Source organism: Hippopotamus amphibius, chromosome 8 (genome assembly GCF_030028045.1).
Source record: "Hippopotamus amphibius kiboko isolate mHipAmp2 chromosome 8, mHipAmp2.hap2, whole genome shotgun sequence".
In the NCBI taxonomy this organism is placed as follows: domain Eukaryota; kingdom Metazoa; phylum Chordata; class Mammalia; order Artiodactyla; family Hippopotamidae; genus Hippopotamus; species Hippopotamus amphibius.
In genome coordinates this window covers 111575138-111719316 of record NC_080193.1, presented here as the reverse complement: position 1 = coordinate 111719316, position 144179 = coordinate 111575138, and the positions used below count along the sequence as shown (strand labels likewise).

The following is a 144179-nucleotide window of genomic DNA, read 5'->3' as shown; positions in this document are numbered from 1 at the left end:
AACAGGTTCTGAGGTGAATGGGAAGGCCTGATTCCTAGCGTTTGTTGATTCCAGACCTCACTGAAGGTAGCGTTGGGAAATGTACAAAATTGGCTCTTGCTGGCCAATCAGACTTCAGGACGTTCCAGCACATCCTTGGCTCACACCTCAGGGATAGTGGGAAATGCTATTCTGTAAGGAATGGAGAAGTCCATTTAGTCCCTCCTCCACCTGCACTAGGCAAGCCTGTAGGACATATTCATACGACTGTCTCACTTCCCAGGCTTGCCTCCTCTCACCCCTCCCCAACCAACTGCACAAGACCTTGGCGAAAACTGAAATAGCTTTAAAGTCATGGGCAACGCGTCATAAAATGGATCCACTCGGAAGTTGCTTAAGGATCACTAGCATGAGGGCAGTTCACAACTCTCAGCATTAGGAATGTGTACATACAGGCTGACTTTGGGGTTACAATCATTAACCCTCCAGATTAATTTTTGTCAAGTATTTGCTCAACCTCCTAGCCCCCTTTGCATGCATGCACACACACTTCTTAGACATGTGCTAGGGAGCCTGCACATCATCATTAACAGTGAGAGGCAACGCTACCACTCCCTCCTCATCCTATCTCCTCTGCCCCACTTCCATAAACCAGAATGAGATTTCTGGCTTACTCTTCTATCTCCCAATATAATGTTTTGTTCTCAACAGTCAAAAAATATTTAAGTTAAATTAACTCGCATTTTATATAGTATATGAGAAATACCTTTTTCTCACCAAACTACAGGTACGTTCATAAGTGTTCATTAAGTTTTGCATGAACAAACTGAGATCATTGCTATTCCATACTTAGAAGAACTAGTTTTCCTGCCTTAGCCAATAAACGTTGGACAAAGGAAGTGTCTGGCCTTGCTCTACACCTTTTTTGTTATAATAACAAGCATGTAGTTGTCCATCTCCCACAATTAGACTTTTTCCTAAATTGCCAGAGTCTCAGAAGCCTTAGCCAGTTATGACCCAGATCTTATGCTTAGCCAAGGTTTCTGGGACTTGAGTGGTGAGAAAAACCTGAGTCTTAAAAACAAACTCACTAAAAAGACTATAGTAAAAAATACAGACAATAAAAACTATTAGTGAGGATATAGGGAAACTGGATGCCTCATAAATTGCAGATAAGAATGTGAAATGGTACAGCCATTTTGCAAAACAGTTTTGCAGTTTCAAAAAAGTATATTTCAAAAAATATAAACTTGCCATATGACCCAGCAATCCTACTCCTAGATACTTACCCAAGACAAATGAAAGTGCGTGTCTATATGCAGACATGTATGGGAATGTTCGTAGCAGCTTTATTCATAATAGCGCCACACTGGAAAAAATCCAAATGTCTATAAACTGGTGAATGAAAAAACAAAATGTGGTCTATCCATACACTGAAATACTCTGCAATGGTAAAAAGTAAAGAAGTACTGATACATGCTAGAAAGTGGAAGAGCCTCAGTAATGGTAATGTTATGCTAGGTGAAAGAAGCCAGACACAAAAATACTACATGTGGTATGATTCCATTTATGTGAAATTTTAGGGAAAAGCCAATCAATGAGAGACAGAAAGCAGAATGGTGGTTGTTTGGGGGCAGGAGCTAGGAATAGGGATTTACTACAAATAGACAAAGGATCTTTCTGGGGTGATAGAAAGTTTGCACATTTTACACTATTATAAATTTAGTAAAAAATCATTAAATTTTATGCTTAAAAATGGGTGAATTTTATAGTGTGTAAATTACAATTCAATGAAGCTTAAAAGTGCCCAACATAACAATAAAGGTCTTTGTTAATTCCATTTAGCTGTCGGTTTTCCTTGCCTGATGACAAATCCCAATGTGACTACGAGTCACCCAGTCACAACGTTTTCTTAGTAGATGAGAAGAGTGACTAAATATGTTGCTAGAGGAGGCAGGGGCTAAATCAGGCCCAGCAAATCCACAGATGCATTGACAGATTTTTTTTTTTGGCTGTAAGCAAACTGGTCATGTCGTTTGCAGGGAAGGACATGGCTTATTCATTGAATAATCACCCTTCCTTTCACGTGGATAGCCCTAGGAGGGAATGATGTTCTATGGAGAAGTGTGTGCCCCTGTTGTCATCTGCATGCTGGTGGAACTGTATCGGGTATAGGGTATTGCACTATTTTATTCCCAGAAGACAAAGATACTTGTTAAACTGGAGCTAGTCTTACCTTAAAGAATGAGATCGTTTCTTTGACCACCAGTCTCTTTCTTACCAAATGTTCTCCCTTTGGGCCACAACAGAATAGGAAGCTCATAGGGAAACTTCTGGTTTTAACTTGGGCTTTTGATGTTGCCTTTGAAGAATATCCTGGAGCTTGTTCCAGAACAGCCATGTATATATAAGATGGCAATTCCCGTAAGGGGACCAACCAGGAGTTGGGAGAGCAGGAACTTTGGCAAGGAGTCTGTGATATTATTCCAGGCCCAGGGGGAAAACAATAAACTACTTTTTTTTGCCCATAAAACTGGCAAACTGGAAAATTAAGAAGTACATAGTGTTCTAATTTGGCATTCTTAGAAAATAATGGGCCTGAGAGTATAGTCTGGGTGGCTTAATTTGCTTTCAGAAATACCTCTAAGGAATGTTTCGCCATGGTGGTCTAGTTCCTTTGCCCTGTGGCCCCAGCAACTTTTTCATTTTCATGTCCTTTGATTCTCTTGTGTAAAACTGATTTTTTAAGGTGTATTCACCCCTTTAAAAAAAACTTTAATTTTTTTTATTATGCTAAAAAAAACTTTACATGAGATCTACCTTCCTGACAAGTTTTAAGTACACAGTACAGTATTGTTAACTGTAGGCGTGATGTTGTAGAGCAGATGGCTAGAACTGTTTCTTTTTGCATAACAGAAAGTATATAAATATTGAACAGCAACTCCCCATTTCTCCCTCCCACAAGACCCTGGCAACCACCATTCTATTTTGTTTCTATGAATTTACTATTTCAGATACCTCATGTAAGTGGAATCATTCAGTATTTGTCCACCTGTGTCAGGCTTATTTCACTTAGCATAATTTCCTCCAGGTTCATCCATGTTGTCCCTTATAGCAGATTTCCTTCTTATTTAAGGCTGAATAATATTCCATCATATGTATATACCACAGTTTCTTTATCCATTCATCTGTCATGGACATTTAAGTTGTTTCTGTATCTTGGCTATTGTGAATAATGCCACAATAAACATGGGAGGGCAGACACCTCTCCGAGACCCTGATTTCAATTATTTTGGACAAATACCCAGAACTGGGGTTGCTGGATTATATGGCAGTTCTATTTTTAATTTTTTGAGGAAACTCCATATTGTTTTCTATGGCAGCTGCATCATTTTACATTCCCACCAACAGCATACATGGGTTCTCTTTTCTCCACATCTTCACCAACAGTTGTTATCTTTTGTTTTCTTGATAATAGCCATCCAAACAGGTGTAAGGTGATATCTCATTGTGATTTTGATTTACATTTCCCTGATGATTGGTATTTACCTTTCTATTACTAATGCCTGGCAATGCCTGGAGCATAGCAGATGTTCAACAAATATTTGTCCAATGAGTGAATTAGTTAAAAGTAAAGTCATCCTCAGTAGATGCACAAATGAAGATTCAACATGGAGGGAGGGGGGTAAGTAGTGTCTATGACACAAAAGCAAAGTCTCCAGGCTGTTGGGATTCCTTCTGGTTTCATATTAGAAGGCTGCCCAAAATGGCTAGGACTTGGGGCCTTGAAAAGGTCCACACAGGGGCAAGAGATAAGTGTTTTTGTAAGAAGCAAAATGTAAATGTTTTGCACAGTCTTTTAAAAATCATTATCCTAAATATTTGCATTTTGCGAATGTTTGTGCTCTGGAGCAAAGCCCAGGAATGTTTTTATCAATCCCTCCCATCCTTCAAGGCTTGCCTCAAAGCATCTACCTTCACAGCTGCTTTTCCCAAATCTCTCAATTTTTCTTTCAACATATATCTGTGTTCCCACCTTTCTTTGAATCCCCATAGCTCTCTGCACTCTTCTTGCCCACTCACCCTATCCACCCCCATCTCCAGTGACAGCTCTCTGCCCTTATCTAATCCTCCCCTCTCGATGGCAAGCTCTTTGACAGCAGCTGCTCTTTGGTTCCCATACAGAAACACTAAGGTATTAAACATATATTTGATTGGACTGATTAATTAAGTCATTTGGTTGGTATCAGATTACTTTCTTAGGCAAGGGAGACAACTCTGAAGAGATGGCTTACAGACCCCACGTGCTATTTTAAAATAGCTCCTCTTCTAGAAAATGACGTCTATACATATGTGTTGTGATTCAATTTTTAAATAGAAAAATAACATTTTTTCCTAAAAAACATCTACCAACTTGACAGATATAGAGAATATTTTTAGTTGACCAAGTGTATCAAAACAATGCCTAATTTCAGGAAGGAAGGCAGAACTAGGGGTGAAATTCCACCTCTATATTTGATTGTTGCTATGAAAATATATAATCAATATTTCACACTTGTGAACAATATTTATGAAATGTTTTGCCCTGAGTGATATCCTCCTAATTAATATTATTTTATATGGACAAGGCAAGCTTTTTTATAAAAAGATCAGTTTAGACTTTTGTTAGTTTCATAGTATCTGTAAACAGTTCCAATGTAAAGCTTTTCTGATATCTTTCCAACACTCTTACTAGCATGGGCATTTCCAGAAAGACCACAATCTTTCTATCTCTATGTGGCATGAAGCCACATCAATTGGGTGATATTTATGTGAGCTGGATTCTAGCTTTGACTTTGGCAATAAATAACTGAGAAATCTGGAATAAGTCACCTGGGATCTCAACTTCCTTATCTGAATCTCAATTATGAGGGAAGTGGACATCAAGATTTGCCATTAATAGCTTATAGGATTTCCTGTCCCTTACTTGCTGAGTCTCTTTGGTTTACTTCCTCTTCTCCCCACATGCAGCTATACCCACTCACTCTCAAAAGAACCAGATTCTTGGGTCTGGAGGCTGAGTGATGGATGACCTTTCCAGGATAGAAAGGGTATGTTGTCATGTTTGGGATGGGCACGTGGGGAGGTGGGATAAGGCGAAGAAACCTAAGCATGGATGGGGCGAAGTCTGAAGAAGTTGCAATAAGAATGGATCCTGCATGCGTAGCATCTTGGGGCAGAGGGGAAGAGAAGACAAGGGGTGAGGACAGAGGGCACTAGCTAGGTTGGGAGACCTGTGCTCAGGTTGACTAGGCTCCAAGTCCTAGGGCTGTTACTAGGAAGCCTGGGGCCTTAGACAATACCCTCTCTGTTCCAATCCCCATAAACTCCAGGATAGACTTCTAACAGCCTCATTAAGGGCCAATTCTGGTTTAAAACCTCCTTCACACTATAGGATATGTGAATAGTAATACCAAGCAAGGAGTAGATATCTTGGGGCAAAAGGGCATGAGAACATTGTGAGTCTAAAGTGGGAATAAGCCTTTGTTCCATCCTTTGCTCACCAGGGAAAGGTCCTATGAATAAAGGAAACCCATGGGATCTTCTTTCTCTTTCCCAGTTGGAGCTCACGTAAGCCCACCAGTGCCCCATTGGATTCTTCCCCCTTGAAGGTTTACCTCTGCTCCTGGGCTCCACATTTCCCAGTGCCCCCATAATTCTTCACCATTGTAGCCTAAGAATCCCTCCTCTAGCCAAGGCTGGACCTCAGGAATTCAGGGCTAAATGCTTCCATTTCTTTCTTTTAGGCCCATTGGAAACATTCCTTTAAATTGGTAGAAGAGAGAATTATAAGCAGGAAGCAAACAGAAGACACAGCTTGTGTTACTTTCTGATTTTGCTTGAGACAGTCTGAGCCTCCCAATAAACAGATTTTTTTTTTTTTTTTAAACAGACTAAACTAAAGAAGCCAACACACAAACAGTGCAGGCAGCATTTGGTGTCATGGAATACGTCATGTACTTTAAAGAAACATGGTGCTGCTCCATTTGTTCTTAAAACTCATCTGCCTTGAGTCTTGCTTTTCCACCTTGGCTAATAGCTGTGACTCCTGACTTGTATATCACGTCTGCTTGTCTTGTCTAGTGTTTATTTTTAAACCTTCCTGACAGGACAGGTATACTAATGTTTCCTGAAAGCATTCTTTACTCCACCCCTCCCCATAATTAGGCTGTTTGTTTTTTCTTTTAAAGAGAAAACTGTTTAGAGTCTATTTGTGATATCTCAAATGACTATTAAAGAAATCTAACTGCTTTGCCCTCTCTGCCTATCAATCCAGATCCTACTCCTTCTTCTATGGGGCACTGGTGTTTTTTTTTTTGGCGGGGGGGGGCAGACATTGTTTTATTTAGAGGTAGAGAATATTAACTCCTCCATCACTTTATCCTCACTTTGGAAAAATCTGCAGAAAAATTTCTCTTGGACCTAAGTGCAGGAAACCTTTTGCTTCTCCTCTTTAATCAGTACATTTTCACAGATAGTAATGTGATTCTTATAACAATCATGTTTCTTTTTTACTTTGGCACAGCTCAACTATAGCAATTGTGTAAAACCCTGCAGCATGTCTCCAGTCTACTAATTTTCATATTGGGTCTCATCTTATCACTGCCCATCTTTGTGTGTGTATTGAGGGAGTTTATTTCTCTTAATTTTGGAAAAAGATTTCTCTCCAATCTATTTATATTTCAAGCTATTTTTAAAATATTTATTTATTTATTTACTTTATTTATATTTATTTATTGGCTGTGTTGGGTCTTTGTTGATGCACACAGGCTTTCTCTAGTTGCAGTGAGTGGGGGCTACTCTTCTTTGCGGTGCACAGGTGCCTCATTGCCGTGGCTTCTCTTGTAGAGCATGGGCTCTAGGCACGTCGGCTTCAGCAGTTGTGGCACGTGGGCTCAATAGTTGTGGCTCATGGGCTCCAAAGCACAGGCTCAGTAGTTGTGGTGCATGGGCTTAGTTGCTCCGTGGCATGTGGGATCTTCCTGGAGCAGGGATTGAACCCATGTCCCCTGCATTGGCAGGTGGATTCCCAACCACTGCGCCACCTAGGAAGCCCTCAAGCTATTTTTAAAGCATTTTATTTTGAGCAAATTTTAGGTTTACAGAAAAGCTGCAAGCATAGAACAGAGAGTTCCTGTGTACCTTTCACACATCTCCTCTTTTTTTAAAATAATTAATTAGTTAATTAATTTGTTTATTGACTGTGTTGGGTCTTCCTTGCTGCACGTGGGCCTTCTCTAGTTGCGGTGAGTGGAGGCTACTCTTTGTTGTGGTGCACAGGCTGCTCATTGCTGTGGCTTCTCTTATTGTGGAGCATGGGCTCTAGGCGCGTGGAATTCAGTAGTTGCGGCACATGGGCTCAATAGTTGTGGCTCACGGGTTCTAAAGCGCAGGCTCAATAGTTGTGGTGCATGGGCTTAGTTGCTCCTCGGCATGTGGGATCTTCCTGGAGCAGGGATCAAACCCATGTCCCCTGCATTGGCAGGCGGATTCTTAACCACTGTACCATCTAGGAAGCCCCATTTCCTCCTACTTTTAATTTTGTTATATTGGGTATATTTGTGAAAGTCACCTAAAATTCTTTTTGGAACAAGGCCCACAGGTGTGTCACTAATTTGACCATCTGAGGTTGTGGGTCTCTGGTCAAATGGGTTGGAAATGACTGATGCAGACATCTCTGGCAGCTTTGACATGGGAAGGATGCCAAACTTAAAAATGAACTGCACCTCCTAACAATTTGCTCAAAAGTGATTTGATCACAAGCATATAGGAACTAAAGAATATGATCCAAAGAGAACTGACCAGTAGGACAATCTGGTTAAAATTCTGAATTTGTAGAAACTGAATTTTTAAAATAGTCCACTGTTAAAATAAACGGTATTAATCACAAGGTGGTTTTGTAACCCCATATTTGGCTATAAGCACTTGTATCCACATATCATATTTTCCCTATTTTCTACTATTTGGACTTAAAATAATTCCTAACTAGTTTTTGATCAATAGAATATTAGTTAAAATTAGTTAGAGATCTAACAGCTTGTGGCCTTATATTGGAGGTTATGAAACATACTATGATCCTGCTTTTAAGGACTAGATGTGTGTGTGTGTGTGTCTGTGTGTGTGTGTCTCCTAGAAGGAAATAACTCAAGATTTCAAAGTTTCAACTAGATAGATTGAATTCATGTGTTCATAACATCCATTTTTGCATGTCTATATTTTCTAATTTTTTTGTATTGAGTAACGTTTTTATACCAACAGAAAATTAACAAAAGAATTTAAATAATAAAATAAAGCATAGAAGAAAACATAAAAATTCTGTTTTAATGAATTCCCCTATTCAAGGATATTTAGGTTGTTTTAACCAATCTACCTTTGTCGGCCATTTAGTTTGTTCCACTGTTGTTGAACAATTCTTTTTTCCAACTTTTCAGTAATGTAAGAAAGAGCATAAGTAATTGGAAAAAACAACAACAACAAGAAAAGAACCAATTTTAACAATCAGACAAAAATGCAAAAATACACAGAGCCACCTCACGGTACACATACCAAAATTACCAACACTAAAAGAAGCAGCGATTGCGGTTACTCACTTTCATGTAAACATTATTTTTACTAATTTTCCAATTAACCAAATTAAGTTAAATACATACAAGCACTTTATATTTGGTCAAATTGTATTTGGTGAAATTTCATTCAGCCAAATTACCTGCCACAGTTTGTGGAATCAGAAACATCTTGGCATTTTCAGTCAGGGCTTGATGTGCTGATAATTCACAAGAATCCTGAAATGTGAAGAAAAAAGGACACTTTCATTAGTCCTGGAGCCAGTTTAGCCTGCCTTCTGGAATGTACCCACCATTCTACAAAATGGGCCACTCTGATTTTTCAGGGAGCAAGAGTTATGTTCTGCAGTGAGGAATAAATGCTCTAACAGGTTTGTTGCTCTGGTGAATTTTGGTCAAATGGAAAGTGACCTTTCCCTCTTTTCATTACCTTAGGTGACTAGTTAGTCCATAATGAGCCTCAGGGTTGTAACTGAGTGAGACTTTCTGCCTGGTTCTAGTCTAAGAGAAGAGTGTGCTATGATGTTACTAAAATCTGAAGTGACACTGGAACTTTTCCGTAAAAAATAACTTTATCCTTCCAGATGCTGAGTTTCCAGGGAATTGTCACAAAGCTGAAGTGCGTGATGGAGGCAGCTAGTGTCTCTTGTCCCCATGTTCACAGCACTGGGCCTTTTGTATGTGTTGGGGTTTGGGGAGGGGAGTAAGGGACAGGCTTAGGAATCAGTCTCCTCAATGGCTGGTAACCAAAGATGTCTTGGAGAAGAGAATTACGAGTCTTTGTTTCTCATAAGAAGTTTGTTTCTTTGTTTATTTATTTATTGCCACATCGCTGTCCTTAAAACCCTACAGCAGTCTGAGGCTGTGATTTTAGGGTTTTTTGTTTTTTGTATTTTGCTTTACCTCTAGTGTCGCCATACTTTACTTGCTCTAGCAGAGTTTAGAGCATTTATTTTAAAACAAAAATACTATCTGCATAGACCTAGCAAATTTGTGGATTGAAAAAGAGCCTTAAAATCTATGATTCTCTTCCTAACTGTGCAGCTAACTTCCTGAGAGAGCTGGGACAAATCACTGATGGCTTTGCTCTTTAGTTTCCTGATCTGTTTATTCATCCATCCTTCTGACAGATAGTCATTAAGCACCATGACCCTGTGGAAACAAAAATAAGTAGAATCTGTTTCCTTTGTCAAGATACTTGGGATTTAGGGGAAAAGATAAGCAAAATCAGAGATTATAATTCAGTGTGGTAAGTATGATATTGGAAGTGTGCAGAGAGTGCTAAAGGAGCAAAGAGAAAGAACATCAAATCACACTTGGAGATGGGGCGGAGAGTCAGGGACCACTTTGAAGAAAAGGTGATGTCTTCTTGGAAGCTCAAACTCTATGAAATGAGAGGGGTTCATTAGCTGATCTAAAAGAAATGTCCTACATCTATACTTTTATGTTAATTGAAGAAATGATCATGTGAACTCCCCATATAGGGAGAAGCTTTCCAGAGCTTCAAGGAAGAAACAAAAGATATAAGTGAATTTGCCTAATTTATCCATGGCTGCTTACACCCTAAAGAGCAGTTTAGGTCTTAATCCCTTTTTCCTAATGTGCTCCAAGAAGAAAATATTGGTTCATGGGATCTTCCTGTCAGTTAGTGGATTTACCTGTAGTCATTTGAAGGGTACCTGGCCTTCATGAAAAGCCACAGTCACCTCTATAGCTCCCCCTCTCAATAGCTCCTTTCTCCAAATATTTCCTTGTGATAAACTGTGTAGTCTTTTTATTCTAGGTTGAACCATTCAAGTGGTATAATATTCACAGAGGAGCAACCCCCAAACTTTGTTTCCATTTATGGGTACATGTAGCCCCAATATTAGATTTTCACTAAATACCTCTGGTTAGCATTTGATTTTATTTTAAAACAATACCTCACTTTTCTAAAAGTGATCTGCTCCAAATCTGAACTAATTATAGACACAGTTGCAAATCTATAAAAATTGTTTAAAAAATCAAGCAAATCATTTCAATTCCTAGCACACACTGTTGATTCCCTTCCCATTGTCTACTTTTCCCTCTTCTTTTTCCTGAGAGAATTCCAGTTTGGCTTAGGGTAGATGCTAATTAGTCCTAATCAATCATGAGAATTCTATCCCCCTAGTTAGTGGTAGGTTTAGGAAAGGGAAGTCAGCTGGAGGAGGGTGGAGGTGGTTCTGGAAAAGGTTTCCTTCTCCTAAAAGAGACACAGAAGGAGATGTTCTCTTTCCTTCCTTGGAACATTACTGGGTCAGGACCTGCCTCTGGAACCACTGCAGCCATATTGCCACCAGCTGGAGGATGAAGCCAGGAAGAAGGCAGAGCTGGTAGAATCACCCAGCAGTAAAACAGAGCCTGAAGTATCATGCCTGGACTCCATCCTCCGTGGGCCCACTTAGTTCTAAGAAACAATAAATTGCTTTGCTATTTGAGCCATGATGAGCCAGGATTTTCAATTATTTGCAGCCAATACACCCTAACTAATAGCCAAGTACGCACTAAAGTTTGTGCACTCTGTTTATAGAACATTATGTCAGGCATTTAGTTCTAGGAAACAGGCTTATCTGATTTCCCAGGTCATGGCAGATTAGAAACAACAGCACATTAAAAGTGGAGAAAGAGCTGTTAGAGACAGGTAGCCAGATAGAGAAGGAAGAGACATAAAGGCAGAAACAAGTGAGGATGTAACAGTGTGGGATTATTTAATGTTGGAACAAACAAGTCCTCCCACCTCCATAGCCCTTGTGGGTATCAGAGTACATCTCAATGACTAATCCATAATGATGGCCACGTGTCATCAACGGAAGTTTGCTTTCTGTTTAGTGTATTCTGTTTTAGAAGGAGATTGAGGCTGATTAATATTTTAAAATATTTCTTTGTAAACAAGGAAAAGGTTAAATGATTAAAGGGATAAGCTTATCTGAAAAGGCACACAGAGAACAACTCTCTCCTTTGTGATGCTCAATAAATGAGTGCTGTACACATGTGCAAATAGAATCTGTTAGAAGTTTGCTTCATTGAGAGAAAAAGGGAGGGGGAAAATGAAGCGGTATTTTGATTGCTGCATTGAGAGGTTCTTTTCAGTTTTGGTCCCCATGAGAAACTCCAGCAGAGGAGAAGCAAAGCTGGTGGATGAGGACGTGGTGCTGCTCTTCTGCAAGTTACTTTATTTTGGTTCAATGGCTCAGGAAGCCTAGCTAAGCTGTTTCCTCAGAAGTCTGCCAGTAGGAAGTAAATAAGCTGCTTCACTCTCCTCTTAGAGGGGGGTTGAACATTTGTAATTAAAAGGTAAATAATTCTCAGGACCAACAGCTTGTAGAAAAAAATAACTGTAAAGACCATAACTGAAATTGTGCCACGCAAACCAGGTTCTAAGTCTTTGTCTACACAAACGTTAAGCCCACCAGCTGATTTAGTCACCTTGGTGAGGAATCATGCAAACAGAGTCATTTGCAAGTGTGCACAGGAAACCAGCTGGTTGTCATATGCTGCTGACGCCAGGGACTAAAATTGAGGGAGGCTTGTTTACCAAGTTCCCAGGGCATGGACAATTCAGAACACAAGTGCACAAGTGTTATGATGAACTCAGGGCTTTTCTGCAATCAGCTGGTGCGTCTGTGGTCCCACACACCTTCCACTCCCTGGATTGGAAGAACTGCTCCTGGCTGCACAACTGTAGGCTCAGTATAGGCCCCCACAAGCCTGCCCATGTCCTGCTGAGGCTAGAGGCACAAGATGAGCTGTCTGCACAGGCCTCCACCCAGCAGCATGTTACTTTGGTTTTAAAATCCCCTTGCATTTGAGGAAGATCCTGAAATTTAAATAAAATGCAAATAAAAGCTAAATAAAATGGGAGAAAATCTAATACCTTTTCTATCTGATAACGAACAAACGTGCATGTGCCTTATACAAAGTAGGTACTCATAATTTTTTAAATAAATAACACATGATTTATTAACCTGAGCAGGAGGGAAATATATAAAGAATTAAAGCATTTTATTAAGAATGAAGTGATAGCCAACAAACACATGAAAAGATGCTCAACATCACTAATTATCAGAGAAATGCAAGTCAAAGCCACAATGAGGTATCACCTCACACCGATCAGAGTGGCCATCATCAAAAAATCTAGAAACAACAAATGCTGGAGATGGTGCGGAGAAAAGGGAACTCTCCTGCACTGTTGGTGGGATTGTAAGTTGGTACAGCCACTATGGAAAACAATTTGGAGATTCCTTAAAAAACTACAAATAGAACTACCATATGGTCCAGTAATCCCACTGCTGGGCATATACCCAGAGAAAACCATAATCCAAAAAGAAACATGTACCATAATGTTCACTGCAGCACTATTTACAATAGCCAGGACATGGAAGCAACCTAAATGCCCATCAACAAATGAATGGATACAGAAGATGTGGCATATATATACAATGGAATATTACTCAGCTATAAAAAGGAATGAGATGGAGCTATATGTAATGAGGTGGATAGACCTAGAGTCTGTCATGCAGAGTGAAGTAAGCCAGAAAGAGAAAGACAAATATTGTGTGCTAACTCATATATACGGAATCTAAAAATGGTACTGATGAACTCAGTGACAAGACAAGAATAAGGACACAGATGCAGAGAATGGACTGGAGAACTCGAGGTTTGAGGTGGCAGGGGGTGAAGGGGAAGCTGAGACGAAGTGAGAGAGTAGCATAGACATATATATACTACCAACTGTAAAATAGATAGCCAGTGGGAAGTAGCTGTATAACAAAGGGAGATCAACTCAATGATGGATGATGCCTTAGAGGACTGGGATGGGGAGGGTGGGGGGGAGTCAAGGGAGGGAGGGAATACGGGGATATGTGTATAAATACAGATGATTGACCTTGGTGTACCTCAAAAACTGGTACAAGAGTGTAAAGCAATTATATTCCAATTAAAAAAAAAAGAATGAAGCTCAAGACTATTTCAATTTTTGGTTTTCAGTGGCATTTTTTTCTCTTCACACTAGTACATTACCATCCATACTGAGAATGTAACTGGTAAGCTGTTGTTGTGGTTAGTCAATATTTTGGTATTTACTATACACTCTACATTTATTATTTCATTCTTTTATCACAACAGCATGTGTACAATTATTAAACCCATTTCACAGATGGAGAAAATGAAACTTAGAGATGTAAAGTAATTTGCCTGGGAACATAAACTGAGGAAACGGTTGAATTACCAAACAGGTCCATTCCAATGCTAAAGCCCTAACCACTACATAGTTATTGACAATAGTTGTATGGGAGGTTTCCAAGATTTTCTCGTTTTTTTAATTAAAGTGACCCAAGAAATTCTCACTTGCATTCTAAGATGTTTTGAGGGAGAGATGAGGCTAGAATCATGGCTAATATGTGGGAAATGGTGAGAAACTATGCATGCTCATGAAATCTCTCATATGTTTTTCACAGTGGAGAAAAGACTGAGACCTGCTTTTAGAGTTTCTTATTCAGGAAATTCTAATTATTGAAACTGAGTTTAGTTCAACACTACAGTACTCTCCAATTGAAGGTTCTAAATGCTTTTCCTTCTAGTTTTTTCATTCTCCTGAAGTGCTTATTTATTTTTAAGTTTCATTAAAAAAATTGATTTAAAGTTTTTTATAGTCTACATTCATTCATATTTTAGGCCCATTCTTTCAAATAGTTATGATTTATTGCCTCCATAAAGTCTAGGCAATTCCAAGTCTACATAAAATGTATGGCACCAGCAGCTTGTTTTCACACCGTTTTTCTTGAAAGGGCCCGTTTTTCTCCGTGATTGCCTGGTTTGGATTCACACAACATACAGGGTTTCATTTTGGTGATCTCCAAGTGGGTTCTACTTAAACTGCCTTGGGATATATAGGCTAGTTCAGGTACCTGTATTTTATTTATACTGTTTTTCAATGTTAATTTAAGTATATATATTATAATTTAAATATATATTTTATATATGCATATATATGGTTTTTGCAACATATATATGTTACAAATATATGCTTGCTGTTTCAGCAGTACACGCTCACTGGAATAAAGTATTAAATAACAAGAAGCTTATGAAATTGAAGTGAAAAATTTTAGAAATTTGACTGCCAAAGATAATCATTTTTTAAAGTTTAGTGTTTTACCTTGCCTATTTTGGAGTTAACTATTGATGTTTTGTGAAAGTTCCTGACTCTCCTCCACTTTGGTGGGACCTTCTTTTCCCTTCATTTTTTTTACTGACCCTACTGTCCTCAATTTGATTTCACTTCCAGAAATTTCTCCTCTGGGTGGTGCCCTGTCTGGGAAGGGAATCCTCAAACCCGCTATTTTGTGGATCTCCTTGTCTCACATCTTCCAGACACCCAGCTGCTTCTCCTCTTCATCCATCTGCACAGACACTGCCTGTGGTTTGCTGTCACCTGCTCTTACTTCACCGTCTCTGGGCATATCTTGCACCCAGTGTGGTTACATATATTGTTCATGGGCTTTGGGGTTTTTTTATTTAGTTTTTCAGTCTTTTTTTACATAGAAATACAGAAAGACTCAAAAACCATGTCACTATTACTTCCATTTTCCAAGAATCTCCCTCTAGTCTCAGGCTTTCTATTTTATAACAAGTTAAACTAGCTACAGAGCAAGATCAATGTCATCCTTAATTGGCCCCAGACTTAGAAATAATGTTCTGCATAGGATATGTTTGTCAACTTTGGCTGCACACCAGCAGCACCTTGGGAGGTATAAAAATGCCGATGCCAGGGTCCCATCCCCGAGATTTAATTGGTCTGGGGTGGTGGGCTCCCCAGGTGATTCCCATGTATAGTCAAAACGGACAACCAGTAGTAAGAAGGAAAACAATTTTCAAAGCATTGCAAAGTTTTTAGCAATCTACTAAGACCAAACTAGCTACTGTTTGCTCAAGCTGCATGTGACTGTAGTCCTGTCCACATTCTTATCCCATGTGATTCAGGCCAGGCTGACCCATCCCCCAGCGACTGAAGTGGTCAAGTTAACCAATCAGGGTGCTCCATTCCTGTCCAGGGATAGACACGTGATCCAAGTCGAACCAGTGAAAAAATTTCCCACAATATTTGCTAGGGTAATCATAAAAGAAGCACTCTCTTTTCACAGAAATTGTGAGCTGCAAGATCACTGAAATCTTGAACTTCCTTAGGCTATCTTTACTCAAAAATCAGAAAAATCTGCCTGAGAATCATGCATAGAGAAGAAAGCACTGTTGAGAAATGGGAAGAGTAGACAGTATCCTGATAAAAGTGTTGATGGAGTTTTTAGGGGTCCAAAATATAATAGCCCTCTTTGCCTAAATTCAGAATACATTGAGACATAGATGCAGAGATTAGGTAAATGGAGATGAAATCATTTTATTACTGAAAAGTTGACTGAGGTCATGGCTTTGGATTGCTGCCCAAAAGAACTTTCTAACACTCTGCTCCTTAATTAATCTGATTTACAACTAGTCACTGGCATGGCTAAGATCTTTAGACTTTGCCCTTCATTGCAGACTGCACAAGTAGGAGGGCAGACTGGAAGACAGACTGTCTGATCAGAGAAAATGAAGGGCACAGGGAGAGCTGAACCATGCCCACATGCCAGATCCCTTTCCCAATTCCCCAGCTGAATAACTCTCCTAGCCACAGCCCATGGTTTGGTGACCTGAGGTTCTGTTAAATTTTAGCCTCCACATGCCCCCACTGCATCAGTGTACCCGCAGACTCAGATCACTCCTCCTACCCTTGGGAGAAATGAATGAGGAGATGGAGAGTGCTAGAGTTCTTCTCATGCTTGTTCATCCTCAGATTCACAACTGTTTGAATTCCTGGATCCAGCTACGTATAAAGCCACTTGCACTCCTGAATTTCCCACCTGTGATCAAATAAAATCCCTTTCTTTGTTTAAGCCACTTTGACGTAGGTCTCTGTCATTTACAAACCTTAAGTTTTGACAAATATGTTAGCTAATTTTCTTATATTTAATAAAATCAAATTTCAAGAAACATGTATTGAGTGGCTAGAGGGAAATACCATTTCTAGTGCCGTAAATGGGCCTCCTTTGAGGACACATTAGGGTTAGTATTGGATTTGGATACGATCGCCGTTTTGGAATCTTTATAACATGGCCTTATCGACAGGCTTTTCAAGTTCCCATCACTGCGCCTTCACCCTCTCCCTTCCGGTCTGGAGTGGTAAGTTTCAGTATTACTGGCCCTAGCATACTGCGCCATCCTTTAGAGTTCCTCCACCTGCCCACACCTTTTGGAAACAGCCCTTTGATTAAGCCTCCTTGAACTATTCTACTTGTTCTTTGACTAGTGCCTTTTCCCATTGGCCTCCTGACTGATAGCAGATCAGTCATTATGTTACATTGACACAGACGTACCTTCACTGGCACTAAAATGTCCTCAAGAGAGCTGACACAGTCACTTTTAAATATAGCTACTATACAAAGTTCAACACCTTTGAATATTTTACCTAAGATGAACATTTTACCCACCCCACCCACTCCCCTGCCCTGCAAACAAGGACATTTGGCTATCTATTGAAGAAAAATCAATTTTCAAAAGAAATATCCCCCTCCTTTTTTCCCTGATCAGATTATCAAGAAGAATAAAACATGTAAACATCCAGATAGGAAAAGTATTTGCTCATCTCAGAATTCTCCAAGTGGTGAAAGACATTTAAAAATTCACTTAGTTAATTTAAACTGTAAATATTGTTTTAAAGTATCACATAAAAAAAGGAGCTTGAGAGTAAAGAGGTTTTTTGTGGGGGAAGGATAATGTGCTGTGGCTTTGTATGTACTATTCTCAGATGAGTGAATTCTTTCTTTCTACCCTTTCCCCTCTTTTTTCTCTTTAACCAAGGAGGAAAGAATCAAAAATGTTATTTCTAATCTTCACTTTTTCTCATTTCCTATCTACTAACTTCATTTGTTATTAAAATAGCACTGTACATAATTAAAATTACTTTTTGGAGGGGTATTTTAAATGGTACTGAAGTGCTACTGAGGTTCTTTTAGCTACACAGTATAAACAAGTCAATAGCTTTCACCACATTTCAGAATAACCAATGAGAAGACATAATGGAAAAAAGACACCTCCCATACACAACAGCATGAAAGGGCATAAAAAATTTATGAGTAGCCTTAACAAGAAATGTGCATGACCTATGTGAAGACAATTATATAACTTTATTGAATGTACAAAAAAGATGAATAATAATAATAAAAGTTAGCATTGCTGGGTACTTCGAGCGAGGCCCTATGCTCCATGTTTTCACTGTGTTACCTCATTATCTATGAAGCTGAGAAGCACTGCAGGAGCCAGCACACTTTTGAGCCTAACTCGGTTTCCTTAACTTCTCTGTGTTTCAGTCTCTCCATCTGTAAAACCAGGAGGGGTACAATATGTATCTCCCAGAATTGTTATAAGATTTAAATGTCACTACAAATAAAGTGCTCAGAACGGTGCCTGGCAAATAGCAAGCGATTGCTATGTATTAGTTATTTTCACCACTTCTTACAACAACTTCATGACACAGACACCATTATTTTAATCAGTTACAGAGGAAGTAAAGGATGTCAGGGAGGCTAGAGGCTTGCCTAATGTCATCCAGCAAGTAAGTGACTGGGATTCCTATGCTGGCTTGTCCAACTCAAGAGCTAGGACTCTTATTACATGTTTGTGTTTCTTGATGAGAAGGCAATGACATTTGTTTTGATACTTTGTAGAGTAATTCTAGAGTTCATCTGGTAAAATTAACAGGTAAAGTATTTTTAAAAATAGGGAAGTAATAGGAGATTAGTCACAGATGGTTGCATCAAAATTGTAAATATTTCTATGTTAAAATAGAAGATAATTAGAGTGATGGAAATGTTCTCTATCTTCATTGTAGTAGTAGTTATACAGCAGTAATCCTAGCCAAAACTCTTAAACTTTACACTTACAAGGTGTGAATTTTATGTGCGGAAATTATTCTGCAATAAAACTTGGGGAAAAGGGAAGATAACTACAGTTAAAAAGGTAAGCAATCAAGCAGGGGGAAATTTACCCAAATAGAACTAAGAGTTCATAAGTTTGCTATAGCCCCAACCAAAGCCAGTCAGTCATATAACCTATGATGCAGCAATTCCAGTCTTGTGTACACACCCAGAAATGAGTGCTTATATCTGCCAGAAGACATGTAAAGAATGTTCAGGGCAGCCTTACTCATAATAGCTCCAAATTGCAAAGAACCCAAATTTCTATCAACGGTAGGATGAGTAAATAAATTGTGGTATATCCATACAGTAGAAAATAACACAGTAATGAAAAAGAATAAATGATATATGTAACATGGATGAATCTCCCAGACAGAATGGTGAATGAAAGAAGCCTGACACAAGAGTACCGACAGGATGTTTTCACTTGTAAAAAGTACAACATAGGCTAAACTTATCTATGATGATAGAGATTAGAATATTTGGGAATGGTGACTGCTTACTGGAAGGAGATATGGGGGAGCTACTGGGTGCTAAAAATGGTCTATATCCTTATGCACCCAAATGTTCATAGCAGCATTATTTACAATAGCCAAGATATGGAAGCAACCTAAGTTTCTATCAGCAGATGAATGAATAAAGAAGATATGTGTGTGTGCGCGTGCGTGTGTGCGTGTGTGTGTGTGGTGGGGGGGGTGGTGTATAATGGAATATTACTCAGACGTAAAAGAAAATGAAATTTTGCCATTTGCAACAATAGCAATGGACTTGGAGGGTGTTATTGTTTAGTGAAATATATCAGACAGAGAAAGACAAATACGGTACATTATAACTTTGTGAAATCTAAAAAATAAAACAAACTAGTGAATATAGCAGAAAAGAAACAGACTCACAGATACAGAGCACAAATGTGATTTCTTGAGGGGAGAGGGATGGGGATGAGGGGAGGGCCAAGGTAGGGGTAGGGGATTCAGAGGTACAAACTACTATATACAAACTAAATAAGCTACAAGGATATATGGTAGAGCACAGGGAATACAGCAAATATTTTATAATATTGTAAATGGAGTATAACCTTTAAAAACTTGTGAATCACTGTGTTGCACACCTGAAACTTACATAATAGTATAAATCAACTATACCACGCACACGCAAAAATGTTCTATATCTTGATCTGGCTGGTGGTTACATGGGTGTATACATATGTAAAAATTCACTGGACTGTACACTATGGTTTGTTTACTTTTCTATATGTAAACTACATCTCAAAAAAAAAGATCTAATCTGAATTAATGAAATGGGCAAAGGACTTGAGATCACAAAAGAAAAATCAACGGACATAACTCTTATGGACACACAGATGCACATTCCATCTGAGTAATCAGATAAATGCAAATGAAAGTTATTTTTAAGTTAAAATACCTATTCCTGAGCAAGATAGGAAGTTATGAGGAAGATGCTGAGGTGAAGGTTTACATGCAAATCATTACCAGGGAAGTTCGTAAATGAGAAACCAGTAAGGGAGTGGAGGTAGTAGAATAGAATAGATCTCTGGAGTGTAAATGACACTGTGTTGTTTATTCTGTCTCAAGGCAAGTGATCTGGGCTTTCATACTCCTCTGCTAGTCAGAAGCTGACTACCTTGCCCTGAGCTGAGAGGGTACAACATCAACTCCCCCCAATCCCACCCGATTTCTGGCTCCCAGTGTATCCTGCCTAAGGGGCTCCTGTAGCCCAAGGGTACTTCTCTGAAGAAAGTTGCCAGAAGTTATGATAAAGTTAATCGTGCAGAAGCTGCGGGGATGGGCAGATACAAAAAAGGAATCTGGGGAATCTAGGTGGAGTGTGGATGGTATCTGCAACAATTGTCTTGATGTCAGGTTAGGGGGTTAGAAGCCTGAGGTATCATCTTGCATGAGATTAAAATGGCCGATTATGACCAGTTGAGCAAGTAGATAAATACAGCCAGGAATGAATGAATGGTCTTTCCTTAAACTACTCTTTCCAATAATCTTCGCAATACTTTTAATATAAAATAAGTGCTTTGTTGCCAGGATTAGTCAAAGAGAAATGTAGGAGATGTATAGGCAAAGAGGTGAGGAGTTGATTTGTTCAGAAAACTTTCAGATCCTATTGAAATCTTAGAATTTGACAAGTCATGTATGTGCCACTTGGGTTGTGAAATTGTGTGTTTTCTCTGGCAGGTCTGTTTGGTCAGCCTCTATTCTTGTCCTACCTTGTGCGGTCATACACAGCCCCCTTCTTGGCTAGAGTAAACTGCAGTTTATTTGACCTTAATGACACCCTGTGAAGCAGCAGGGCCAGTTGTTTCCCAAATGAGGAAAGTGAAGTTAGACCCTTTCTTCTCAAATTGAGCAGCACATCGCAGTCACTTGTGAGAGTTATGTAAACTTGTTTGGAGTGCCTGGAGGTAGGGACCAACCCCTGTTTTTTAAAAAGCTCTCAAGGTGATCCTGAAGTACAGCCAGATTTGGGAACAGAGGGATTAAGTCACCTTCCCAGGGTCCTGAGGAAAGTAAGAAAACACACCCAGGCCATTAATTTATTTTTTGTTCATCCATCCACCTATTTACTGCATACTTACTTTATGTCAAGGATTCTGCTAAATATTGGGAATGCATCACAGAAGACAGCTGTAATTCCCTTGGCCTCATAAAAGATCATGGTCTAAGGAAGTGATTAGGGTATAAAGTGGAAGGAGCTGGGTACTGCCTCTCACAAGTTCCCTGGATACCATTCAAAGTTGGGCAGACAAAGCCTGCAGTGAACTTGGGGGTGAGATAGACATTGAACTAAGAATTCCAAATATGATAAACCTTATAAAATTAGAGCTTTAGTGTATTTAGGGACTGATAATGTCAATCATCTTCACATACAGGAGCGTCACTGGTCATGTGGGGCCACTGGCACTGTCCTGTGAAGACAATTGAAACTGCTAACTCAAGATATCTATCTAGCTGTATCTATCTTATATCTATCTATTTATATATCTATATATACATATATATATGTATGAGATATGTATGAGATAGATAGATATATATCCATATACATACATATGTAGATATATATATCTCAAGTGCTCTCTTTCATTAAAACGTTACAGAAGCCCATGGGTAGGCTGCCACACAGAGGTAACCCGACCCTTTGATCTCAAATTCCACAAACTAGATTAAACTCCCTACTGTGGGAACTTTTTTTTTCTTTTCTTTTCTTTCTTTTTTTTAGTTAATTAAGCCAAAGACAACCTTGCAGAGCACTTGCCTAGAGTCAAACAGATATATGATTCACCCTTTATTTCCCATCTTCTTTTAATGATTAGTAGAGGACTGAAGAAGGCTTTTAAAGATAAGACAGGCAGACATATGGCATTTGGTGAAGTTGAGCACACACATTTTAAGGTTTGAAGGCCTTGAGACAAGCATTCTCCCAAAGCAAGTGTGAGCCATTAGTCTGAGTCCTGCGGCATGGCACCTGGTGAGGGCAATGGGCTGGGATTTCTCTTGCACGAGGACTGGAGAATAAAGGCTCTCCTGGCTCAGGGCCACTCCACGGAGAATCCAGCCAGGGAAGAGACGCGGGGACTTGATTCCACCACGCTTTCCTCCTACACAGCAGCTACCAACACGTAGACCATTTGCCCCATAAAGTTGGGCTCTCTTGGTGTTTAAAAATATAAACTATTTCTGCAAAGTATCCTTAGCATATTTTTAGCAAGCTTCAAGATGATTTTAAAGAATGATTTAGTCTTCCTAACACTATTCTCATAGACTCTTGCTGTTTTGATTTATTGTCAGGTTACATTTTTTTCATTTTGAATTCATCAAATTCCTCATGACAATCATGTCAATTTCTTTAAATGTGTCTCCTTTTTCTTCCTCTTTGGCATCATTTATGATCTCATTTGGGGTGCGGGTGGGGGTGGGGGATGGTACTACAGGAGTTGGTTAAGTTCTGGATTTCAAAGTGTTTCCCTGAAGACAGTATAACATCAACAAAGCAAGTAATTAAACTGAGTAGGTGCTGACTGTGGATGAAGTGTATGCCAAGTTGTTAACACAGCAAGTCATTAAGCAAAGTGACTACTAAACTCAATAAAGCAAGATTTGCCCTGGATAAGCTGTCCTGGGATAATACGATGAACAAGTTGACAGCATTAGGAAAACTTTCAACCAGGGAAAAGGTTGAAGACAAAAGATAACTTGGCAGTAAACAACCTTTCAGAGTTAGAAAACTAGAGGGGACCACAAAAGATCATCAGGTCCAAGCCCTGTTCTTAAATACATGATTAACTGACCGCTGTGGGCTATCTTCCTACCCACTCTAGTTTTCAAAGCTAATCAGGATAAACATGCAACTTATTTATTAAAAATAGTTTATTCCAATGTTTAATACTTTTAAATGATTCTTCTTTGTGTCCAAATAAAGGCTCCCCCTCATTTAAGATGTTTTCCTTGGTCAAATTTCTGGCGTCTTGAAAGGACTTACTCATCACCTTTTTCATTAACGGGATTAAACCTATAGGCTCTAGAGCCAGATTGCCTTGGACCCACACCTTCTTAACGTCTTCCTTAATGTGCCTGAGTTTCTTCATTGGTAAAATGAAAATATTACCAGTTAGCCACATCAGAGAGTTGCTGTAAGGATTAAGTGCGATAATGTTTTTGAAGTTCTTGATTACTACTGGTACATGCTAAGTATTCAATAATGATAATAATAACAACAGTTGTTATTAAATGTTTCCTGTATCTGAAGGTGATGACTGAACCAATCTTTTAGTCTTCTAAGCATTAAAAAATTCAAATTCGCTTTTGAAAACCTCAAAACTTCCTCACTCTTTTTTCTGGACAATCAGTCCGAGGCTGTTCAACATCATGGTTGATATTCCTATACACTCAAAAAACTAAAACACTTACTATATTACATCATGTGTTTTTTTAATGGTGACCTTGAATCTTTAAAGGAAATATTGCATGATATTCAGTATACTTGAAATTCTTCTTAATTTAAAGAAGATGTCAACCAAGATACATATTACTTTTTCTTTTTTTAATTAACCATTAAAAGAAGAATCAGCAATTAGCTATGTCCTGAGAAAATACTGATGAAGAGTAATAGACATGCTCTTTGCTCTTATGGTGCTTACAATCTGGCAGGAGAGGCAGATATTGATAAAACAGTCATCAAAAATGAGGGCCTAATTAATAAGTGAGATAAGTGCTATAAAGAAATGAAGCATGTTTCTGTGTGACTATATTAAACAGAAGCATGACCTCACCAGGTTTCCCTGAGGAAGTAACTCTAGAATCAAGACCTAAGGAATCAATAGGTGAGAACCTGGGGCCAAGTAAATGGGGCAGTTAGGCTGTTAGGAGCAGCTGCAGGAGAGAGCTGTTTTGCTTGAAGAGCCTGTGATGAGGAGTGGGTAGCTGGGAGAGCATCAGAAAAAAAGAGGATCAGAAAGAAAGGCAGCGTGGCTGGGGAGCTGACAGCAAGGGGAGGAGTACCATTAGATAAGGGCAGAGGAGACAGGCCAGTCCCTGCAGGCCCTTACAGGCCTTGCTAAGGATTGCTATCCTTATCTAAAGAGTAGTGGGAAATCATTGAAGATTTTAAGCGGATTGTGCGGAACAAGATCTAACCTGCATTTTGCAAAGGTGACTATGACTGCAGTGTAGGAAATTGACAGGTAAGAGGGCTGTAATGGTTGTAGGGAGGTCATTTAGGAGACAACTGTAGAAGTGTGAGTAAGATGTATTGGTAACTTGAAAGGGGGTCTTCACAGTAGAGATGGGAAGAAATGGACTCATAAATATTTATAGGCAGGACTTGGTGATGGGTAGATGTGGGGGCCGAGGGAGGAAGAATGAGTTAGAATGACTCCTATGTCTCTGACATGAGTAATTGAAAGAATGAGGTACCACTTACATTCTGTACCACTTACAGAATGGTAAACACTGTAAGAGAACCTAGTTTGAGTGTTAGATTATGAATTTTTACCTTAGACATATTGAATTCTATATAATTAGAAGATTTCCAGTGAGCACAGAATTCAAACAAAAAAAGATGGAGAATCCTGACAGACATTTCATGCAACTATGGTTATCATGGTTCTTTAGTGATTGTGTTTCTGTTTGCTAGATTTAGTATCTGTCCTTCTAGAACAGTTAGAAGAAACTTTGCAAATTTTTCTGTAACATATTGATAATGGCTTAGGATCTGGGTCAGTCCAGTTAAAGATCTCAAATTGAACATAAGCCTTCAAATCCCTTCCTCACTTCACCCAGCTAAGAAAACAACAGAATGATTTTTAACAAAACATAAATGCACAAGGACAGAGGGAATGGGATAGGAAACAGCAGCAATAAAATTTTAGAAACTAGGAAGCAGAGAGACAAGTCCTAACTGAATTGGGATAGTCAAGAAAACTGAATCTTAAACTTGATGATAACCAACCCAATTTACAGTACAGAGCCCTAAAACAATTGGAGCAACAGGTACTTTAGGAAGTTAGAATGAGTATGGGGATCACACAGGGGGTTTGGTGGAAAGTCTTTTAAAGAAGCTGGTAGATCCCTAATTCCCTACTCCTATACCTTGCAAGCAGGAGACTGCCTCTTCCTCATACAGTATGAAACTGAAGGCTTATTCCCACACTAAGAACTAACAGAGGGATTCTGGATTGAGATTACAGGGAAAGGAAGAGGACTACTATATTGAATACTGGGGATTAAGTGTATATATCAAAATTGTGTGTTGAGACTTCTCAGTCTTCTTCCTCCACTTGGTTCCCAGAACACTGTTAGCCAGGCTTATGTTTTCTTGGCAAAAGGCTGGAAAAATTCTCCAGGTAATCTAATCAGTTTAAGAGAAAAGATACTGACATGGGTCCAGTATGTTGGCTTGCGTTACATCATCCTGTGGTAAACTCAATGGCGAATTCCCTTCTACATGCAGCACATCCACTTCAGTGCCCCATTCTTAAAAAAAACTAGACAGCCAGTGATCGCCAGATATTTGAGGAACTCCTACTAATGCAAGCTAAAGACCAAAACAAACAGAAGAAAGCAACCTGAAGGAAACAAACTCTGCCAATAGAAAATTTAGAAAACAAACTATCTTGTCTTCAGAGAGATAAGAGAAGAAATGAAACAATAACAGGGTTATCTATAAAGGCGATAGTCAGTAAACTCAAAAGGAACTCAGATATTAAAAATATGACATAGAAATGAGAAATTCAATATAAGGGCTAAAAGATAAAGTTAAGGCCATCTCCCAAGAAGTAGAGTAAAAGACTAGCATACTGATAGTAGGAGAGAAAAGATGAAAATTAGAGGAGTAGTACAAGAGGTCCAACATCTAATAATAGGATTACTAAAAGAAAAGAACAGAGGATAGGAAATCATAACAAAAAAAATTAAAATATCCTACAGTCCCACTTTTCAGAGTGAAGGGCCCACCAACTGCCCAGAACAATGGGTAAAAATAGATGCCCACCTGCAAAAATCATGATAAACTTTCACTGACATAAGCCAGCAGCTATAATAGTGCCTGGCACATAGTAGGAACACAATAAATTTGTATTGAAGAACAAACAAAAAATCCAGAACAAAGGGACAAGGAAATCCAACTACCAACTTCCAAAAAAAGAATAGAACAAAACAGGTTTTGTATAACAAATGAAGAATCAGAATTTGTCTTTCTCAATAGCAACCTGAATCTAGAAGGCAATGGAGAAAATGCTTTCAAAATTCAAAGGAAAAATAGATTTCTATGACCTAAAAAAGCCTTAAGTGTAGAATGAAGATATTTTCAGATTTGCAAGGTCTCAAAAACTTTACTTCCTTTTCACTCTTTCTAGGAAACTCCTGAGTTGTGTCCTTCACTAAAACAAGGGAACAAACCAAGAAAGAGACAGACATAGGAATCAGGAAACAGGATCCAAGACTAGAGAGATGTAAATAGAATCCCTAGAATAAAGATGAAGTGGCCTCAATATCCCAACTAGAAATTATGCTATAGGCACATGACCCAGATTGGAACAAGTCTGATTTCCTCCAGAATATGAAATGGTTAAAGTTCCCAGTGCATTCGATTATATTGAAAGGAGATTATACAATTGAGGGAGAGTTTGAATTTGTAATAAGTACAAAGAAAACTAAGTACACAATAATAAAATAATTATGACAACAATGCCAGAGAAAATAAGAGGTTGTGTAGGAAAGGAAAAGAAGTCATGATAGTCTACAGGTATTAGCTATGAATAGCATTTGCCTGTTTATAATAATGTGAACACTGAATATTAGATATAATGAAAATCACAGTATGACGGTCTTAGTCTATTCAGGTTGCTATAACAAAATACCACAGACTGGCTAGCTTGTAAATAACAGAAATTTATTTCTAACTGTTCTTAAGGCTGGAAAGTCCAAGATGAAGGCACTGAAAGACTTGGTGTCTGGTGTGCACCCACTTCCTGGTTCATAGATGATGCCTTCTTGCTATAACCTCACATGGCAGAAGGCACAAGGGATCTCTCTGGGGTCTCTTATATAGGCACTAATCTAAGTCATGAGAGCCCTAACATCAAGACCTAATCACCTCCTAAAGGTCCCACTTCCAAATATCATCACATTGGGAATTAGCTTTCAACATATGAATTTTGGAGAGGTATTAATATGATCATTCAGCCCACAGCACACTACATAGAGAGAACAGGCAGAGGGAAAGGGAGCTCATGATCGGAGTGGGGAATGAGGGAGACAGAGGGCTAAATCCTCATCTTCTAGAGTGGAATGACAATAGAGAATGTTTAAAATGTAAAACCCATGATGTAACAATCCAAACACGTTATTTAGCAATATGGAGGTAAAGACCTTAAAAATCAGCTCTTTAGGTGGGGAATGAAAATGATTGCCTCTAGATTGTGGGAAATGGGATAGGGATGTAAGGCTAGGGGCTGTTGTTTTCAAACAAACCTTGAACTCTGATTATTTAAATTATGTGTATGTATAACTTTAGTAAAAATAAAATATAAATTAGATGAATCAGGCCCTGGAAATGCACTGCTTGGGTACAGATCCAATTCCTAACACTTATTACTTGCATGATATTGGGTAAACCATTAAATTTCTTTGACTGTCAGTTTCTTCATGTGAAAAATGAAAATAGCAATGGTACCTATTCTGCAGGGTAGTTGAGAGGATTAAATTAAGTAAAGTTTGGAAAGCTTTATCTAGCTCCATGCCTGGTCTACATTCTGGTATTTGGGGGCTTCCTTTTGCTTTGGTTCTTGCCACTTTGGTTCTTGCCAATTGTTCTTATTTTATTCACTTAGATTTTCCTTGGATTATCATATTACCATCACATTTCAGACCAGATTGGCTTCCTAGATATCACACCCAGTTCATTTTGCTTGGAATTCTGAGTACTCTCAAATACATTGAAAGACTATACCAATATCTCCCTAAGTGTCAAAAGCATATGACACGATCGCATCCACATGAATATGAGGAATTCTTACAGAATATATCTGGAAAGCATTCACCATGAATTATGAGTAATCTGCATTTTCTTCTTTATTATCTGTTTTTTTTTTTCCACTACAATGGACACATGGTACTCTATAAAATCAGGGGAAAAATAGATTTATTTTAGAAACAACTCCTCTGTCATAAATTTACAATCTCATGTGATTCTCTCATCTATTATGTGTGAATTTTACTAGTTTGACTCTGTAGGAGCCAAATTATTTCCAAGTACCTAGTGGCACCTCATTGTTCCTACCCACCAAAGCAATATCCACAGCCTGTTTGGGGCATAAATTATTCCAATTTGCCAATAGAAAACTGAGGCTCATTGGCTTGTCTGAAAACCACCACCAGAAAGGGGCAGGGTGCAGACTCAAGTTCAAGTTTTCTCATTCTAAGCTATGTGTTCTATCATATGAACTGAGTGCCCGTCAATAAGTAACTTAATCTCTCTGGTCTCAAATTCATGACATGAAGATATAAAGTAGATGACCTTTAAGTTCCTACAAGCCCTAATATTCCATGAATTACTGAGGCTATATGACAAGAATTAGCCTGTATCATTAACAATATTTATTTCTTCTGTATAGGGACTGTGGATTCTACTAAGTAACCAAAAGTCCATATGATTATGAAGTCCAGGTTATTTACGTGTGATTTTCACTCTGTCTCATTCATAAAAACCAAGGTACAAAATAGCTGTGGGTTTTATTTTCACATTTGCAGTCACTTGGGAATTTTATCAAGGCTGAGCAAGAGATTTGGAAACTCATAATGCATTTCCCAAGAAGCTGCAAGGGTTGTGAAATTCACAGGGCTCTAACCTTCCTGAGAGAATGGGAGCTGACTGGACAAGACAGCTCATTTCCAGTAATGTTCCTGGGTAATTCTCTGGAAATAATGGAGAGGGCATGGTAATTGCAGCCCAGTTTCATGCTTTCAGTTAGGGTTTGTATGCAGTGGGACACCCACAGGATTTTCTTCTCTCTCTGCCCTAGACATTCACTAGGCAAGCTACACTTGGAGCCAGGAGAGGTCATAAATAATACAGCCCAGCCCAGTCCCCTGTGGGAGCTAGAAGATACAAAAGCCAAGTTAATGCCAGCGACAGTTTCAAACTGGATACAGATCAAAGAGATAGAGTGAGATTGCCTTTTTGTTTAACTCTTGGCTAAACTGTGTGTAATTAACTGTGTGACCCAATTTTTTAGGCATTCCACTCCGCTTGTCCACCCCTCACAACAATTAGTCAGAGGTCTTCCTGAGTTCTTTTAGGCCTAGATAAATTATGCCTCTGTGAGAGATAGCCTTTAGTCTATGCTTAAAGACCCATGATCAACTCTTAAGAAAATTATTTTGAAAAAGAAATTGCTATGAGAGTGTTCTTAGAGCTGATTGGGACTAAAGGCATAGTCCCAAACACCCTTTGTAAGTACCCATAAGCAACTTCTGAAGATGGTCTAATGCATTGATTAGAAGTTACTGATCCTTGAGCATGTCAATACTTAACAAACCATTAAGTAAAGTGAATTATTATAACAATGCAGAGTCAAAAAAATCCATCCTGGCCTTTGCTTTTCCCATGCATTCATGGCGGGGGCGGGGGGGGGGGGAGGTGTTAAAATTGGGAGGGGGTGATGGTGGTGATTATATTACAGAGACTACTTTGAGGCAAACTGAACTTTTATTGTGTATCAGTGCCTCCTTGTCAGTGGCAGTCTCTCCCCATCCAACAACGTATCCATAGAGCATTACAGCTGTCCTGTAAAGAATATGATAAAATCAGGCAAAAAATGATGTATAAAACCTGGTTCCGTTTATAGTGTTTCCTTTTGCAGGGATATTTTCATATTAGTAGCTCCTAGGACAAATGAGGAGTCTGGGGTCAGAGTTTACTTTGGGGGAGTGACTAGAAGGGGAAGGAAGGAGCTTCTTGTGGACCCTCGCTTAAATCTGCAATGGACTGAACTTGAAAACAAGAATGCACATAAAAGTCTTAGCATAGTGTTTGGCACATAGTGAATGCTCAATAAATGTTAGGTAGTATTTTTACTGTAATTTTGCCATTATGGATCCTATCACTTAGCTCCTGAGGGCACTGACTGAACATTCATTGATAAGGGGGTGGTATAATCCACATTAAATGAACTACTTGGGGCTTGCTCAGAGTCTATTGGCTTCTGCTCTGGGCTGGTAACTAGAAAACAATGCATTTAGCTTTCTTGACCCTTGCTAATGGGATCCTGTGAAATAGCCAGGGAGTTACAATTTTACAAACTTTGAGAGGAAAAGTTTTCAAAGTTTTGGACATATAAAAGCTTCTACAGAAGGGCCACAAACCTAGAGACTTTGCTGGGCTGTCAACCTAAACTAAAAGGTTTCTGAGGCCAGTAAGTAAGTTGCTATGCTGATGAACACAGGCAGAAAACTGCCTGGCATGTGTGTCTCAACTTCCTGGTATTGTTCTCAAGTTGTTTCACAGGCAGTCAATGGTGTTTGTGTGTGTGTGTGTGTCTTCCAATTGCTAGCTCTGGCAATACAAGTGAAGCTCTAAGAAAATGATTGTTCTTAGCCAGGCAACAGAGTTTTTGGTGTAAGTAGTATGTGGAATATATAATTTGGAAGTAGTTTTAGTCTATGACGTGAATGAGTCTTTTATATCAAACAAGAGATTAAAGTGTTTTAGTGAGTATTCCCAGTGCAAAAATTGTTCATCAAGTGAAAATGAAATTTTGGTGAAAGATGAAAAGGCAGTAATTTATTCTGTAGATATCTTCCCACATGTATGAAATGACATATGTCTTGGCCCCTCGGCTTATACATTGCAGCATTGTGTGTAATATCAAAAGATTGGAAATAACAAACATCCATCAACAGGGGATTAATCAAATAAATTACAGTACATCCATCAATGGAATATTATGTAAACCTATAAAAGAATGAGCAAGCTATGTATCACATAAAAAGATCACCAAGCTATATTATAAAGGAAAAAAAGCAAGGGGCAGAATATTATAAAAAAGAGGTGGAGGGAAAGAATATATATACATATTTACTTATAAAGGCACAGGTTATCCCTGTGTATATATATAAGGAATGATGCAGAAGAAAATGGTAACTTTGGTGGTAGAGGGGAATGGGAAACTGGGTGACTGGGGAACAGAGATAGGAAAGACACCTCACTAGAGACAATTCACCTTAAAAAATTTTAATCACTTCAACACGTTATCTTCTCAAAAATAAACTAGATTAATTTTTTATTTAAAAAGGAATTAAAGAAAAGGTGATAATCTGTACGGTGTGATTTTGTGCATAGGAAGTGACATGTCTATCAATGGAACAGGAAGAAAGCCAAAAAACTATACGAAATTTTTCTTTTTCTCAATTTTGCAAATTTCAAAAATTTCTAGAAATACTGTTTACAAATGTCAAGCAATGACACTGTATTTGTATGATGAACATTTTTGGTCATTTATGATCAGTTAAATCTGTGAGTGTCAAATGGGAGAATAATGACAAACTGTACTGTTTAATTAGGACTGTATATTTTTATGCTATGTCTTAGCAAACCCTTCATCACAAGATCATGTTTATTGTAGTAAATATGGTGATTGGTCTGCCAACATACACTTGGCTCCACCTTTAAGATTAGCTCTTATATTGGGTGGCCAGTGGTGGCCAAGATTAGTTTAAACCAATCACCATAACCCCAACTCCTTACCAATGTTTAATTGGTTCAGGGATGGGCAGCCGAAACCAAACTTGAAAAGTTTTTCTGTATGTATTAATATTAGTTTTCTATTTCTACTCTACTAATTTATAGTTAGGTTATGTTTTTATAGCGACTATATCATTGAATGTTTTTCTTCATACATGTTTTCAATTATCATGGTACCTAGAGAACGGTCTTTGTAATGAAATTCCTTGTTGGACAATAGTTCAGGGCAAGCAGAATTGACTCATTGTATAAAATACCTCCCCTAGGATAGGGAAGAGTCGACAGATCCCCCAGCACCTCCCTAGCAGTACAGCTCTCCAAGTGTCTGCCAGACATTGAACCTCTCTCTCTGGGATAGTATTGGATAGTGACTGACAAAGGTTCTATTTCTGAGGTTGGCACAGTGTTTCTGTAAAAGGTCAGAAAGTAAATATTTTGGGCTCTGCGGACCACGTGGTCTCTGTCACAACTACTCAACTCTGCCCTTGCTTGGAAGCAGCCATTGGCAGTAGGTGTGGCACCATTTCAATACATTTTCATTTACCAAAACAAGTTTGGGGTCATATTGGGTTGGCCAAACTGTTCATTTGGTTTTTTTCCGTAAGACAGCTCTAGTAGCACTTAGTTATCTTTAACTTTATTCAAAACAATCTTGTTAGATTGTATTGTGACAGCTGTCATTTCAGCATGCATTTAAAAAAAAAACTCATCAAAATTGCTGAATTTTTGTGTAGCCATCTTAACATCGAAGATGTAAGAAAAAGCAACATTTTTGGCATATTATGCTATATTATTTCAAGAAAGGTAAAAATACAGTTGAAATGCAAAAAAAAAAAAAGATTTGTTCAGTGTATGGAGAAGGTGCTGTGACTGATTGAACGTGTCAAAACTGGTTTGCAAAGCTTTGTGCTGGAGGTTTCTCACTGGATGATGCTCCATGGTCGGGTAGACCAGTTGAAGTTGATAGAGATCAAATTGAGACGTTAATTGAGAACAATCAATGTTATACCACATGGGAGACAGCCGACATAATCAAAATATCTAAATCAAGCTTTGAAAGTCATTTGCACCAGCTTGGTTAGGTTAATCACTTTGATGTTTGGGTTCCACATAAGTTAAGTGAAAAAAACCTTCTTGACCATATTTTCACATGTGATTCCCTAGTGACACATAATGAAAACGTTTAATTTTTAAAACAAATTGTGACAGGTGATGAAAAGTGGATACCGTACAATAATGTGGAAGAGATCATGGGGCAAGAGAAATGAACCACGACCAACCACACCAAAGGCCAATCTTCATCCAAAGAAGGTGATGTTTTGTATATGGAGGGAGTGGAAGGGAGTCCTCTATTATGAGCTCCTTCTGGAAAACCTAACAATTTCAACAAGTACTGCTTGTTGACAAAAAGCATCTGGAATTAGACAACAGAAAATGTATAATGTTCCATCAGGATAACACAAGACCACATGTTTCTTTGGTGACCAGGCAAAAACTGTTACAGCTTGGCTAGGAAGTTCTGATTCATCTGCCAGATTCACTGGACATTGTGGCTTCAGATTTCCATTTACTTTGGTCTTTACAAAATTCTCTTAATGGAAAAAATTTCAGTTCCCTGGAAGACTATAAAAGGCACCTGGTACAGTTCTTTGCTCAAAAAGATAAAAAGTTTTGGGAAGATGGAATTATGAAGTTGCCTGAAAGATGGCAGAAGGTAGTGGAACAAAATGGTGACTACGGTGTTCAATAAAGTTCTTGGTGAAAATGAAAAATGTATGTTTTACTTTTACTTAAAAACTGAAGGAATTTTTTGGCCAGCCCAATAGTTTGCTGACCCATGTTCTATTTTTTTTTTTTTAATTCAGTCTCCAAGCAGAAAATTCCACGTGGGGGATGATATCCAGGATAGGTTACATTTAATTAAAGTTATTTATATCTTGTGATGTGATAACCTGGCCACCTATATTGGGTGGTAGAGACACAAACTCTGGAGTAGCAGCAACTAGGTTGGAATTTCAGTTCTGCTCTGCAGTGGCTGTGTGGCCTGGACCCTCTCTCTCCTACCTTCAATTTCCCATCTGTGAAATGTGGATCAGGGTCCTACTTTAGAGAGGGTGTTGTAATGATTAAATGAAAGTGTATGTTAACTGTCACACAAAGAAAATATGTTTCCTCTCTACCCCAACAAAAACACATGTGAAATGGGCAATACCCCATCTTATTCACACATATTTGCAAACCCTCTCTTAGATGGCTAATGTTGGAAATTAAAAATTAATTCTAATTACCTTTAATTTCAGATGATGCTATTTTTAAAAATCTGTCCTTAGTTTCTGGGAATCCATTTTTTAGCTCTTGCAACAGCTAACCACGCACGGCATGCCACCAAAGCATTTAAGCAAAGCCCTTAATTCTCATAACTCTCTACGGAAATAAAAGAAAGATATAAAATATACTATCAGATTTTAAATGGCCACTACTCAAAAGAGATCTTGTGAAAAGAGTAACAATTTAGATTTTATTTGATGTTTGCTATGACCATGACTAGGCTTTTTAGAACGGTTTTATTGTAAAATTTCTTAAGAAATTCATTTTCGGTGCCATAAGCAGGGGATTATAAAAACAATACTACTTGAAATGATTCCCCTTTGATAAGTTTAATTTAAAAAAATAAAAACAGTTGATTGAACCTGGTGTACCCCCCAAAAAAATAAAATAAAATAATAATAAAAAAAAAATAAAATAAAATAAAATTCCATATTTGAAAAAAAAAAAAAAATAAAATAAAATAAAAAAATATACATGCATATATAAGGTACTAGTAATAGGAAGTACTTGCATAGCAGGACACCGATTCTGTGTGTTTATTTACTTGTATAAACATACTCAGATACCACAACACTGAGTATATTTATCATATGCTTTTTTAGTTGGGGGAATACTGAAGTCTTCCCATAATTTTTTAAAAAATTTGCTTTCTCACTAGGGAAATGGTTAGAATCAATGCTAACATGGCTATTTAATATTTATAAAGCAATAATATCTTCAAAGAAATAATGTAGCGCAAAAGCAATATAATTTTGGAAAATAATAAGCATCCCAATAGATAAAAGATATTTTGTTTCAAACATGAGAATTGAGAATTGGGTGTCTTGGTCACAGAGCTCTGTCTTTGACTTCTGGAATCAGAACTCTTCAATACATGACTCAATGCATTTGTTTCTTCGTTCATTCATTCATTCATTCATGTGTATTTACCAAAAACACATTCATTAAAAAAATTACCATTTGTGAAGCACTATGCTAGATACAAGGAACATAATTCATTTCAGAGACAGATGCATAAAGAGCTGATTACAATATGTTTTATAAGTGTTACTACAGAAACATATACTAATAGCTAAGAGCAGTGCAAAGGGAAGAATTCATTTAAAAGACAGCAGACTAGTGTGGGAGAGAAGTGGTCAGAGATGCTTCACAGAGAATGCAAACAGCATCCAGACTAGGTATTTTTTGAGGATGAAAAAAACAGGAATTCTTGATAGAGTGAAGCACATGATCAAAATTTAAAAAGCATAAAAGTACACTTAGCAACTGAGTACAGCTGTGAGTAGTTTGATATGACTGGAACATGGCTTCATGGTGGTGGGGGGTTGGTTCATGATATATTACAAATCTGGGTCCTTCAGCCAATTGGCCAGTGATCCCTTGCTCACCATACGAATTTTCTCTCTAAAGTCTATGCTTTGAATGGCTGAAAACCCAGGTATATTAGTGAGGAGCTTTCAAGTTACAAGGAGCACAGTCCTGCCTCTAACCTTGGGTGATGGAATTTACTATATGACGCAAGAGGAAATTAGGAGGCAAGTATGGGAAGCCATTTTAATGGAGCAATCAGGCCTCATGAAGAGCACTGTTTATTGGTGTCCAGGATCATCTAGTAATTCTCATTTCCCAAGGAATCCTGGGGTAGTCATCACATAGAAGGGTGTTTGTTCTTCCTGCACAAGATGCCCTTCCATTCATTTGATTCGGCTTCTTGTTCTCTGCTTCTTCCTCCTGCTGTTGTTTCTGCCCTCTGGCTACTTCTCAGTTTATTTATCTCATGGATTCTATTTATTCATTGCTTCTACTAACTCATGGAGTCTGCTTAGTCTCTGTTTAGTTTCCTGGCTCATATTCTGCTTTGCTTCATGCATATCTCTCTGTGTGCTTTTAGGTAGAAAAGAGTTAACAACTCTTTATAGAGTTGACTTTATAGAATAGACTGCTAGTCTTAGAAAGATCTGCTTGCAAGTTTGGCCCTTGACTGGCATCTGAGAATTTAGGTTCCAGGAGGGTTCTGACCATTTGCTAAATGAAAAGCATGGCTCACTGTGCCTAAACTGTTTGTACAAACAATATGGTTTATACTAAAAACCTGCTTTCCTTCTGGCAGTCAGGAATTTGGTATGTGCTAGGAAGAGGGTACCTATGTGACCATTCCTCAATAAAAACCTTGGGCACGGAGTCTGTAATGAGCTCCCTGGTAGGCGGCATTTCATACCTGTTGTCACAATCTGTTGCTGGAGGGATTAAGCGCCTCCTGTGTGAGTCTACTGGAAGAGTACTCTTCGAAACTTGCACCTTGCTTCCTCCAGACTTTGCCCTCTATACCTTTTCCCTTTGCTGATTTTGCTCTGTATCCTGTCGATATCATAGCCTTAAGCATGACTATAAGCTGAGTTCTGTGAGTCCTCCTAACAAATTATTGAACCTGGGGGTGATCTTGAGGAACCGTGATACAACTTTGCTTTCTGACTCCTGAAGAGAGAATATCTTATTCACAATCCACTACTTGGTCCTTATTATGATCTGGCCTCTGGCTATCTCTTCATCCTCGTCTTCTATCACTCCCCCACCCCTTGTTCTAGTTATGCCAGATTCCTTGCTGTTTCTCAAACATTCCAAGCATGCTCCTGCTTCAAGGCCTTTGTATCTACTGTTTCCTCTGCCTGTGCCTTTTCTTCCAGATATCTGCATGGCTGTCTTCATTCATGTCCTACCTACCTAAAATAACTATCCCCTCCCATTCACATTTCTTAACTGTCTACCCCTTCATCTAGATGAATTCATAGCAGTTATCAATTTTTTACTTTATATTGTTTGCTTACTGTCTATCTTTCCAAATTAGAGTATAACTAAATGAAGGCAGTGACTTTGTTTTGTTCCCTGCTCTATTTTTAGTAGCTAGAAAGGTGTTTGGCACATAGAAAAGACTCAAAAAATACTATGTTTGCAGAAGGAATGAATTAACAACGCATCTCTGTTGGGCATATTTCTCATACCAGGCCACATTATAGCCTATGGACAGCATAGTGACATCTGTCTTTAGGCTGAGCACTGTGGCAGAGACTGATGATTATTCATCAATATCTACTCTTTCCTACTTCTGTAGTAACAGAACCCCTAATTTTTGGCTGGGCACATAGCTACCAGAAATAAAGAGTACATTACCCAATCCCCTGTGCAGGCCAATGGGATATGAGTGGAAGTTGGATGCACAACATCCAGGGAGCTTCCTTAAAAGAGTAGATTCTATTTTCCCTCCTTTTTTTCCTTCCTGCTGGGTGAAATAGACTGTAATATTTGGAGCTTTGGCAGCCATCTAGGATTGTGAGGCAACCTTGGTGATGAGAAGGTACAGTCAATGGAACAAAACAAGAAAGAAGAGGCCATATAACGTGGAGGCCAACACCAATTCTGAAGAACCTACCTCTTGACTTTGAAAAGAATCAGAAATAAACTTCTGTCTTCTTTAAGCCCAGCCATGTGGGGTTTTCTCTCACTTGAAATTGGCTCTAATCCTAACTAATACAAGCACTAATCTCCTGTCTGCCTTCTTGAAGCCAGGAGGAGAGTTACAAAGTACAAAGCATGATACCATATGAACTATTCACTTTTTTAAAAAGAAGTTGTGGGCATGATAGGAAGGCCAGCAAGCAGAATGTCACCCTGTAGGAAATGTCAGCTGTGAAAAAGCATTATAGTAATGCCCCGCAATGAATCACACCTTCCTGTGTCCACATACTTTTTTGCAGTGTGATGTTGCTATTCCTTCCAACAAGAGGCAGAGCCTGTCTCTCTACCTGCTTGAATCTGGGTTGGCCTTGTGACTGACTTGGACCAACAGAATGTGATAAGAGTAACATAATGCCTGTTTCAGAGTCTAATCTGTAAAATAATTTACAGCTTTCACTTTCGCCATCTGGAATCCGGAGATCACCAAGCTCTGAAGCCCAGTGTAGCCTACCAGAGGATGTGAAACCTTGCGGAGGGCGACAGAAGCACCCCAGTGCAGAGCCAGCACCAACTGGCAGGCACATGAATGCGGCCACATGAGTGACTGAAGGCAAGGCAATCAGAAGTCACTCCCAGATGGCCAGCCTACAGAATCATGAAAATGAACTAGCTGCTGTTTTGAGTCACTAAATTTTGATAAGGTTTGTTATGCAGCAGTAGGTACATAAAATTAATCTAAGTGAATATATGTTTCTTGCTGCAGAAAGATCCTACAGCAAAGGCAAATATAAGTAAAAACCACTCAATTAGTTTTAGTAACTTCTTTTTTTTTTTTGGCTGAGGCATGTGGCTTGTGGGATCTTAGTTCCCTGACCTGGGATCACACCTGGGCCCCGGCAGTGCAAGTGCCAAGTCCTAACCACTGAACAGCCAGGGAATTCCCAAGTTTGGTAACTTTTAAAGAGAAATATGAACGTTGGATGAGAAATTGGTAAAACTGGGTATGGTTCCCTTTTCATTAACTAGTTTTATGACCTAGAAAAAGTTGCTTAGCCTCCTCTTGGTGCCTCATTTTTTTCAGGTGTAATATGAAGCCCACCCCGTGCTCACTCACTCATTCAAGAAACACTGCTTATCCCTAACTGTTGAGAGATATTGTCATGAGAAGTGAGGTGATAGGAGACTTTGACTTTCTACTTACACATTTCTATATGACTTGATTTAAGAAAAATAGATTACTTTTATAATCAACAAAGACCATAAAGGTGTTATGGGCTGAATTTTGCCCCCAAAATTGATATGTTGAAGCCCTAATCCCCAGTAACTCAGAATGTGACTGATTTGAAAATACGGCCTTTAAAGAGACAAGTTAAAATGAGGTTGTTAGGGTCCTAATCCAATCTGACTGTACAAAGCATGATATTAACCCAATCTGACCAGTGTCCTTATAAGAAGAGGAAATTTGGGTGTACAGACACCAGAGATCCGTGTGCACAGAGGAAAGACCATGTGAGAACACACTGAGAAGGTGGTCATCTGGAAGCTAAGCAGAGAGGCCTCAGAAGAAATGAATCCTGCTGACATCCTGATCTTGGGTTTCTAGACTCTATAACTGTGAGAAAATAAATTTCTGCTGTTTAATCCCAGTCTGTAGTATTTTGTTAGGGTAGCCCTAGCAAACTAATATAGATGTTTTCATCTTGAAAAGGAACTAGTACCTTCAGTGAGCACATGGTCCTTATTCTTGAGGTGATCATGCTCAAGTTGGAGGAGAGAGACAGTAACTTTTTCATACAATGCAATGTGATAAATGCTGTGGTGGGACCATGGAAAGAATACAATGGGAGTCTGGAGGAGGGGGACATAACTGGTGATGGAGAGGGAGATGATGGCGGGTCCAGTGGGGAGAATACATAAGAAATCTATCCTGGGGGTGAGATGCCACCTTCAATGTTGAAGGAGGAGTAGGGATAATAACACTCCCAACTACTGGTCTTTCTGCTGACCCTCTGTGCTTGGTTGTCATAGGGTGCATTGATCTCAGATAAGGATTTCAAGAATCAGTAAAATCTCAACAAACACACACACAGAAGTTAGGGAATGGGTATACTGAGAGTAGTTTTGCCAATGTTCTATTTTACCTTTTTTTTGAAGGACATTTAAAATGCTATGCATATCATTAAATATATTTTAACATTATCTTATAGTAAAGGACAATGTCTCACGTTGAATACATTTAGCTTTAAGTTTCTTCTATTGTCCTTGGCTTTTGCACTGCACAGGTATTAGTAGTATTAGACCAGCATTTGATGGCCACCAGAGTTTCAAAGCAACTTTTATCAGACAGGTTATGAAAACAATAATTTCTTTATATGGCAGAAACTAGTTTTTCTCCAAAATCCATACTTCCCTTCTTCCATAGAAACACAAGTTACACTAGGTACATGGTTACTCAGCTAAAGACTACGGCTTCATCCTCGTTTCACAGTTAGATGTGATTATGTGGCTAAGTTTTGGCTGATGGGATGTAAGTGGAAGTAATGTGTAAATTGAAGTTATATGTAATTTCTGGATCATCTCTACCTTAAAAGATAAGTGACTTGCCTTGGAGTTCCCCTCTTTTCCCTTTCCATGAATGTGCCCACAACCTAACGTTGACCATGAAAAAATACATGAAAGGAATCTGGGTCCTTGAATGACTCTGTGGAGTAAAGACTCCCTGCCATGCTGGATTGTTTTACTGTAACATGAGAAAACATGTTATTTAAGCCTCTGCATATAGATGTATACTTGTTGGTGTTTCTTTTTTGGGACAGCTTAGTCTTTACCCTAATAAGCAAGTCCTGCTTTCATGGTGATATTTGTTTTCCCACTTCCCCTTCAGAAGTCCCATGCTACTCCTATGTATCCCACCCACATGAGACACATTAAACCAGTAGGTCACCAGAGAGACATTTACAAAATAGTCTCCTACCTAAGTGTGGAATTCCCCCAAAGGGGAAGGCCAGTTCCCTTCTTAGCACTTTTGCGTAGTTTCTCCCACACATCTCCGCCTTGTTCCTTTGATCTACTTAGACTGCAGTTAAGGGAATCTTTTCCATCGTAGTTCAGCTGCTCAGCCCATGGACACAGCCCATCTTCAGGACTTTCCATCCTGCCTCTATCACTTCCCTTTTTACCTTCTGAGCACTGCCTCTTTTACTTTCCAGAGAACTAGATAATACATATTGCCTTTCCAATCATAGACATGCTCAACAAATAGTCATTGAACTGGCACTCTATAAAGCATGACATAAAATGATGAAACAGGGGAAGTATCTTTCAGTCTACTTGGAAAAAATAGAGAAATAAATAAGCAATTATAAATTAAAATGCAAAGTTCTGTAATGGAATAAGTACAGTGTGTCACGGGAAGACTCAGAAGAGGCACCTCACCCAGCGTTTGTACAGGAGGCAGTGTGGTCAACAGTGTCGAGTGAAAGAAAGGCATGGAAAAGGTCAAGTAAATGCGTACATTGGCTGTATAAAACTGTACACCTGTTAATTAGTAATAAGACTTTTTTTAAAACTTCAAATAATTTAGAGTATATAAAATAAAAATTGAAAGTTCTTCCTTCTACAGACATTAATCTTAATAACCATAGTGATGTGTTAATATTTGGTACATGTTCTTCTAGACGTACGGATACAAAAATGGATATACCAGTATATATCCATGTAAAGTTTTATTTTTCAAAAAATCTAATCACATTGTTATGCAGCCTCCTTTTTTTCCACATGGACTTGTTTCCTTATCGTGTACATATATTTACCTAACTTAAAAAATAGTTTATAGTCTTCCCTACTAAGGTCACACTAACCTATTTAATAAATCACCTCCTTTTTGACATTTAGGTTGTTTTCCATTTTTTTTCCCTTCCAATATAGCACTTCAAGGAACATTCTATCCATTGGACTTAGTGATAAACATTAAGAGAAAAGGATTACAATCACAAGAGTCTATACCTGCCCAAGACATGAGCAAAAAAAAAAAATTAGACATTTTTGGATACGTAAAGTACCAGAAAGTTACTTTCTGCTTTTCTTTCTGGGGAATTTACTTGAGGAATCATTCTAGCAAAATCAAAATCAAAGCAAAGCTACATCTCAGGGGGATTTAAAATGTATAAAAACACGAATGAGTAGTTAATCCAGCAAATTTTAAAAGACCAGTATAGAAAATCATAGCATGGTACCTGAATGGGGAACTGCGATATTATAAAGAAATTGATATTTCCCAAACTAATGTTTAGGCTTCTTTCAATTACAAATAAACCCTGAGAGGGGCCTATTTTTGAATCATGACAAAATTTTCTAGAAAAATAAGTAAGGAAAAATGGGTAAAGAATGTTTATAAAAAGGGGGCTGAAGGTTGGTATTTGCCTTATCAGATGCTGAAGCATTATAAATATACAATAGTTAAAGCATATTCTCAGTTAAGTACTGAGAATAGACAGATAAATCAGTGACCCAAAGGTGATAATGTGGAACTAGAGCTTATAAAATATAAAAAGATGATAAGATAACATATTTTAAAGAAGTTTCAAATCTAAGGGTAAGGAATTGTTTCTTTCATGATTAAAATAGAGAAAAAAGAAAAATTTTGATAACTATTTTATTGGAACTTTGCATCACAGAATACATATGGGTAGATTAAAGAGTTAAAAATTCAACCATAAAAAATTAGAGAAGGTATAGACATTCACATCATCCCTTTATGAGGAAAGACTCCCTCAAGCCAAAAAACAATGAAAGAAACCATAGGAAAAGATAATAGACTTTACCATATAAATAAAAATATAAAATTTCTATAGTTCAAAACAAATATATAGATAAAAGGAAAGGACAAATCCCAAACTGGGAAATATTTGTACAACATACATTGCAAAAACCAGGGTTACTATCACTTGTCAAAACTCTAATATTGGTTAAATCCTATTCTTAGCCTAGTCTGTGCCTAAACCTTCACAGATGAGTGTGTCTGAAGAAAAATAAAAAACCATGTGTGCTGGTCTAATTTCACATTTCCTGTTAATTGCTTTCAAGGGAGACTTTAGTCCTGTTCTAAAATTGTAATACTCTCCCATGTTCCCGGACAACTATTTAGTACTATCTTCTCACTTTCCAGCATCTCCTCCTCATCTTCAGTCTAAACAGATGATCTTGCTTATAGTGGCAATAAGAAGAGAATTTACTCACACCACAATATCATCCCACCCACTAGCATCTCTCCTCCTGTTACAGAAGAATCTTCCATGCTCCTATTAACCTCTTCACAAGGGCACTTGCTCCCACCCTTCTCAAATATTCAAGGACAAGAATCTGTCTCCAGAAATCCCCATTTCTCCCTCTCTCTACTGAAACACTCCCTTGGCCTCAGTCATGATATTATTTTTCACATCTTAAAAAAAGTGTCTTTTGTTCCACCTTTCCCTCAAGTTACTGCACCATTTCTCTCTACTTTGCAACAATCCCTCTAGAAGAAGCTACATACACTTGCTTTAACATTTCCAATCCCTCAACTTCTGTTCTCTCTTGAACTCAATCCTTTGAGGTTTTCACCCCCACGAACTCCACAACTGCTGCTGTTGACATCACTAATGACCTTCATTTTTGCTAAACCCCATGATCAACTCTTAGTTTTATCTCACATAATCTATCAGCAGTACTTGACACAGCAATCACACCTTCTCAGAAACATCTGATGTACCTGACATCCAGAACACCACTCTCCTGTGTTCTTCCTGCCTTCCTGATTTTCATGTCTAAAATGGCCCTCCTGATCTTTCCACAACCCCCAAAACTGTTCCACCCGTAGTCTTCTCCATTTCACTGAATGACAACTCCATCCTTCCAGTTGCTCAGACCATAGGTTTGAAAGTCATATCTAACATCTCATTTTCTCATACTCCACTTCCAACCAGACTGAACCTGTTGGCTCTATCAAATAGATTGAGATGCTGATCACATTTTACCATCATCACTGCTCCCACCCTGGTGCAAGCCAGTGCACATCTCCAGGGATTAATATATAACCTAACTGATTTCCCTACTTTCACACTTGTTCCTTTTGTTCTCCACCCAGCAGTCAGAGTGATACTGTTAAGTCAGATTAGCATGTCAGGTCTTTGCTGAACACATTCCAAAGTCCTCATGTATGATATGCCCTCTCCTCATCTTCATCTTCTACACTCTCTCCTAGCTCACTCCACTTCAGTCCCAGCAGCCTATTTACTGTTCCTGGAAAAAGCCAGGTAGCTTGACCTTTTCAATGGCTCCCTTCCCTCCTTTGTATCTTCAGTCAAATATCATCTTCCTCACCCACTCTCTTTAGCCATTCCTGCTAAATTCCTATCCCCTTCTTTGCTTCATTTTTCACCTTAGTACTCATCGCCTTCTAATGTACTATATAATTTTACTGATTTTTTTGTCTCTTGCCTGTCTACTTAGAATGTAAACTCTACAAAGTTGGGGATTTTTGTTCATATTATTTTTTACTGATGCAGTCCCACTGCTGGCACATAGTAGTTGTTCAATAAAGATCTGTTGAATAAATTAATGAATTATGTTCAATGAACACACAAAGGGCAAATGGGAGTGTAAATCTCTTCAAAATTCCTAAAATGTAACTTAATGATACAGTTTTCCCTTGGTATCTGCAGCAGATTGGTTCCAGGACCCCACATGGATACCAAAATTTGAGGATACTCAAGTCCCTTATATAAAATGGCAAATACTATGCTATTTTATATAACCTATGCACATCCCTCCATATATTTTTAAATTATCTCTAGATTACTTATAATACCTAATACCATGCAAATGCTGTGTAAATAGTTAAAAATACAATGTAAATGCTATGTAAATAGTTGCTCTTGCACAGCAAATTCAAGTTTTGCTTTTTGGAACTTTCTGGAATTAAAAAAAATTTTTTTTCCATCCAAGGTTGGTTGAATCCCTGGATGCAGAACCTGCAGATGTGGAAGGCCAACTATACCTATCAGAAATCTTAATTATATACTGAGTAATTTCACTTTTAGAAATTTATCTCAATGTAGAATTTCCTAGGCCGGTATAAGGGAAATATGTATTATTCCAGAGTATTAATAGGTATATGAAAAACAAAGAAAATATTCTGAACAGCAACAAAAATCTCTTCTAACCTGCTCCGGTTGTCAGACTTGATTGCACATTATAATTACCTGAGGGGTTGTAAAACATACTGATGCCTGAATTCCACCTTCAGAGATGCTGATTTAATTGCTTTGGACTAGCTGTACCTCTTGTCATGATATTAGTGGCCTATGATGATTAGAACTGAGATCCATTAATTCATTGGGGCTATAGATGGTAATCCTGTTCACATCTTTGGGCCTGTATTCTTTCACATACAAAATGAAGGGGTTAGAGTACATTATCTGTAAACATCCTTCCAAGTGGGATACTCTATGTTCATACGGGAAAACCTCTTATATGGGGTATGGGAAATATCTGCTGTCTCTTCCTAGTGATTTATTGGGGGGGGGGGTGTGCACGCCTGTGCATGTGTGTGAAAGAAGAGCACGTGTCAGCTTTACAATGCTCTAAAATAAGAAAAGGTATAGGTTGGGATGGGATGAATTGGGAGATTGGGATTGCCATATACACATTACTAATGAGAAAAAAATATCAAATTGTACACTGTAAAAAAAAATTTTTAAGGTATATATTTTTATTATAGAGAGACTGAGATAATCAAAATTGCATAAAGAGTCATCAAGTCCTCCACTCCAACAGGTATCAGGCATGATGTTAGGGGAAACTGTCTCATACTTAATGTATGTGAGCAAGAAACAGGACTCTGAAATCAGGAGAGCTGTGTTTTTAAATTGTCATTTGTTTATTTATTTTTATATATGTCTTAGTCCGTTAGGGCTGCTATAACAGAATACCATAAACTGGTGGCTTATAAACAATAGAAATTGAGAAATATAAATATCTCACAATTCTGGAGTCTGGGAAGTCCAAGATCAAGGCACTGGCAGATTTGGTATCTGGTGAGAGCCTGCCTCCTGGTTCACAGACATCTGTCTTTTGTTGTGGTACTTACCTGGTGAAAGGGGCAAGGGAGCTCCTCCAGGTCTTCTTTATAAGGGCATTAATCCCATTTATGAGGGCTCTGCTTTCTATACCTAATCACTTCTCAAAGGCCCCACCTCCAAATACTAAAACACTGGGGACTAGACTTTTTTTTTGGGGGGGGGCCGGACTAGATTTTAACATACAAATTCCAGGGGACACAAATATTCAGTCTATAGCAATAAAGGACACTGAGAAAAATTAGCAAATAGCAAGTAATTCTTTTTAAAGCATCTAGGTATATAGAAAGAAAAGGACTTTTGATCCTACAGAAGCCTTCTTATGCTCACTTTGTATGCATGATTTGTAGCATTTTCTACAATATCCTTTTAAGTATAATGTGTATGATATATACTCCAGTTAGATAATTTTCCACCAATAAAAAAATAATTTTATTAATTTTGAGTTTGGTCAGTTGTCAATAATATTTTGTTTTTTCAGCTGAATAAACAACAAATTCAGGCAGCTATTTTTGCCCACTTGAAGGAAACTTTTTAGAACACAGAAGCCAAAGTCGTTCTCTTTGTTATTAAAAAGATAATGTAGCTGAGTTGAATTAACCCATTTAGGGATGCATTTCTTCCTAAGGGAAACTACAAAGTTATTTCTCACAAGCTAACTTTACTGTCCCCACACAATTAGACACTGAAGATCAGATAAAATGTTACTGCACTTATCACTATGAACTATAAACCTTCAAAAAGAAAATCCAATTACCCACCTCAAAAACCAAAGAAATGCACTTTTCAGGGAAAATAACCTGTTTTGGAGAAAAGATCATTGTATGTAACAGACAGTTGGTTTTAAATTCCAGCTTCATAACTTAGTATATAAAGTGAGAAAATTCACTTTACATGAATTATTAAGTAATATATAAATAAGCATAAAGTGCTTTTAAGTGTAAAATGCGTGGCACAGAGCAAATGCTCAATGTGTGGCAGCATTTATCATTATAGGGATGATTTGTGTTTAAATATCACTAATCATTACTTATGAGGCTTTTGATTAAATTTTTTAAAGAAGATTAAGAAAAGACCTTTTTTTTTGACCTTGCCAATTATGCTACAAAGTGGATTATCTCTGTAATGTGAGAGCACTGTAGTTCTTGCTAATTTTTTTTTATTTTTTAAGTTCACCATACAATATGTCTAGTATCAAACAGTACTTGGCCAGGTGTTTTACTGATGTCATAATACTTTAAAATAGATGGATAGTACAAAGAAAGTGAAAATGATCATTGGGGTCCCAGAAATCAGAACCTAGTAGTGAGCATGGGTAGTGGGTGGTGTGCAAACCTATGCACTAGATTCTAATGGATGCCCTTTTATGTTGTACGGGATCTCACTAAGCAATATCTTCTTTACATGGAGTAGTGATGTTGAGGTTCTGGGCATAAACCTCTCATCATCTCAGAATAAGTCTATGTTTGGGCTATGAAAATGAGGAAAGCCCACAGAACAGCAGTCTTAGAAGCAAGACCACGAAGTAATCTCGCGTATATAGTAAAGAATTAGCAATATCGTCATCATGTTCTAACTGGTTGGGCAGGGTGATGGATCTTTGTTTATTTCACTGAATGGTAATATTAGGATAGATTATCTGGCTGGCAACAGTTGCTCTTCTAGACATCTCCTTTTTTTTTTTTTTTTTTTTAAATTAACCACCACCCTTGAGGAGTGATCAAGGGTCGTTTAAACCAACTGACTTGGGTTGAAGAGTTCCTGAACTGCTCACACTATCTTGTTTCTCAAGACTGCCTTTAGTTTTAGTGAATGAGAAAGCACTTGCTGCCATTTCCTTTCTGAGAACTGCTGAGTTGCTAGGGAAGGAAGTGAGAGATGCTCCACTGAATTCTGTACTGTGGGGGAAGGGCAGGGCTGGGCTGTGCCTCTGAGCACCAGCTTCTGCTTTCATGGGCTGGTTTCCCAAGTGTCCCCTCTTTATAAATGTTTGTAAAATTGGTTTCAGCGGTCCTACCTAATCCCCTTTCTGGGAACAAATGACCCAGTTTCTTTGCCCAAACTCTGGGCCATGGCTCTGCTGAACATTCTTAATTGGTTTACTGTCCATTGATAACATTTTAAAGATCTTGTTAAACCTTAAAAAAAAAAGGAGCATCTGATTTTACATATTGCTCCTGTGAGAATTTTGTCCGTTGAAGAATATAGCTTGAGAAAATTTAGTTGAAACATCAAGTCACATCAGATAATCATGATAGAATGAGAGCTTCTGATTCAGATTGGGAGTCTATGGGAACCCTGAAATTGGATGTGCTTTTGCCATTAACTGACACATTCCATCATTTGTTTTGTTGGATACTGAAATCATGCTTATAATATTATTTTACATCATTTGCCAGCATTACACCAGTTTCTTTGGCACACTGGACCTTATTTGTCCATGAACTGAAAGCTTCTGCTTCCTTAAGAATGTCTTGACTCCCCTGCTAATGTTGTGATTATCGCTGAAACTCATTTCTTGTGCTGTAATATATCTATGCTATTTGTTTGCAGATGTTTGGGAAATGGTGTGGTTGAGCTAAAAATATTCAGAAAGATTCAAAGAAAAATTAAGTCTTCTGTCACACAAATCTTCTGATATTCTTCTCAACATATCTGTTACCATCTCAAACAGTTAATCAGACGATCCTCTAAAGCCCTATAGATATAGCTATATCTTGCTGCTAACACTTTGTTTAGTCTGGTTTTGACTCATAATTCCACCACTGTAATTTAAGTCTAAAAATTACCTTTAGGCCAGAGGGCTCTGGGGTCAAGATTGCCTAGATTCAAAACTCAGTTTGGCCTTCTCTGGCTACGTGGTCTCAGGTGAATTTCGTCATCTGTAAAATGGGGATAATAGCTAGCAACTACCGCATAGAATTGTAGAAACGATTAAGTAATCACAGCTTAAGCTATTATTATCTCCTTTTCTTTAATCATAGAAAATAGGCAAGGGGGAAATATTTACTGAGTATCTACTATTTGCTAGGCACTATTATGAGCCCATGCAGTCCTCAGTGAGGTAGACATCCTTTTATTTTCAGGTGATTAAATTATGACTAAAAAGCTTAATCAGTTGTCCTAAAGGTCACACAGCTAGTAAATAGTTCAAACCTCGGTTTGTTTCTAAAGCATATGCCCTTTTCACTACACAACATAAAGAAAACTGTATTCATCTATTCCCTCCCCAGGTTATAATGTTTCAGGGTCTCCCACTGTTGTTACACAGTTGTTTTGGATGTATGAAAACAAGCGCATGAGTTGACAGCTCATGAAAAGACCTGGAGGAAACCTGAATGCATATTACTAAGTGAAAGAAAGAAGTCAATATGAAAAGGCCACATACTGTATGATTTCAACTACATGACATACTGGAAAATGAAGACAGTAAAAATATCAGTAGTTGCCAGGGGTTAGGGGAGAGGGAAGGATGAATAAATAGGTGGCACACATAAGATTTTTAGGGCAGTGAAACTACTCTGTATGATACTATAATGATGAATACATGTTATTATACGTTGGTCCAAAACCATAAAATGTACAACAACAAGAACCAACCCTAATGTAAATTCTGGACTTTGGGTGATGATGTGTTAATGTAGGTTCACCAGCTGCAACAAAGGTACCGTTCTGGGGGGAATATTGATAATGGGTAGAGGTTATGCGTGTGTGGGTGTAGAGAATATAAGGGAAATCTCTACCTTTCTTTCCAACTTTTGCTATGAACATAAAACTGCTCTAAAAAATAATCTATTAAAAAAACAAGCATACGGAAAAGCAAAAAGGGGAAGCGGATGTGTGAGGATAAGGAAGAATAATAAATTTGCAAAGGAACTTAACTACTTGTCTATTTGGCTAGCATTATAGAGTGAAAAGCCCCAAGACCAGGCTGGACAACTTGTGTTGACGTCCTGCTTGCTCACAAAGTTGCTGGGTGACCTTCAGCAAACTACCTCACCTTTCTGGATCTCAATTTAAATATGCTTACAAGAGGCGGCTGAGTTCATCTCTAACTTCCTTTCCGGCCCTAAAATTCCAGCCTTACAGCTGGACCCATCCCTACCTTTTTTTTCTTTCAACTCATACCAGCCACCCTCTCCGGAACCTTGTTCTTACTCTACTGCATACTTTTCGACGTACCTACGGGGTCCTAAAACACAGCAACTGTTCCCCGTGACTACGAAACTAAAGGGAAGTGGTGGAGAACGGAACTCTGAGGGGAAAAAAAAAATGCAAGAAAACCCAGAAGTTGGCCAGCTTGACGTGCAGAAACCTGAAGAAAGAAGACTACGCAGGCTAAAGCTGACGCTGCGCAGAGACGGCGGAAGCAGGAGGAGGGTGGGGCGGGGCCGAGAGCCGATTGGATGGCTGAGGGGGCGGGGCCTGCGCTGACAGCCGGGGAGGAGCGGGGGAGCCTGCGCGGGCGTCGCCTGCCGGTTTCCACCTCTTGGCTTCCCCTCCCCAAAGCCTGGAGGGCGGGGCGTCGGGTGTGCCGACGCCTTGTGACGTCACAATGGGCGGGGCGACCCGGGGCTTCAGCCGGCGCGCGGGCGCGTTCCGCAGTCGGTGTTTGGGACGCTGGGTGCGCCGGTAGCTCGATCTCTGATTCGGGTTCGCTGTCAAAGCCCGTCTCTCCCCGGAGCCCGGGACAGACAGGGCACGCGCCCGTGTGTGTGAGCGGGACTCTGGGCAGAGGCGTCCTCTTGCTTTTTTTCTTCCTTTTATCCAAAGAAGGGGGCAGTTCTCGCGCTTGCCTTCCTGTCGCCCCGATGGGAGCGGGGTTGGTGTGCGGAGTGGTTCGTCTTTTTTTCTCTTAAACTTGTGAGCTCTTTCTACCCCCCTCCCTTTTTTTTAGGCTCGGTGCCGTCTGGACCGGTTTGCTTGGTCCTTGACTAACCGCTTTCTGCCCCTTCTCTTGCCACCCCGGTCCAAGGTCGCCCCTCCGCTCTCGCCCCTGACCCGGGGGTGGTGGGAAGCTTTGTCCGGCTCGCTCCCCACTCAAGCCTCCGCAGCGTAGCCGCACCTGCCTCAATATGAACGGGGTCAACGACCCCCCTCTTTTTATAAAAGATATTAAGCCCGGACTGAAAAACTTAAATGTCGTCTTTATTGTCCTGGAGATAGGTAAGTGGGGTCTGCAGCCCGCCCCGCCGCCCTCTGTGCGTCCCGGGACAGGAGGGAAGGGCGCCGCCACCGCGAGCTGGGGGCTCCCCTCCCCCTTTCCTCCGCTTCCTTTCCCCTCCCCCATCCACGTGGCCCCGCGGGCCCCTGCCAGAGCCGCAGCCTACCAGCGGCGAGAACGCGGGGCTCGACCTCTTCCCACCTTCCAGGTGCTTTTTGATCCCGGAGGAGGAGTTAGTTTTTTGGAAGTCATTATCATCATCTAATACACCCCTCCTCCTTTTGATGTTTAAATCGTTACAGGACGCGTGACCAAAACCAAAGACGGCCATGAAGTGAGATCATGCAAAGTAGCAGATAAAACGGGCAGCATCACTATTTCCGTGTGGGATGAAATCGGAGGTCTTATACAGCCAGGGGATATTATTCGGTTGACCAGAGGGTAGGTGTTCCTAAAAGGGTTGGGGGATGAGAGTGCCTCCTAAGTAGGAGTCTGCAGAATCGGAATTGGCCGACACCCGGACCGTGGCAAGTTCTGAAGTTCCGTCTTGTCTGTGGCCCACTCCGAGGATTTTTGAGCCCCTTCGATTTTAACCTCAGGTGGTGGACGGCATTGGGATGAAACACCTTTGCCTTTAAAAGCAGTCAATTTCAGTCGGGTATCTAAACAACCCCACCCGCAGTTTACAGATTGAGTAGATTTTTAAATACTGTTATGGGATTACTGAATCTTTTTAGTAGATTGTTAAAACTAACATAGTCAATACTTCATCTTTGTCATAAACTAGTTAATATAGTTGTCACTCAGTTTTTTTCCAACCTTTCCCCCCTTTTTAATAACTTTTGAAATCCTGCCGGTATTTTATTTGTATACTCATTTAGACAATGTGAACATAAATTGAGATTGTAGCTGGAGAATTTAGCAGGTTTTGTAGTATCAGATTTCTACTCGGATGTAGAAGTTAAGAGAGGAATTTTACAATATCTGGAAGGCACATTCTCGAAAATGATTTCTTGTGCCTACTTCTGTAAGGTCAGTGCTGTACAGAAACCAAAATGATGTGCAGAAAACGTTTGGTGGAAAGATGTCTATGATACTTCTGTCCAAAAGAGTTAGTTGGCAGATTGGCTTTTAAAAATAATTCAGTACAACCTTTGTTTTGTTTTTTTTGGGTTTTTTGGTTTTTTTGATTAGTAATTAGACTGCCTTTAAAGATTTACCAAGTCTTTATCTTAGGAAGGTAAAATGCCAGAGGGAGTCTTAAAAATAGATTTTGAAAGCTTTGTGGTCAGTAGAATTGTAATAATTCATTGGTCATAACTATAGGAAAAGTTCCTGAAAGTAGGAGCTTAGAGCCTTTTGATAGTATTTTAACAGGTCTTACAACATCTTCAGGAAGTGAGGCAGAGTATCATCAAAGAAGGAAGTGAGAGTCAGGACTTCGACTTTTTTTTTTCTCATACACTGACTCATTATGACACTGGTTATGTCTTAAACTTCCACATCTTAAACTTGCGCAAATGAGAATTTCTGTCTCAGAGGGTATGGTGAGAATTAGCATAATTAAGGTTTTTTGGCTGCCAAAGTATCTCATCCAGTGATTAGAAGTTATTTTATACACTGTAAATAGCATCTCATTTCAATTATTTCATATTTTGTAGTCACAGAAAATACATAGATGTGTCCATCAAAAAAAACTGTGGAAAAACTAAGTCAGTAGCCATATAACATCTATAGGATTTTAAGGTGTATAGTTACTGAGGAGTCCAATTTAAAGGAAAATTCAAAACCGAAGAAATTACTATTTTCTAACTTCAGTGTGACCTTGAAGTTATACTTTTTCAACTTCCTTTTCTGTAAAATGGGAGTAATTATACCTTACTTCCTAAAGTAACATATCCAGCAGAGTCTGGCCCATTATAAGTCCCTTAAATTCTAGTTGAATCTAAGAGAAGTAGCTTTTGAAGAAAGGTAAACATCTCAATAATGGTAATTTGAATATTGGCATGCATATCAGAAAACTCTGCAAACATTAATCTCATTCCTAAAATAAGTGGAAGTCAAATGTTTTAGTTGTAACTTCAAATGTTCTTTCAACATGGGCATTAATTTTTACTTTAGTAAAGTGAAATAGTAGGGCGCTGTCTCGTAAGTCAATTTTTGTGTTAACTTGAAAGTGGTGGATGAAGTCTTTAATAAATAACCTTTACTAAATGAAGAGAAATATATAATGTGAAACTGTAAACTTTTTATTAACCTGCATTAAAAGATGAACTATCACCAAACTTAAACAATATTTGGTTATAATTTATTTTTCTAAATCATGAAGTTACCATAGCAGTTGTGCAAAGAACCACTGAAAACCAAGCCTTGGGCTTATTTTATAATATTGATTAACTTACCTTTTTCCTAGATTTGTGTATAGGATTATCTTATCTAATGATGCTGTCTGCATTCGAAGTTGTTCAGAGTAAATAATTGTTCAGCCAAGTTGTTGCTAAAAATCGGGAATTTGGAAAAGCAGCTAAGCGAAAGATTTGTGATATTAGTTTTTTAGCCTCTTGGTTAAATTTTAGTAAATTGTCAGTAGCTTAGGAATAACACATACTAGCCTCTGTGTTTTATAAGGCAAAGGAAAAACTATTATATCAGTATCTGGTAGACCAAGTACATGGATGTAAAGGTAAATGCTAGAGTGTTGATTTTATATGTCCTGTGATTGAAAGGTAATTTCTGCCCGAATCTCTGCAGTTTGAAAGTTCTCCCTGTGTTACTTGACTGAAGATGTGATCTTTGGAGTATAGCAATGCTTGTTTTGCAAAAAGGCTTCTGTTCTCTGGGGTTAGTTATTGTTTAGATGATTATGTCAAAATTTGGCAGTAGTTTTCTTCACATTATTCTTAGTAAGTAACAGGTTAATAAATGGTAGACACAGGATTTGAGCCCCACCTGCACCCCAATACAAAAAATATAGTATAAAGATTTATTTGATTTAAGTAGAAGGAAATATACATATTTCCATAGAACTGATGTTTCCTTTCTTTCTAGGTATGCATCCATGTGGAAAGGATGTCTGACACTTTATACTGGAAGGGGCGGAGAACTTCAGAAAATTGGGGAGTGAGTATTAAGATGCATTTCATATAGCTGAATAAATTACAAATAATATCTACAGAGTAAGTGGTAGGTATAAACTATAAACCTCTCCCTTGACTTTTTGACTGGTAGGCTGGATGCTTGCAGCACCTTAACTTTGCATGTATGTCCTAGTTGAACAGCTATCAATACCGTTTCCTGTAGTTGAGAATGTCAGTTTTTCCTGGCAAAGAGCATTAGGAAGCTGCACTTGAGACAATCCCCAGTGGGACCATTTCTGTAGGCTTTGGGAATGTATATCTCTCAGGTGTCACAGTGCCATTTGAAGTAAGTTCTGTCATCTAGTGAATTGCCAGTTAAGAAGCTGGGTATGGGTTTTAGGCCATAAGTTTAATTTTTCATTTTCTCTGTTTGTGGGTGAATATGTACCCATATGTGAAAGGACTTGCAGCAATGACAATTGAAGTCCTGTATTTATCCACAGTCTAGGTACCATACTGGCAGCCGCAACGCGAGCTTCCATAAACTACTACCCTGGTAATCTCCTCCCTGACTTGGAGGAACCATCCTCTCTAGGGGTGTAAAGGTAATTCAGCCTCCATGCTGGACTAGGCGTTTGGGATGTACTCATAACGTATTGTGTAGGCAATGAGCTAAATCATAAAGTCCTTCTGTTTGGTTAATACCTAAGACGTCTGCTTAATGCCTGTCAAAATAGAGGATATCTAAAGAGAGAAGCCACAAATGGCACCAAAAAATAAATAAATAAAATAAAGGAAGAATGTATTCTACACTGCAGGAATAAGATAATTTGGGAAAAGTAAGCAATCTTGCTAGCTTTTAAAGATCGGAAACTGGTAACACTTTGCTTTCGCTAGGAGGAAGATTAGGATTCACGTATGTTCGTATTTAGAGTAGTATTAGAACAACGTGTTATGAAAGGTCTTAGGATCAAATATTACAGAAAGATTGAGTATCCTGTCCCAACCTTCATGTATAGAGAAGTATTTATAATAATGGAGGTCAGTTATGTGAAGAACCACTGGAGGTCACTCAATACATAGTGACTTTGTCAGGGTCAGTCTAGGAGTTACCAAAGCTGGTTCTAATTTATTTGTGGGTTGAGGAGCTAGGAAAATGCTTATGTGTAATGTTAATCAATATATACCATAGTCAGCTGATAAGAAGCATTGGGATAAACCATTGTCTTGATAGCCATGTGTCTTTACTCATGCCTGCAAAATCCACTTTTAACCTTGCATGGTTATCTTTGCAGATTCACAGCGATTGGTCAAAGAGGGACTGGATGCGAGTGTGTGAGTGGATCAGTGCAAATCCATCACCACTGCTGGAAAAACCACTCTGGAACCCTAAACATGGTTCAGAGGCATCAATCAGCCTATGTGGAAAAACAGGACAAAGATGTGTTTCTGTGTCCTTGATCTTTGACATTTATTTTTTGCAGTACAGAAGAAGAATTAAAATACAAAATAGAATGTTTTAAACATTGTAGGCAATCAAATATTTGACTTTTTTTTTTTTAAATGAAACATAAGCATTTAGGAAGTTTTTGTTGTAAGTGAAGAGTTAGCATGTTGCTGTTTGGTTAATTCATTTGACATCTAAATTCTTTATTCCTGTAAGTTATGCATGTTATATAAAGAAAGGTTGATTACTTCAGAAGTCATTCAAATTGTTCTTTATTGTCTTTCAGATTTTGTATGGTTTATTCAGAAGTGCCAAATTTCAGTGAACCTAACCCAGATTATCGAGGACAACAGAACAAAGGGGTAATTAATCCAAATGTATTGTCTGTTTTTATGATTAGGCTAATTTTGACTGTGTACAATAAATCTATGGCTAGGTTGCCAGGCTTTTCGTACCCTAAGTATAATGGAGACAATTTTAAAAAGAATCTTTTTAAAGTCATTTCCATTCTATATGTTTTGTGAGTCTGTATTAGGTATCTGTAGTATCATACATGAAATATATAGTAAGCCCTCCATATCCGTGGATTATTCAGCCAACTGGGATTGCATTGGTTGAATTTGCTGATGCAGAACCTTTTTATATAGAGGGCTGACTACAGTACGCCATTTTAGACAAGAAACTTCAACATCTTCAGATTTGGGTATCTGGGGAGTCCTGGAACCAATCCCTGTGGGATACTGAGGGATGACTGTATGTGCCATTTAGGAGGTTAGCACTTTAGAGGAGCGGGGAGTAGTATCAGGAAGATGTGAGACCTAACAGAAGCTCTGAAAGGTCTGGAAACACTGCTGAATATTTTAACACTGAAAGGACTTGGATAAATCTTTTTAAATTGTTTAAAAAAAAAAAACCTTGAAAGTTAAAAAAAAGAATGAATACATGTTATGTTTAAAAAAAAAAAAAAAAACTTCATTTGATTAAATTAAAACCTTTTTTTGATAGGCACACAATGAACAGAAGAATAATTCCATGAATAGTAACATGGGTACAGGTACATTTGGACCAGTGGGTAAGATTTTTTTTTTTTTTTTTTTTTTGCATATTTGTGATCAGGTATAAGAATTAAAGAAATGTAATGAAAGATTTAGGGGAAAAAATTGTCTTTAGGCATAAATTAGTACTAAAAGGGAAACTGTTGTGAAAGAAGGAATTCTCAAATAACTGATTTTTCTAGAAAGCAGATTCCCTCTTAAGCTAATTTATTGAGCACATTCTGTATTTAAACATTTGGACCAGTTACTGGGAATGCAGTGGTGAATATTGGCTAATAATAAGAAATCTAGGTTTTGGTGATACTTTTATTTTCTGTTGATTTTTTCAAAATTTCTGTAATCTAGTGATTATTTATAATAGATGCAGAATAACTGGTTATTTTTGTGTATTGAAAGCAGTTTATCTTCAGATTGATGCTTACCTTAATTTTTCACATGTTGATAGCTGCCTCTTTAAAAGATTGGCCTTTACCTCTCAAATACCCTCAAAGATCAGTGGTTCTTGCATCCTTGTTAAAGGTCTTTTGAAGTCTTTTTTGTTAAAAACCAGAGGAAAAGTCTTTTGTGATTGGAGTTCATTAGGGTGGCCAAAGTTTTATTTGACCTGTTGGCTACATGTTTTGACACAGCTAATGATCATGACGTTGTGGGACGCTTTGTGTTTTCCTTTAAAAAGTTAGAATTACGTTGTCTCTTTTAAAACATTGTTAACCTTATTTGAACCAAATGCCAATACTTATATACTGTTTTGCCTTTTCTTTTTCCCTTACAATGTAGGTAGTGCATTTTTTATGCTTTTTTTCCTACTTCATTAATTTCTCATTCTTTTGCCCAAGTTGCTCTTTTTCCTTCTCCCTGTTAATATAAGCATCAAGTTGATATCCTATATTTACAGTAATTATACATTTGGAAAAACCTAGAACTCACACTGAGTTTTTTCCAGTAGTTTAAAAATAAAGGTGTTTGTTTTCTGTAATATTACTTGTAAGCATTAACAGCATGTGCTACAACTTCAAATAGGTGTACTTCTATTTGAAAATGGTGATGATTTTTTATATTCTTTTTTAGGAAACGGGGTTCAAACTGGCCCAGAAGCAAGGGGATGCCAATTTTCATATGCTGGTAGAAGCAATGGCCGGGGACCTGTAAATCCACAGCTACCAGGAACAGCTAATAATCAAACAGTCATGACCACAATAAGTAATGGCAGGGACCCTCGGAGAGCCTTTAAAAGATGACCAATGCCAAATACGCACATGTAGTTTTTAAACTGCGTGCCCTACTTGAACACTTATTGCACTTTTATTTATTGTTAACTGTGAAAACTATCCTTTATCTGTTTCCTTTCACGTTTTTGGTTTGTTAACAAGAGTGGTTTGTTTTTTATAGCAGAGCTATTAAGCTGCTTGAGTCTCCTATTGAAGAATGGGAACACTCTGAAGAACAGGGGCATTTATTTTTAGAGCAAAAAGATCTTTGGATATCCTCTAAAAAACCTGCACCCATTTCTTGGGTGAGTTACTTACGACATCAGCATTTAGCCTCTATGAGTCTATCTTCTATATACATTTTGTAATATTTAAAATAAGGCTTAGTGGAAGATGTTCTTTTGTCTTAAATACAGATATTGCCAACTAAAGCAATAACCACCAAAAAAACAAAAACTTAGTCAATGCTGACAGCAGTTTTGCGTGTTCGCGACTCCGGGAATGATTGACTTCTTCATTGAGTGACTGCCATTGAGATTTTCCAAGGACTGAATCATCCTAAACTCTTGTTCTGTTACCAAAAAACATTCTTTATCAGAATTATGGAATAGAATGTGATCTGTATTATAACAAGAAATTTTTAGAAGAAAGCTACATTTACTTTATTTTAGGGTAGTCCTATTAATATTTATCAGCTTTGTGCATTACACTGAATGGAAATTTAAAACGGAGGCCTTGAATGTTTATTTTTTTAGACTACCATGTCAAATATTAAAGTTTAATTTGAGGGAGTTACGAAGTCATAATGAACATTGATCTAATTTTTACAAATTATGGTAGATAAATATTATAGTGAAGGCAATTCAAATTGAATTTATGTAGAAATACGCAGTCTTAATTTATAGGGTCCTAGGTACTTGCAGAAGCTCAGTCTGGAGTGAAAATCCTAGGTACTTTATTTGAAGGGTATGTGTGTGTGTTTATTGTCAGAGTTTCTGAACACAGTTCACAAAGCCTTATCAACAAAAGTTAAGAAATGGCTCTCTCAAAGAAGCAAATACAGCTTTATTTAGAAATGTAAAGGTAGAATTTATTTATGTGTGTAAATGGTGTCCAGTTCCACTGTTTACTGTAGGGTGGATAACTGGTAAATTTTTCCTTTGTTGGAATTAAACTCTTCTTCAACATATCTCGTGAATAAAACTTGCATTAATGTTAACAGATCTACCTTATTTTTGCTGTTTTAGTGATTTACAGCGGAGAGCCAGTACATTTTATTGTAATTGTAATGGTGACTTCAGCCTGGTGACTGCTTAGCTCTGTATTTGTCACTTTGCCTTTTTTCCCCCACCTCAAATAACAAAATAATTTCAGTAGACTTTGTTTTCTGGATGTGCCATAGCATTTGAATATAAAAATTTGTGCCAGATATTGTTCTAATCCAGTGTGTCTAACAGAGACTTCATCATGCCACATACTAGGCACTGTGTGGATAGTATTAAGGGTAGACGAAATAATGAATAATCTCAAGAAGCTTATTGTTTATAGTACTTCAGTAACTGGGGATTGTATGTTACAGAAATAAGTGTTTTGTTTATTCATATACTGATGATTAGAGTTAATTTGGCTTTGTGACTAATATTTTCCTAAGATGTTCACAGAATTGCAAATGTTTTGGAGTAAAAAAAAATTTTAATTGGTACATAATTTTTTTTTTTTAATCTAAGCAGATGTAGGAGCACTAAAGCTGTTATTTGTAGGCGATTAGTGTTAAAGGTGATTCTAAAAGAAAGAATTTTGGAGTTTGGAAAATTAAAATAATCAGGTATGGATTGCTGAGCTTCCAATCCTGGCCTGATTTTCCCTTCACCTGTGATGTTAGGTTATTCCGCTTGAAACCTCTGTAAGCCTTAGGGTCCATAACTATAAAAACAAGTAAGTAAATAATAGTACCCCTTTGTAGAGTTTTTAAGATTTTTCCATGTGAATGATTAGAATGATTTCTGGCTCATAATAAGCAGTCAAATGTTTGTTGTCTAATCATACCTCAAGAATAGAAGAAAATGCAGGGGTAGCTGTGGAAGTATTGTTACCCTTTAACGTGTTGCGATTAAGTAGAGAAAGACCTTATGTTTTACCTTTGTAATTGACATTTGCCTCAATAATTTAACCTTGTCGTTCTGTGTTTTTTTTTTTTTATCATTTATTAACAAATTTCTTTTCTCTTAAGGGAAGCCACCAAAACCAAAGCAAAGTGTGTTACAATCCATAATGAATATTTGCCTTCCCAGCCTGCTTGGACAGTACTCATCAAGAAGTTAAGAGGAAGAAAGTTTCCTACCTTCCTCCTTCCTGGTGCTTTCAGCTATCAACTTGTTTAAACACCTATTGGAAACAAAAGCCATTTACTGTAGAAATACACACTGCTAGGTTTGGGTCCCACTTTGTTTTTACAAACCAGTTCTGAAGTGGACTGAAGTCTTATTAGGCAGGTGGGCCCTCCTGTCCGGGTAGGTTCTTTGTGGAGTTGCTACAGTACAGGTGTGGAAAGATGAAACCCACAAGGCCAGATGGTGATGTATAACAGTGAAGGCTGCAGTATGCTTTCCCATGGACATTTAGACAGATTTTCCTATAGTATATCAACTCATTTTTCCTTTGTTCCTGTAGTCTTAGTAATTGCATTTTAAATTTGAGGACAGTTTAACTTGAGGCTACCCTAAATATTTATATCACTGAGTATTTGTCACTTGTATTTTTATCATTTAACATTTTAGGAATGTTTAATTTTCTGGGTTGATACTAATAATGCCAAGGGAATGATACTTAAATAAATGTGAGGTTAGTAAAGAAGCAATCTGTGATACATGAAGAACACTTAAAGTATAGGAAGGTGGTTAACTGGCCCTAAAAAGTTTTCTCACAAGGTGCAAATTGAGAGTATTTTATATCAGTCCTAAGACACAGTAGCAGTTGTTAAAGTTTATATGGATCTGACATTCCAGTTTATTTACTGACATGACTTCCCTTTTCTTATACCTTAGTAATACCATTAACTATCATAATGTACTGTAATGACTGATTGCTCCAAGCAATTTTAGGCTGCTGTGACTCTTAGGAGACTTTAATGTAGTCACAAAGGTTCTGGAGACAAATCAGAAAACCATGTGAAAAGAAGTATCAACATGGAACACTTTTCCAAACCAACGTCTGTTCTTATGTCTAGACTTGTTCTTGGGATAACTTGCCCTATGATGGCCCTTTGTTGTTTTTTTTTTTTAATCTATTTTTCTTTCTCATAATTTGTTTTATCCCCTGTCTGATGAGGGTGAACATTTGTAGAAGGAGAGCGTCACGGTTATTCTCTGGTACAGGTTTAATGATGGGTAAAAGCAGATATACTTGGCCGTAGTGAAAAATCAGTGTATTGGGGTTCCAGCCAATTGTTAAATAAATGTTGGGGTGAACAGCCCTACATTTTACACAGTAGCCATAATGAGTAACAGTTAAGGTATGCTTCTGAGGAAATGTAATTGTGACCTTGGGAAAACAATACTCTCACGAATGGTATGTTGTTAGGACCTGAGGGAGAAGGTAGAAAAACATTTTACTTTCCAGGTGTATTCAATTTTTTCCCAAATTCCTCAAGGTTTGCTTTATTAGGAATGTACCAGAATTTGTCTTCCAGTACTGTGACGACATTACTGCAGGTTTCTGAGTTAAAAACGTATGATGATGTTTCTTAAAGCACTGATCACAGACTAGAGAGAATCAAGTCCAGATTATCTGACAAGCCAAGCCACTTATTCAGTGTGTTTCCTCATTAAGAACATTATGTCCAAAGATGTTACGAAGAGCTGTTTACCACTATGAGATAATCAGTATGATGTAGAGAAAATGAATATTTTAACAAGTTTGACTAGTAGACATATCATTTAAGTCTTTTTAAAAGTCTTGATAGGTAGTACACAATCTTACTGTGGCTCCCAAAGCTTTAAAAAACAATGCCTCCTGAAAACTTGGGGACTAGATGTTGAATTATATTAGAGCCCAGGTCTCTTGAGACTCTGTTGACACATCACAGTCCACACTGTCACACCATGTTTATTGTCTGACAGCCTCAACTATTGACAACTTTTTTTTTTTTTGGGGGGGGTACACCAAGTTCAATCATCTGTTTTTATACACATATCCCCGTATTCCCTCCCTTCTTTTGACACGTTTTTAAAAATCAGATCTTTAACTGTTTTCAAAAATTTGAGTACATTTTTTTCTATCTCATGCCATCAAAATTTATGCTTTTGGACATGGAAGAGATAGTCCAGTTTCTTGGTCCACATATAGAATAGATACTGAATAAAACTCTCAAAGAATGGTTTATAAACCTCATATGAGTTCTCTCCAGGAACTTGTCAGGTGTTTGGATTATTTCTCTGCTCTACCAGGAGGAGAGCTTAGAAACGTAGGTCTGGGAGAGCTGCACTTGAAGCAAAGTCCCTGAAGATTTTTGTCTCCTGCCCTTGATATCTCCCATTCCAAAGAAATAACTATTTTGAAGTGTACATACATGATACACATACCAGTTTATCTTTGTGAGGCCAGAATATACAAAGGTTCTGGATTATAATCTGTGGGAGAATTGTGCTTAGAAGCACATACCTATGAAGGTCAGAGTTGATGGGTAAAGCAGGGTAGTTCCAAGCAGAACAGTTTGAGGACGGCCTCTGGATGTGAGCTGAACTCTTAGGTTCAAATAGAATATGTTAAGGACAGGTTATCCATAGTGGAGTTGCCTGGCTTCCTCTGGATCGATGTAAGTCAAAGTTAAAATAAGCCTTTTCACCCTAGATTTCTGTTTAAAAAAATCGATTTTATTGTTGCTTATTTCAGCAAATCTGTTTGCAGCATCTTCTACCTCCTATCCCCCAAAGCATTCCTCAGTTCCTTACTTTATTATGTAGAGAGATGCTGGCCAGATTGAATAGTAGTGGGGCTGAAAGCCTGATAAACATTGATGAGAATACCTACAGAACCTACCACTTACAGATCTTAATCCTCTTCTATTCAGAGAGGCGGATACCATAAATATTTTCCATAAATGAGTAATATGCAAGTTATGATTTGACTGCCATGTGGGGCTAGTCTTTTGTTTCAAGTATTTATAACCCTCGTAGGGAACTGAGTAAGACCTCTTACCTAAGTCTGGACTAATTAAGATAGAAAACCAATAAAAACAGGGTAGTTAGCACAACTAGTGCCATCTACTGGGTGATTACTATATTGTTTCAGTAGTTTAGGAATCTGGCTTAACGTGGGGGAAAAGACTCCATTATTCCATTGGATAGGAATTTTTGATGGTTTAAGCATCATGTGAAAGATCATTAAGGAGAAGTAGGGCTATCTGTTTAATTCTAATGTATGAACAGGCAACACTGACGCTGAAAGTAAATTCCCTTCACTAAAGCAGGTATATTAAACCCTGAACTGCCCCTAAAGCTACAGAAAATAGGGGAATTGTTGCTAAGTTTTGTATGCTTGTTTCTTTTGTCAATAATACTGGTGGGAAATGTAAACTGTTAAAAATACCTTTGGGTGGGTGGTGGTTTGGTAAAAACAGTTGAAGTAGAACACGAAACTGCCCTTATAAATTTTATTCCTTTACTAGTGGTATCTTGTCAAATCCTGGCCAAGTGACTGCTGTTGTTCTTGGAGTTATGTTAGCTTTGTAGGACATAACCTGTTTTAAATGCCAGAGACAATGTGCTTTGGTGAAAAGAACATGATTTTGAGCTGAGGCGCTCTTGGTTTGAGTCCTAGATCTACTATTTACTGGCTCTATTTTATAATGACGATCAGGAGCTTCATTATAAAATGAGGATATTGGGGCTCTATACTGGCAGGGCTGTGAGAACTATGTGAGCTAATGTATGCAAAACATCTGTATCTAGGGCTCGACGTTATGTTCTTTCCCCATGAGCAATGGAAACGAGGCAAATACGGGTCATTTCTGCATGCCATTAGTAGGAGACAATTTTTTCTATAGTTTAAAATCTGGAATATTAAGCAATTTGTGTAATTGCAATTAGGTTTTTTTTTTTAAACAAGCTTTTACAGTCTTTTCTGGGTGCAGAAAAGTACGTTTGCTGACAATTTACCACAATTACCACGAGAGCATGTTGGGTTGAGTCTTCATCACAAAATCTGCCCGATAGCTGAGTACCCTGTGCTGTTTTTCCATTCACCTTTGCCCAGAGGGTGAGGGCATGCTTGTGAAAGTGTAGGGGAGGAGGAAGGATGTGTGGGCCAGGGTTTGTGTCGGGGAGGAGGTCAGTGGCCAAGGGGAGAGCAGAGGGTACTGGAAAGATCTCTGTGTTCCCAGTGACAGCCCTCAGGATTGCTGTGTGTCCAGAGTTTGCTGGTTTGCTTCTGATAAAGCATTAGGTAACTTTCCCCAACGTTTCATGATGAGAAATTTCAAACATGTTGAAAGAACTGTTGTGTAAACATCTGTACCCACCAGAGAGATTTTATCATTACCATCTGACTATGTTTGTGTTCATTACATCCACCTATTCATCCTATTCTATCCATTAGTCCATTTTTAATACATTTCAAGGAAACTGCAGACATCAGTGCACTAAATGTTTCTCTATGTCAGCATGCCTGTTCACTAAAGTTCAAGGTTTTGCAGTTTTTAGTGTAAAATTTACAAAGAAATGCACAAATCTCAGGTGTACTTTTGTGAGTTTTAACGAATGCCTGTGCCACCCATGTAACTCCAACCCCTGTGAAGGTGTAGGACACTGTCATCACTCCAGAAACTTTCCTCATGCAGCTTCCCAAGCGGATCCCCCTCCCCATGGCCCCAGTGGCAGTCACCTTTCTGATATTTTAAAAACCACTCTTAGCTTAACTAAAGGTAAAAGTCTCACACGTACCAAGGCCAGCTCTAGATTGCCTCACTGAGTTATATAACTCCAGTTTCAACCATGCCAGAGTACAACCAAAGCCGGCACCCTCACACACCTCACAAATGTAATTCCATGACCTTGGTATTTTTTATTCTGTGTCCTTGTTTCAATTTAGCTCCAGCACTGCCCTTACTAATACCTTTGTTCCCCTCAAGATTTACATCTGACATCCTAGACTCTTGGGGTAGAAACTGCTAGAATGGAGACCAGCTGAGCAGGTGGACTTGCAGTCCTGTGAGTGTGGCTGGGAGGAGTTGGCTAGTTGGAACATACCACTCTGCCCTGAGCAGCTCTGAGTCAGGGGTTGGAGGGGGAGCCCCTGGCAGCACATGATATGAAGTCCTCTGGGATGGAGTGCCAGGACTAGGGCTCAGCTATTTAGCAGATTTTGAGCCTAAAACTCTGATTTTTCTTAAGGTATGAACTGACCAGAGGTGTCTTCTGCTCCGTAGGCTTCTGCCTTTTCTTCTCACAGGTAGGGATTCAGAATTGGCATACTCAGAAGTGTAAAACTCCTTGCCAAGTGAAGAGCCCACCACTCCCAGTCTATAGGGAAGCATCCCTGAATGAAACACACTAAAGAAAACACAATTGTGCATTCTTTCCCATTTTGTGTGCACGTGTATATGTCAACTCATATTAATCACTGCCAGCAAATCTTTTTCTGCATTAAGCTCCACATTTCCCAGTCTTAGGTATTTTCCTTTTTTCATTGCTTGGTCTTTCCACTTCTTCAATGGATGACCCATAATTGATTGCACACTTACTGTATGCCAGTACTATGCTAGTAAGTTCCCTGCATTATCTCATTGATTGTATTAAATGACCCTGTGAGGGAGGTTTTGTTATCCTCAGAGATTACCGATGAAAAGACTAAGATTTAGGAGGACTGAGTAATTTGCCTGAGATCACACAACCAGGAATTTGTACTTTCAGCTACCTAGCAATATGGAAACTGGGAGGCTCCTGCTGACTCACTGGACAGTGTGGACAGGAGATGGGGTTTGAGTTGGTTTTAAAAGGGAGTGTGAATTCAGCTATAGGTAGAGGCAGAGATGGAAACAGGAATACAGAATTTAACTAATTCACATTTTCACTTGGAATTAGTCATACTTTAAATGTCAACTGAATACGCACCCAATTCAGGAAATTTAGTCTACAACACAGGTGGTATCTTGATAGGGAAACTGGACTAATTAGATCCCCTCCTCCCAACACACACAAATATTAGAAAAACATGGGTGAATTCCCCCATTATTTGGAAATAGATAAAACTTATTCTAACAATGGCTCAAAATCCGGAAACATTAAAGGAAAGTTGCATGGTTAAAAAAGCATGAAGACAAATGATAAATTGGAAAAAAAATATTTGTAATTTATATCACTGACAAAAGGCTAATAGTCCTAATATATAAAAAGCTTGTAAAAGTAGAGAGGACCAATCACTCATGAAAAAATGGACAAGAAATATAGGCAGTTCACAGAAAAAAATCCAAATGGCTCCTAAGCATATGAAAAGAATGCTCAACCTCATTCTTATTGAGTGATGCAAATTAAATCGCCATGGAGATACCATCACTCACTTTTAGACTGACAAAGATATAAAAGTTTGAAAATATAGTCTCTCTATTGGTGACACGATGAGAAACAGGCACTTTTGTTTGTAGTGGGAAGGAATACAAACACTCTAATCCCTAGGATCAGGAGGTTGGGGATTTGGAAATTTTACATTTGAATTTGCCCTGTGACCCAACACTCTTTTCTCTGTCTCTGGAGATCTGTCCCTGTTGGCAGATTGCAAATGACTGCTAGGATACCTCTGCCTTTATGTGTATCTTTGGGTTGTCCCCGGCTTCCCCATGACAAAGGGCTTGTCTGGGTACCCTAGCACAGTAGCAAAGCTAATGCAAGCAGGAGACTGAAAAGTACTTGTGCACTGGGGCTTGTTTTCTCTTGATGTGCCTGCAACCCTGAGAGTGCCACAAGACCATATAAATGAGTGCTAGCTAGCCTACCAGAGAGTGAGAGGCCACTCGTGGCATCTTGGCTAGCAGCTGACCAACCTGCCGACACGTGAATGAGTCTACCTTGGACTATCCAGTTGCACCTGAGTTGACAGCTGACTTCAGTCATATGAGTGAGAACAGCAGAAGGAAGGATAGGGCTGAGCTCTGCCAGAATTGCTGACCTACAGAATATTGAGCTCATAGATGATGTTGTTGCTTTTTGCCGCCAAGTTTTGAGGTAATGTGCTATAGATAGCAAAAGCTAACTGATGCAATACTAAAGATACTCTGACAAAGAAATGAAAAGACATGTTCACTGGAGCATTGCCTATCATAGCAAAAGACTGGAGACAACTCAGATGTCCAGCAGTTAAGGGATGGTTGAAGACAGTACAGTGCATTCACTCAGGGAATACTAAGCAACCGCAGTAGAAGTCTCTCCACATTTATGAAGTGATTTTCAGGATATATTGTTAAGTGGAAAAAAGCAAAGTACAAAATAGTACATAAAGTGTGCTACCTTTTTTTAAAGAAAGGGGAATGTGAATATTATTGCTTTTATTTTTAAAAATGGAAGAATTGACAGTGAAAAATGATTTCTTAAAGGAAAAGGAAGATGTGAATAAAAGCTAGACTGCACTAAATATTCTTTGTTTTGTAGCTATAACTTTAGGATCATGGAAATGTTTTACCTATAGATGTATACACACACACACACACACACACACACACACACAAAAAATCATGAGAAGACCCCAGCTGAGCACCTGTTAGGCTCACTGGGAGGCTGGCTGAGATGCCAGCAGAACTCACCGGGAAGCCACCCATTTGGGTGCTGCCGAAACTCGCTGGGAGGTGAGCACCCCTGTGCAGCTCCTGAGCTCTGGCTGCCTGTGACTGCAAGAGCAAGCAGGGGAGAGCACAGTGGAACCTGGAATAGACGCCCCTTCCTCTTCCAGCGTCCCTCGGATGTCCCCTGACGACAAAGCTTAACATCTTGCCAGCTGGCAAACGAGAGATGTTTCTAGGGTCCAGCTCCAAAATCACACATTGGAACAAAGAAGGATGGGTTTGGAGCTGTAGAGTGTTAAATTGATAACTGGCACACATACTGAGGTATTTATAGATGAAATAATAGGGTGTCTGCAATTTGCTTCAAAATAATCCTGTGAGTGGGGGTATAGATGAAACAGGATTATTCCCGTGTCGATAATGGTTGAAATTAGGACTGGCATATAAGGGTTCATTATACTCGTCTCTCTACTTTTTATATATGTTTTTCTCATATATACCTGAAAATATATATGATATTTGTTTTCTCATATATATCTCATGTGTATCTCATGTATATGAGACAAACGTATAAATGCACATGCACGTGTGTGTGTGTGGATAAACATCCCCTACTCATTTTCATTATAAAAGAAGTTTTAAAAAGTGATTGTGAACACGTTATCTGTTCCTAGGAAGCTTATACTTTATACTGTAATCTAACAATCTAGGGCTGCTAGAATTTGGGAGAAGCCAGCCATCAACCATATGCAGTCTGAGTATGCCCTGACTGGGAAGAACAGAACTGTCACTCTGGCTGATGAGGGGAGAGAAAGGGATTTTCCTCCTATTGGAAAGTTTGCGGTGGGGCTAGGAGGCCAATGCAGGTACCAAAATTGTTCTTAACATTGAAAGGGGCCAAAACATTGCCTTAAGTGAGTTAATGTGTGTCAGGCACTTAAATCAGTGCTTAGAGTGTTCTAAGGGGTATGTAAGTGTTTGTTGTTGTTATTATTTCATGTTAATGATTTTCCCATCATCAGCTAACCTGAAATATGCCCTCTGCTGTCAAGGCCCCCTCCTTCCCTCCTGAGGCAGTATCTTCAAGACTCCATATAACCCAGGAATTCAGACCTTGAACTCTGACTAGGACTCAAGCCTGTCTTGTTTTCCTCTCTTTCTTGCTTTTCTAGGGGAGAGGCAGCCAGCAGTCCTGGTTACCTCAGCAAATGCAGCAACGATAGAGATTACCAGCAGTGCTAGGGATAGAAGGGTGGCGATGGCAAAAGTGCTGGTCACAGGGAGGACAGCAGAGCCTTCAGCACACAGCAGGGTCCTGGACCAGGGCAGGGTGCTGGTGGGGCCCCGGAGGAGCTCAGTGCCCACAGAGACACCCCTGCAGGTACCTTCAGGGGCACAAGGAAGTAGATGAGACATCTGGCCACATGGCAAGGGTAGGGTTGTAGATGCCCAGGGGTTTAACAACGAGTGGGATGAAGCTGATTAAACCTTGACTGGAGATTTGGAGGGCGGGCAGTGTGTTTCATACACTGCCACCTCGGTGGTGGTGGTGTGTGCATGTGTGTGTGACACTAGCATGCATATGTACATGTGTATATGGACATCTTTTTGCATGCAGCAGTGGCAATAGGAGATTCAAGCCCCTAGTAAAAAGGAGTCAAACTTCATATTTAGATTAAATAGACAAATATGTAAACATTGATGGGTAATCAACCTGATACACATTTTTTCCCTCTACAGTGGAGTTACATTTCAAACACATACACATTTAATTTATGGGAATTCAACTAAAAGTGTTTGGCTTAGCAAACCAACAGCCTACATAACAATAAAAACAAGATAAAAGTGAGAGAAAGACACAAATATTCATTTTAATAGTGCATCCACCATATCACCAACAACTGGTGCTCCCCTGCGTGGTCTCAGCTCTTGTGTGATTCTCAGAGAGGAGCATCTTGCTTCTCTGTGGGATGCTAGCCCTTAAAGACATGGTTTTGTTTTGTTTTTTTTTCTTAATAGAACATGCACTCTAAATGCAAACCAGCTACCTCATTCAGAACTCGACGAAGAATACCAACTTCTTACTCTCTTTCCTTACAAAATTAGAAAATGTTGAAAATTATATTTTTCATTTCACTTACATGAAGTGGAATCATTGAAAGTGATATATATTCCTGAGTAGGGCTGTATAGACAAAATTATGCATCCCAAATTAGTTTAATGGAATAACAAATTTAGCTGCTACATGATTTTATTTTACATGCTGACTTTTGACCCTATCCCTGCGTAAAATGTGGCTCCTCTGTATGACTTATCACATACACTGAATCAAAACAGATGTCTCATTTGTAGGTGTTGAATCAGTGTTGCACAAAGGGTGTGTCAAAGTTCAATATTTATCATTTTGTTTCATACAAAACAATAATAGGTCCTTAAAAGCAGGATGGGTTGAGCATTGAAAAGTGAAGATGAAGTTTAAATGTAGCATTTAGGGAAGGGCCAAGGGGCGCCGAAAAACAACCCTTTTCATGTCTCAAAGGACTGAATGGTAACAGGTAGAGGTGCGGTAGAGTTGCCACAAAGACATGAACTTGGCTATGTAAGTTGCAAAACCCAAGTCTGGTTTACCTGGTCTTATGTGACAATGTGAATATTATAAACTGCTTATCATATTTGAGCCATCTGTGCCCACACCCAGCCCTACATTGTAGCCATGTTGTGTATCGGCGTGAAGTACCCATTGATCCAAAGCCATCTTGCGGCCACCCCTCTGTAGGACTGTACTTGCTCGTGATTCTGCCTGTTAACTTCCCCGTTCTTCTTCTGTACTCTTCCTTGGGATTATCAATTCTTCTGGGGATTCAACTTGCCTGGATTTCTCGTTCTTTGGAGGCAGAAGAGCCTCTTGGGAAGTGAACTCAAGCTGGGGCTCTGGACAACCTGCTGAGACGGCCTGATGTTGTGTTTTGCGGGGGAGAGGAAGCTGGTGGGAAAGGGTAAGAAACTTCCTGGGGGGAAAGGATCTGAGCATGTGGAATGTGACCCAGAACAAAGTCTTCGTCATCAGGGCTAAGGGAGGAAGCTCTGAATACAATGCAGCGACTGTTCCCAGAACATGTCCTTGGCTGGATCCTGGGGAAGGAGAGAGTTGCAGAGATAAGGGGGAAATGCTGATGCACTATATTGTTACCACCTTAGGGCACCAGCTGTTGCCGAGATTCCTCTAGCAAGGGTCAGACACCGCTAAGGCCAAAGGACAGAGCTGTCCGTTATCTTCAGTACTCACCGGAGGATTCAGGGGGTTGCCTACTGGCAGAGTGTGTATTGCTGGGCTCAGGGGTTAGTGGGGGAGTAGGTGCATACCCAGAGAAATGGTGGCCTCTGGGTTGGGGAGGGGGGCTTCCTAGAGCTCTTAGGTGGCGGAACACTTCCCAGGGAGCTGGAGTAACTGCATCAGCCCTCCCGTGTGGGTTAAACTCAATATTAACTCTTTGGGTTCTAAGTTTTTCTAGGACTTCAAATTATCTCCTTACATATAGTATGGAATTATATGGCTTTAGAAAGAGTCGTTTCAAATGTATTAATGGGAAATAAGTTTATTATGCTCTAAAACTTTAACTTGTCTCATCTGTGGATAATTCAATCCTCTTGTTATGGGGCAGAAGTATGAGGTTTTGGCTTTCCTGTTGTGTATTCTTTAGACTTTGGAATGTTAATAATGTAATTAATTTTTCAAAATAAGAAAATACTTTTGGAAGATTTCTCAACAATTTTCAAGAATGGTTTGGGAAGAAAGTCTGTTTTCTCAGTTTGTTTTATGTGATTTCCACACAAACCTCCTAAAGCAAAATCAATATGCAATAAAATCCTGGAGCTGGTGCTGTCAGTTTCTCACTATAAGTATATTAGATCAAATCCCCTGTCCTACTCATGTATTCTCCCTACATTCTGTTTCCAGGTACACTTTAGAACATTGAATGCAAAAACGTCTCACTGCGTGTCATTTCTATCTTGCACCCCTCTTACCTCTTGCACTTTTTTTTTTCCTGCTTCCAGGAGAAGTTCTGCAGAGCTGCATGGTTTTTTTTTTTTTTTTTTTTTTTTTTAAGATTTACAAGAAGGAAGGAGGGAATGTCAGTTACAAGAATGATTGGCTGCTTTTCCTGATTATAGGGGAGGGAGAGAAAAAGACGTCAGCAAGCAAGGCTTTATCCTCCGTTGTTTAATTCTTATCTCCATCTTCTCTCTTTCAGATTGGTGTCAGGGCTCATCACAGTTCCAGAGGAGGTTGACCTGACCATCAGCAGGGCTACTTAGAGGCCTGGTCCTTCGTCACAGCAAGTGAGCTTGGGCCCAACTCTGAATCCAGCCACACAAACACTGCCTGTGAAGCACTGGCAGGTCAGTCCACTGGTTTCTCTTTTCCTTTCTTCCACAATCGCACACAGAGACTTGCTTCAAGCTTCTAGGAATTAATAAAGGAAAAGGCAAACATTAGCCTATCAAGATTCTAATTAACTTTGATGTGCATTTATGTGTAAAGTTGGATGAGTCACTGATTTTTAATAAATGGGAGAGAAAAATCTTAAAGATTAATGTATTAGCTGAGAACACAGAAGTGAGAACTTTGATGCTTGCTTAATTCTTTTCCCCAACCCACGTCATTTGGAGAAAAAAATATCAAAGACCTTTACAAAAGGGGGACAGGAAAGGGGATTATGCAAATTAAAAGTTCACAGGATTAAATCATTACTCTTGTGCAAATGAGCTTCTCCTTCATGTGCTTTTCAGGAGTGTTTTAGGGCTGCATTTGCTGAGGGTCCATTCCCAAGGATAATGAAAATTGGAGGCATGGTGAAAAAGAGACTGATGAGAAATTAACTGGTCTTTCTATGTATTACAGAGTTCTAAGTATTGAGTTTTCCCCCTCCTCCCAACTAGTCCAGACAGCTGTCAGAAACCTAGACCAGTATGGCTACCTTTTCAGTTGTCCTTAGAGTGGTCTAAGCTCTTCATTAGCTTCAGGGTCATTGCTGTCCTGCCTCCTCTTCTGCCCTGATTTGGGGACTAGGGCAGAGTGAAGGTTTCTGACTGCTAGCAGAAACTTCTCACTCTTGGGTGCAATGGTTAAAATCAGAAACTCTGGGGGCTCTGAGGCCACTCACTTTCCCATTTGATGGAATGTTCCAGTGTTGTGTCATCAAGGTTAAATAATTTAGCCTAAAGCTCTTTTGGGCCTGATAGTAGACAGCTACAATATATAAAGATACATTTTCAGTTGTTGTACAGATTAAGTATTCAACTTCTTCCTAAATGGTAAACTGACATGGTGATAGATATGAAACAATGCACAAAGCCTTAGTGTGTTTGATTAACCTTGACTATATATGCTTCCATAGCTTAGACAGCCTACTTAAACAAAATTGTAATTTCACAGCCATACCAAAAAAGTCATTAATCTTTTATCATTTTATAAAGTAAGAACTTAGTATATATTTACTGATAATAAGGGGACATATGTAGGTTGACATAATTTATTGAAACTTCATTTCACACTTGAGTTCTGTGGGCAAATATTTATAAATAACATCCTGGGATGTACATATTTCTCACCTGTCATATTTTTTCTTAGAATGAATTCATGAGACTATATGCCACAGAGACTGCTGAGAGAAGTGACTAATAGTAGGAAAGATTTTGAAGGCTGACTTCTGGCTTTACCTCTTATTAGCTGTGCAACCTTGATTAAGTCTTAACAGCCCAATTTCTTCAGCTCAAAGACAGAGATAATACCGCTTCATCCTAGAGTTCTATGTTAGATGAAATAACGCCTGCAATGTACACAGGCCAGTGTTAGGCAGGTAGGAAAACACTTACTAGCAGAGCTGTCATTCCTAGAAACAGAATTGCTGGGTTAAGGGTGTATATATTAAAAATATTGATACAGATTGCTAAAGTTAATCTTAAAATTTGATTATAAGGTTGTAGGACTCAATGAATAGGATAGTAAGGGACAATAGGGATGCCCATGAATGTAAGAATATGTCCCTAGTATTCGCTTGTTTGTTTTGTATCTGTTCTCACTTCTGATAACAGCATTTTGATTTTCCTTGGGAGAATCACATTTCCTCCATTTTCAATGCATGTAGTGCAGCGGGGCTGACCCAACCTGTGGCTTTAGCAGGGAGCAGGAGTATATGAGACAGTCCTGGGTAATCACGACAACATATCCCCCTGCGACAGTGATTGGTTCAGTAGTGGGCATATGACTTGAGCTGGCCCACTAAGAATAAGAATCCAGCCTAGCGTGTTTATTGATACTGTTGGGAAAGTGACACTATCTTTTTTGCTGGGGTTGCTAAGACTGAAGCTGCTGGTGACTATCTTTCCTTTTATCTGGAAAGAATCTACTGGGGTATAAAGCATGAAGACATGCAGAGCGGAGATGTGATATGTTCATGTTTGAATACTTGGGTATAGCTATGTCACATTTTGAGTTACATGAGTCAAAATATTCCCTTTATTGCTCAAATCACTTTGTGTTGGGTTCTGATTGAAAGGTGACTCAACCTGACAGATCATCTTATGTCCCTCAAGGTCACATCCTGCATGAGAAACAAGCAGAATTTCTATCACGTTCAATGTCAGAGACATTTATGTTCCAGGAAATTTCTGAATGTTGGTAGGTCACAAGTCAATAGGAGTTATGTGATGCTTGTCTGAAGTTGTCATTGAATTAAGACCTACACTGGACAGGTTTAGGCTTCCTTCAAAAGTATGACTGCAGCTATTGATACTTGTTGATTACCTGGTAACTAGCCATGGTTCTGTGAAAGTATGTATGTGTCTGTGAAGGTAAATACAGGGAATTTTTTTTTTAAAGTTGAATGAGTTGTTAAAATGAAAATCTGCAAACTGTATCTATTGGGGTTAATTTATGAGACTTCTTTCCTATAGGTTTGCATTACAAAACATAGGCATTGTCTGTGTTTGACTTTTTCATTTGTCCACAGTGAGTATACACAGGCTGAGACACAGGGTCATGTTGAGGGGTCACAGAAGGCGAAGCCAAACAGAACATAAGGACCAAACATGGGAGGACTTTGAGCACTGGTCCAGAGCATTTGCACTTCATTCTTTGTGCCATGAGGAGTTCTTAAACATTTTGAGAAAGTTTCTAGAAAATTAATAGGGCAATAATACGCAGATGAGAGGAGAAGAGAGGAGACAGGAAGCCAGGAAAGGAATTACTGGACTATTGCAGTAATTCAGGTTGAGATTTAAAAAAAACAAATGGGGCAATGGGAGTGGAAAGCAAACAATGGATGGAGGAGACATTAAAAAGGAGGAGTAAATAAGACTTAGCCACCTTGAGAATAAAGGGCAACAGAGAGAGAAGAGTCGCAAATGAGCTTTTATCATTAATTTTTTAAAAAGATAAGTTAGTTTGGGGAACTGATTTTGTTTGGTGGAAGAGCTGTGGGTTAGATAATGAATTTGGTTTTAAATTTATTTGAACTCTTTTCGATTTGAATTTCAGTTCTCTTGGAAGTTGAATGTAGTATGTAGAGTGGGAGGTAATGATGAGGCAGCCCTGAAAGTTGAAAACTGCTCTCCCAGAGCTGTATTTAAAGAGAAGTATGAAAAGTAACCTTAAGAGCAATAGTCTTTATCCATAGCCTGTGACTGTGTTAACTCATCCAAAGAAAGAGTGGCTCATTAGGAAGGGGGTGATTTGGTAATGAAGTAAATATAATGGTGAGCCATGAAGACAAAGTTTGGCAGTGTCCAAAAAGCATCGTCTGGAATGGTCTGAGGCCTTAGACAGTCTGATGCAATTGGCAGATATGACCCAGACTGTTGCTGGATGGTTGGACCAGGCTATTTGAACCTTATGGCACTTCATAATTTGTTCTAATTTTATGCTCACCAAATCAACCTTCTAAATATAATTTCACTCCCCACATGGTTTCTATGCTGGGAGGAAAACTCCTTTTGAGTAGCAGCTCCTTTTTCATTCTCTGTCATTAAATTGATATTCTGGGTAAGAAGCACACACGTCAATTATGAGTGTCCACAGTGTTGAGTCATCACCTCATGAACTGCCCAACCCCGAGGCACAGGCAAAACTGGTCTTTCCCATCTCTAAGGCCAAGGGCCATCTCTGCTGGGTGGTGAGCTGCTGGGTCAAAGCCTCGTGGTAAGTAGGTAGCTGACCTTCCCCAGTCTGTTTTGACATTTCTATGATCTCTTCTCCTCAAGAGTAGATACTCCCTGACCCAGAACACACCAGGCAACAGAGAATCAACAACAAGGCCTTAAATCTGCTAGAAGATCTGTCACAGGCTGGAAGAATTAGTAGCTGGGACATTTTTCCACTTCAGGAATTTTAAGGCACCACCCAAATTCTGTTTTCTTTGTTTAGTTTTGTATGTGTGTGTGTATGGCGGTGTGTGTGTGTGTGGCATGTAAGTGTGTATGTGTGAGATCATAAAAGTTACTCTTAATCATTGTAGAAAAACAATAATGAGGAAACAAAGATGAATGAAAACAAGTTAATGCCCCTACCCAGAGGGAACCATGGTTTGCATTCTGGCATATTTCCACCTAGGAAATTTCTTTTTACTTTTAATTTATACGCAATTTAAAAACCTTCCTTATGTGGTTCCCAATTCCACTGTAGATTAGAAGTAGCAATTTAAAGAAGGGGAAGAGAAAGAAAAGTCGTAAAAAGTAGATACAATTTGTTAAAGTGCTAGTGTTCTGGATCATTTCATGGGCCATAGCCATGCACAGCTCCATACTTCCTGGGGTTGGTCCCTGTATTGTAATTGGTACAATAGTAAATTTTCAGCATGATGATCTGAAATCATAATCAAATGCTTAATTTACGTTTGGTACACTTCTGTTAATATTAGAAGGTATAAAGAATACACTTTTGAACTATGTCATTCAAGCCAGTTAATATGTATGAGTGAAGTAAACCTTTAGCTGTCTGGAAACTTGATTATACAGAATTCTTCTTTTTCTACAGGTTGCAAATAGATAAGATGTAGCTAAAACTATTGGTTGCCTCCCTGGCATCCATCCCACCCTTCTCCCATTAGTTGGCAGCTATACTTTCTGTGGGATTGATACACCTCTTGCTCCAGAGAAAGGCGGTGCTTGGCTTAAGCTAGTCATGATAATTACGTCCCCTTGCCCCAGTAACTGATTCAGGAAGGAACCTGGAGCTGTGGCCTATACCAGCAGTTCAAAGCATTTCTCTGGCCACAATGACCATTCAGAGGTCGATGCTGACCCCAATTCATTGGTCAGGATAAAGCCATTGGCTTCTGTTCAGTGGCTGCAGAAGAGAGGCCTTCTTCTCCTGTAATCTGAGATGTACATTTGAGCTCTGGAACTTCTGCAACCATTTGTTACCATGAGAAGGTCCACCTGAGGATTTTTTTTTTTTCTAAGGCAGCAGAAGAGATGATTTATTGTATACATGTTACAATTGAGAACACAACTAGTCCAGAATGTCACAGGACCAAGAGAGACTGTTTTGGTATGAGCAAGGTGGGCCTCTCAGAGGTGGCTGTAGCAACAGGATGGCTATGGAAGTTCTAGACCCACTGAAGCAAGTTCCAGGCAGTAGCATGCAGTCTAACAATGTGTACTAGCATGCCTGGCCTCCTGCCTTCCACATTTCTGCTCTTGTGGCCTCTATGGGTACACAAGATAGTGGTTTACTTGGACCTCTGACTTATCTTTTTTTGTTTTTTTCTTTTGGGCTTCAGCCTGCACATTTGCTTCTTCCTCTGTTTGGCTTTCATGGTGTGGAGGTTTCTAAGAAGATGGTGCTAAGGCCAATAGCCTGCCTGAGTATTAATGTGACTCACGGAAGAGGGCAGAACTGAGACAGAGAGAAAAGAAGCCAGAATCCTGAAATTCACTCTATACGTGGGCTTGAACAAATGATTTTCATTTATATTTAAGCTATTTTGATTTGCATATCCAATACTGTGCTTTGTTGGAGGTGGAGGTAAGCCATTAACACATAAATGTCCAGAAGTTCCGCTAAGGGCATGCATCGAATGTTCCAGACACCAGTCAGGGCTGGGCTTGAGTCACAGTTAGGAAGAAGATAGCATACCACACAGGGGCTGCTCAATAAATAAATGGTTGAGTATGGTTGGAGTAGTCAGAGTGGGTCAGGACTTGCTAGGAGTAAAGAGAGAGAGCAGAGGCCTGAAGACTCAAACTCCAGTGAGCACAGGAGGAAATGTTGGAATGAGTGAAGGAGCCACTGAAGAGACAGGGAGGGAGGCAGCCTGTTGTCCCGTCATTGTGCCTAATGAGAGGAAAGTTTCCATTAAGAGCTGGTGGTCTACAATGTCACATATTTCAGAGGTACAAAGATAATCAGTGAACGAGATGAACTTCGTGATTTGTAGGTGAGAGGTGACTTGGTGAGATGCACAGAAACAAATAGTAAGTGACTTTGAATTTTATTCGATTTGGGATAAATATGGTGTAAACGAAGTTTCCCAGAGACTCTGGCCCAACAGAGCATAGAGTCATAGTGGCAGACACAAAATGGATTTTCTTTGGTTCTGCTTCTATTTTCTTGTAGAAAAATCCAGAGATTTAAAAATGCTTTACACATTTCTGGGGGACTCCAGGGTGCTTTTATGTTTATTACAAACCAGTAGATGCTAAGTGGTGTTCACCATTTTCCTACTGTCCTCCTCTGGCTCTCTAGGGGGAGTGGGGGGGACAGGGGATATTGGCAAGGGCACTGGACAAGAAAGAGAAGTGACTTCTAGAAGACCTGCCAGCCACCAACCACTCTCCACAGCTCGTGGCATTCAACTGGGAGTATCACTACCATCAAGACATAGCTAGTCCTTAGCCCCAGGGCTCAGAAGTCTCATTTTGCCAGCACCCGAGAGAGCACAATTAACCCGGCTCTCAGAGGCTCGTCTCTTATGCATGAATTTGTCAAACTTCAGGAAGCACTCTAACTGTCAAGACATGAAAATGCCTGGATTGGCAGAAGGTTGGTGAGCGAGGAATCCAAATATTAGGAGTGATTTGATTCAAGAAGTGTCCCCCAGCTGGGACAGATTGAAGCACTCTAGGGATAATGTTGCCAAGAAATTCAGAATTTTAGTGTTCAGTCGGAATTCCTTTTCCTCTAGGTAATACTTGCATAGTTATTTGTCAACATTTTCTTCCCCTGGGATCCCGTTTTTTTTCCCCCCTGCTCATGTGGCTGATTATCTTCTATTCATGTGGTTCTTCTTTCAAACATAAGCCTGATATACTTGATTAGGATTCTACTTACAATCAAAGGTCCGTTCTGCCTCCTTGAGACTGCTCTCAGTCACCTTGATTGGAGCTTTGTGTTCACAAACATTCCCTTCCTACATTTTTAAAGACAGCCTTTGAAGTTTATTCTCATAGCTGAAAATGTGTATCCAGTGACTTTGATATTTTCTAGTTTGTTCATTCATTCATTCCTCATCCTTTTATTCACTCATTCATTCCACGAATATTCAATGTGTACCTACTATGTGTCGGGTATTGTGTTAGATGCTGGGATAATAAAGACTTGTAATACAGGGGCAGTTTTGCCCTTCCCAGTTTCTGATGATGAGTGCTGGGAGATAGTTCACTCTAGACTCTGGGGATGGTGACAGCTCCTGCTGCTATGGGAGCCCAACATTGATGCCTATGGGAGTGTCCATTGATGTCCATCAATGATGGTCAGATTTCCTTGTTGATGTCTCCACCGCCTTAGTATCTAGCATTAGATACTGCCCGAGGGGGTAGTGAGGCAGCTGGGTCTGTCCCTAAGTCTGGACTCAGGGCAGCCAGGACTGTGAGAGCTTTCATAATATACATTGAAGGTACAGTCTTCTGATGCAGCAGAGGCTGATAGATTCAATGCTAATCACACTGCTCTCTTGAACTTCTATTTTAGCATTTCTCACTCTTTCCATTCCCCCCTCCCAGTTTTATTGAGATATAAAAAAATAATTATTGACACATTGTGTGAGTTTAAGGTGTACACTGTGATGATATGATAGATGTATATACTGTGAATGTATATAAGGTTGGTCACAATACGGTTAGTCAACACATCTTTCACCTCATATAATTACCATTTTGTTGTTGCCGTGAGAACATTTAAAATCTACTTGTATGACAACTCTCAAGTGTAAAATACAGTATTGTTAATTGTAGTCACCGTGCTGTGCATTAGATCCGTGGAAGTTATTCCTCTTATAACTGGAGGTTTGTATCCTTTGACCAATATCTCCTCATTTCTTTTACCCCCTAGCCCCTGGGAACCATAGTTCTACTCTCTACTTCTATGAATTTGGCTTTATAAAATTCCACATGTAAGTGAGATCAAACAGTATTATTCCTTCTCTGTCTGATTTATTTCACTTAGCATAATGCCCTCAAGGTCCATTCATGTTGTTGCAAATGGTACGATTTCCTTCTTTTTTATGGCTGAATACTATTTCCATGTCTTGGCTATTGTGAATAATGTTGCAATAAACATGGGAGTGCAGCTAACTCTCCGAGATAGTGATTTCATTTTCTTTGGCTATGTAACCAGATGTAGGACTGCTGGATCATATGGTAGGGCTATTTTTAATTTTTTGAGGGACCTCCATACTGTTTTCCACGGTGGCTATATCAATTTACATCGCTATCAACAGTGCACAAGGGTTTTTTTTCTCTGAGTCCTCACCAACACTTGTCTCTTGTCTTTTTGATAATAGTCTTTCTAACAGGTATGAAATGATATCTCATTCTGGATTTCATTTGCATTTCCCTGATAATTAGTGATATTGAATATCTTTTCATGTACCTGTTGGCCATTTGGAGGTTTTCTTTGGAAAAATATCTTTTCAGGTCCTTTGCCCATTTTTATTTGGAGTTTTATTATTATTATTACTTGCTTTTGAGTTATATCAGTTCTCTCTCTATATATATCAGTTCTATATATATTTTCAAACTGTATACATATATATAGTTTGTAAATATTTTCTCCCATTCCATAGGTTACCTTTTCATCTTATTGTTTGTTTCTTTTGCTGTGCAGAAGCTTTCTAGTGTGATATAGTCCCACTTGTTGATGTTTGCTTTTGTTGTTTGTGCTTTTGGTGTCATAACCAAAAAATACTTGCCAAGATTAATGTCAAGGAGTTTTTCCCCTATGTTTTCTTCTAGATATTTTATGTTTCAGGTTTCAGATCTTGTGTTTAAGTCCTTAATCTATTTCAAATTAATTTTTGTGAAAGGAGTAAGGTAGGGGTCCAATTTCATTCTTTTGAATATGAATATCTAGTTTTCCCAACACCATTTATTGAAGACACTATCCTTCCACATTGAGTATTCATAACTACTTTTTCAAATATTTGTTGACCGTATGTATGTGAGTTTATTTTCAGGCCCTCAATTCTGTTCCATTGGTCAATGTATCTGTTTTTATGCCAGTACCATACTGTTTCAATTAATCTAGCTATGTAATATACTTTGAAATCAGGAACTGTAATGCCTCTAAGTTTGTTCTTCTTTCTCAAGATTGCTTGTACTATTTAGAGTCTTTTGTGATATACAAATTTTAGGATTATTTTTTTCTGTTTCTGTGAGAAGTGCCTTTGAAATTCTGATAGGGATTGTAGTGAATCTGTAGGTTTCTTTGGGTAGTATGGACATTTTAATAATGTTAACTCTTCTAATCCATGAAGGATATTTTTCCATTTATTTGTGTCTTCTTTAGTTTCTTTCAACAATGTCTTATAGTTTTGGGTGTATAGATTTTAACTCCTTTGCTAAACTTATTCCTGAGTATTTTATTGTTTTTGATGCTGTTGTGAATGAAATTGATTTATTTCTTTTTCAGATAGTGTACTGTTAGTGTATAGAAATGAAACTGATTGTTGTATGTTGATTTTGTATCTTGAAACTTTACTGAATTCATCTATTAGTTCTAACAGTCTTTTGGTTGTGTCTTTAGTATTTTCTATATGCAGTATTATGTCATCAGCAAACAGACAATTTTACTTTTTTCCTTTCTTATTTGGATGCCTTTTATTTCTTTTTCTTGCTTAATTGCTGTGGGTAGGCCTTCCAGTACTGTGTTGAATAGGAATGGTGATAGTGTGCATTCCTGTCATGTTCCTGATCTTAGAGGGAAGGTTTCAACCATTCATCATTGAGTATGATATTAGTTGTGGGCTCATCATATATGGCCTCTATTATATAAGGTATGTTCTTTTTTATCCACTTTGTTGAGATTTTTTTTTATTTGAAAGGATGTTGAATTTTGTTGAATAATTTGTTTTGCATCTGTTGAGTTGATCATTTTATCTTTCATTCTATAAATGTGATATACCACATTCATTGGTTTACATATGTTGAACCATTCTTCCATCCCAGGAATGAATCCCACTTGATCCTGGTGTATGATCCTTTTAATAGGCTGTTCAATTAGGTTTGCTAATATTTTGTTGATAATTTTGGCTTCTATATTTATCAGGGGTATTGGCCTGTAGTTTTCTTTTCCTTTCATATCCTTTGGCTTTGGTATTAGGGTAATGATGGATGTGTAAAATTAGTTTGTAAGCATTCCCTCCTCTTTGTTTTTGGGTAAGATTTTGATAAGGATTGATATTAATTCTTCTTTAAATATTTAGTAGAATTTGTTCATGAAGCCATCTGGTCCTGGGTTTTTCTTTTTTGGGAGGTTTTTGATTACTGATTCAATCTCCTTGCTCATTGTTGGTCTGCTCGGCGTTCCTATTTCTTCATAATTCAGTCTTGGTACGTTGGATGATTCTAGGAATATATCTACTTCTTCTAGGTTGTCCAATTTGTTGATGTATTCATAGTAGTCTCACAATACTTTGTATTTCTGTGCTATCAGTTTTAAGGTCTCCTCTTTCATTTATAATAGCATTTATTTGAGTCTCTTTTCTCTTTTTCTTGGTTAGTCTAGCTAAAGGTTTGTTAATTGTGTTTATCTTTTCAAAAAATCAACTTTTAGTTTGGTTGATCTTTTCTGTTTCTTCTATTTCTATTTAATTTATTTCTGTTCTGATATTTGTAATCTTTTCTTTTTTTGGCTAACTTTGGTCTCACTTTGTTCTTTTTTCTAGTTTCTTAAGGTGTAAAGTTAGGTTGTTTATTTGAGATCTTTCTTTCTTTTTTTTTTAAATGTAGGCATTTATTGCTATAATCTTCCTACCAAAAACTGCTTTTGCTGTCTCATAAGTTTTGATATATTATGTTTCCATTTTCATTTGTTTCAAGATATTTTTCATTTCCCCTTTGATTTCTTCTTTGACCCATTGCTTGTGTAGGAGTCTTGTTAAATTTCCACATATTTGTGAAATTTTTCAGTTTCTTTCATTACTGATTTTTAGTTTCATACCATTGTGGTCAGAAAATATACTCAGTATGATGTTAGTCTTTTTAAGTTTGCTAAGGTTTGTTCTATGACCTAATATATGATCTGTCCTGGAGAATGTTCAGTGTGTGCTTGAGAAGAATGTGTATTCTGCTGCTATTGAATGGCAAGTTCTGTATATGTCTGTTAGGTCCATTTGGTTTAAAGTATAGTTCAAGTCCAATGTTTTCTTACTGATTTTCTGTCTGGAGGATGTATCCATTGTTGAAAGTGAGGTATTGGATTCCCCTACTCATATGGTATTGTTTTCCATTAACTCCCTTTAGATATCTTACATGTTTGCTTAATATATTTAGGTAATCTGATGTTGGTTACATATATATTTACATAATTTATTATTATAAATTTTTCATAAATTAACCCCTTTTTTCATTATATAATGACCTTCTTTTCTGTTGTTACAGTTTTTGACTTAAAGTCTATTTTATCTAAGTATAGCTTTTTCTATACTTGTTCTCTTTTGGTTTCAATTTGCATAGAAAATCTTTTTCCATCCCTTCACTTTGAGCCTAAGTGTGTCCTTAAAGCTGAAGTGCTGAAGTGAGTCTTTTGTAGGCAGCAGATTGTTTGTTTTTTTAATCCATTCAGCCATTCTTTGCCTTTTGATTAGAGAATTTAACTATTTTACATTTAAAGTAATTATTGATAGGCACGATAATGACATATTGTTAATTTTTTTTCTGACTTTTTTAATTCCTTTGTTCATTTCCTCCTCTCTTGCTGTCTTCCAATGTGAATTGATAATTTTCCATACTGGTATACTTTTCTTCCTCTTCCTTTTTTTTTTTTTTTTAAGATTTTTTCGATGTGGACCATTTTTAAAATCTTTATTGAATTTGTTACAATATTGCTTCTTTTTTTATGTTTTGGCTTTTTGGCCCCAAGGCATCTGGGATCTTAGCTCCCTGAACAGGGGTTGAACCCACATCCCCTGCACTGGAAGGCGAAGTCTCAACCATGGACCACCAGGGACGTCCCATGATAACCTTTTCTTTATCTTGTTTGTATTGACTATAGGTTTTTGCTTTGTGGTTACCCTGAGATTTACATGAAACATCTTACAGGTATAACAGTCTATTTAAAGATTATTGCAACTTAACTTCAATTGTATACAAAAATTCTACCCTTTTACTTCCTCCTCACCTTTTATGTTTTTGATGTCATAATTTAGGTGTTCTTATATTGTGTACCCATTGAGAAATTACTGTAGGTAAAGCTATTTTTTAAAGAAATATTTTTTATTATTTTTTAATTTTTTTGAATTTATTTATTTATTTATTTATTTATTTATTTATTTATTTATTTATTATTTATTGGCCACATTGGGTTTTCATTGCTGCCACAGGCTTTCTTTAGTTGTGGTGAGCAGGGGCTACTCTTCATTGTGGTGCAAAGGCTTCTCATTGTAGTGGCTTCTCTTGTTGCAGAGCACAGGCTCTCGGCGAGCAGGCTTCAGTAGTTGCAACATGGGCTCAGTAGTTGTGGCTCATGAGCTCCAGAGCACAGGCTCAGTTCTTGTAGCCCACGGGCTTAGTTGCTCCATGGCATATGGGATCTTCCTGGACTAAAGATCAAACCTGTGTTCCCTGCATTGACAGGTGGGTTCTTAACCACTGTGCAACCAGTGAAGTCCCAAAGCTATTTTTAATACTTCTGTGGTTTTACCTTTACACTTGGGTTAAGTGATTAATATACCACCATATTATAGTATTGGAGTATTCTGAATTTGCTGTGTACTTACCGTTACCAGTATGTTTTATATGTTCATATGTTTTCATGTTACTAATTAGCATGCTTTCATTAGAACTTGAAGAACTCCATTCAACATTTCTTGTAAGGTAGGTCTAGTGTCATGAACTCCCTCAGCATTTGTTTGGGAGTCTTTAGTTCTCATTCTGAAGGACAATGTTTGCACGGTAAAGTGTTCTTGGTTTAAAATTTTTTTCTTCTAGAACTTTGAATATATAATTTCACTCTCTTCTGCCCTGTGAGGTTTCTGCTAAGAAATTTGTTCATAGACTTATGGGGGTTCTCTTGTAAGTGACAAGTTTCTTTTCTCTTGCTGCTTTCAAAGTTCTCTCTTTGTCTTTTATTTTAGACAGTTTTATTATAATATTTCTTGGAGGAAATCATATTGGGCTTAAATTTTGGGGGAAGTTTTGAACTTCATGAACTTATATGTCCAAATCTCTGCCCAGTTTGGGAATTTTCTCAGCCATTATTTCTTTAAATAGCTTTCTGTCCCTATCTCTCTCTCATCTCACTGGCATGCCAATAATGCACAGATTGTTTCTCTTTATTTTGTTCCTAAGATCCCATAGACTTTCTTCACCCCTTCTCATTTTTTTCCCTCTTTCCTCCTCTGACTGGATAATTTCAAATAATAGTTTCAAATGGATAATTGTTAAATTGTTTATCTTTGTTCATTTATAGCTCTCTGAGCATCTTTACAGCAGTTATTTTGAATTTTTTGTCAGGAGATTCATCTATCTCCATTTTTGGGGGGGTCAGTTTCTAGAAGTTTACTGTGCTCCTGTGGTGGTGTCCTGTTCCCCTAATTCTTCATGATCCCTGTAGCCTTGCATAGGTGTCTGCACATTTGAAAAAGCAGTCACCTCTTTCAGACTTTATAGACTAACTTTGGTATGGAAAGAACTTCGCCTCAGGGTGGGTACATACTGTAGCGTGCTGCAAACTGGGGTCTAGGGGTATAAGTCACCAAATGTGGGGTCTTGTGATGATTCTGAGTATGGGGGAGGTATAATGTCTTGTTGGCTTAGGCTACTGGGGTCCAAAGCATTGACAACTGTGTGGTCCTTTGCAAGCACTGCAGGGGTTCTGCAGTGGCTGTAAGGCCTGTTGGGGTCTTTACCAGGGCAAGGCATCAGTGGTGGTCAGCACTGATGTTGTGCATACACTTGACCATGGGGCTGACTTCAGGTGCCTGTATAGTGGCAGGGGCTGGATGCAGACATACTGGGGCCAACTGTGGGTATGCTAGTAGCTATGGCGGCCCTGGCTGCCAGTATGTACTCCGTATGGCTGTAGGGTATCCCCATGGGTGTGCATATGGTAGTGAAGGCCAGTGATGGGAACTGGGCCAGACTCTTGCAGGTGCACCACTGGAGGGGGTAGTCCTCAAAACACACGTAGTTGTGGGGGCCAGCTGCTGGGGTTCTAGGCTGATGTCTTACACTCACACAGTAGCAGAGGCCAGTGCTGGATATCAGTATAGATCCCAGCTCTGTTGGGGAAGTGGGAGAGAAGGGTTGGGGAGGGAGCAGACAGAAAGCTGGTGTCTGAAAATGGAAAAACCTCTGTGGTAAGATCTGCAGGGGGCCTGCGGCAGCTGTGCTGCCTTGGTTTCTTCAGCAGTGGAAGCTGCTAGGGTCTTCTGCAGAACTGGTCACTGGAAATGTGCTCTGCATCCCTCCCCCTGCTTCATGGCTCCCACTGCATGGCTGATTCTGTTAGCCTCTGCTCTTCTTCCTTGTTTCTAGCCATCTCTAGATGTCTCAGCTTTGTTAGTCTCTGGATAGGGTGAGACTGAAGACGGTCTCTCATGAAGCACCCTGAAAGTCTGGGGAAGTTGGTCACTCAACTTGTTCTTGCTTTCCTGGTGAGAAGTGCTCTTTTGAGCCAGAGAGTTCCCTCTTGCTGCTGTGCAATATCAGCCTGGAGGATGGGATGATGTAGGGAAAATGAAATTATTCTTTCTTCCTTTTTTGTGTGTGTGGTTATGCTCAGAAGACATTTTGTTCCACTGTGTTGCTGAAGTTTCTTAAGTGGACTTCTAAGCTCTCCCAGAGCTATTTTTGTTTGTGGGTAGTTGTCTAATTGTTGATCTTTGTTGGGGGGTAGAAGCTGGGGTCTCCTGCTCAACGGTGATGGTGACATCACCTGCTTTCTCACTCTTTTATTGTAGCCCTTTTATCTAGGACTCACCACCCTCACCCCTACCACTAAATTGTGCATCTTAACTCTCCCCTTAGAATGAGTTTTTTTTGAAGACATTTTTTTTCTGCTGCAAATAGACTTTTAAAAAAAAGCTTTTTATGGTTTATTTATTTATTTATCCTTTTACTTGTTTATTTTGGCTGTGTTGGGTCTTCTTTGCTGCGTGTAGGCTTTCTCTCATTGTGGCACGTGGGCTCAGTAGTTGTGGCTCACAGGCTCTAGAGCGCAAGCTGAGTAGTTGTGGCACACGGGCTTAGTTGCTCCAGAGCATGTGGGATCTTCCCAGACCAGGGATCAAACCCATGTCCCCTGCATTGGCAGGCAGATTCTTAACCACTGCGCCACCAGGAAAGTTCCTGCAAATGGACACTTGATTTGCCTCCTCCAGATATATGAAGACACCCTAAATCCCTTAGTAAGCAAAACTTAAGGTAAATTGATATATTTATAACAGATTATGTGTATATATATATACACACATATATATGTTCTATATATACATATAGAACAGTAGTAATCCAGGGCCTAGTGAAGGAATGTGCACAGTAAGAAGGATGGACAAGAGGGAGGGAATAAAAAGGGGAGGAAAATGAAAAGGAAGGAAAACGGAAGAGGAGGAATGGAACAAAGAATTAGTTCTAGTGCAGAATTCAAGGAATTGAGTACATAATAAATCCTTAATAATTTAAGATAGGAGGAATGGGTAGAAGTAAGCAACAGTTTTAGAGATTCTGATACATTATTTTAGAGTATATGTTATATAATCTAGACTATATAAAGGGGAACAAGGTTATGATTGCCAAGATACAAAGTAACTGGAATATACAGCATAATATTTAAAGCAAAATCTTCAAATACATTTACACATTTACTTCATCTTTCCAGGGATAGAAATGTCATTTCTTTGGAAATTTCAGATGACTAGGTTGTGCCAAATTCATATGAACCATTTGTGAAATTCATGTGAGAAAATAACAGTATAGAAATTGCTTATCCAGAATGTAAGAAGGCTGCAGCATCAGCTGGAAAGTTAGCCTGTGATGGGCTTTTCACATCAGCGAGAGGCAGAGCCCCATGCTGTGAGAGGCTGAGGCCCCTGCTGGGAAATGCTGTCTGCACATTTGCTGGGTTTCTTGTATTGCTGGGCTCTTTGTGTTTTGTGGTGCACGTCAGAAGCAGCGGAATATGTGAAGTGAGGATAGGTGTATTAAAGATCTCTTGTAGCTTTTGGTTGCATGTATTTAAACTAAGAAACAGTAGCTCCAGGTTCATACCTTCTGTCCTTTATATGTGTTTAATCAGTTACAAAGCATATCTTCGTTTTGTAAAGCTATAATCAGAAGGCTGATTCTCATGTTCAGAAAAAAGGGATGTGTCAGACTCCTTATCAGGAGTCTTATGCATGTGATACAGTGTCCCATGGCTGGAAAGGACCACGCTATTTCTCCCAGAGCTGAAATCTTTGCTATAAGTTTAACTATGTCTCTAAGCAAAGACCTTCTTGTCCAGCTATAGAGACAAAAGAATTTGCAGAGACAATGATGTGTGTGGACTGTTCATCTGAGCTCTCTCTGGGGAAAAGGGAGCTTGGGCACCTCCCACTATGTCCTTCCCTTACCTCAAGACTTTGATCCAGATAAAGGCAGATGAGGGTGACCAAGATAGAAGACAGAAATGACTAGATAACAATGGAATCATGCTCTACATGGAATTCTAAAATAATAAAAAGAAGTATTATATTAGACGTTGTCTCTTTCAGTTTCATGGAATAAAAATTAAACTTGAACTGTGTTAAAGAAAATAAATGTATTGACGCCAAGGTATATGATCAGGCAAGGCTGGATCCTGGTGTATAAGAATTGTTTTCAGGCACCTGACTGATTCCATCCCTTGACTTGTCTTTTTCTTGGTGTTGGCTTTGTTCTTAGACTCTTTCCAAATAACTGAAGCTTTATGTTCTCATACCTCAGCAACCTCAGCAGAGTGTCTCTCTTTCCTTATAGATAACGGAAACAGTTCTCCAGTTGATGTGTATTGGTCCAGGTCAGGTCATATATCCATTCCTGAACCCAACATTTACTCTAATGGATAGAACCTGGGCTGTGTGTCCAGTCTTTCCCCTCAGTCACATTAGGTTCAATGCCACCCACCCCAATGATCTAAGAGTAAGAGAGGGATAGCTCTGCAAAGTATATGAAAGAAAAAAAAAACCCAGATAACTTAAACAAATGGAAAGATATTCTTTGCTCTTGGATGCAATGGCTTAACCTCATAGAAATGTCAACTCTCTCAAGTTAGTATGTAAGTTTAAGGCAAAACCAATAAAGATACCAATGAACTTTTCCCCTGGAGCTAGACAAATTGAATCTAAAGATAATTTGAAAAATAAACAAGCAAGAACAACTAGGCAAACCCTAAAATGAAAAGCAATGAAAGAAATTATACTTTAATACCCCATTAAACTTTTAAATATTACCTATTATAAGCAATACAGCAAAGTATATTTTCTACATGTCTTCTTGTGCATATGTGCAAGATTTTTCTTTAAGGTAACTTCTTAGAAGGGAAATTAGTAGATTTAGGGTATGTTTACTAAATTAGTTCTTTTTAAATTTTTTTTTAGTTCAAAAGATTTTAAAAATTAACTGTAGCGTGACACACATATTTCTGTATAAATGTTTTATAGTTACAATTTATATGGTTATTGGAAATACGAAGAATAATAGAACCCACCCCATGGAATGAGAGTTAATTGAGAGTTGAGTTTACTCAACAGTTAATATCGTAATTATATTAGAGAAAAATCTAAAAGTAACAGGCATAATGATGGTGTTAACTGAACCTCCAGTCCCTCTTCAGCAGGGAAGTTACATAACTCTTTGTTGGCCCCTGTCTTCTTCAGTCATCTTTGTTCTTTGGGGCCTCTGATTTTCATTTTGGTTCTCCTCCCATCCTTTTTGAATTGATTAGTCCCTTGTATCAATACCTTTATCACTTAAAAGAGTTTTCAGACTCTGAGTTTTTAAAAATTCACACGACTGGATTTTCTGTTTCAAGAATCTAGCACAGTGCTTGGCAAATAGAAGAACTTCTGTTCAACCAAAGTCTTTGTCAATTATAGTTTATAGCTCTAACTATCCCTGACCTTATTTGCATAGTTCCATGTAAAGTTCCATACTGGAACTTCCAAAGCATGTTTGGAAATAGTATTGCCAGATGGTTCCAACAAGAGTACTAAGATCACTTGAGAAAAAAAATTTGACCGTAAACCCAAATTACCCATGCCATGAGGAGCAGTGTGTTGCTGACAATTTATATTACATCTTATGCTTTACATTAGATGGTTTTTAACCAAATGTTTACTTTTCAAAAACACACTTTGTTTTCAAACACGTGGATAATATATCCCAAGAAGGCAAATTATTTATTTTTATTTTTTAGCCAACACTTAATCTGCTGTGTTAATTGGTCCATATATTAATCATAACCACTGCTGATTTTATAAAGGAACTTCTGTGTAGTGCATTCCAGAACATTTTTTTCTGAGAATTATGCAAACTACAGTAGCATTTTACAGTAGAATTTATACTTACCAGTGAATCTTAATGTTCACATATCTTTATATGTCTATTAGTTATCTATTACTGTGTAACAAATTACTCCAAACCTTAGTGGCTTTAAATGACATTTATTATCACTCATAGCAGTTAATATTTTACCAGTCAGGAATGCAGGAGTGTCTTGGCTGGGTGGTTCTGGCTCAGGGTTTCTAATGAGGTTGAGTCTTTGTTAACTGGGGCAGCAGCTATGTGAAGACCTCACTGGGGCTGGAAGATGCACTTGCAAGGCGGCTCACTCATGTGATTGGCAGGTTGGTGCTGGCTGTTGGCTTCTTACCATGTGAGCATCTCCAAGAAACTGCTTGAGTAACGGTCTGCAGAATCATGACCCCCTGTGGCAAGCATACTAGAGTCTCTGTGTGGAATTAAAAAAAAAAATCACTCTTATTCTGGGATTCTGATTACTTAAAGAGGGTGTGGGAATAATTTAGAACTAATTAGTGTACATAATAGGAAGAATTACATTTATGTTATTATTTTCTGAACTCAAAGTCAATGGCACTCTGTCTGCCAATTTTAGGGTGTTATCTCAACGTCATATTCAGGATAATCCAATGAGGTGGGTATTATTATTACTTCCAGTTTACAGATCAGAAAACTGAGAAAGTGCCTACTCAGATAATTGATCCATGGAGCTAAAATTTGAATTTAGGCAGTGGATTCTGAAACCTGTGCTCCTAAAAATCAAGCTATACTGTCTCCTCTTTGGCTTTTATTTTTATTTTTTTTGACAGAATTAAGAACTTCATTTCATTATGAGAATTTGAAAATACAATAAAGTAAACAGAATATTTTCCTGAACCTACATGTCCTCAGAAGGAAATTTCAGATATCATATCATTTCATCCATAAGTATTTCAGTATGACTCTAAAAGATAAGGACTTTTAAAAACATAAACATTATCAGACCAAAAAAATTAATACTAATTCCTTATCAAATATTCAGTCAGTGTTCAAATTTCCAATTTTTTCATAAATGTCATTCCTTTTTAAAAAAGATTTTCATTTGAGTCATCATTTGAATAATATCCACACATTGTGATTGGTTGATATATCTTTTAATTTTATTTTTATTTATATATTCCTCTCCATCTTTTTGTCACCGATAAACATGTATTTCCAAGACTTGACTATTATAAACAAAGCTGAGATAAATGTCCTTGTATTTATTTTTCTGGGAGCTGATGCTTCATGTTTTCATCTATTTTTATTGGTATATTTAATTTTTTCAAATGGATTTTTAAGAGTTCTTTAAATGTTAAAGAAATTATCTTATTTTCTAGTATGTATATTATATATTTTTTCCAGCTTGTTGTTTGTATTTTGACATCTTTTATGGTGTTTTAAAGTTTAAAATCTGTGTGTTGTCAAATTTATCAAGCGTCTGGATCTCTCTCTCTCTCTCCTCTTCTGTGATGGCACCAACCATTTATAAATAATTTCTAGATTTCATAATTTATTAGATGTTGCAAAATGGTAATATTATATTACTATTTTATTCCTTCTTTATTTACTAGCTAGCTGCAATACTTGTATAAAGAGAAACACCCTTCATCTACTATTTGGTTACCCAATGATTCAGTTTATATAAGAAAGAGAGAAAACTAGAAAAATTTCAAACAATCTAACCTTACACCTAAAGGAACTAGAAAAAGAAGAACGAAAAACGCCCAAGTTAGTAAAAGGCAATAATAAAGATCAAGGTGGAAATAAATGATATAGAGGAAAAAAAGAAAAGATCAACAGCTGAAACTAACAGGTGGTTCTCTGAAAAGATAAAGAAAATTGGTAAGCCTTTAGCCAGACACATGAAGAAAAAAAGAGGGTTCAAGTAAATAAAATCAGAAATTAAAAAAAAAATCAGAGAAATTAAGAAAGCAATATTATTTACAATTGTATCAAAAAGAATAAAACACCTAAGCATAAATTTAACCAAGGAAGTAAAAGGCCTCTACTCTGAAACCTATAAGACACTGATGAAAGAAATTGAAGATGACACTAACAAATGGAAAGCTATACTGTGCTCATGGTCTGAAAATTAATATTGTTAAAATGCCTGTATTATCCAAAGCAATCTACAGATTCAATGCAATCTCTATCAAAATACCAATGACATTTTTCACAGAACTAGTACAAATAATCCTAAAATTTATATGGAATCTGAAAAGACCCCAAATAGCCAGAACAATCTTGAGAAAGAAAAACAAAATTGGAGATATCATGCTCCCTGATTTTAAGTTATATTGCCAAGCTATAGTAATCACAGAGTATGGTACTGGCACGGAAAGAACACACAGGTCAATGGAACAGAATGGAGAGTCCAGAAATAAACCCATGCTTAATTCGTCAGTTAATCTACTGTAAAGGAGGCAAGAATATACAGTGGGGGAAAAGATAGTCTCTTCTATAAATGATGTTGGGAAAACTGGGTAGCTACATGCAAAAGAATGAAACTGGACCACTTTCTTACACCATGTACAAAAATAAAGTCAAAATAGATTAAAGACTTAAATGTAAAACTTGAAACCATAAAATTCATAGAAGAAAGCATGCAGTACACTGTTTGACATTGTAGCTATAGATATATATATAGAGAGAGAGAGAGAGATCTGTAAGGTAAGAGCAACAGAAGCAAAACTAAACAAATGCAAAAAAAAAAAAAAATCAAGCTAAAAAACTTTTACACAGTGAAGGAAATCATCAACACAACCAAAAGGCAACCCATTGAACGGGAGAAGATATTTGCAAATTATGTGTCTGATAAAGGGTTAATATCCAAAATATGTAAAGAACTCACATAACTCAATATCCAAAAAGCAATTTGATTAAAAAATGGGCAGAAGACCTGAATAAACTTTTTCCAAAGAAGACATACAGATGGAAAAAAGACACAGGAAAAATTGCTCAAATCACTAATCAACAGGGAAATGCAAATCAAAACCACAATGAGATATCACTTTGGACCCCTCAGAATGGCTGTTATCAAAAAGACAACAGATAAGTGTTATCGAAGATGTGGAGGAAAGGGAGCCCTCCTATCCGTTGGTAGGAACGCGAATTGGTACAGCCACTATGGAAAAAAGCATGAAGATTCCTCAAAAAATTAAAAATAGAACTACCATATGATCCAGCAATTCCACTTCTGGAAAAAAAAAAAAAAACTAATTCAAAAGGTATATGTACCCCAGTGTTCAGGGCAGCGTTATTCACAACAGTCAAGAAATGGAAGCAACCTTAGTGTCCATTGATAGATGAAAGAATACAGATGTGGTATATTTTATTTATACAATGGAATATTACTTAGCCATAAAAACTATGAAATCTTTCCATTTGCAACAAAATGGATGGATCTAGGGGTCTCCTTGTTTTTGTCTGTACGTGGCTAAGAGTTCTCTTATGTGTCATCACTGCCATTTAAAAATTTCCTTGTGTTTATCTTAGTAGTAGTATCTTTTATCTGTGTTTATACTGTAGCAACTCCTTTAAGTCACTTGCCCAACATTTGAAGGTTAATTTAGCGAAAACAAGATGATAGAGTACTGTTGAAAGTGGTCACAGTGCTGGTGCAGTAAAATATTAGAGTCTATCCATTCGTTGAGACTTTAACTTGCTTTCTCTAACAACTTGTATGTGGTATTGGATTACTCCAGGGGCTGATTTCCTTATTGAAAAGCCACATCAGCAAATTTAATTTCAGGTGAGTGTGGCTGCTCTCCAAGCACACGTTAACACTAATATATCATAATGCACTGAAGGCAGATGAACAAGAGCATGTGTCACTGTCGACTTCATGAAACTCCCACTCTTGCCTCAAGAGAGTTTCGGAATTGAATGTGCACACGACCACTTAACATACAGAACTAGGCAAGGTGCCAGGGTCATACTGGAGTATGAGATAGTAGCAAAGCTTAACTACTTTATTATTTTTCATTAGATAAAGTAGAAATAATATTTCTAATAACTTTTCTAGAACTCCTGGACTGTACTCCCTCTCTTTGGAGACCACGATTCCAGAGCAGTTAGTTACTACATGCTAATGTTTTCCTTGCTATGTTTCTTCCTGAGCTAAATCAGTGAAGCCATTTACTGGCCATCATGGCCTTAGGCAAGCCAACTTGGGCCAGGTTTGCACCATTTCCTGATACTTGCTTGGTACAGGAGACCTCGTCTGGCTGTCTTGTTCAGAAACACGTTAGGTGGCCTGCCTTTCTGAGTTTTCATAAAAATTGGAGCAGAATATTCTGCATGGCAGAATAAATTTGGGAACAATCAGGGTGGGTTTTGTTTCGCTTGGTTTGCTCCACCTCCCAACCATCAACTCCCTCACTGAACTAACGCCCTCTATGGCCTCAGGAGGCATTCATTTATTCCAGGGCTGGCCAGACACAGAAGAGTCAGGAAAGAAGAAAATATTATTTGCACTTCTAAATACATTGAAATATCTACACTAGACCCAAGTCTTGGAAGCCTGGGTGCTTTTGATTTGCAAGAGTTTTTGAGAGAGAAAAGATTTATTTATTTATTGGAATTCTGCAAGCTTCACTTCGAATATTGAGTCAAAGGTCTTAAACATTCATGTGAAAAATTTATCCATTAACTGTATGTGTGAGAGAATTGTGCCCCCACCTCTACCCACTCCTGCGACACACACAGAGAAGAAATATAAAAGCCTTTTCTGCACTGAAGAGGAAGACAAAAGTTTTTAAGGGTTAATTATATCCTTAACACTCCATCCACCAGGATAGAGAGGGTAATCGCAGCCCCATGTAAAGTTTGGAAGAAGCCATGGGAAAGATCTGTGTTCATTTTAAAGAATGTAGCCCACGGAGACTGTCGGTTTCTTCGTGAAGCCACTGGCTTGCTTAGTGCTCCGTGGTGAATCAGTAGTGAGGTGGACGTAGACAAACGGGCTGCGGGCAGCTTCACAGGTCTCAGACAGCAGAGCATTCCTGATCCCTGAAGGTTTGGGCTGGAGGGGGAGAGGACCCGCAGGGACATCACAGTGGGAGTGAAGAGGATTGAGAGTTCATGGACCAGTCAACTGGAAACCTGGGTGAATATACAGATTTCTTGCCATTTACCTCTGCTTGCCTTGTTACTATCATCTTTAATAACCATGGACCAGGTGCTCTCTCCCTGCTGCAATGACTCTACCTATGCCCAGGTACAAAGATACAGCCCGCAGGGAAGAGTGAGGAGGCCCAAAGGCTTGAAATGAGTAAGATCCTGAAAAAAAGATATTGAAAAAAAATGACTTCATTTAGCATGCCTTTTTTGGGTTTCTTCAAAAGGGCAGAGATAGTTCCAGGGACTGAGGAAACAGTGATCACCACAAGGGATAACAACTTTGCTTTTAGGAGCTTATATTCTGAAGGGGGAACCTAGACAATAAAAAGGTAAATAAACAAAACACATAGCATGGTTGACCATGTGCCATGGAAAAGATTAAATCAGGGAGATGGACTGAGTAGTGCTGAGTAGGAAGGTGATGGGCAGTGATTAGGAAGGGAGATTGTAATTTTAAATAGAGTTACCAAGAAAGTCCTCACTAAGAGTATAACATTTGAGTAAACACCTGAAGGGGGGTGAAGGAATGAGTCATGTGGATAAGTGGGGAAAAAACATTTCAGGCAGAATAAACAGTAAGTGCAAACTACCTAAGGCTGGCGCATGCCTAACGGGCTGATAAATAGCATCGAAGCCAGTGCAGAGTGAATGGGGGGAGACTGTTAGGAGAAGGACTTGGAGAGTAACACTGGGAGTGTCTGTGTGTGTACTGAGATGGGACACATATAAGAGTTTGGAGGAGAAGATACAAATCTTCCTTACAAAAGAATTCCATTGTGTACATATTGATATTCTCCTCTTCAGGAGGTGGAATTCTCTCTGCCTTGAGAGTGGACTAGACTTCGTGAATTAATTCTAAAAAGTGACTATAAAAAGGGAGAAATAGTACCTTTCCAGTAGAGAAACCTGGAAAATACTGGAAAGTTGTTCCAGGAAATACTGGGAAACTGTCATAGACCAGAGGAGATTAGGGAGATACGACGAGTAAATGAAGTGTGGTCCCTCAGATCCTGGAACACAAAGAGGATATTATTAGAAAACCTGATGAAATCTAAATAAACCTAGGAGACAAGTTAATAATAATGTATCATGGTTTTTGTTTTGTTTTGTTTTTATTTCGCTTTGACAAATGTGTTATGGTAGTATAAGATATTAATGATGGGTGAGGGGTATACTGAAATTCTCTGTTTCTAGGAGAAAGAAAGTATCACCTCTCATTTAGAAAAAGTCTTCCCAAGATTGTCTATATTACCTGGAGCTCTGAAGTTATCAAAGAGATTCATTATGGCTACGAAAATAACCCTGTATAGCACAACAATATGGAATAGGTAACCAGAGCCAATATCAGTTGCCTTGGTTACAGGAGACTTGCTGTTCACAAAGAGAGAAAGTCAAGTAGATTCAAGCTTGACCTCGCTACCTGTGAACTATAAAAAGGAAAACACTAGTCCTTCCCAGGGAATAGTACAGCATAGACCTAACTGAGCCTGGGAGGCAAGGCAAGGCAAAAAGAGATCCATATATGGCTGGCTAAGGCTACTTATCAATTTCCACATGTCCAGCCTGGTTATGTGTTTTCGTTGACGTGGGCCCATTTTTTTCAGAGCTAGGATGTGAGTAATTTAAGTATGTTTTAAAGCATTTATTTTATATCTTGTACATACGCTACCCAGATAGTTGTAGTAGTTTATACTCATTAATTTCTCATTTATTTTACTTATGTTTCCATTCGTTAAAACAACAATTAAAAACAACAACAAAATGACTGAACATAGTATGGAAACCTAGGGACTTATTGCTAATAGGGTATAGAATATGTTAGTGAATTCAATTTCTGGTTTCATCATTGACCATCTACGTGATTGTGAATTTATTTCTCTTGTTTCTTCAAAGTCTTTATTCGCAGATTATTTTTGTTTTCATTATAAATGATAAGTTTAGGGCATGTCATGTTCCCAGTGTATTTGCTCAATTTTATTATTAAGCACTTTTTTTTTCTTTTACCTTGCTTAGATATATAAGGCACATATTCTGTTCTAATCTAAAATCCCTAAGGGCATGTATGCCTTGGGAAAATGTATTATGTCTTGAGATAGCGATATTTCATTCGTCTAGAATTACATAAACATACTTTCATATAATTCCATTTAAAAACATACAGTGTCTGTTGACAGTAAAGTGAAAGACAATGATGTCACCACTGACTTTAGAAGATCTCCTTTGGCTTAGATTATCTTTGACATTTTCAGTTTGGTGTTTTTCTCTTCATCTAATAAAACCCTTAAAAAAATTTTTTTTTAACCCTTTTATGGATCACCTGTGAAGCTGGTGAATTAACAAATCCTTTTAAGGTAGCATTTTGCTAGCATCTTTCATGCCCTAGGTGAAAAAAATCATTGTTGATTTCTACTCCTTTCATAGTTCAATATGTATGAATACCCACCTGATATAGGAAACTCAAGGAGTATGAGACAAGGAGCTGTGTGCTGAAATCATCCCCGTTTATCAATTTCCTAGAGTAAGTGAAAGCATGACCTTAGTGACTTTGTATGTGAGTTCTAGTAAGGAATTTTGTTTTTAAAATGATATGTATCCCTCAAGATATACATTTCTAGTGACTTTAAGGAGATCTAAAGGGCGGGGGGGGGGGGGGGGGAAGGTCAGCTGTGATACAGACATGATTCAATGGCCAAAGGATATTTTTGAATCTGACTTTCACTTAACAAATTCCTAGATTTTAGAACCTGGGAAGTTCAGCTTCCTCTTACCCCTAGGCATACCCCTACACATACATTTAATTCAAATGCTAAAATGAGCAAACAAACAAACAAAAACACCCCCCCCCCCAAATGCAGAATTATTGTCCTTTTGTCATATTTTTAAGAACAGTTAGAAACTTTGTTTTTCTAGCAAAATGGAGATGCTGAAGTTTCCCCAGCCTTTAGGGGCTAATATCTCAATCATAAAGGATCTCTGCCCTTTGAAGTCTGTAGTTTGTCATGTCAGAACATGGGGTTGGTGCCACCAAAACCCCCCATTCTGGTCACTCACTTGTATCAAACTAGTAACACTTCTTTTTAGTACACATTTAGCCAAAGTAGGAAAATACGACATCATTTGAATGTGGCAAGAACACTATTAGGAAATACTGCTTTGGGAAGCTAAGTTGTCCAAATTTTCTTGAAACATCTGTTCCATATTAGAATACATTTATTTTAAAAGGTGAGCGTTTGCTAACAACCTTGAGAGAGCTGAATAAGAATCACCATTCAAAATCACCGTTCCATTTCAAAAATTTTTATTTAGTCATTTTGAATAGTATAATTGGAGGATTTTAATAAAACATATAGTTTGAATAATCCAGGTTGGGTAGTAAATATTAAGGCTCCTCTTAGGATTTAAGATAATTATGAGATAATATGGAACTAAAACTTTGAATATAACTAAAAAGTGTATTTTTGATATTACAACTATTCTTAGCCGTTCAGAATTTTGACATTCCATTTTGGTTATCCTATTTGTCTGACAGTTTTTTCTGTCTCCATAAATGCAAAAGTGCCATGTGGTATGCACATTTTAAACTAATGTAGATTTGAATTAACTTTAAATTGTGTGAAGCCTATTGTTCAGAGGAATTTAGGGATTACAGAATCAAGGCAGCAATTAGCAACCAATTTTGAACACTCATTGAGATTCATCTTGGAATACCAAATCCTTGGTTTTAAGTGAATAATTTTAGTAGGAGAAGAATCAGTATTCCACAAATTCATGATGAAAGACTGTTATTGCTCAAGCATAATTATCATGACTGACATAAATACTTGAAAGTAAGTAACAAAACTCACTTTCAACGTTACCAGCCCATTCTGTATTCGAAATTCAATTTGTAGATAAGGAGAATTAAAAAGAAGATGAGAAACTGTGCATTCTAATCTGCCATCAAGGTTATTCTCTAGTCAAATTCCCTTGTTTTTTTGGTATCATCATATACTCTGTCTTTTCTAAAACCTGATTATTTCAGCAGTATGGCCTTATTTACTAAAGTAAAAGTGTTTCTCAAGTAGGCAGTTTTCTCTCTGGAAAAAAATTTAGAAAAAGAGCTAATCAAGTTATAAAAGATGAAATAATGTGACTAGCCAATTTAAATGGTGCTATGTCTAAACTTTAATCATTTCTTTTTTTGCAGTTGAATTAACCTATTTCTTTTGCTGTGCATCTTATTGGAGAAAATTAATAGTCAGAGAGTCCTCACGGTCCTTAAACATGAGCTCCCTGCTATAAAGCCTGTTTCTGGCACAGCGGCATGACTTGAGGGCTAGAGATCAAGGTTACCGAGAGACCGGCCACAGAAGCTGGAATTTCTGCAGCAGTTGTAGCCACATGTGTTTTTCTGCTTTAAGTTTCTCTATGAGCTAAGTTTGAGAGTCACAGGGTGACCTTGGGCATATTGCTCAGCCTTTCTGGACATCATTTTACTCTGAGACTTCAATAAGGTGCTTCCCATTTATGAAATGCAGTTGAAATTCTCTGAATACAGAGAATTTAGAAGTCAAACAAATATGGGATTCATTCAATCATTATTTAATAAATTATATTCTTGTTCAGAAGAGAAATATATTATATTCAAGCAAAATACTGTGTATTAAGATAGGCTGTGGTCTGAAGGTATCTTTTTAGAGTTTGGAACCAGGAGGGGTTTCTCTCTCAAAGAAGACCAGATACATTTCAAGTGTAGTAGAATACAGTGTTTCCCCAAAAGCAGCTTTCCAAGAGAAGCCTCTCCTACATCAGTTCTGTTTAAAAACAATTATTAAAAATTTGGAAATAAAGCAAAAGGATGGCTGTGTGTCTTTTCCTCATCATGATGTAACGTTGTCTACAGGCCCACCCAAGATTACTTAATTCTTTTAGGGGACTATCCTTTTGTTTGACGTATTATTTTTATTGACTAGGGCCCATGGTCTGTGATTTACATGTCAATGCATAAAGGTTTATCTGGTAGAGATGCAAACGATTTCCATTTAGTGGAAAATATAACCCTAAGATGATTTTATTGCTTTGTAGAACATCGACCAGTTTTGTATCTAACCTGAGCGATCTATTCCAACATTCTTCCTTCAGTTTCTGTAACTACTTGGTTTTCCAAATGCTCTCTGAACCTCCTTTATCATCCTGCTGTTTCCCTCATTAAGGAGTTATGCAAATTTTGACATACTTAATTTTTTTAAGAGTCACAGTTGTAACATTAACACATTTTTACTTTGACGGTTCATTGTTGCTTTTGCTACCTCCCTACTGCCACCACCTGGAAGAGCAGAGGGTTGCCCCAAATAGAAAAATTTCTAACTAAATACTCGTTTGGATTCTCATCCCTTTTTCTTTCTCATCTGTGTGCTATCCCCTACTTCAAGGTGTCTGTTGTAATGATTGAATCCGATTATAGTACGTTATTGGCATTCGAGTGTTAAAATTTTGTGCTTTTGACTATTTTCAAGCAACTTAACACATAGCGATTTGCAGTTTTGCTGAGGAATGAATTTTGATTGTAAGCTTTGCAATACTGATGTGCTAGAATGACTCACAGAAATAGGGAGGCGTCCACCATAGCCTCTGAATTTCAACTTGGCTGTGTTCTTTCTCATTAGCATGCACACAAACACTCCTAAAGTGATAAAAACTTAGTTTCTTTGTGTAAAATGGGCTTTAAAAGAAAATAGTATTGGTGATGGTAGTAAAGAGAAAGAGATCTAAGAAAGCAATCTTTGTTGGCCACAAAACAGAAGTTTTGGAGGTGAAAAATATACTGTCGATTCAGTTAATTCAGCAAGAAGCATGAAAGATGTTTACCCTAAAAATCAACTACTTAATTAAAATAATATATTTTACTCTCATCAAGTTGTCAAAATTTAACAAATAATATTGGTATTTCAAGGGTTTGAGAGAGGGTTGTTCTTGTCTGGAAGGTAGAGGAAGAGAGTGGAAAGGTCACTGAACTTGTAAACATAATGTGTGAGTTCAAGTTTTAGCTCTTCTACTAATCAGCTGCAGAACCTACACCTAAAATCTCTTGGTTGTAAATTCTAGGAGGACATTGTTTATTGATTTATTGAATAGGTTATGGGAAGTTCTAGGTATGGGATAGATCAGTGACTATTATAAAGATCTCTGTCCTCAAAGAGCTTTTGTTTTGTATTTGTAGGAGGAAGACGAAGGGAGAAGGGAAAGATAGTGAATAAAAATAAATAACAAATAAATAAATTACCAAATACCTTAGAATATGACAAATGATGGAAAATTTTTAAAAAATGAGACAGGGTGAATGGGACATGGCAGTGTGTGTGCGTGCGCGTGCACGCGGTTGTGTCATTACAGTAATAAATGAAGTGGTAAAGGTAAGCCTCCATGATATGGTGGCATTTGAGCAAAGACATGAAAAAGTTATGGAGTTAAGCAAGCTGGGAATAACATCCACACAGAAGGAAGAGCTAAAGTGTGGGTGCTAAGGTGGGAGCTTGTCTGGCCTGTGTTCTAGGAAGAAGAAGGGATGATGTGGCTGGAGTGGAGAGATCAAGGGGGAGAGCAGTTGGAGATGAGGTCAGAGAGGTAAGCGAGATGGTGTTTTCGGTCCTGTAAGGTCTAGTAAGCCATTGCCTTTTACTCTGTGCCAGTGGGGTGACAATTGGGGATTTTGAACAGAAGATTGATGCAAGAGTATTTTAAAAGAATCACTCTAGCTGCCATGCAAGTACAGCATATAAGACTTGTGGTTGGAATGGATGTGAGCCGAGAGAGAAAGGGAGAAGTCAAAGAGGACTCCAGGGTTTTTCATCTGCTGAGTAGGAAGGTGGGGTTGCTTTTAAATGAGAGAAAGCTGAGGGTAGAGCAGGTTTTGGCAGTAAGATCAGTTCAGATTTGGGCATGTTGTGTTTAAAATGTTTTTTATGTCCAAGGACATACAAATCTGGAGCCTGTGAACGTGGTCTGAGTTGGAAATATAAGTTTGGAGGTCAGTGGCATATCACTGGTATTTAAAGCCATAATACTGCTTTCTTCACCAAGGGAATCAATGTAGTTAGAGAAAAGAACAGGATCAAGGACAGAGCCCTGGGGCATTGCAACATTCAAGGGTCTCAGAGAAAGAGGAAGAACCAACCAAGAAGATTAAGAAGTCCCAGCCAGTGAGATAGGAGAAAAACCAGAGAAGGTGGTATCCTGCAAGCCAAGTGAAAAAGTGTATCAAAAAGGAGGGAGTGATCAACCGTGACAAGCGCTGCTAATAGGCAAGCAAAGGGAGAATTGGGCTGCTGGATTTGGCAACATGGTGGATATTGTTCACATTTAGAGTGAACAGTTAAGAGCGGTTTCATTGGAGGCAAAAATCTGACTAAATTGTTTTCAATGGAGAATTGAAAGAAATAAAATACAGACAGCAGGTACAGGTCACTTCCTGCAGGTGCTTTTCTTCAAAAGAGAGGGAAGAAATGAGCCAATAGCCAGTGGGCTAAGTGAAATCCAGAGAAGTTATTGTTTTATTTTTTAATGTTTTTTTTTTAAAGATAAGAACAACATCAGTATCTTATTTGTATCTGAATGAAAATGATCCAGCAGAGTGTGCTGGAGTGATATCTTTGAGTAGGCTGTAGGGGATGGGATTTGGTGCCTAAGAAGAGGTGTTGGCTTTAGGTGGGATCATGGATAGTAACAGGCAGGGAGACAGAGATGTGATACCTATACTGTTAGGTGGGTAAATATGATGGGTGGAAGTCTGTGGAAGTGCTCTTCTGATTGCTTTAATTTTCTCAGTGATGAAGGGTAGTGAAGATAGGAAGGAAGTTTGGGTATTTGAGAAGAGTGAAAGTGTGAAAAGGTTATCTTGGAGAGTGGGAAACTGAATGATCTTGGGAAATTAAATTGTGGTATTTTTGTTGTTGTGATATGTGTAAGTGAAACAGAGTGGGACCCTGTGGGGCTCCCAGGCACTGAAACTGAGTGGGGCCTGGGCACAGAGGCCTCCTTTTTTTTTTTTTTTTTTTTTTTTAGGTCTCCTCTTGTCCACCATTTCTTATAGGCAAGACTCCAGCCTCCACAACCTTCTCTGAGTTCCAAAGAACTGGATTTGAATAGCTGATAATCAAGGGAGGAGCAGCAAAGAAACCACCTGAGGCAAGATTAAAGGGATCAGAGAAGCTCATCAAGATTAAGAGACCAACCTGAAATGAGATTAAGGGCATACAAGCCCTGCTCACATCCTAATCTTGTCAGAGACTCCACCTTTGAACACTGTTATAAAACCCTTCATCAAAGCCTCTGGGGTGGAGACACATAGTTTTTCGAGGCAGAAGCCCTGTGTGTGTCTCGGTGTGTCTCCCTTTGCTTCGGCACTGGTGTACAGAGAGGCTGAGCTTTCAGTAACATTAGTATTAAGAGCATATTTGAGGATCCATTCATAAGTGTAAAGTGAGACCATTCAGCAGAACTGTGTTTTTCTCCAGTTATAGTTAGTTGTAGGGTGGAGGTTTGGCACAGGAAGAGAGTTGGATTTTAACCAAGATTTTAGTCTTCAAAGTAAGTATGATAAATCCGAAGAGAGGCAAAAAAGTCAAGGGTATGCATAAGGGAACAGTTATAGAGATTGGTTATGGAATATAAGCTTGGCAAGTAGGGGGATGATGACATTAAAGGGCGAAGGACAGTGGAATGGTGGTAGATCAATGGATTGGAGGTCCCAGTGAATTTGAAAGATGATTGGGGATGGGATAGTACAGGGAGAGATCTGGATAGATTGGAGGTGGTGGTCAGAGGGTGGAATGCATGAATTTAACATTAAGAAGGGTTGCATTTATTGCTAATAACATGGATTTAGGGCTATGACCACGGGATTAGAGGCTGTGCTAGAATGGTTGACATGATCAATGGAGAAGAGAAGAGAAAAGAAGAGAAGAGGAGAGGAGAGGAAAGGAGAGGAGAGGAAAGTTCAAGGAGTTGAGAGGCCAGGGTGTGGGCATGATGAACTACTTGTGTGTCCATAGGTTCAAGAATTAAGGCAGGAGTAGCATGGGGTAGTACAACTATGAGCCAGGAGCTAGAATCCAGAGAAATGAGGCGATAGTAGAGTCATCAACCAATGTGTGATATATGATGATATGAGATTCAAGTTGGCACTTTTAGGGAAGAAGGAGGGAAAAGTGTCTGAAAGCCATGAGGAGCAAGGATGACACCTACTCATCTCCAGGCTTGAAGATCTGAAGGCTACAAAAGGAAAAGCAGTCTCCAATTGGGAGGCAGGTAGGGTATTCTCAGGGGGAAGCCAGGTTTTGATGAGAGCAAGAAGGTGAAGGTAGTGTTCAAAGAATATTTGTGAAAACAGATGTGGCAGTTGGCCACCAAGACGACACCCAGTGATTCTCACCCCCTAGTACTTAAGCCTTGTTTTAGCCCCCTCCCTTATTGAATCAGCTGGCCTGTGTGACCAATAGAATGCTGCAGACGTGATGACATGTAATTTCTAAGGCAAGATCATAAAAAGCACTGAAGCTTCTGCTTTTCTTTCTTAGATTACTGGTTTTCGGTAAATCCAGCCACCTCGCCATGAGGACACTCAAGCAGCCCTGTCAAGAGGTCCTTGTGGAGAGGAAGAGAGCCTTCTTCCCAATAACTACCATCAACTTGCCAGTGTGAGAGTGAACTACAGTGAAAGCAGATCCTTCCTCCCCAGTCAAACTTTCAGATGACTGCAGCCTCATGAGAGACTCCAAGCTAAAAGCGTCTAATCAAGCCATTACCTGATTTCCAATCTGCAAAAAAACTATGCTGCATGGTAAATGATTGTTTTTAAGTCATTAATTTTTGGGGTTATTTGCTATGCAGCAAATCTATTGATAATTAATACAAGGTTATTTTGCAAATAATGGTCATTAATTTCTAAAAGCACAATGGATGGGTTTCAGGACTGGTGGAAGGGAGAGAGAAGATGAAAGAATGGTGTATTTAAAGAATTTTAAAAGAATTAAAGAGTGTGGGGAGATAAGAGGGAATCTGGGAAGGTTTGTGGTGGCTGACTAAATTAGGATAAATGAAAAAATGAGATAGTTGTCAATACAGATAATAATGGTGGCGAGAACATGTGTTTGGTGGTGAAGAAGGAGGGAGTTTCTGAAAATCTGTCTTCACTTCTGATAATGGAGGTGGAAGGGCTAGGGGAAGGTGGTCTTGGTCCCAGGGCCAGTTCACTCTTGGCCACTGGTCTTATGTGTGTGCTCTGTGTGGATATCTGTTAATCATACGTGTTTATTTCTCATTTGATTTACATATTATTATCCTTACTTCACAAATGAAAATGTTGAGACCTAAGGAGGTTAAGTAACTGGTCTGAGGGCACACAGCCAGTTGTGGGAGAGTCAGGCAGAGTCAAAATTTGAATTGGGGTCTCCTGACTTTAAATTCTGCCCTAATTCCATATTTTACCTGGAGACAGAAACATTTTAAAACCAAAATACTTTAATTTTCTAAGGGTAGGATGGAAGTTAGTCATCTCAGACATAGATTTGTGGAGTATAACTATAAATACTCTTTTAAAAAGCCCATATGATATCTGTGCATAATGACACACAAAAGAATCCAATAAGAGAGCCATTTACATCTGATCAGAGTAATACCAAGTACCTGGAAGATGCCAGCAAATAGAAGAAAAGAGATAAGAACCAGAAGTACAAAATGGATGCTAAGTCGCTCTTTTCCACACTTAGAATGCAAATTCTATGAGGGCAAAACTTTGCCTTGTGCCTGGCACTCAGTTGGTGCTCAATAAATATTAGTGTGTGGTAAAAGAATGAAGAAATGGGGCTCAGCCAAAGGAAAAGCCTTTTGGATGAAAACATCCTAAGTAACATGTTCAGGATAAGAGACAGGTCAGGACAAGTCAAGGGCAGAGTTATGAGGTTAAAGAAATTTGTCATTAGGACTTGTTTCTTGTCTACCCTGCCGGCTGATCCAGATTCCAGGGCAGGTTCACACTCAGAGACATCTCACCACATCATTCCTGTTGCTATTCTTCTTTAGGTCCTTTAGGAACATTGAGAAACCAATAGTTCTTACCTGGCAACATATTAGACCATCTGGAAACTTAACAAAATTAAAAAATGCAACAAAAAACAGTGTCTGGGTTCTCCTCCCCCGCATGGTCTAATTTAACTGGCTTGGGGTTGGACCCAGACATTGGCAGTTTTTCAAAAAGTTCCCCTTGGTGATTTTACTGTGTAGCTAGGATTGAGAAGCAACCAACAACTTAAAAGTATTATCTTTCTCAGGGAAATCTGAACATTGAGCCATCTAAGCTTGATAGGAAAGCAATGCAGTTCTGACTTGTGCAATTTCAGACATCAGTGGGTGGCAAGGTCCCCTGAAATCACACCAACCTAGATGTAGCATGGCACTTGGAGAGGAGGTACTCAAATGTTTGCTGAAAGGATGGATGAATTCATATCAGGCAGATGCTCCTTGCTCTTAGGTAAAGGCTGATCTCTCTACCTGGAGAAGTTGAGCTATGGAGACTGCTCCAACAATGGAACAATCTGAGGAACAAAAATTGTAGATCAGTTGTGGGAGGGATGCATGGGTGGGAGGATGATTGTGAAGCCATAGGTAGATGAAACATAAATATGTCCTGCATACATAACTACTTTTTTTCAAAAGGGTATTCAGGGGACTTCCCTGGTGGCACAGTGGTTAAGAATCAGGGGACATGGGTTCAATCCCTAGTCTGGGAAGATCCCACACGTCATGGAGCAACTAAGCCCGTGCACCACAACTACTGAGCCTGTGCTATAGAGCCCTCGAGCCACAACTACTGAGCCCATGTGCCACAACTACTGAAGCTGGCACATCTAGAGCCCATGCTCTGCAACAAGAGAAGCCACCGCAATGAGAAGCCCATGCACCACAATGAAGAGTAGTTCCCGCTCGCCTGCAACTAGAGAAAGCACGTGCGCAGCAATGAAGACACAATGCAACCAATTAAAAAAAAAAAGTGTGTTCAGAATACCATGATGACTGAAACAAAGTTTTCTTTTTAAACCTATTATTGAATTCACTGAAGCCTTTTTTATTTTGTATTTTCTTGTTCAGTAGATAACAAAATTATAATTACTGTATTTGAGTCTGGACTTTTTTTTAATATTGAAAAGATGTCTTTATATTTAACAAGAATGAAACCATCCAATCTGGTCTGGAGAAAAGATGTTTTGAAGGAGTGAAGGACATGCATGAAAATGAGAGGAACTGGTGGAGGACTATTCAGTGTACAGTCAATTATTCCATTTTATTTTGTGCTGGAAGAAGCTGGAGTTAATATGAGCTCTGAGCACCCAAGTTTGATGTAAAACAAAGCATCTACATCCTGCCCTTCTCAAAGGGTGACCCAACATTACTCTTAACTTAAACAAACATAGAAGAAGACAGTCCCAGAGACCTGTTTGGGAATCCTGGGGTAGATAGTTTATCCACATCCCCTCCAACATAACCGTACCTCTGATTACTGTAAAAAGCAATAGTATTTCCCTCTTTCATGATGATTAGCAGTCAGAGGAGTCATCCATTACTTTATCAGCTCCAAAGTAGAAATGGTAAATGATGAGGTAGCATCCTTGCCTAAAATGAATGGCATCCTTGCCTAAAATGAATAAATATAATGGCTAAACACTTATTTTTGCAGTGACTCACTGTTTCAAGCTGACTTCTGAATCACGCATACACAGGCCACTTGTACATTATCAGATCATTAAGAAGTGAAATGACAATGACCAACCACTATCTCTGACATTTATTATATATGAAAAGCATTTAGGAGATGTAAAGACCAGGCAGTTGTGAAACAACTATAAAGATGTAAGACCAAAAGCATCAACAGTGACATTCAGCTGCTCAGTTATGCCAGAAAATGGTTAGTGCCCTTTCGTTTGTGCCTTTAATTCTGATGTAGGTTCAAGACAGGAAAGGGCCACCGACATAAAATGGTGGAATGAATATTTGACTTGGAGTCATATGTCCTGGTTCTGAGTCACTGCTCTGACAGTTTAAACTTGTTGAAACAGTTACCTGAGCAAGTCACGTAATTTCCCAGAGTCTCAATTTCCCCATTTGTAAATAGGAAATAATAAGTATTTCTGCTCTACTACTTTAGTAAGTTGTGTGATTTAGCTGACATACTGAGTATTATAAAAGTATTTTATAAAATATAAAACCATGCAGATATTTGCTATTACTATTGCATTAATCATTAATGACCTTATTCCGTCCAAAATAGTGCTGCCCAGATCATGGCTTCATAGTCTGCAAATTCTGGGTTTAGAGCATCATCCCATCTCCTCATCAGCAGTAAATATTTATTCTAGGGCCCAACAGTAGTCATGTGACTTTAGCTAAAAAGTAATTGTAAACACATTTCTGTAGATATCGATAAACAAGTAGTGGAGAGGAAAATTGTCAAAACTTATCTGGGGAGAGTCAAGTCTACCATCGATGTGAAAATATTGACTTTTTGGTAAGGTCCATAAAAAAGGGTTTAAAAAAGTTATGGAAAGAGGCAGGAGAGTGGGGGGAGGGGGAATTGGATGAAGGTGATCAAAAGGTACAAACTTCCAGTAATAAGATAAACAAGTACTAGGGATGTAATATACAACATGATTAGTATACTTAACACTGCTGCTATGTTATATATGAAAGTTAAGAGAGTAATCCTGAGTTCTCATCGCAAGAAAAAATTTGTTTTCTTTTTCATTAACTTTGTATCTAGGTGAGATGGCGGATGTTCACTAAACTCATTGTGGTAAACATTTCATGATGTATTGTCAGTCAAATTATTATGCTGTATACCTTAAACTTACATAGTGTTGTATGTTAATTATATCTCAATAAAACTGGAAGAAAAAACTAAGTAATTTTAATATTGTTAAAAAAAAGTTAAGGAAAAGTGGCGATATTGGAAACTTCAGGAAGCTTGCCACTAGGAGGGAAGAACTTTTTAAACAACGGGTGAGCAAGGACCTGCAGGGGCACGGTGTGAGAGCCATCAGGAGCTGCCAGGTGCTGCAAGTTGCCAACTATGTACGTGGACATTTTCAACGGTGCGTGTGGAAGTTCCCCTTGCTTTCTAGCAGAGCATGGCAGAGATGATCAAAAATCCCATGTAAGGTAGGGGAAAATGATTAGTATATCAGAACTGAGGCCTTACCATATTAGCATCTTTAATTGCTTCCAGAATGCTCATACCAGACACTATTGACACCATATCGAATTCTTGAGGACTCACATTTCTTCTACCTGCTGTGCCCTGCTCAATACAGGAGGTATTTTTAGTTCCATGTTTATTAATATTCACATTTTGGTTTCTGGTACTCAGATCACAGCCCCAGACAGTGCTGCCTTTGCTTGCTGGCTTCCTGAATTATAATTATGAGCATGAAGTTTCAGTTCAGGCCTCCCAGACCCACAGCAGTTTCCACCAGTGGCCACCACCACACACCCTGTGCACCTGGGAAGGGAGATAATACAGAGATATTTATGGTGAGTCAACAATAAGCAAATAACTCTCAGCTTCTGGACAACCAAGGAAGCTGAACGGGTTACATCACGTGCACCTGGCTTTGGAGCATTGTATGGTCTCTGTGGACCCAAAACTTGTTTAGCTTTGAACTTCTTTTCATCTCTAACCATCTCCTCTAGCTTCCTAACATACCTTGTCTAGGACTGTTTATTTGCCTAGGCCCTCATTTTGCTTTTTCTTGTTTCCAGCATTGACTCCAATCTTTCACCCAATGCAATTGCTTTTTTGATGAAGGATCCTGGAAAGTGAGAGGCTGAATCGGTAAAACTTGGAGGAAGCTCTCACTTTCGTCTTTTCAAAGCAAAACGGGACACCTGCAAATAAAAGAAATAATACAATCATGATCTTTTCCACATGTGCTAAGTAGAATGAAAATACGCTAATCTCATCAAACATCTTTTTTTTCCCAATAAAAACACATATGGCCTGACCATATTTCTCCATTTTCTAGGATTAGTAGAGGATTCGAAATTATAAAGATTGAAGGACATGATTGTGGGAAGAATCAAAGCTGGCTGGATAGAAGGAATTTAGGGAAATGCAGTGATTATGACTAACCTCAGGAAACTGTGCGTGTGTATATGTACTCCCTTGGCTCATCCGTTTGGAAATGATGGGCCATCATGAAGCTTTTCTAGAAGTCCCTAAAGGAGAGGTCATTCAGCAGACATTTTCATAATGATTCAGAAGACCAACTTCCAAGAGGAATAAAGCTTTAGCAGTGAACACAGGGTATTAGGCAGATGTATCCTGCAGAGGAACTGCTGGACAGATTGGTGTCCATATGAATTCTTTTGGCAAGAGATACTGAAAGTTCTGGATTTGTGAAGTTAAAATCTGGTAACAAACGAGCTTAATGAATCAGAGAAAGGCAAAGTTCAGCTGTATGTGCATAGGATGTGTCCTGTTAGCATCGGGTATTATTATTGACTGATGACACAGCGTAAGTGCAGCTGAGTCAAACTCTAGTGCCTCTGATCAGGGTAAAATTAGGGTCAAGTAGAACAGAATTCTCTGGTGAGTAAAAGAAGTCAAAAGATTCATTGTATCTATTTAAAAATTTATTTCTCTCTCAGTCTCTCTGTTTCTCTGTTGGGTTTATTTGTATTTCCATACTTCCTTAATCCCAGAATGAATTTTTTTGTAGTATGATATTTTTAATACACAACATTAATTTTTAGAATTTAGATTTGTGGCTTATTAAATAGTTTTTGTCCCCCAAACAGATGACAGTGGTATATTAAACTTGATTATGTAAAAATGTACTTAGGACAGAATGAACCAGTCACATCAGTGAAACAGAATTTCTGCTGTCCCTTTAGCCCCTAACTCCACCGGAAACACACACACACACACACACACACACACAAGAATGTGTGCTAATATTTACTCAGTCATTTAATATTTTATAATGAATGCTGATAGCTTTTAAAGAAGGTAGATACAGCAGCACACATTTCTGTTTGTTTCGTCATGGGTTTGGGATTTTTGTGCAGAATTTTCACGGTTCTCTGCTTTTTAAATAGATTAGTGTGACACTAGAACATTTCTTGTTAGTGGAGAAAAATTGGCAGCAATAAATGTCTTAGCAAATATAGGGGTATATCTCCCAAATAGAGTACTCTTAAAGCTTTGGAGTCTAAAGAACTGTATTCTGTTGGGCCTTATTGACACCATTAGTTTCTTTCTTTTTTTCCTTTAAGAACTTTTATTGAGATACAACTGACATACAATAAACTGCATATATTTAAAGTGTACAATTTGATATTTTTTTTCTTATTAGTAATGTATATATGGCAATCCCAGTCTCCCAATTCATCCCCTCCACCACCCTGCCTTTCCCCACTTGGTGTCCATATGTTTGTTCTCTACATCTGTGGACACCATTAGTTTCTGTATAACTTTCTCTTTTGCCTACTCTCACTCCTCACACCCCTCACTAACCCTGACATGGCACATGTACCAAAACCTGAATTAGATCTAGGTTTTTCTGTTTCTGTCAAATCTAAAAGAAACCTAAATAAATTATAAAGTTCCTGTATGCTTTTACTGAAGTATTTTGAAGAGACAGCAAACTGGAATTACGTTACATGGCACCTGGCAAACATTTCCATTATCCACAGGCTACAGCACTCCCCTCCCCTCCCAACTCTCCGTCCACTCTCCTAAATAGTCAGAACTCCATCTCTTCCTAGGTTTGCCAGCTCCTCTGCCCTTCCCCTACTGCCTCCTTCAGCGTTCCAGGTGGATTCCACTCCTCTGTCTCCAGCTCTCTGCCCTCTTGGTTTTTTCTCTTCATCAAATACCCCATATCAGCATAAAGAAGGCCCTAGAAGTGAGTAGCAACCAAGCCATCTCCTGAAATTGGCAGAGGAAGAAAGGTGATGAACACAATATTCCCTAGGACGCCCGTCAACACTGTTGACTGCAGCTCTGTGTAGATGCCTACATTTGGGACGTCAGCTCCAAGCCCTGCCGGGAAGAGAGAAAACGGGCCCAGAAGCCGGCGCCATTTTGCCCGCGCCTGCGCCGAGAGGCGAGGAGCGGAGCGGCCGTCGAGGCCGCCTCTCCCTCTCCTTCCCGCGGTCCAGGCAGCAGGTCGACTAGGCCGCTGGCCTTCAAGCTGAGCCTCGTCCCTCATCTGGTTCTGGGGAGCGCCTGGCCGAGGAGGCCTGTAGAGGAGAAGGACTTGGAGGGCAGAGTGAGTACAAAGTCGCGGGAGCCGTCTTGGGAGCCTGCGGTCGGATGCTGGGGTTTCCCCGGAAGAGCGCGGTCCTGAGGGCGGGGAGGCGTCGAGTCCCGCGGGGAGCAGCCTGCGGAGTCCTCGCGGTGGCTTCTTTACATCCCAAGATCGCTTCTGGGTTCCCCTCTTGCCCCAAACACCACGGATAACCCCTGCTCCCCCTTTTTTGGAGACTGACTGATACCCGGAGTCCTGGGTCCGACTTCCACGCCCGCACTGCGCCCTCCCTCGCCCCACCCCAGGCTTCCTCGGTTCTGTCCCGTTGCGGTAGGGAGTTCAGATGGTGGTGGGTGCTGCCCGCGGTGGCGTGTCCGGCGGCCCCGAGCATCGTAGAGGGTCGCGCGGGGCTGTGGTCCGGGCGGGAGAAGCGGGCGTGGCGCGAGCTGGGGCCGGTGTCTCCCGGGCTCCAGTGCAGCGAGCGGCCGCGTCTCTGTGGGCACCGGCGTTGTCTCTGTGAAGTCAGAAGCCTTGACGTTGACGGTGGGACGAGCCTAATGAAGTGCTTACTCAACGGCCTCACTGCTTAAGTGTTTAGGAGAGTCTTGTGGTGGGGGTGGGGCTAAGCTAGGCTCCCTTTTACCTTAAGGTCCCTTTTCCTTTTTTTTTTTTTTTTTCATTTCTAAAGGAATGTGTAAATGCTATAATGCCTTATTTTTCTAATTCCTTGATGTTCGTTTTTTCCCCCTTCTCTTCTTTATATCTCAACGTCTCATGCTTTTCTTCCTATGACCTTTCGTCTAAAAACTGACCGCTCCCTAAGAGGTTTTTACTGTAAAAAAACAAAAAGAGAATCTTCTGTCTTACTCTTACATAATGGAACAAATTTCATGCTGCAGTATTTTCATAATAGTCAGTTTATTCTCTTACCTCAAAATGTTACCTGAAAATTGCCCTCTCCCATTTCTTTTCTCAACCCCCCGCCAGCAAAGAGGCCTCAAAGTTTTTCGTTATTTTAGGTTGATGAGTATAGACATCACGAAGATACGTTATGATCAGCTTAAATGTACTAGAACGTTTAGCAATGATTGAGTTATATTTCTGAAGTTACCTTCGTAGTGGAAATTGGTGGAAGTGAGTGAGTGTAAAACCCCACAAAGAAAACTGTCTCCAGGCAGAATGTTCCAGTTCTTGTGTTGGTATTCTAGTCACTAGGGGTAAAAAAAGAGAGAAAGACAATGCATATTTATTTTGAGAAAGCACAGACAAATTTGTTGACATGAAAGAGGGGAGAAAGCAGAACAAAACTAGAGAGGGTGTCAAAATTGAGGTCAGGAGTTGGTGGAGACTGAAGGTGTAAAAGACAATGAAGATATCCAAGGGGGAAGGGGTGGGCAGTGGAATCAAACACATAGGAAGAAGGTGTTAAAGTTTCATCACAACGGTTTTATTCTCTTTAAGGAACTTATCCTGTATTGTTTTCCTGGTGGTTATTTGTGAACATGGCTCCTCTTCTAAACTGCTTGAGGCTGGGTTCCAGGTTTGTTTTGCCCATGTTGTGGGAAAGATGGTAAACCTTGGGCACTCCCAGGTATCCACCACACATCCAGAGGGCACTGGGTGGTCTTGAATGTTTGTGAGGAGATGAAGGAGTGTTGGTGCTGAGTGAGCAGAGTGTGGAAAGACTTAATCAGGGTCTTGGAAATTCTGATGACAAATCTAACTCCAGTTTTGTGGTTTTGATATTTTGTTTAAGAATTTATTTAAATACAATTAAGTGTGATAATCTATCTTCTTTATCTCTTATCTCACCAGATATATATCTCACCAATATATACCATAAATAAATACGTTTAAATTACAGTAGGAAGCCACGTTCATTGTGGAAACAAGTATGAAGCAACTATAATTCTTTTCAGACATATTGACAGCTGTAGCTATAGGTATATATTTATGCATTTTGGTACCATGTAGTTATTTGATAAATTGCTATTTTATTTAATAGTATAACATGAGTAACTTTCCACATCATTAGATTTCAGTAAGATGTTAGCAAATGTGGTTTGAGAGCAAGTTATGTTGGAATAAATCCATACTGTGAATCATTTATTCTGTAACTTGGAAATCAGATGTTTGGAGCAAATGGTATCATTAGTCAGGAAAAGACCAAATTCTTCCCGGGAACTTGAATAATCATGAAATATATAGCTCTTCATTGTAGTGCCCAGTACAGGAAAAGCCATTTGGAAGACAGGACAAGGGTATGGCTTCTTTTAATAGCATTTTTGCTGTAATCTCCAAAGGCATTTAGTAGTGATTAATGAATTAATATTTGTAAAGCATTTCACATTTAATTTTAAAATCATACAAAACATTATCCATAAATATCAATTTAGGACATGGTTTTGTTTTTTATTTTTTCTACAAAGAAGAAAAAAGTCATTCAGGATAGAAAAATGTCTAATATATTTTCTAGTTCTTAGTTTTGAACTCAAATTCTACTGAAAAACTGAGATATTCTGGAAAATGATTTAATGTTAGAATTACAATACCTGATTTATTATTCATAGCACAATTTTTTATTAAGTACATTTTCAATCCCATTATCATTTTTTAAACTACTTAGCTACAGTCAAAATGAAAATTCCCATTTCTTCAAATTTATTCATGCTGTTCACATTCCACTGCCCTAGAAAGAGGTTTTCTGCATTGGTAAATGAAAAATTCTGGGTTGCTTATTATATCTGAAAGATAGAAAGTTGTAATGGAAATGAATGATGAAAAAGCTCTACAGCAGCAACCATTTACTTCATTGTATTTGCTGCCCTAGAATAGTATCTGTTATTTTTGTCATCACCAAAACCATTTGGTTCCCTTGCCAGTGTCATTTATTCTCCCTACCTTTTTCTGGGGATCTAGATGGCTTAGTCACCTGAGACTTGAGAACATGCTTTTACCCCTTATGCATCATAATTGGGAAAAGATTTTCTCCAAAAGTAGCACTAGGCTGAAAATAAAGTTCTTTAAAAGGCTGTAGGAAGAAAACAAAAAGATGTTTTCTTTCTAATGGATATAAATGGAAATGTAGTGTATGTAATGGGCTCTAAGAAGTCCTAGCTGATTTGTGACATGAAAATATATTTCCTCCAAAAATCATGCTTCTTGGAACTTTATTTTTGAATGATAGAAGTCTTGGAAGGAAACATGAAAGGCCTCCTACTATTTAAAAAGTCTGGGTTATTAAAAAAAAAATATATATATATATATATACACACATTCCCAGATAAGACATATAAATTTCAGAAGGACTGTCTTCTGACACAGATTTTGTTTTATTTTTTTACTTGGCATAACAGAGCATTCCACACCCTATTTCATAGATGCCATCTGTTTTTGGTTGACCTTAATTTTCTGGATGACTGCTTTTCTTCAGATATTTCAAGTCATGACTAAATTTCATTTAACAAGAAATATTTAGGTTAGTTTGTAATCAAGAAATCAGATTCTAAATCCAAACATTTTAACACACTGATTTGTAATTGTGTTAATGCCAGGACCAAGTCCATTTTTTTATTTGGCTCTTTAAAGGCCAGCAACGTATAGGGCCATATTTATTTTAATTCCAATTCATTCTGACATTTCCTGAAACAATGGCATAATATTTATTATAAAGGCATATTCTGGATCATTAATAATGAAAAGCTGATTACAAATTTTTAAAACAACTTAAAAATTAGAGTTTATGATGGATTGATATACGTTTCAATTGACAAGTTTTATTTCATTTTTGACAAAATATCATTACTTCCCAAATTGGTCCAGTTATAAACATTATTGGAATGCTTGTTAAAATACATTCTCCCAGTCCTCTTATTCTGACATAGTGGGTCTGGGGCCTAGGTTTAATCATATCCTCATGTGATTCTTAGGACCCAGCAGAGGTAGAAAACACTGCCACAAGCTCATTCTCAACCCCTGTGACATACTCAGTTATCTGGGGGAGTTTTCAAGTAATGTCAATCCTCAGGCTTCCCCCCAGTATCCATTAATACAGACACTCTGGGCACTGGAATATTAAAGTAAAAATTGCACTTCCCTAGACATAGAATTCCCTACAATACACTGATGAAAATGGATTAAACAATTATGTGAAAATTCCTCTGCGTATGATAGCTAGAGTCTGAGATAGCTAGAATGTCAGCTCCATGAGCACAGGAACCATCTGTCTTGTCATCTCTGTTCCTTTATCCTGAGCACAGTGACTTTCACATATATCATGGATGTACAATAACTATTTATTGATTAAATAGTTTATGTTGGCTAAAATTGTAACTGTCTTCAAATGTTGAGGTCTTGCTACAAATAAACTTGAACAATTGGACATGAAATACAGTCCAACAATGGTTAAAATTAATACGTTATGGTAGACAGCTGGTGATGTGAGGGGACGACTGATTCCAAGGTATCTGAGGTGAGCCAGAGATGACTTTCCCTAAGAAGCCCAGAGTGGGTACCTATCTCAGCAGCCATTGCTGTCTGTTGATTGGCAGCACATGTAATAATCCACATTTTTGAACCTCCATTTCCACTCCTAGAAATGGTACAGAGTAGCAGCCAGGCTTTGGGGACAGGAGAGCAGAATCCTCTAGCTCTGCCTCCTAGCCATCCATTCTGCACCTGGCCCTTGTCAAAGCACACACTTATTTGAGTTAATTTTGGCCCAACTCCTCCTGCCCACATCTATCCCCTCCTGTTTATCAGCCATTGCCAGTGTGTTTGGCACTCTGAGACTGTCATTTTGTTGTGTGGCTACGGTAGCACCTAGCATGGTGCCAACCATACCGTTGTGGCCAATTCTAATACTTAGAGGTGATGACTATAATAGACAAAAGAGGATGACCAGGAGAACACCGCCCTCAGACAGGAAAGGAAAAGGTAATGATAGAGGACAGTGAAATGGCAGGAGCTTTTAATGTAGTTTTTGTTTTTGCCTTTTATGTAAATATGAATGCTTGGCTAGAACGAGTCTCAGCTGTGAGAGGAGATTGGCTGGCCAACAAGGACTGGGAAAGAAGTAATTAAAGAGTACCTGGAATGTCTGGGTACAGTTGAACTAGCAGGACCAGATGATTGGCAGTGTAATGCAGTGGGAAGAGAATTGGATGAATATTCAGAACACCCAGATTCTGTTCTCAATTTAACTACTTACTTATTGAGTGACCTTGGGAAAAGAAGGCCTCTGAATCTTGCTCTCCATAACTGTAAAATGGAGATAATATTACCTACCTCATAGAATTGCTGCACAGAGTAAGTGAAAAAAATCATGAAGTGCTCTTTGAACCTAGGACATGTTTAACACTTGCAGCTGTCACTGTACAGCTGTCAGTATTTGCTTTTGAGAAATCATGAAGGACAATTTTCTGCAAGATAGCAAGCATAAGTTTATCAGTTTGCATTGATATCTGGGAAACGAGTGGAAAAAAATCATCAGGCAACTAATTATCAACAATTTAAAAGAACCAAGAGGTTGGGAAGCAACCCATGTGGCTTTAGGAAGATCAAATGGTGCCTTACCAAACTTGATCTTACCCTCTATAATTAACGAAAAGCCCCCAAAGATAAGGAGATCACAGTGGAATCCTGCACGATTGTCAAGATATCATTGTAAGCTGAGCTGCTCAAATCTTTTTGGTGTATATGTGATTATCACTACTTAACTTACTGTATTGTGTGCTATATTAAAAGATAATAAAGTAAGGAATCCACTCAAGGATTTCACATAAAGTTGAGTCAGTTTACCAGGATTTCATGAGTTGGTTTAAATATAACGTAGACTCTGAAACAGGTGGTATTCCCTAAGATTATCAAGAGTAAAGGTATTCAAGCTATTTGTAATCAGTTTCCTATGACTGGTAGAATTGGAATGTCTGTGCCATTGTTTTACAGAATGCTCCAGTGTGGTAGAAAGTGAAAAAATTTCTTCCATGTCTAGCAATTATCCATTGATCCTGGTGCCCTGAGAGCAGTACTTCTCCAAAGGGTTGCCAACTAATCACCAATAGCAGAATCATCTGAAGAACTTGTTAAAAATGCAAATCTCTTAAGTCGCTTTGCAGATTTACTGAATGGGAAATCTGGGTGGAGCTTAGAATGTGAATTTTAAAAAACACCCTCCAGATTCTTATGCTTACTGAAGTTTTTAATCTACAGAGGATAGTGATATTATTCAATATCTATTAAACATTCTTACTATGAGTATGGCTCAGAGAGTTGAGAATATCATTAAACACTCAGATGAGTCTAAATATGAAGGGATAGTTACTATTCTGCAAAACTGAAATACAAATCAGTGATTTTGAAAAATTTGGAAGCAAGTTATCCAAACACAGAATGAATTATTTCAGTGATGCAAGCAAGGAGATATAATTGGAAACCAAAACTCTGTGTTGTAATAATAGCCATCCCCTTGGATTGGTACTTTCCAGGTCACCTTCTCAGAGAATCTTCATTCCTTTCTAGACTTCTTTTTTTTTTGCCTCCAGGTAGAGAATACTGTTATCAGGCTAATGAACCAAATAGCTGTACTCCCTGGGGCTGAGTAGTTCCCATCCTAGATTACACTTTAGAATATCCTGGAACAATTTAAAAAAAATACTAATTCCCAGGCCCTATTCTCAGAATTTTTACAGGTGGGGCCCAGGTACTGGTGTTTTTTAAATGCTTCCAAGTGATTCTAGGTTTGAGGAGCAGGATTGAGAACCACTGTATAGATAAATGGAGGTGGGGTATAGGAGATGGGAGGAGAGAAAGATGAACATGCTTTCTTAGTCAATTATGCTTGTGTACAAAAACAGAATTTTTTTTTGTTTTTGTTTTTATAAATAAAGTTTTATTGAAACACAGATACAGGCATGCTTCAGAGATATTATGGGTTCAGTTCCAGACCACCACAATAAATCAAATGTCACAATAAAGCAAGTCACATGATTTTTTTTGTTTTCCCAGTGCATGTAACAGTTATGTTTACACTATACTGTAAATTACCAGGTAAGAGTGTAATATTCTAAATCCTTTGTTGTCATTTCAACGGTCTTCATAGCATCCTCACCAGGAGTAGCTTCCAGCTCAAAAAACTCCTGTTGGCTCATCTGTAAGAAGCAGCTCCTCATGCGGCCTTACCATGAATTTGCAGGAATTCAGTCCCATCTCCAGGCTCCACTTTGAATTCTGGTTCTCTTGCTATTTCTTTTCTTTTTATTTTTTTAAATTTTTATTTATTTTTATTTTTTTAAAGCTCTTTATTGGAATATAATGGCTTTACACTCTTGTACCAGCTTTTGAGGTACACCAAAGTCAATCAGCTGTATTTATACACATATCCCCATATCCCCTCCCTCCTGTGACTCCCCCCCACACTCCCCGTCCTGGCCCTCTAAGGCATCAGCCATCATCGAGTTGATCTCCCTTTGTTATACAGCAACTTCCCACTGGCTGTTTCACAGTTGGTAATATATATATGTCTATGCTACTCTCTCACTTTGTCCCAGCTTCCCCTTGGCCCCCCGACCCCCCAACCCCCTGTCCTCCAGTCCATTCTCTCCATCTGCATCCTTATTCTTGCCCTGTCACTGGGTTCATCAGTACCATTTTTTTTTTTGTTAAGATTCCCTATATATGAGTTAGCATACGGTATTTGTTTTTCTCTTTCTGACTTACTTCACTCTGTATGACAGACTCTAGGCCTATCCACCTCATTACATATAGCTCCATTTCATTCCTTTTTATGGCTGAGTAATATTCCATTGTATATATATGCCACATCTTCTTTATCCATTCATCTGTTGATGGGCATTTAGGTTGCTTCCATGTCCTGGTTATTGTAAATAGTGCTGCAGTGAACATTATGGCATTATGGTACATGTTCCTTTTCGGATTATGGTTTTCTCAGGGTATATATATATATACCCTCTCCAACACTGATTATTTTTTCATTCACTAAATTTATATTAAACACCTGAAATATTCCAGGCCTTTTACTGGGCACTGAGTATAGTCTATCAAAATAATATACCTAATCCTTGTCTGGTAAGCAGCTCATTGTTACTTCTTTCTCTCCTGCTTTCTACCCTTCTTCCTGTCACCTCCTTCTTTCTGTCTTCTGCGTAGAAGAAGCTACTTCTAACATTCATGGAGACTGGGGCAAGAGTACAAATGAAGTCTATCTACTATATGTCCAAGTATTTAAAAATTATAAAACAAACTTACAAATTGTTAAAATATTTTCTGTCCTCCTACATTGACAATTATACCCTTGTAATGAGGGAGAAGTATTCGAATTTAGAATTCTCAGAGTTTTCAGAATTTTGCGTTAGAATATGGTAGTTCTGGGGGAGTCCACTTCTGGTATCCTGCACCAACCTACTGCTTTTTTCCCCCCCACCTCTGGCTCCTCGAGCTCTTGGAGGGGCCTCCCATACATGCACATTATAGAGCTTGCAGGTCCAGTCTCTGTCCAAGGCCACTCCCCACTCCTGCCGGTCAGCTGCCCTCCTTGGCCACTCTGGAAGTGTGCGCACCAGTTTGGTTAGCCCTTGCGAGGGCAGGCCCTGGGAAGAGGCCTAGGCAGATGCTGGCTCAGGATTATTCAGGCAGGGAATTTTAAGGTCTTCCACTCCCAGAGCATGGTCAGTGTGGGGGATGGGTACAGGCTCCTGGTAGGCATGTCCCCTTGACTCCAAGGGGAGAGATGCAGCTAAAGGACAGCCTGAGTGGGACCCCTGTTGATTGTGGCATCCTTTAAAATTGGGGTTCCTCTTTCCTGGGCCTATGAGTGGTTCTGCTTTTACCTGCCTGATTTTTCTAATTTGACATTTATTGAGCACCTCCATTAAGTGCAAGGCGTAATAGGTTCTATATGTATGGTACAGGAAAGGAGGAATGAGGGAAGGATGGGAAAAACTTGTTTTTCCATCATTTGGTCTTACTTGGTTTCTCCATTGGTCTCCTTGGACACTGCACATCTCTTAGACCACACCCCCTGCAAGGTGTCCATGTCCTATCTTTGTCATGATTACAGTAGAGGAAAGGAGGGACAGTTACATTTCCTGTCTTGGACACTACTTACCAAGGTCTGCTCAAGTTAGATTGGGAGCAGAACAGGCTCAGTGAGATTTAAAGTGGCACATGGCATCTACATGTAAACAGGAGTTAGGCTTTATGCTCAAGATATTTCTAACTCTTTTGCGTCCATTTCAGATTATGCTTTAATAAACACAGATAAATTCATCTGTGTAAAAATCTAATTGTATTTTACTCTCTTCTTGATGGTGACTAAAGAGAGTTCAGAGGCAGTTACAACAGTTTACTTCTGAGCCCAATAATAAATATGCAGATACATGCTAAAGTGGAAATCCAATTTGAAATAATTCAAGTGAAATTACATAGAGGAGGTTAGCTTAAATGGGGACTTTCTACCTGTCTCTTTTTATTTGGTACTGTGTAGAGAGTGTAGAATCAAAGCCAAAGGTTGAAACTCAAATTATACTGAACACACACAGGCACTTTCCAAACACCTTGGGCTTTTTTGAGACTGCTGGGGCAGCTGTTAGGATTATGTTGTGCTTGTCTAGGAAGAAGAATACCTGATACTAAACCCCTCTAGGTAAACTGAAACAGGGAAAGATAATTGAGGAAAAATACTAGTAAGTACTCCATGAAGAAGTGTACTTTAATAATAGGGAAAGGCAGTTGACAGTGAAAATCCTTGAAAAATATGCTGTGGGCTTTTGAGAGAGAAAAAGTATGAAAGGAAGCGGACTTTCTGAAACCAAATCTTAGCGTAAATTGGATAGGAGATCTCTGGGACTATGTGCCTTGATTGCTTAACCCGGGTAATTATATAGAGGGAAAACTTTCTAGGTATTTGTTGTTGAATAATTTAGTTCATCCTGCTGATTGAAAAAATATCTAAACCAACACCAAACTGGCTTTAAATTGTTTCCATATTAAGACCAATGAGAACAATTTTTAAGTTTATTATGGTTTCTTTTAAATACATTTCTGCTCTTTCTATAAAAATGGCTCATTTGGCAATTGAATAAAGTGATTTGATTAAAATGAGTAACATTCAAATAATCAAGATAGTAAGAAAAAAAAAGTACAAAACTTCACAAGATTCATAAAAAGCCTACTTGTATAGTCCAGTCATTGGAAATCGTTAGCTAATGTTTTGATGATCGAATAATAAATACATAAGTGGATTAAAGAAACATAAATGCAAACATCTAAATTTTATTTTATTTAGATAAAAACCACATATATGTTTGAATATTTAATTTTAAAGATGTAAATATTTTAGGGAGAAAGCAGGAGTTTGAGAGTAAACACAATAAATTAATTATAAATTTCTAAGATGTATTCCCCAGGTACGCTTTATTCTTTACTCTTGGCTTTTGGTGGAGCTTGCTGCATAAAAAATAACATTGTAAATCTCTTTCTTTCCTTCTGTTTTCTTTATATATTTTTTTTCTCTGAGGGGGTAAAACCACTTTAGAAGGTGCACTTTTACCTGTACGAATCCTCTTCTCCTGAGGCTTGTGGATGGAAGAGTTTTGAAGGGTGGCCGTGGAAAGTTTGTGAAGAAGGTACTGTCCGTGTTACCTTTTATTCTCTACCTCAAAGATTCAACTTTTCTTTTTATATTTTAATTTATAATTTATGTATACCTAGTGTTAAGTACAATTTAAGATTACAGTAGAGGGCACACTTACTGTAAGACCATGAGCACAGAAGTAGAAAATTAGTATATGGGGGACTTCCCTGGTGGCGCAGTGGTTAAGGATCTGCCTGCCAATGCAGGGGACATAGGTTAGAGCCCTGGTCCGGGAAGATCCCACATGCCGCAGAGCAACTAAGCCCGTGTGCCGCAACTACTGAGCCTGTGCTCTAGAGCCCATGAGCCACAACTATTGAGCCCATGTGCCACACTACTGAAACCTGTGCGCCTAGAACCCGTGCTCCGCAAGAGAAACCACCGCAGTGAGAAGCCTGCACACCGCAACGAAGAGTAGGCCCTACTCGCCACAACTAGAGAAAGCCTATGCGCAGCAACGAAGACCCAACTCAGCCAATAAATAAATAAATAAATAAATAAATAAGAAAATTAGTGTATGAAGGAGAGAGAAAACCTACTGAAAACTTGGGTTAATACCATTGCAGTATTCATGCTGAAGTATGGAATCTAGCCATTCTTTTTCCAGTTTGGTGAATTTGTGGATGTAGGGCTGGATCTACATTGGGTTAACAAAATAAACATTTTAGTTAAAACTTTTTGGGGGACAAGGAAACAAATTGTTTCGTGTTTGATTTGCACTGGCTGTACTCATATACGATTGTATTGTACCTGGAGGACAATTTTTGTCCTTATTGAAAGGGATTTGCTTGGCCAGGGAGTGAGAAAGTTGTCTTCACAGGGCACTTGCTCTCTGGTGGTAAGACACATTTAAAAATTCAGTTGACTTAAGAAGTTGCTTGATATTGAATGAAACCAGTAAGGATCTGGTAATGATAATACAATAGTTCCCAAACTCACTTAATGAAGTCCTAGAAAAGCTAAGGAAAGTGAATTCCACCTCCTGCACTCCAACTCTGATCCCAGTATCATGCACTAGGTCTAGAAAGACAGGCCAGATGAGCCATATTTATCATTAAAATTCACTCAGAATTTATATTCTATCTCATAATATAGGTGCAGTTCTTTTGATGTTAATAATATGTCTTAATTTGACATCTAATAATGTTTTATAAATACACCATGTTTACCCTGAGGCTCCTCATATATCCAGAATCCCCCTCAGTTCCCCTGAGGATACTCATACGACGATTGGAAAATCATTGTCCTTAAGGGTAGTTCCATCAAGCTGTGATGATTTTGTAAAATGCCCTTCTTAACCCCAGGGATGGTTCTATCCTGGGAAATAATTTTCTAGAAGTACTTGGTGATGTTGGAGACACAAGTAGCCATTTATCTCCAGGATCATGTTTTTCAACACTTGTCACTGCAGTTCTTCTGATTACATCATTTTTCTGCTCTAGTCTCAAAACTTTACAATTACTCAACTACAAGTTTATGACTGCTTCGGGGAGAGAGAACTCCAGAAATTGACCTTGCTTTACTGTCTTAATCATTTTTTTTCCCTTTCAACAGCAATAACAAAAAATTATTGAGTTTCTTCTATTTCTAGGGCACCCTCCTAGGGAAACAAAGAAGTACAGGCATGATTCCTCTTCTTAACCTACATAATACAGTGGAGAAGACAGATCATATACATGAAAAGGTAAATAATTATAAAAGATAGCAGAATATAAATGATATATTATTTAATTAACTGTTTGTCAGTTAATGCATTCTAAGTGCCTAATCTTGATCAGGCATTGGGCAGAGCTGTGGGGGAGAGCCAAAGGAGAATCCAGTGTTCTTGCATATGAACGTAAACTAGTATGACATAATTAATGTGGCAGTTGATGTATGTGGAACTTGCTGTGGAAGCACAAGAGGGAGGGACTAGCTCTTGGGGAGATCTTGTGAAGCAAGAAGGTTTTCTCTGTTTTACTGAATGCATCTTTTCTGTTTTGGTCATTACTTTTATTTTCCACCTCCACAGTCTATCACAGAAATCATTTTCTCACCCATTTCTGGGGATTTTGTCCTTTCTTTGGATCAGTTCACCTTTTCTGCTTCTTAGCTCTTAAGACTGGACTATGGAATGGGAATGGTGCCAATGTGGATACATGGACTTCAGACTTTGTTCTCCAATCTTCAGTACTGCCAGAAGTCCTTTTACACATCCCATATAAGTTCCCGCTTCTATTCTCAATAGCAGCTCATACAAACTTTTACCATTCTTCTCAACCCAGCCTCAGCTCCTCTGTCAGCAAACTTTTTTTGCTTTACAAAAGAAAATTTAGAAATGATTAGTATGCAACACCATCAATTTCTGGTCTTTCTAAGTGCTAGGCATGCCACCACCTCAGCCTTTGAACCAGCTGATTTCTTTACCAGAATCGCTCTTCTCCCAGATGCTGGCATGCGAACCCACTTTTCTATGTCTTTGCTTAGTTGTCACCTTCTCGGTAAGGCTTACCCTCTTTATCCTTGAATCCCGTTCCATTCCTTGCACAGACATACTCTACTCACCTTACATGTACGTGCTCAATAAGTATTTGTGAATGAAGTAAATATTTAATGAATGTTGAATTCCTATACATTTTAACATCCCTCTCTCCTACCTAATAAAAAAGAGGTCCCTCTTCCTGCTACAGATAGTTCCTCTCACCTCTGTTTCACTTCCTATTCCCTCCAGATCTGTAGGAATCTAGATTAGCTAATTATCCAATCTCTTCTTCATCTCTCTAACTCTATTCCATCAGCACATACATATTTTTCAGTCTCATAAAAAAACAATCATCCTTTCCATTCTAGATCTTCTTGCTAGCCACCCTACATCTAAACTTCTTGAAAGAAAAGCCTTCACTTACTGTGTCTACGGCTTCATTTCCTGTTCACCCCTTGATTTCAGTCTGACTTCTGACCATCTGTCTGATAGTGAGAAGAAATTGTTTCCATAAAAATGATCAGTGGACTCCTATTAGATCAGGCCTTTCTCAGGCGTCTTGTATCATACACAGCTCCCCTCCATCATACATTTTATTGCATGATAAAGGGCTTTGTTGTTATCTTGCCCACTGGACTTTTTATTTCACATATCCATTTTTTGGGTCACTTGTTCCACAAATATCTGTTGAATGTTAACATGTACAGACAAGTTATAGGTCCTGAGGATTTACTGGTAAACTGACACAAAGTTTATGCTAAAGGTGGCTTATAGCCTTATGGAAGAAGCAGGCGTTAAACAAAGAAGCAAATACACCATCGTAAAATTAAAACTGCCTGATGGTTTTGAAGACTTATACAGTGCTGTAAGAGTACTTAAGAAGAGAATTGGACCTTTCAAAAGGCTTGCTAAGATACTCCTAAGAAAGGAATGTGGGGGCTGAGAAGTAAAGCAGAGCAGGAGTTATTAGTCAAAGATGAATTCATGACAGGAGGAAATGGAATGTGTAAAGTCCTGTAGTTGAAGGGATTGTAAAGAGGTTGAGAATATGAGAGAAAGCTGATGTGGCTGGAGCCCATGGATATAAGGGAGGAGTGACAGATGGTGAAGCTACTTGAGAGTCAGGGGCTGCATGACACAGTGATATTAGAAGAGGTTAAGGATTTGGGTTTTTAATACTAAGAATATATGGGTGTCTTTAAAATGGGGGTTGTGTCTTCTGCATATCTTAACCCCTAGCCATTTGTTCAGGGCAGGCATCCTCATAGAAGCTCATTAAATATTCACTGAATGAAGGAAGAAATGGACATTTGAACTATTCTCAAAGACAGTATGATTGGCCTGGAAGAAGTGATGAAGGACATTTCTTTGCCAAGGAATCAGTGTTTAAAGAAATGTGGAGGTATGAAAATGACACACTTTGCTTTGGATAGGGCAAGGGCTTCAGTGTAATTGAATGGGAGTTGCAGGGGGAGAGGGGGAGAAAGAGGTTAGAGAGATGAGGGGACACAGGGGAAGGAGAGCAGGGTGGTGGGCTGCTGAAAGAAATGATCCAAGAGTTCAAAGGAAGGTGAGACCACTGAGGGTCAGAACCATCAGGAAAATCATCTCAGAATTGTACCATTTTGGAGGTTGGATAAGGATCTATATTTTGTTTGAAAGGACAGTTAGATCATAGACAGGCAGAGAGATATGGGAAAACATTCTCGACAAGGGAAATGAATTATGGCTTCAAGGCCAGAATATACTGGAATTCTTCCTTTTCTAGTAGAAGCTGTGTTCCTCTTTGACCTCTATATATGTTTCATTAATTTTTTTTCCTGGTCCATTTCCCATAATGAATTGTGTGAAAAAAGTCTTTACCAAAAATTTGCCTAAATCTTAAAAAAAAATGTTCTAAAGAGAGTATTTTACTTTTCCTAGGTGTTTTGTTTGACTGAAATTAGCTTACAGAAAATGGGGAAAGTGATCAGTTTTTGTTCATAAATGTAGATTAGCTAATACATTTTGGGCTACATGGTATTTTGTTGATTAAGCTCACTATCAGCCTCTTTTGTTGCTAGCTGAAGTACAGTAATATGATTTTGTTCCAAATTTTACACTTTGCCAAAGGTCTGTTTCTCAGCTGCATTTTGGGAACAGCTGTCAGCCCCAAGCAATCTGATTGCTTTTCATGAATGATAAATCACTTCCCTGTACACTGATTTGTTTAGGTACAATAGGGGGAGACATCTTTCTGCCTAGAATATTAGCAGAGGAATTGGTAGGATAGGATGGTGGGCGAGAAGTGTGAAAGTTTAGTGGGCGTTTCCTTAGTGCCTAATGTTCAATTCATGATAATTTTACTTTGAATGGATACAGGAAAGAAATTCTCTTTGTTAGTGGGTCTGAAGGCAGCAGGAAAAAGCAACAGTTCTTTCTCTGTTAGGAGCTATTATCAATTTACTACTGGGTCATCTGTTTGAAAATAAAAAGAAAAGATTCTTCAGGATCAAACATTCATTTGTTTAAAAAATTGCCCAAAGTTGTAAGGGTTAAACGGGTGCTAGAAGTTACAAGGAGGAAGCTCAAGTTTCATTAAAGTATTCAATTAGTGAGACTCAGCAGTCCATGAAAATATTTGTCCTATTCCCAGCCTGGCTGAGACCTTATCTGCTCCAGTTTTCCTTGCACAGACTCACAGAAACCTACATTTGCTGCTTCACATCCAGGGAAACAAGAGAAAGGCTGGAAGGAGTGGGGGCATCTCATCCTTAATGTATTATATTTATTGCTTGAATTTTAATTTTGGAAAAAAAAGTTTTGAGGTGAGAGGTGAGGGCATTCATGTCTTTCTTTTGCCTTGATGTTTGTTCATGGTGGTGTTGTCCCTGTGTCTGCTGCTGGTGGGCTATGGTCAGCATCTTTCTTTGAGAGATCCTGCCATTCTCGCTGCCTAGCTCTTCTTGAATGTAAAAAAGGTAATCCTAAATCACAGATTTTCACTAACAGTAAGTGGCCTGCGATGGCGTATTCAGTTTTTGGCCCCCAGTTTGTAAAAGTGCCTCCCTTCACTGTAAGCTTAGATGGCCTTCCCGTGCACGCCATGCCTCTTCCTGTGTGCCCCTTTCTGTGTGCCCACAGCCTCTGGAGGGACTATTTGGGGGCTGGCGGCTCCAGCCAAGCTGACTCATACAGTCAGACAAAGCTGAGAACCTATGGGCATCATTCCTCAGCTAGATGTCAGCAGGCCAGGCACTTACTGCAGGGATGCTCTTTTATTTTAATAAGTAATTTATTTAATGAGCCAACAACGGCAAAATGTCAAATACAGAGACTTCAAGGATGAACAACACAATTACGAGGGGCAGGAGATCTATTGGGCTTGCGATATTCAGCGTCCTCAGGAATGACGTTCCTTGAACTGATTTCAAAATCACTTGGCAACTGACTTGCAAAAGGATCTCTGCCATTAGGCTTGAGAGAAGTAATGTCACCCATATTAAGGTTTAGTGTCGCTAATATGAAAAGGGCAAGTCCTGGGTGTAGACAGTGTGGAGTAGTATGGCGGGTGGTCATCTTTTGTGAGACGCTTTATAGCTGGCCCAACAGAACGTGCCTCCTCCTGCCAAGTCACCCGTGTGGCAGCATCTGATGCTTGCATTCAGTGTGGGAAAGGGAGAGGAAGGAGCCCTTCACTTTGGTTCTGCTGTCAATTCCAGGTGTGTCCTTGGATGATTCACTTTAGGCTCTGAGGTATTCATTCTCTCATGTTAAATGGAAGGGCCTGAATTTGAAAAGGTTTAAGTTTCTTTCCAGATTCTGAGATATGATTTTCCCTTAAAGTAATATTCCCTCCAGTGTACAAGATGTGTTTATTAATTCCCCAAACCTGGGTCTGGTTGATTGTGAGTTCAGATCCTATAATATGAAAGTGATAAACCAATTAACCTACAGGTAGAATATAAAGGTTTATAGTAATTCTCTTGATCCAATAATTATCTATTGAGTACGAACTTGGAAGCCAGTTACTGTTTTAGGGACTGGATATATGGCAATGAACAAAACATGCCTGCTGCCATATAAGCTTGACAAAGTTATCATCAGGTACCCCTAACTCACTTTGAAACGAGTATTCCTTCTAGCAGCTTGTATCAAAATTATTTTTTTTGGTCAAGTGAAAAAAAGTTGCACTGTAAACTATGCTATGTTTGATGTGTTTATCTGCCGTATTCTTCAACTCTTCTAATTGGTTTCTTCTTCCTATGTTAGAATTTAATTAAAACTCATATTGCTTAATTCTTCCTTTCTGACTCTGAAGGGCTCTGCAATATGCCCATAATCCTTTGTAGGCCCAAATATAGGGATGAAAACCTGTTTCTACTGAGTCTGAGGTTCTGTGCTTCAGCTTGTTCTGTGTTGCTCCTCTGCTGGCAAGGGTGCATAATTGTGAGATACCAATTTGCCCATGGTGCTGGCTGGCTTTGCATCTGAAAGGAATAATGTGCGTGGCTGGTCTCCAAAGCTGATGTGTGGGAGCTGCCATTTGGGAGCGTGTAACACTTTATTTTCCATCCTGCTTAGAATTCTAAGGCTCAGTGTCCAACATCTGTTGTTCCTCACTTTGGAATTTTTAAATTACCCTTTAAAATGATTATAACAGTAATAATATTTATTATTAAGTATTTAGAAAATAAAGTATAATAGAGAAAATAAAAATAACCCATCATCTCATGACTCTGAGTTAACCATTATAAGCCTCCTCTTTGCATATATGTCATAGTATATGAAGTTTTGTATTCTGTTTATTTTTTGTCATCAGCAGTATATTGTGAGAATATCTCCAATACTATTAAAAATCTTTGGAGATCTAATTTTGACGGCTGCATAATAGTCAATCACAAAGCTTTATCACAGTTTAACCAATGCCTTAATATTGGACATAGCTTCTAATTTATTACTATTTAAAAATACTGCGGGTAATAGCCTTGCTATATGTTACAAATATCTACCTAAGTAATTCCTTAAGAAAAATTTCAAGAAATGAAGTTATTGGACTAAATGACACGAAGGCTCCAGACACACATCACCTAACTTTTGTCTAGAATTGTTCAGAAACTATACTCTTGCTAGAATCATGTATTACATTTTAGAAAAGTTGATATCAATTTGTTAAGCAAAAATAGTATTTCACTATTGTTTTATTTTCTAGTTAGAATACTAGTGAGATTGAATATGTTTCGCATGTTTATTGGGCATTTATTTGTTTTTTTTGTTTTGTATATTGTCTCTGCTTCTTTATCTGTTTTTCAACTGATGTGGGGTGCGCTGAATAATGGCCTCCCAAGGATGTCCATAACCTTTTTTCCAAAACATGTGAATATGTTGCCCTACATGGCAAAGGGACTTTGCAGGTTACCTTGAGATGGGAAGATTATTTTGGATTATACAGGCGAGGTCATTACAGGAGGAAGACTGAAGGGTTGGAGTGAAAGCAAATGTGATGATGGAAGCAGAGGTCACAGAAGAGAGAGACCTGAAGATATTACACTGAAGGCATTGAAGATGAAGGAAGGGGCCACGAGGCAAGGAATGTGGTAGTTTCTAGAAGGTCGAAGAGGCAGGGAGAGAGGTTATCTTCTAGGGCCTCTCGAAAGAACCAGTAGTTAGGGCATCTTGACTTCGACCCAGTGAAACTGACTTTGGACTTCTGACTTCCAGGTATATGAGGAAATAAATTTGGATTGTTTTAACCACTAAATTTGTGGTAATCTGTTATGGCAGCAGGAAATGAATACATGGTGTGTTCTTATTTTTCTTATTGATATGTAAATTTTCTTCTATACAGTAAAGTTATTAACTTATCATATATGTTACAAATATTTTTCCCGGGTTGCAGTTTGCTTTTAAATATTTTTAGTGTTTTCTGATAAAGTTTTGTTTTTAACTTTTAAAATATTATTGACGTTACATTAGATAAATTTTATTTCAGTGGTATACAAATTTTAAAAATTATGCAGTCAAATCTATGTATCTTTTCCTTGGTGATATATTCTACTGCTTTTAAATCAGTTTTATATTCACCAGCATTACTTCCAGCATTTTTATAGTATGTGATTTTTCATTTATCATTCTTCATTAAGTTTTTATATATTTTTAGTCCTATTTCAGGGCTATCTTGTCTACCGCATTAATCTTTCAAGTCCTGTGCTATTACCACCCCATCTAAATTATTGTAGTTTCATAAAAGTTTTTATATCTAGTAAGCCAAGTCCTCATTCATTACCCTTTTCGTTAACATTTTTTTAAAGCTTGTCTCAAAATTTTATTTTTCCAGATGAATCTTAGAATCATTTAGACAAGTTAAGAAATTTCATGGGTATTTAAATTTGAAATTTGCAACAAATGTGTAAATTAATTTGGAAAGAATGGCATCTTCTTAATATCAGCTCTTATAAGAGAACATAGTGTATTTTTCCATTTATAAAAATTAAAAAATATATTTTATAAAGGTTTGTAGATTTATTGATGTAATCTTAGATGTTATTAAATAAGATTCGTTTTAGGCATTTTTGTATGTCTTGTTCCTATGGGAATTGGAATGTTTTTCCATGATATTTACTAACTGATTTGAGCTGATGTACTGGAAAGCTCTCTGTTTGTGTATATTTATCTTCTACTTTAATGAACTTTACTAATGACTTTTTCAGTTGATTTTTTTTTTAGGTATATAATTATATCATATGTAAATGCTGGTGAGTTTATCTTCTACATCCTAAACGTTTACCTTTTTTAATTTCTAATTTTTAAAGTATTGACCAGACCTTCTAGAACAATGTTGTATGTTAATAGTAACATGATGTGTCTTCATCTTATTCAAACTTTAAATGATAATGTCTCAAGTAGTTCACATTCAGTATGGCTCTAATAGTTTGAAAACAGCCTTATTTTTCATGTTAAAGAAGTATTCTCTTCCTAGGCTAAAGCGTGGATTGAAAATATTTGTTATCACTTTTCTACCTGAATCATTTCCTCAATAATAAACTCTACTTATGCTTCTAGGATACACTCTATTGTGCTTATTGGACATTCTTTGCAATATACTGTAGAATTTAGTTGGCTAGATTGTTTATTAGGATTGTTGAATCTATATTTACAAATGAGACAAGGCTGTAGTTTTAATATTTTCCTCTATCAGATTTTGGCATTGGGGTGGCATATAGTTTCCTAAAGTATTTTTGGTGCTTTAAGTTTTTTTCTATTTCCTGAAGCATATATTGCATGGAGATTCGAAAGAACTCACCCATAAATCTAACTGCCTTGGATCATATTGGAGGTCATTTGAAAAGAGTTACTGAATTTCTTTGATTTCTTCTAATCAGTTTCTTCTAGTTAAGTTATTTTCAGTAATTTATATTTTTTCTCAAAATTGTCCTTTCATTGAAATCTCAATGATTTAGGCTTCCAGAGAATTATTTGGGTGACTATGTTTTCAGTTTTTCCAAAATGGTACATAATTACTACCATTCCATATGCATAGTGGGGAAGTTAATTCATTATATGCATGATGCCTTAGGGCTTAATTCTCTCCTGGAACTGGTTGAAAAGGGCTGGAATAGAGTTACACATAACACTTTAAAATAATAATTTCCTTATCTGTTTTTATATTCTCTCTCTTTGTATATTTACTTACATAGGGATTAAATTTTTTTTAGATTTATGTTTTTTCCCCAAAGAACAAGCTCTTGAATCTCATTTACAATTTTAATGTGATTCTGTTTACTAATATGGTTATATTTGTTTTTTTTTAAAACTTTTTCCTGCCTTCAGATTTTAGTAGGTTTCTTTTGTTGAACTCTTTCTAATGGTTTGATTTGAGTAGCTAATAGGAACACTCTGAGTAGAGCTCAGTGACTAAGGTAAAGGACTGGGAGAGGGGAGTACGGAGGCAGGGATAGATAGAGATTTCAACTTGGAAGGCTGGTATAGATAGAAACAGGGAGAGCACTGAAAGCAAAAACAGAGATTTTATACCCGAATGGCAGAATTGGGTGGTAGTGGTCGTAGAGCTAGGAAAAAGTTATTTACTCTGTGGACAGTTTTACTCAAGCGGCCGCCCAGAGTCCACTCTCTTGTAAAGACAGTCTGTGCTGATTAACCCATTTCTTGGTTATAAGGTATTTGTGGAGGGTCTACCATGAGTGCTACATATGGAGCACTGTCTTAGGGGCAACATAGACTATGCAAGAGGAGTGTGACATTTTTGAGCATTTTGTTGCAAAGGCAAGCTAAGTTTGTAGTACTCATTCAAAGAAGGAAGATCATAGGGTCTGGAATAAACAGAGAAGACTTTCTGGAAAGGCAGAATTTGAGCTGGATCTGAAAGAAGGGAACAGTGAAGGGTTCAGCAGTAAACCTCACTAGTTTGGAGTCCAGTATAGAGAGAGCCTAATGGAGATGAGAGTGTGGAGAGTGGATGAGGAGAGAATGGATTGATAGTAGCTAGAGTATAGTAGGTTTACAGAGAACCTTTACAACCCAGCAGAGTTGGTGTCTTAGTGCAGTAAATGGTAGGGAGCCATTGAAGGTTCTTCAATAGGGAGTGACTCAATGAAAACATCCTTTTCATATGATTAGACTGGCAATATTATTTAGGCTGGATTGGAGGGGAGAGACCTGATTCTGACAATCAGAGAAGAAGTTATAATTAGTTCATATACACAAAGTTAAGGGTGTGAATTTAGTATTTGCTGGAATTCAAGTGACAGATTTTGAGAGGTGACAAATGGACAGTCAGAGAAAGACAAGGAAAGATTAATGACATCTCTCATTTTGGTTCTTAAGTATTTGAAAGTGGATGGTTGTAAAGGGATTATATTTGAGAAGGAATCTAATGTATTGCATTTTGGACTTCTTGAGTTTGAGGTTATGGCTTGGAGGGTGGCTATAGCTGGAAATATGAAACTAGTGTGCAGAAAACTAGGGGATTAGTGGTTTGACCAAACCATGGACTTGGATGAGTTCATCAAAAGAATAAATGCAAACAGAGAAGAGCAGAGTACAGAGTCCTGTGGAGCTACAACATAGTTTTGGATGTTACTGGAGAATAAATTCAAGGAGCGTAAGCTACAGAGGGGTGGGAGGTGTTATATGGAAATTGAAGCCAGTAGGTATAAAAATAACATGTTAGATTGGTTGGTAGCAAAAAGAGAAACGTGCTACTTGGGAGAAAGGAAACAAGGTCAAGTGAACAATAACATTAACGGTAAAAATAATAATGCCAGGGCTTCCTAGGTGGTGCAGTGGTTAAGAATCTGCCTGCCAATGCAGGGGACATGGGTTCAATCCCTGCCCCAGGAAGATCCCACATGCCGTGGAGCAACTAAGCCCATGCACCACAGCTATTGAGCCTGTGCTTTAGAGTCCATGAGCCACAACTGTTGAGCCCATGTGCTGTAACTACTGAAGCCCACACGTCTAAAGCCCGTTCTCTGCAGCAAGAGAAGCCACAGCAATGAGGAGCCCGTGCACCACAACGAAGAGTAGCCCCCACTCACCGCAACTAAAAGAAAGCCCGTGCACAGCAAAAAAAAAAGTGACCCAACACAGCCAATTAAATAAATAAATAAAATAATAATAATGCCAGGAAAGATTTTATATAGTGTAAACATCAGATTATGCTTGAAGGTATGCAGGGAAATGCAGAAGGAAGTTATACAGAGAAAGAGGATTAAGTATAGGAGCAAATTTTAGTCTTTCTCTGAAATATATTACCTACGCTAACCCAAATACAGTAATCAAGTTGTACAAAATATATAGTTTCCTTAGTAGAAGTTCAGATAAACTCAACTGGATGTAGTCTAGTCTCAGAAAAGTATGTTCAAGTCAGTGGTAAAGAATAAAATACTATTCCACATTAGTATATAATATCCAAGAGCAAAGGAGTTGACAGTTGACCAATATGAACTAAGTTCATGCTAAGAAGTTGTAGGAGAGTTAAAATCCAGGGTTAATCTATTAAAGAATAACTGGATGGTTTTTATCAGTATTGCTGACTGGGCCTTCAATAAATGAAATCTGTGTGTCTTTGAAGTTTATAAATCAAAGGGACTTTGATATGAGCTACTTTGGAATAATTGGAAAAATATTGTTTTCCCATTTTTCTTTTCTCTCGAGTTGTTACTTAGAATTTGCACACTTCTCTCAGAGTTATAAAATTTAATCTAAAGTTCAAGGAAGCTATTTATATTTTATTAAACTCTTAAGTTTAAGATAATATTTCTTGGAATAGTGATTTACATATGGCTGAAAACTTTACAGGGGAAGAATCAGTTACATGTTTTTTTTTTTGAGAGAAAGGTAGAAAGCTCTGAGAGTGACAAGTAGAAAATTATTCTTGTTTCTGATTAGGGAAAAGAAGATAAAAATGTATATTTCAAGGCATGATTTAAAAAAAGACCTTTCTCTTGCTTATGCTGACGAGGAAAGAGGGAAGAATCAAGGAGCTGGAGGATTGAAGTTAGAAACAAGGAGAGGATGCTTGGAAATGGGGTCACCAGCAGGAGACCAGTGCAAAGATCAGAGTGTGCTGGGAGGCCTAGATGAAAATAGAGAAGGGCTGGCAAGGAAGAAAGAGACAGGACGTAGGGAAAGTCTACAGGAGCCCCCTGAACTGGTCCGATAGTGTTCTTTTCTGCAAAACTGTCTCTGAAGTCCCAAGGCCTTGTCCTTACAGCCACCCCTCTATAGAGTTAAAGACCCACTGTGTTGAAGCCAGCATCTCTCTCTAGTTGCCAGTAGAAATGTTCTCTTAAACAGCATAATTTTTTTTTCCTCTAAAAACCTTTCTAATTAGGCTTAATTTTGCTCTCCACTCTGGAAAAAGTCTGTGCAGAAAAGAATGATTTCCCAGACAGAACTATAATTTGAAAAGCTATATGCATCCCAGTGTTCATAGCAGCACTATATACAGTAGCCAAGACATGGAAACAACCTAAATGTCCATCGACATATGAATGGATAAAGAAGATGAGGTACATATATAAATGGAATATTACTCAGACATAGAAAAAGAATGGAATAATGCCATTTGCAGCAACTTGGATGGACCTAGAGATTATCACACTAAGCACAGTAAGTCAGAAAGACAAATACCATATATTACTTATATGTGGAATCTAACATACAACACAAATGAACCTGTCTACGAATCAGAAACACACTGACAGACATAGAGAACAGACTTATGGTTGCCAAGAGGGGAGGATTGGATTGGGTGTTTGGGATTAGCAGATGTGGACTATTATATATAGGATGGTTAAACAACAAGGTCCTACTGTATAGCACAGGGAACTATATTCAATATCTTGTGATAAACCATAATGGAAAAGAATATGAAAAAGAATACATATATGTATAGCTGAATCACTTTGCTGTACAGCAGTGAATTAGCACAACATTGTAAATCAACTACAGTAAACTTTAAAAAAATAAAATTATTTTGTTGATCTCTGTACACATTCAGACAGACTCCTCCTGTTCTTCTGGGAAGATGGTCAGGGTAAGACTGTGCCAGAAACCTGGGGCATATGTGCTGTTCCTCTGGTTCTGGGATATTCTCAAGTAAATCAAAGATCTGAGATTTGCTGTCCAGTGTAGTTCCAATAGGGTCATGAATCAGTAGGGAAAGGCATTTTCTACCATCTGTGGAAATCTGCAGAGAACTTCCTTCCATAGATTTAGCCAGTTCATTTTCCTGACTATGAAAAGAGTTTGGCTTACTTTAGATGAATAAGCTATTTTGGAAAAATTAACCAACTGGAAAGAAAAGACAGTGGAATGGTTATGGGCATGGTCTCTGGAGCCAGAATGACTGGATTTACATCCCAGAGCTATGACCAACCAGCTGGGTGACCTTGGGCAAGGGCTGGGTCTTTCTGTGCCTCATTTCCTCATCCATTAAATGCAAATGATGGTAATGTGATAGTATCTATCTCATAAAGTGATATATGATAGTATACTAAAATAATAATAATACCTATCAGTTGTTGTACTAATTAAATGAGTTGGTATATGTAAAGGATTTAGAATTGCACCTGGCACCTATGAAGTGCTTTGTGATTTAGTTGTTATTATTTTTTAATTTTTATTGGAGTATAGTTGATTTACAATGTTGTGTTAGTTTCTGCTGTACAGCAAACAGGATCAGTTATACATATACATGTATCCACTCTTTTTTAGATTCTTTTCCCATATAGGTCATTACAGAGTATTGAGAAGAGTTCCCCATGCTATACAGTAGGTCCTTATTAGTTATGTTTTATATATAATGGTGTGTATATATCATTCCCAATCTCCCAATTTATGTTATTATTAAACAATTCAGTGTCAGAGACCGATCCTATGTTTTCTATAACACGTAGGTTATGGTTTGAGGTCAAAGTTGCCTTATAAAGTAGCCTTTCTCCCGAATAGTTCATTTATTTTTGCATAAACCAAATCATACTTTTCCCACTGGAAAATGACAGTAATCTTGTTTACTTACCATCTGGGTATTGTGTCCCATATTTTTGTTCTAGTGCCAAAATAAAATGAAGATCTTTGACTAACTATTTCAATATAGCTCAATAGACTTAGTTCAGTGAGTTGCTGTTGGCTGCAAGTTTTTCTTTTTTTAATGATATTGTGACATTTTAATGAGTCACTTGGTAAGGTTTTTTTTTTGAGAAAGAATTTCCATATTGGGACTAGAACACAAAACTTGTTGGCTTATAAGGCACTCAAAATTATAAATAACATCAATAATAGAAAAATCTGAAAGGGATTGCTTATATTCTGTCTTCCAAGAAAATACTGAGGATTGCCCATTTGCCTGAAAAGGACCTTGAAATTTGGATTTCTTTTTCATTTCTCATAGTATATTTCTAGAGGTGGAAATTCATAGATGCATTATTCATTCATTTGATTTATTTATCATAAAACTTGTATTGAGTGTCTGCTTAATGTAAGGCAAACCACTGTCCTGGGTGCTAGAAGTACAAAGGTAAATGAGATACAGTTCTAGTCCTTTAGTCATTTTGTGGTGGGGATAAGATGACATATGGATAATCATAATATATGACATAATTTCCTAAATGGTGTATCAAAAAGATGAGGGGAATGCCATAAAGATTTAAGCAGCAAAGTTAATTTGAAAGGTTAGCAAAATTTTCATGAATTAAATACTTGAGCTATATATTGAAGAACAGGTAGAATTTTGACAATAAGGGAAATTGGCAAAGGGAAGTTTTGGCTAAGAGAATAGTATGAGTAAATGTGGAGAGATGGGAAAGAGTGGCAGACATTTTTAAAGAGAAAACATATTATCCAGTTTGGTGAGCAATGTGTAGGGGGCAAACTTTACACAATGAGCACCTGTTATGTGCCTTGGGCCTGCTGTAGGTCCTGGACATGTGGAGCTGAATAAGCCGACTAGGTGCCCAGGTTCAATAGAGCATGCATATTAGTGGGTGGAGATATAATATATAAAGAAATAAGATAATCTAATAGTGAAAGATGCTTTATAAAATAAAAATAAAGTAATGAAAGGGCAAGTGACAGGGCTGGGAGGAGAAGTTACTTTAGAGTGGGTGTGACAGGGAAGACTTCTCTGAAGAGATGAAATAACAAGAAGGATACAGGCTTTTGAAGGCCTAGAGAGGGGAACTGCCAGGGTTAGTGATAAAACAAGCTTGTTTGATGAACAAAAAAGCCAGTATGTCTGGAAAGTCATGACCAGTGGGAAGAGTATTATGAGATGAAGTCAGAGAGACAAGCAAGATCTCATAGGATCTTAGAGATTATGGCAACAATTTTGAGTTTTGTACCAAATGCAATGGGACACCATTGGAGGATTTCATGAAGAGGAGTGATGTTGTCTGAATTACAATTTTAAAGAAAGAACACTATGGCTGTTGTGTAAAGAGTGGACTATGGAGTATAGAGGGACAGGATGGAAATTAGGGAGATCTCTTGGAGTTTATTGCAGTAAACAGGAAGCAGATGATGCTGCCTTATGCTAGGGTGGTAACAGGGAGATGAGAGCTCATTCTGGAAAGATGGGGAGTCATAGCGTGAAGGCCTTTGAATCACCCCAGTCTGAAGATTTGGAATTGATTCTGGAGCGAGAAAGGAGAGTAAAATTATTTACAGATTTAGATTTTTTGAATATCTACACTTTGATTTATTTTTTTCCTGTGGAAGCACAGTAAAAACACTCATTAGTAATTGATTAGTACATTATATAGTAACTACTTCTGTGGTACCTTAGTGATTTGACAAGTCTTAAAAAGTCCACTTTATAACTGTTGTAAAATTGGATTTCCTTTTCCCTGGGGAACATCTTCAGGAAGACAGACTAGAGACACAGATTTGTTTTCGTTTTTGTTTTTAAACCTAATGAGTCCATATTATACTATGAAAAGTGATCAATGGTAACAAAGTTTTGCTGATCTCATGGATGCTCTAGTTTGAGGAGTCCAGAAGTTCTAAGGCAGAAATACCCAACTCAGATGTTTAAAAGACTGGACAGGAAATGTACATAATCTAAGTGGGGAGCTGTGTGGAATGGGGAAAACTAAAAAGCTTGTCTTCATCCAAAAGTGAGCAATGATTCCTCAGTTGTGACAATGTGGATATTCTAATTTTTAAGGGAAGAATCTGGAAAATCCCTGATTTTTAGAAGATAACAACTCATTAAAAGAAGTTAATTCTCTGTGCAGGCCCAAGTAAAATGTGCTTGTGGACTTGTTTCAGCCCGGGGGTCACTACTTTGCAAGCTCTAAAATGACGTCTTCTCCAACCACCCATAGGAAGGGTCTGCTTCCACTAATCTGTGATGGAGCCAGAAACAAGGCTTGGTGCCTTGAAAACTGGGACCCGGTGAGGAGAGAATAGAGGCAGAAAAGCCTGTGAGAGTTATGGGAGAGGCTGAGCAGGAAGAGGAGGCAGAAGAATGAAAGAAGAATGTTCAGCGAGGTGGATGGTACAGTCCGAAGAAGACAGGATGGAAGAAGCGAAGAAGCATTTTGCATATGATCATCTGGACCCCATGAGTGTTCGTGATCATCTGGACCCCATGAGTGTTCGTGATCATCTGATAATAGGAATGTTTTCTTTCTGGTAACAGACTGTACCTTCATGTCCTTCCAGACACTGCAGGTAAATCTAAGGAGTTACATGATCTTGAAGTGATAATATCAGTCCTTAGAATCTGTGGCTTCATTTTGGGGAATTATAGATACAAGCTTATTTTCAACTTATTTTTTAGAAAGCTTATTTAAAAAAAATGTTTCCCAAATAAAATTTCTTCTTTGGTTAAACTGGGATTCCCACTAGCATTCTTGCCCATGTGGCTGAGTCACTTCAGTTTTAGTGATCTTCCTATCAGTTGAGTATACAGCCCTGATTATAGATAATACTTACAGATCAATCAGTCAGGTACTCTTTTGTAATCTCTTTGCATTATTATAATATTTGACAACAGTGAGTTGACTTTTTTCCCCATATATTTATCTTCCCGAATACTGAGTAATTTTGAAGCCTGAAGATCTTAGCTTATTCTTTTAGTATTCACCAGAGGGTTTAATATCATACCTTTATACCCTGTAGGCAGATACCTTTCCCCTAAAAATGTGTCCTGTTTACAAGATAACAAAATGCTGAATTGAAGAGCAGAAAATAAAAGCCAACTGCGTTGTCTATGTGAGATTTAAAAAAAAAGAACTTTGGTTTTTTTTTCCCATTGTATTGAGTTTGATTTTTAAAAAACTTAATTGACAGCAATTACGTCATTGCACAGGCATAGCTTCTGTGTTCTGGAGCCCGGTACCACCTCTATCCCTAAGCAGAAGATAGTAACGTTTCATAAACCTGGAATTTACCCAAGCCATTTAATTAGCAAGCATGTAATGAGCATTTTTTTTTTTTTTTTTTTTTTTGCCAACTGATCTTTAGAATTGTGGCTGCTTTATGGCTCAGTGTCTTCCATCATTATGGCATTGCCATTTGGATCAAGGATGATCAGAGAAAGGCATAGGCGAGGAAATCTGCAGTTGCAGAACACATTAAAGGAAACGGATATTGTCTTTCTTTCCCCACACTGTGATGCTGGCTGAAGCAATTGCCTTGCAGTCTGGTTAGAGAAGCTATAAAAAACTTTAGTATTTGAAACGAAATATTAATATGATATGGAAAACAATGCCAGAAACTTTGAAAAAAGAGGCAATACATCAAGTACTGCTTTGTCAAGGTTTTTTTTCTAAAGCATTTACTGCAGATTATCAAATATTCCTTGGGAAGGATGTGGAGGGAGAAAGCTTCCAGAAGACGATGACCAGATGGGCAGTGGTGCAGAGGCAGCAGAGGGTTGTGAACCTGGATGGAGTGTGGTTTGTCCCAAATGGCTGGAGGAGAGGATTTCTGCCAGGAGTGTGTTGGGGACCAAAAGTGGAGTGTATGTGAGCGTTGAAAATGAAATAGAACTAGCTGCTTCTTTAGGATTTACTTATGTATCTGTTTCCCAGGTAGATGAGAACTTCTAAAGAGAACCACATTTTATTCTTTTTTTTCCTCTCAAGACCAATAAATGCTTAATATTCTTGCTCCTTTTTATAACCTCAGTATTTACATAAATGCCTGGAAAATGAAGCTCTTTATGATGATGAATCTGATAAGTGCGGGACTCAGCTGTGTATGGTTTTGTGGAAGTTCAGGCTTGGTTTTGTGTGCAATGAGGAGTCTTTGAAACTTTTTGAGGAAGAAAATCACATGATCAAAGCTGTGTTTTCCGAGGATAACACAAGCAATGGTAAGAAGGAGAACAAATTAGAGAGAAGAAAAAACCCAAGGCAAGGAGACCTGTCAGCAGTTGTCAGAAAAATCTGGGTGAGGGGGCCAGCGCCCAGACCAAGGGATAGGGGCTGTGAGAGTAGAAGAGAGAAATAAACTCAGATTTGGCAACATTTTGATGTAGAGAATGCAGAAAATGGAAGCAAGGGCCTGGAGTTACAGTTACCTGTCAGATCCAGGTTACTTAAAAAGCTTTCAAGTGCGTGATTCGGTAGGCTGCCACAGTTCTCTTATTTCACTTGTTGGTGAAATCTGGCATGAAATGTTAGCCTTCAGAAACAAAAGCTGGACTAAATCAACAGCTTGATATTATTCCCAAATTATTGCGGCTGATGAAAACTTCTGAGGAGCCTTGAATGCAGGGGCCATTCATATAAAAGGTGAGGGGCTCCAAAGAAAAGATTAGGTGTTAGTGAACACAGTTGATCCTGTCAGATTTGTCAGATAAGGGATAAAAGTGTCAGTTATGCCTCAGAGATTTAGCTTAATGATTTCGAGATGTCTTCAGTATGCCAAGTTCATGCAGGTAGATCCAGCTGTTTCTTTAAAGCATTTGCCTTGTTGAAGATTATGGTGATGGTGAGGAATATGCTGTCTGCTTTTGGAACATCCTGTTTTTTTTTTTTTTTATTTGAAAAGTTTGTATGAAATCAATAAAATGTTTTTCACAATAAATTTCTTTTCTAGTGAAGAAATATTTTGGCTGCTGTCTTCAGCATCATGCCTATATTAACTGAAAGAAAACATTCATAGCAAATGTATGCCACAGCTTGTCAAATTGAGACTGGCTTCCAAAACAATAAATATAAAGAAACCCATGACTTTGCCAGGGATTTCATGTTTGTTCATGAAATGATAAAATTTCAAGAAAGTACCTTCTGACAGCCTTTGAAGGTTGTGTAGAATTATTTAGTACCCACAGGTGAGCTACTAGTTAAAGGAATTGCCACATGTGTCAACAACCAAGGCATCAAAACAATACCAATTACCTATGGAGTGTCAGAGTCCAGTGGTGTCAGGAAAAAGGAAACATGCAACTTACCACTTACTAGGTGATTTTAAAAAAAAGATGGGTGTGTGAGAAGCAACATGGAGGATTTCTAAAATGAAATATGCTATAGCAAAGTAGCAGGCATTATCTAGCAAATAGAGAACAGTATTTATTCCTGAGTCCTTGGTGTTGGCAACCCAAAGCAAGGAAGAAGCCACTCTTGGACTGAATATTGAGTAGAGTGTGGAGGAGGAATTGGCATAAAACTGGTGAGAATCAATATTCATTAGATAAAAGATATTTTATGATGTTTATTGA

General features: G+C 38.4%; 1 protein-coding gene and 1 long non-coding RNA gene across 5 annotated transcripts; both read left to right on the top strand.

The window, feature by feature from the left end:
* Positions 1 to 50371: 50371 nt before the first annotated feature.
* NABP1 (nucleic acid binding protein 1) lies at positions 50372 to 58952 on the top strand. Of its 4 annotated transcripts, XR_009055210.1 has the most exons (7): positions 50372 to 50940; positions 51241 to 51379; positions 53987 to 54058; positions 55749 to 55824; positions 56468 to 56534; positions 57586 to 58030; positions 58142 to 58952. XR_009055210.1 is itself a non-coding variant. In XM_057746901.1 (6 exons), the coding sequence occupies exons 1-6, from the start codon at positions 50850 to 50852 to the stop codon at positions 57753 to 57755; spliced, it is 615 nt and encodes a 204-aa protein (XP_057602884.1). In that variant the 5' UTR covers positions 50372 to 50849; the 3' UTR covers positions 57756 to 58952. The 4 variants fall into 4 exon arrangements, 3 of the variants coding, with proteins under 3 accessions (XP_057602884.1, XP_057602885.1, XP_057602886.1); XM_057746901.1 differs by having other exon boundaries at positions 57586 to 58952; XM_057746902.1 differs by having other exon boundaries at positions 50380 to 50483; positions 57586 to 58952.
* Positions 58953 to 70239: 11287 nt separating this feature from the next.
* On the top strand, positions 70240 to 105315 carry LOC130858100 (uncharacterized). The gene is made up of 3 exons (XR_009054993.1): positions 70240 to 70490; positions 71748 to 71895; positions 105168 to 105315. It is a non-coding gene; the product is annotated as an uncharacterized LOC130858100 (long non-coding RNA).
* Positions 105316 to 144179: the final 38864 nt, after the last annotated feature.

Bases quoted from the DNA above. Each gene is read 5' to 3' on its own strand.
- NABP1 (XM_057746901.1), top strand. From the start codon at position 50,850: ATGAACGGGGTCAACGACCCCCCTCTTTTTATAAAAGATATTAAGCCC. The intron at 54,059-55,748 runs GTGAGTATTAAG...ATTGTCTTTCAG, and splicing joins GAACTTCAGAAAATTGGGGA to ATTTTGTATGGTTTATTCAG. The intron at 55,825-56,467 runs GTAATTAATCCA...TTTTTTTGATAG, and splicing joins GAGGACAACAGAACAAAGGG to GCACACAATGAACAGAAGAA.